The sequence below is a fragment of the Falco rusticolus genome, chromosome 11 (genome assembly GCF_015220075.1).
Source record: "Falco rusticolus isolate bFalRus1 chromosome 11, bFalRus1.pri, whole genome shotgun sequence".
In the NCBI taxonomy this organism is placed as follows: domain Eukaryota; kingdom Metazoa; phylum Chordata; class Aves; order Falconiformes; family Falconidae; genus Falco; species Falco rusticolus.
This window is the reverse complement of record NC_051197.1, coordinates 31,245,940-31,354,249: the sequence shown is the minus strand read 5'-3', so window position 1 is coordinate 31,354,249 and position 108,310 is coordinate 31,245,940. Positions and strand designations below refer to the sequence as shown.

The following is a 108,310-nucleotide window of genomic DNA, read 5'->3' as shown; positions in this document are numbered from 1 at the left end:
CACTTAATATACTGTGTCCACATCATGCTTTTTCATTTCATATTGATCTAAGTCAGAAACTTCTTACAGTAAGAACAGTTGTTCACTGGACAATCTCCCCAGGGACGCGGTAGACTTCATCGCTAGAGGTTCTCAAGATGCATTTGCAGGGTGCTAGATCATCTCATCTAGGCTCCCCTTCCCATGAAAGGTTGGACCAGGTGATCTTTTGAGGTTACTTCCAACCTGGGCTGTTCCATGAAACATGTTCCATGTTTCTGTGATTTAGAATCTATTCAAATCCACTCTTCTGTTTGTGGGTTTTCAGTGCTTTCTTGCCCGTCTCTCAGAACTAGGGTAGTAGCTAAAGCACAACCAACTCTTAACTTTTTTTTAAGGCTATTTTATCAAAATAGTATTTTTAGCTTTCCAGCCAGAACACTTGTGATTTTCTTAGAGTATCTTCTGCAGCTAGATTTTAAGACCTTCTGCTAACCTTTTGAAAATAACTCGTAACATTTTTCTGTTACTTAGATGGAAAGGATTCATAATAGATTTCAACCAACAGCCTGTCTGAGCAAAGGGCTGCTTTTATCTTATGACATGTCTTCTCGGTACTACTTTCTGCAACCTAGTTTTGCCTTTCAGACAATAATGATTACAGTTTCCTCTAGCAATAGATAATTAGTATTTATCCACATGGTTTTATTGTATTTGCAGCTGTCTTTGTCAACAGCACCTTGTTATCCTGCTTACAGAAGTCGGTGCTCTTGAAATGGCTGCTTTCCCTTGGAGAAATCTTGTAAGGTAGTTCTGGATAATTACGTTTCTCTCCCAGTGGATTTCATACGCATTTCACTTAAATGCTTCTGGTTGATAATAAACTGTGTTTCTGAGGCAACCAAGAAGGGTGTGGGAAAGTATATGCAGGATGAACCCTGCCATTCCCTCTAAAGAAAAGGGCGCAGTCAAGTGCTATTATGCAGCATGTCAAAGCAACTGGTTCCTTGGCATGCCTTCCTTACGGTTAGGCAAGTGTGGGTACACAGCAGAAATGGCCAACAATGTGACCACGATTTTATCGGTTCTTCTGATAACACGTCTGCAGTTTGTCAGCCCTGTGGACCTGTTAAGGACTGTGTGTTTGACTAAGAGCCGCTGGAAGTTTGTTACGGTGGTAATGCCTGTTTGCATGGAGAGTGGAGCTCATCATGTCTATGTCTGTGGCACATCAGGGTTACATTACCCTTCCCTCCGCAGGGAGGTAATGAAGAAGGGATTGGAGAGAGAACCTCCTTCTCCCTCCCTCCCAAAATAGCGTCGGAGGCTGATAATAAGGCAGTGTGCTGACTGTGCGCGGCACTTTTGGGGTACAGGAGCTCCCAGTACTTTCACTGGCTGCCTCGTGGGTCCAGACCATGAGGGAAGCTTGGACTCTGGTGACGTAAGAAACCACCTCTCTCCCGATGTCAAGGTGCCACGGGTGAAGTGGCTGAGGCTGCGGGCACAGATCTTCATTCCTTTGTTGAGGAGAAGGTGCCTCTCCTGGTTCTGTTGAATTCACTTTCTCTATGGGATGGAAGAGCTCAGCCAAGTTGCCCTTTCAAATTTAATGCAAAACAGGTGTTTAGAGAAGGAACTTTTTGGGACAGTAAAGGGAAAAACCCCTCAAAGATCAGGATTTCGTAGGAGAAAAAGTGGGAAAATATTTATTTTGCCTCTGGCGGTATTTTTGTTTTGATTGTATTACTTTATCAAGGGAGCTGCAGTGTGGATATGTTACATCAGACTAAAATCTAGCAGGGCCAATTTCTTATCTTAGGGAAGGATGGTTTTGTTATTAAGCAGCATAGAAACAGGATCATTTATATCTGTTCCTGACTTTGCTCACATTTCTCATGGTATCTTTTTAAGCTGTTTAAGATACAAATGTTGCGATTAAAACACAGCATTTCCCTATCTTAAAAGGAAAATGATGATCTTTAATTAGCTAGCATTTGTGAAATGCTTGGGGATCTTGGGGATCAGGTATTACCAAAGTATAAAATGTTATAATTAAAAGATGTATTCAGTTCTCATTTTGTTTTTGCCCTAGCTGTAATTAGGCAGGGAGGTTTCCCATTCAGTATGCACGCTGACATCTGTTCTTGGGTATAAAGCTTCTGGGATTTGGCATATTTTCATCTGCTAAATGACGAGACAGAATAGCAATCCAGTTTAGGGCTCATGAATTTTCCATAGTTTATCTCTCCAGACTCCCAGAGCTGACTTGCATATTACATGTGACCATAGATTATGAAAGGCTTCTCAAATACATTTGATAAAAGATATGCTACACAGAGCGGATCCTGAATTCTCATCTGAGTTAATGCCTTTAAAATGCACAACAGTAAACAGTATTTCCTCATCGTTGTCTACTCCCACAGCTCCAACACATGCAGCGGGCAAACCGTAGCAGCCACCCTTCTGCGAGCAAGTGCGGAGCTCTCAAGCAGAGCTTAACAAGCAACCAGACTGATAATAGAGTCTGATTCACACTTGACTTCTAGAAGTGCTTTGATTTAGTATTATATTCTCAGCTGAGATACCTATAAACTTGTGAAATGCTCTTTTAGCGGTGCTCTGCATGAACCTGGTCTCCTCAAAGTAGTTAAACAATTGCTCTGTTACACGTTGGTACAACTGACATGTGCCCAGAGAGCAGGAATTATATTGAAGTTGCCTTCAACCAGCTTTCTTGAAGGAAGAGGCTGTGTAGCAGAGTGCTAAACTTGGTGTTACATACCATCCTCAATGTGCCAAACTTGTGCCAAACCTGATCAAGTTTAGTGTTTGTTTAAAAAGTTCTAGGATTCAACCCAAACATTTTAAACTATCCTGTGATCAACTGAGTGGCAAAGTCTTAGACGTACCTACTGCTAAGCTACATGAGCAAAACGTAGCTATGTGAGAGCAGCTTCACAGCCAGCGACAGAGATGTACAAGCTGAACGAGAAGTATTCAAGTCGAAAACGTAACTTCCAGTCATTGCCAATCTCCCGCATGTCAGCACAATCCACACTTCCTGCGACTCACCAACTCCTCACTAAACATACGAGGCACAGTAATGTATGGCATGCTGCCCGTTCCTGGTAAGCTGAATTAGCATTAGAAAAACAGCAAAACAGAAGAAAATACCTTAAAGTCACATATGGTATAAAGCGTCACTGGAATTATTATTCAGAGGCAAGGGAATTTGGATAATTATTCCGTACTATCTTACACCGCTGTGCCAAAGATCTGCAAACTGGTGCTCTTGCGTGTTTTAGGAAGTTGGTTTGAACACCAGACAGTATTTACTGAAGTGACATGCATGTTAGTGCCTGCTTGTGTAGGTTCATCGTTCATCCTGTAATCATATATTCAACAGCATCCTATATAGGCCACCAGAGTTCCCAGTAAGAGGCTGACTGGAGCGGGAAGATACAGCCCTGAAGACTGAGACACATGAATCCCATCTCAACATGCCTTGTAGAAGAAACATCCTCTTTGAAGGATGTTTCAGGTGGTTCTTCCTTCTTGAAAAATGTTGGAGAACATTTCTAATGGCCTTCAGTCCTGCGACACCTACTGCATGAGTAATCGATGGTCTTTAGAGTAGCCTCCATGGAAACTTTAGAGGGTCTCAGCGTGGCTCCAAGGGGAAGTGGATTTTGCAATGGGCGTTACGAGTGACAGATGGGCAAGCGGAGACAAATGATGGGCCAAAGAGAAGAGGTGGGGGACACGTGCCCAGCCCCGCCCTCCCCTCTTGTCCGGCAGGTAGACGTGTTCTCCATCGCCTCTGCAACTTCTGCTGGAGCCTCCTGCCACCTCCCGCTCCTCAGCGCCCAGACAGGCAAGGGGCCGCCCCGGGGGGCGGCGGGGCCGGCGGGGGGCAGCGGGGCCGGCGGAGCCCCCCCCGGGCCCGGCCTCCTCCTGGCGGCGGGGGGCGGGAGGCGGCGCCTGCGGGAGGAAGCGGCGGGAGCGCGGGGCCGGGCCGGGCGGCGGCACTCCCCGGCTGCGCTCCCCGGCAGCGCCCGCAGAGCTGCGCCCGGCTGCGCCCCGGCAGCATGGGCGGCTCGGCCTCCAGCCTGCTGGACGAGAGCAAGTGCGCCTACATTCGAGGTAGGGCTCTGCCGGGGCGGCTCGTCCGGACAGCGCTGCAGCGGGCGCCGCGCCTGCCGGGGGGCTGGCAGGGAGAGCCGGGGGCGAGGGGAGGGCAGCCCCAGCTCCGGGCGGGGTCCCCGGGGGCCCGGGCGCGGTGCAGCCGCCAGCCGGGGGCCCGGGCGCCGGGCGGTGGGGCCGGCGGGGTCGGGGCAGGCTGCTCGGTGCTCGGGGAGGGAGCGCGGCCGGCGGGGGACGGGCGGCCGGGCTGCGAACGGCAGCGCCTGGCAGGCTCCCGGCGGGTGGGTGACAGCGTGCCGAAGAGCAGGCGACGAAAGCCCCCGAGTGTGCGGAGGTGCGGGCGGGCGGCCGCGGGCCGTGTGGCAGCGAGGTCCCGGCGCTGCAGCACCGGCGGCTGAAACCTGTAAGGCACCGGGTTTTGCTAGAGTGGATTGGGGCAAGACCGTATGGGCTGATGTTTTGCAAAGCCCGTTGAAGGCAGCGGGAGAACTGCTAGGTGGGTGTGCCATTGAGCTACTCAGCCTTGTGTAAGACCAACTTTTTTATCCCATTAAAATGTTAGGAGAGAGAAAACAACAAAAAATTGCTTTAGGTTTACGCATATTGCTTTTAAATTACAAAGGAAAAGAGCGTAATTCTGTATTTTGGGGGTATTTTTGTTATTTCAGTAGTTAAAAGATGAAATACATTTGTCTCTTGCCTGTCTACCTACGCTCTATCGGTATGGTAGCAGGTAAAGTATTTACAAGGCAAATTTTAAGACTGGAGATCTACAAGCAGAATAAAAGTTTGCATGTGAAAGGGAAGCCCTGTTCCAGTATGGTGTGTTACACATCCTTGCCGCTGCAGGCTGGGAGATCAAACTCGGTGCTGGTGATTCACCCCCACAGAGTGACTCCTGGGTGGTGCTCGCAGCTGAGCTTGTTCTTTTATTCTGCTGCTTTGGGAGGGCTTTTGTGGTGTAGAGAGGGTGAAAATGTTGAACTGCTTCTCTGTTAGGACTCTTCTGAAATCACAGTGGATCTTTCAAGAGATTCCTGTAGTGGGAAAGATGTCCAAATATGAAATGGCTTTCACCCAAAAAGCAGTCAGCAAAGCTGCTGGCCTCGTATGCTGAGGTTTTTCTACAGTGTCCCCTCAGTATTGTCATTTTCTCCTGCCCGTGGAGGGTGTTTTCAGATCCCATCAGAGCCACGAGGGTGCAGTCCCTATGGATTTCTTTTTTGGTTTACACTCATCCCTGTGCTGCAGCCAAAATTGGATTTCCACATTCAGCATTTCAAGTTTTCTGCTCCCTGACTGGAGGTGGTTGTGAGCACCTGAAAAGGCTGCAAAAATTACTAAATTCTTGTTTATAACAATTTATTTATAATAATTGAAATAATTTAAATTCCAATTACTGGGAAAAAAATAGGAAATTCAGGGAGCTTGTTAGCTTCTTCACAGCTGTGCAAGAGGAAGTGGTGCAGGTGTTTGCCCTGGACATCAATGTAGAATTAGAATGGGGAGCTCATGCCAGAGGGTTGGGAAACCTCTGTCGTTTGGACACGTGTGAAACTGGACTGAGACGTCCCTGCAGCTCGAAGGGAGGGTGCCTCTGCCGTGCTGGGAGCTGTGCCGCTCTTCAGACACATCTCTCGTTTGCCTATCATGTCTTTGCAGAGGCAAGTGATAAAGCAAAATCACTGTGAAAAAAAGGAATTAAAACATTGTGCTTATCCCCTGCCGTTCTTGCTGTAAGTTAGGATCCTCCACTCTAAACTCTTGCTCTGAAAAATAATTAACGAGGCACTTTGTACAGAGGCTGCCCATAAATCAGTATTTCCAAGAAGGAAAAGGAATTGGGAAGAGCATCTTAAATCAGAGTGTGGTCTGGCCAGTTCATCAAACCTACTGCTCATGCTGAAGCTGGAGTCTGCAAGATTCAGACCTTGCTTATTTGTCTTCTATGTCTTGGTCTGATGTATTTTCAGAGCGAGTGCTGTGGTGAGCTCTCCTCGTTTGGAGAGGAAGCAGGCTGAATCACTGATTCTGTGAATTGAATAAGCAGCATGGTTTTTAGCTGGCTTCGTAAAGGTTAGGTGGGTTTTACTAGGAGGCTGGGAGTTTTAAGGGGTTTTTTTCTCCAAAGATGATGCAGAGGAGTCCTCAGTAAAAAGGGAAGGGAAATAGCTGCTTTTTGTCAGTAGAGCTGTCAAGCTGTAGTGCTTGAATGGGGTGGCACGGGTGAGGGAGGTTGTGAGGCAGCAAGCTCAAGGGTGCTGCCTCTCATATCTTGATCAGAGACTGCAGGCAGTGGCATTCTCCAAACTTTGCACATTTTGGGATGCTCACTCATATTGGCCCAAATATCATTCAACTCAAGGCAGGAAATCCTGCATATTACTTCAAGCGAGAGTTTGGTCTAGAGCATCTCTAGCGCTCCCTCCCAGCTGGCATTTCGGTAAACAAATTTATCCTCGTAATCTATATGTCCTGGTTTCAGCACGAGGCTTTTACATCTCCCTTGGCGTAGCTTGGTGGACGGCTCACGCTCCCCTTTCTTTGCCTTTGGGGGGGAAGCTTGCTTCTGGCATCTGGGGAGTTACTCCTGCCACGCCAACCTCCCCCTGCCGCAGAGAGGATTGCTTGGGTGGCGTGGCAGCTCTGCAGCCTGCCGGGCAGCTCCACGTTGGCCAGGATTGCGTGGGGCAGAGTTAAACATTGCTTGGATGTGGGGCAGGATTGCTGCATGGTTGTTCTCATGGTGGTAGAATTTAATTTCTTGCTGCCATAATGATAATTTAATTTGTCTGAAGCCATGTCCCTGTGTTGTAAAGCCTTGTCGTTTATTTGGACAACATTTAAGCTAAACCATAATATAACAAATGGAAATGGGGGACCGAGGGCTAAAGGGACAGCAGGTGGAGTTTTCAGCAATAAACTGGTAGGGTTTCTTCATCAACATACATACAAATCTACAGGTTTTCTAATTTCCAAAAGTCTATTTGCTCACATTATTTGAGGGATGAGAGGAGAACAAAACAGGGTCAAAAATTCTGTGCTATGTAAAATTATGTAAAAAAAATATGTAAAAACATACATGTAGGTGTCTATATAAACCAGTGAGAACATGGCCCTGGGCACAGCGCCACCAGGTAGAGCCTGGGAGACACTTTGCTCTGTGCGCTTCCCTGTGGGTGGCTAAGTGTAAGCCTCATGAGACCAGCTGGAGAAATGAATCCTGGAGAAACGCATGAAGGCATCCTGTGTGGAGTCTCGGTTACTGAATTGTGATTTCCACCTAAACCGACCTCAACTGGTATGCCTTTAAGGAAGAAGTGGTAGCGTTGAACCAGCCAGACTGCAAATCATTGAGAGCCCTGTATACTTCTACGTGGGGTGGTATCTGGAGCCGTACCTGAAAGTCAACCAGTATAATTACTGACCTGGTAATGTGCATTTCCTGTAGCAAATAATTCCTAAGGAGAGAAGATATGATGCCAATGGGTAATTTTTTAAGTGGTCTTCACAGTATGATACACGTGAGACTGTGTTTGAAATCGCAAGGATCATCCTTGGGAAGTTTGAATTGGGGACAGGTACTTCACAAGCTGCCTAAAGACTTATTTGGGGATGGCAGTGTTCTGCAAAATAATTTTTATGCTCAGAAAATCTTTGCATTAAGAAACTATATATATGTAGCACGAAGTTACATTTTGCAAGCCGTCCCAAAATCTTTTTGTCTTTTTCAAGTAGAGATGAATGAAAATCGGTCATTATTGTGAGATGAAATTGTGAGTAAAATGTCAAGACCCAATATTCCTTACTCCTACCTGAAGGAAATTCATGTCATAGTAAGATAATGATGAAATGAGTCAGCAGGGACTCCTCTGAGTGCTGGGGGTGGCTTGTGTCCACTGTGAGAAGGTGGGTGGAGGATATTTAGGGGAGAGTAGGAGGTTGTGTAGTGCCAGCAAGGAGGAGTGGGGCAGAAAGCCAGACCACATGCGCTGTGGCATTACTAGTCTTGAAACCTTAGCAGTTTCAAAGGTGTCTTATGTGTAGCACGAGCCTGTTTTTCTAGCCATACCTATGGAAAAATATTTTTTTCCATTTATTTAAGATCCTTAAGATATTTAAAATACATACACACAACGTTATAAGCAGTACAATGATTTAGAGGCCCCTGAAATTAGAAGAAAATTTTATAGTAATTCCTCTAGGTTTTGGACTGAACCCTTAAAAAAGAAGGAGACTTGTGGTGGAGGTAATCCTTCTTTGTAGGTTTATGGTGGGATCACATGGGAATTATTCAGGATGCCAGTGAAATAGATGGAGTTTAAAAAATAGCAGTAATAATTAGGAGACTGGGAGTTGGTCATGTGAAAAGAGTTTATTAAAAAAATTCATGCTTTCAGTTTGATGAGGCATGGGCTAAACTTGTGATGGGAGGTTTTCATTGCATGATTTGTCTAATGATATTTAATGAGTGTTACACCCAACAGGGAGCGGTGCGGGGCGGTAGTGAGGAGTCATGGACTCGGGGTGCAATCACAAAATTGGGGGAAAAGATGAAAGTGCCTGTTAAAACAACTTGGTACTGTGCCCTGAGAGTTTGTGCTGGGGGTTTAAAGATTGCTGATAGAAAATTTCTGCTTTGTGTCTCTTAATACTCAGTAAGAAACAATCAAGGAAGCAGATCTCGCAGTGGGGAGAAGGTGAAAATGGCCCCGAGAGTCTTAATGATTTTCCATTTCTGCGGTCTCAGCAGCAGCAGTTGTAGGGGACCAAGCCCTGCCCTGTCACGTGTAGTCTGTTAGGACCAGATTTTTTTTAGATTTGCAGAGGTGGAGAGATTTCAAGCACCCGACGCCAGTAATTTCAACAGGTACATCTTCCAAAGAGTTTAGTATACAAAAAATTGAATTTCTCTGGAGGTTGTTTTTTTATTAAAGATGCTCAGTGTGCTTGGCCGTATCGAATCCACCCATTTCTATAAATGTAAAGCGCTGTGCACAGGACGAGGCTCTGTAGTAATTTGCTTTTGATTTGTTTGTTTAAATGCAGTTTTTCTTCTGTTCCTTCTGTTCCTTCCCTTCTTTTCCATCTCTTTCCTCACACAGATGGGACAGCCTGGCCAAGGGACACAGCAACAGTGCTGTGACCCTGTGGTGCCCAGGGGTGCACCCTGTGGGTTTCCTCATTGTTCAGGACTTTCCTCTGAGCAGACCTTCCAGACGTTCTTCTTCTCAGCCAACAGTGAAAGCTATTACTTAATGTCTGTAAGAAGTTTCTTTCTAGTCATTTGTTTGGCCTGTGAATGTCAGTATGGTACTAATTAAGATGGGGTTTTTTTTGCACAAGGATGAAACACTTTAAATGTGTCCATACAAGATGCAGCGCACTTGAAAAAAGCAGGTAGACTCCTCCTGTTCTGTCAAATTTTAGAGGAACGTGGTTTACCCTTTGCTTAAAAGGCAAGAAAATCAGTCGCTAGCTTTACAAGAAGCCGTTCGAACAAATACCATCGGCTGGACGGAGAGAAGTCCCATCCTTGGAGGGAGATAACCCAAGTGCCTGACACAGCTCTGGAGTGAAATTCTCTGCACAGAGCCATGAGCAGGGATGCTGGAGGATGGAAGAATAACTTGGAATTAATTCTGGAAAAGTTGGCCTTTTCTGGACAGGCCCTCAGAGTGCATGTTGGATTTTCTGCTTTAAACTGTCGCGTAGTCCTTCTGGTTTTAATTTGGTGTACAACTGCAAGTATAACAGAGTTTTGTAAAAAATCTGGCCGCACTTACTGCCTTTTCTCTCAGCCTGGTACGAGCTAAGTCTTGCTGTGTTTTGGAAACCCCTCAAGTTTTCTGCAGGTGAGCGTGGCTGTAGCATCAAAAAGAGCAGGAGTGTGGTGTGTCTACATTATCAGCATCTACTTCATGGCTCTTAGAGGGTGCTTTTCATTTTCACATTCTGAAGTTTGTGGTAAAAGCTGATACGATTTTTTTGTGTTTCCCAAAATCCAAGGAAGAGGCAGAATAGTATTTTCTTTTACAAACATGTATTGAATCCAGAATTCATGATTGTGGGTTAGCACTGAGCAAGTACTACCTGGTCCAATCCAAATAGGCATAAATACCCATGGAATGAAAAAATGATGTAAAGTGCATAAGAAATTAACATTTCAGTATGGATATGAGATTCTATTCTTTATTATATGCACCTTGCTAAGTTTTCAAGTTCTTGAAGACCTTAAGAAGTAAGATTTTGAAGAAAAATCCTTTTGGCTTTACTTGCTTTCTTGGAAGTTTTAGTCCTCAGAGAGGTTGTTGCTGTTGGGATAAAAATCCGCCACTGGCTCCATAGTTTTAATAAATGGTGCCTGTCTGTGTTGGAAAGGAGAGGCAACTTCTCTTTGGTCCTTTATATTCTTTAATTCATGGGGCCAGGCACTTTATCTTAGCTTTCGACTGAACAAGCAGAAGACGTCCAGGGATGTGATTGATGGGAAAGGTATTTGCCACCCAACTTGAACAGAATATACTGTACTTGGTAACTTCCAGATGTTAGCTTTGGGAGATTAGGGCAGGAGATACCTTCTCTGTTCAGTTTCCATTGCTCATACAGTCCCATTTATTAATTTTCAAAAGTACCATGAGCAATTTTGGAAGTTCACAGTCATATTGTCTTGCAACAGGCATGGTCAAGAATTTCCCTAATCAAAGCAGGAGGCAAGATACTGTTCTTTGGTTTGTCAGTTAAAGGGTTGTCTGTGATCACTTGACATTTTCAGAAACCCAGCAATCTTGGTTATCCATTTTGTGGCACAGCTTCTGCCAAAGCATCTGGGAAGCCAGGTTAGGCTCCTTGCCTCTTCAGCAGCATCATCTCAAGCTCCCTTACACCAAAGCAAACTGTGCTGCTTGCACAAGAACTAACCTTAAAGATGATGTGCTAATGCTTGCTACAGAGCATAGGTTTGAAAACTGAAAGGTGGTTTCTTTCTGGGAAAGAAGGTCAGTTTTTTATGGTACTGTGAGTGAAGGGAAACCACAGAGTGGTAGGGGAAGGCATGTAGCATTTTTGATGCTTTTCTGCCGTCTATGTAGAAAAAACTATGTACAATGTTTAATTAAGCACTTCCCAACAGAAAGAGTGTGAAATATGCTCACCTTTGCCCAAGAAACCTGTAATTGAGAGGCACACTGTAAGAGTGCAGTCTGCTGTGCTTTTGTACTTGATATTTTCCAAAATCTTGAAGATTGGAGGTTAATTAGTGCAGCTTGGCCACAAATTGTAAGACAGTCTTTGCATCTGATAGAAATTGTATTGATATTAAAGGGGGAGAAAGCAAGCTCTGAGATGATTAAAGCGGCTTTGTTGTTGATGCCTTTGGGCAGTAGCAGCTGAAAAGCCAGTGTCTAGGTCGGGAAGGATGATATTCATAAGCAATGTGGTCATGGCTGCTTTAAAGTACACAGCACTTCTTTCTACAGCTTTTCTGTTTGCATATAATGAACCTGCTGTTCTCTTCGCGCTAGAAGAACTATAATAGTGGCTGCAAGTTTTTGAACATGCATGCAAGCATTTTAGTTGCTTTGCAGTTAAAGGACAGTGATGAAACGAAGCCAACTTACAGAAAAGCGAGATTAAAGCTTGTGGAAATGGCCCAAACTTGTGTGAGGAAAGGGTTCACCTGTTTGGGTTTTCTAAAAACTTTATCCTGTATTTCTTTATTAGTCGTATATATAAAAAGAGTTTGGTGGTGATTTTATACTAATGCTTAACTTGATACGCATAACCTAAGATTTTGGTGACTTAGTTTCCCTAGGTATTTAATCGTTTATTTTTGAAATCATAAAACTTTAATCTTCAGGCTTCTGTGATATTAGTTGATACCTCAGACAGGAACAGTTGCTCTTACACTTTGGGTAGTACTAAAGCTTTAAGCCTACATGTTAGGCCATTGTAGTGCTACCAAAGTTGTTATTTAGTTATTGCATCTTTTTTAAAAAAACTAGGTAGTTGTTTTAGCTAGCAGTATCAGGAAGTAGAGAACAAAAGCAAGGCTGACTCTTGGGTCCTTCTAGTTAGATGATTAAAATGTTGAAAGCAACATAGTTTTCAAAAATATGTAGATTGTTTTTGTATGGTTAAAATTCTTCTGGGAAATAAGTGGAAGCAAGAATACGGTAGTTAATTTATTTTCTAAATAAATTTTTGAATCCCAAAATAACATCCAAAACATATTTTTAGTAGCTATTTGTGATGATCTTGATTTTAAGCCTGTTGCTCTGCCTTGCCCTGAGCAGCGCAGTTCCTAAGGAGCGTGCAGATGCTCCGGAGGCTTTTGTTGTGGCGGACGTGCGGTGATTTCACGCAGATTGCATTCTGTGCAGAGCCAGACCCACCACGTGTGTCTCGGGCGTGTGTCTGCTGAGCCTGTGGCGGCCGATGTGACAAGGAGGAGGTGCCATGTCAGCCCTCAGAGCGTGACTGTGACCGTGGTGCTTGGTCGGTGTTTGCTGCTGGCCCTTGCAGGTGCTGTGTGGTCACGCTCCGGGATCTCGGAGGGGGCTGTGCCAATTGTTCAGGTCGGGGCAGCACACGCTCCTTTGGGACTGCCTCAAACCGTGCCCAGCACCGTGCTGCTCGGCGGGCTGGGGGAGCTCCAGCCATGGGGGCAGCAGTGAATGAGCTCCACAGTGGAAAACAGCGCCAGAGCTTCCTGGCTTGCTGCCTCCTTTACGTGTCTTCCCAGTGAGCCACGTCTGTCCTTCAGAATAAATTCTGCTTTTGAGATTTATGCAAAGTGAGCACGTCAGCTGATCTTCAGGTTGTTTCTTCAAGATGTCATTGCTTAAGCCGCGAACGTGGTGCATCTTCCCCGCTACAGTCTCTGGCCAGGTGGCATGCCGAAGAAAGCCACCCACGTCAGTGCCTGGCCTGTTTTCGGTCTCTCCGCTGACAACACCAGCAGTGGTGGTGCCTTTTCAGATGATGGTGGACTTGCAAGGAGATCGTTGGTGATGGTGTAAGACAGTTCATCGCTCCCCCAAAATGCTGCTGTTTTTTCCAGGTTCACTGTGCGGTGTTAGAAGCATGTTTTGACTGCGGCTCTCATGCACTGCAACAGGTAACTCACAGAAACACCCGAACTGTGTGTTCGTTGTTGTGTGTGGGACACGTTAGTCCTCATAAATCGTGTCGTGATACAAGCAGTGTAAGGCAATCCTTGTTCCTGGTTGTTTACTCTTCAAGCAGGCAAACCACACAAAGCTACAGCAAAGGCCCAGAGGATCAAAGGCAGGGACCAGGGAGTGCCAGGCTGAGGAGAAGCAGCCTGTGCCAGTCCCCGGAGCAGGGTCAGGCCTCTGCATCAGTTCCAGCTGCACCGTGCTGATGTGTCAAAGCCAGGCAGGGTTAACAGCTACGGGACGTGCTAGGGACCAGCTGGATGTTTAAGCACTCGTGATCACTAAATACTTTCACAGCTGACCTTAGGAAAAAATGTCTGCAGCTTCTTTATGTTATAAAAACATCTGGGACTTCCCATGAAGGTTTATGTTCCCCAGGTCAAGGTAGCTGCAGGTTTTTTGGAGCTCAAAACCAGCTCTGTCCATGCATACAGTTTCTAAAGATCCCGTGCTCGCTGCCTGTGATGCCTGATTCTCTGAAGTAATACCTTCCTGGATTTACTGCTGGTTTTTAGTTCTGTGTGCTTGGGATCCCAGCTAAAACAAAAATTGCCCTCGTGTGCCATATCTGGAAGCTTACTGCCCATCAGCTTTTCCCTACTCTTTTTCAGAGCAATGTGGGCATTGTTGCTTCAAATTTACAAAAGATGCCACCGCCATCCCACCGCTCAGCGTTCCAGCTCACTCATCGCTGTCCTTTTAGCTAGCATTCTTCTTTAGCCCCCCCTCATCTGTTATCTTAGGAGGCAATTTTTAAAGCTTTACGTATTTTCCTTCCTCTGCGTGAAACCACAGTTGCTATTTGTGCTGAGATTCTCTGCAGAGTTTTATTGCGATGATGATAACTGAAGATCCGATTCTTGAAGCAGCATTGGGGATGTTAAATATCTTAGGTGTTGTCTAAAGACCAGCTTGCGTCTGTTGAAGGTGATAACGGAGAATCCTTGCAGATTTTCACTTGATATTCCACATATTATAGTGGTCACGCTACAGGAAAAGCAAGCTTTCATCATCCCCAGGCAAAGATTTAATGGCAGGGTCAGTGCAAAGGAAAAAAAACAAGGCTTTTTTGCTCTTACAGATATTCTGTAAAGAGTATTGTTGTCTGTAATTTAGTCTGCCAGACACTTTCCACTGTTTTCAGTTGCAAATGAGGCTTTGCCAGTCTTCAGCTGTTCAGGCTGAAGTTTCCATGCTAAGTGGCCTCAAATTGCATTTTTGAGAAAACTGCAGCTAAAGTGGATGAGGTTTTGGGGTTTTTTTTCTTTTTTTCTGAGAATTAAGCTAAAGAAAGCGTGGTTTTCCTCTCTTTGGATGTTCTGTTGAGCATCTCAAGCATATCCTGCAAGAGCAGGGAAGGGGCTGAGGGCCGTAGAGCTGGAATAAGGCAAGCCAGAGGCGAGTGGGAAGGGTTTCTATCCACTGCCCAGTGTTCCCCTGCTGAACTAAACCCTGTCGCTTCCACGTTTGCTCTTTGTGCAGGCTAGCAAATAGCTGTGACACCTACAGCTACCAGCAGCAGTTCAACCCTGTAGATAAAGGTGATGCCACAAAGCAAACACGACTTTCTATCGCATAAGCTTACTGTGTTAGTGAAAAGGTCCATGGATCAAAGCCCTGAACTTGCCCCTGTTGTTTGAGGGAGACCAGGGTACAAAGGCAGCTTTTTGATATATTTTTCTATTGGCTTCATTCAGTAGGAAGCCCCAGATTTGTTGTTTGCTTTGGTCTTTTTTTTTTTTTTTTTCCCCTTCTGAGATTTCCTGTACACCTGCCAAGCTACAGAGTCCCGTGCAGGCATCAATCAGCTGATCATCCCGCTGAGATACAGTGATAGGTGATGGTATTTTATTTCATACATGAGGAATTATGGCTATTAATTTGGGGCTTGACAAACCTAGTGCTTAATTTTTCAGGCAACTGGCCATTTTAATGCTCTCCCCGGATTTCCAGCCAGGCTCCAGCAGTGCTCAGTTGTGACTGCGGGCACTCCCCACTTTTGCAAATCAGAAAAAGAAGGTGGCAGGAGCCAGCTGAGAGCTTCTTCCATGAGTGATATACATTCTGTCCAGCTTTACATCTTGTAGAAGATATAGAGACAGGATCTGCTTCTTTGGGGTGGTATTTGCCTGCCTTAAATATAAATCAGCTCCCTGCTATTTCCAGCTCACCATGCCACAAACTTTCAGAGCTCTGCCGTGAATGGGGAGTTGATTAGAAGGTAGTATTTTTAGGTGTGATTGTAAAGAAAAGTAGCTGTAACCGCTGCTGCTTGTGCTTCATCATCTTTGCTCTGAGCCAGGGAAGCAGCAGCAAAACAACTGACACAAGGAGTGTTTGAGGATAGTGACAGTTCGTGAGTGTGGCTGGAGGGAGGTGTCCAGATGTCAGGGTTGCATTTGATGTGTCTGGAAGGAGGACTCAAAAAATTATCCAGATTGTCAGCTGATCTAAGTTTTTGGTGGGTTTTATGCTGCTTTTGGAGGAGAAAAGATCATAGAGGCATAGAATGGTTTGGGTTGGAAGGGACCTTTAGTCCAACCCCCCTGCCGTGGACAGGAACATCTCCCACCAGACCAGGTTGCTCCAAGCCCCGTCCAATCTGGCCTTGAGCACTTCCAGGGATGGGGCATCCACTGCTTCTCTGGTGCCAGTGTCCCACCACCCTTTAAAAGTGTTTCAAATGCACATAGAAAAGGAGACTGTCTGAATTAGAGGTACAGAGAAGACACAAGTTTTTGATTTTCATATGCTTTTAAAATGTAATCATGGTTGTTTAGTTAGTTATTAGTGTTTTTACCAAGCTTGGTAATTTGCAGTGGGTTTTCTTTCCAGCTATGGCCAGGAAACAGTTTCCTTTACCCGTCTTGTGGCCCACATTTGAAGAAGGCAAAACGATCATGTGATGACCCTGTGCTAGGAGCACAGGTCTGTTATGGTGCTGTACTTCTAACGAAGAAGGGCGGGCATCAGCTGAGGCTATGCCATTTCCTACAAAGTGATGTTGAAAAAATTATTCCGAACTGAAACATTGCCCAAAACCCAAAAGGAAAGTAGAAAACATCTGCAAATATCTTAAGGGCGAGTGTCAAGAGGATGGGGCCAGGCTCTTTTCAGTGGTGCCCAGCAACAGGGCAAGGGCCAATGGGCACAAACAAACACAGGCAGTTCCGTCTGAGTAGGAGGAAGAACTTTGCCTTGATGGTGGCAGAGCCCTGGCACAGGCAGCCCAGAGAGGCTGTGGAGTCTCCTGCTCTGGAGACATTCAAACCCCACCGGGATGTGACCCTGTGCAACCTGCTCCAGGTGACCCTGCTTTAGCAGGGGTTGGACTGGATGGTCTCCAGAGGTGCCTTCCAACCCCGCCTGTTCTGTGACTCCGTGAAGTGTCAGCCAGCACGGTGAAGGCACATCCACCTCCTGGGCAGGCTGGAGTTAGCAGATCAGCTGTGTGCGGAGGAAAGGGCGATGCCCTAAAATGAAGCTGTAAACTTTTTATACAAACCAAACCAGTCTCTGGCATTTCATGGATCAGACCTCAGAGGTATTGCTCAGTATTATAATGTACTAAAATGAAGGCTGGTGGGTGCACAGCTCCCTGGTGTAGCTTCCTATAACTTGCACGGGAGGCTTGATAGACTGGAGCCAATGGTTGTTCCAGCATCTTTTGCTTTAAAAAAAGATAAACAATCAGAAATCCTGTGAAGCAAACCTGCATGTGCTGCACAGGAGGATTTAATCCAGGGAAATCAACCCAATTAATCCAGGTGTGTACTCTGTGATGGAGGGACATACATCCGTTTGAATATGAAGCATAATAAATCTTCTGTTTACCTCAAGAATCTGATATTTTCTCTCCAAAGCAGGATGGCAAGCTGTGTTAGCCTCCTTGCCCATTTATTCAGTTTGTGGTACAAATCAAACGTTAACAAGTTGGAAAGAGGTCTCGAGCAGACCAGTGAAAGGCCACAGGACAGGCATTGCTCCCAGTTTCCGTGAGCTTTATCGGAGTCCAACCGATATGTCAAAGGTGTTTGTAACCCATGCCAAAGTCTTACTTCAGCCATCACAATGTATTTAATTGAAGAAACTGATCTCAAGGAAGTTAAAAAAACTTTGTGAACTACAGAAGCAAATCGTGTGCTGGGTAGAAAATGATACCGATAGCTGCTTCTGTCAGCCTGCTGGTCCAAACCAGACTGAAGGAATGGGGAAGGATGTTGGTGTCCATATGGACTGATGTGGGATTTGAGTACCTCTCTCTCTGGATGCCCAAATCAAAGCATCTTGCAAACTTGAATCCTAATTTAACCTTACTTCTACATCTGTGGTACTTCACTGGTCTGCTGCATTGGCCACACTGCATTTTTAGGGCTAGTATTAGGATTCAGCTCCCATTTCTCTCATTCCTTTAGAGATAAATATTTTAGTTATGTGGCAGATGCTTTCTTTGAGGAATGGCAGCAGCGTGCATGCTTGGCTTCGTGGTACGTAATTTCTGTGCCACTGGAGGGACCATGGGTGTTTTGTTAGCCCAGCAGTGCCAGTCCAATTGTCCCATTATGGGGTTTCCACAGGAGCTGTAGAAGAAAGGTCCCCATGTTGTTGTGTGTATTTCAGCATTCTCTACCACAGCTCCAATTCCTTCCTCCTCTTCTTGAGTTTCAACTGCTTTTTAGCTGAGAGCAGGAGGGCCCAGCAGCAAGCTGCTTTCAAACCATGTCCAACCCAAGCAGTGAGGAGTAAGAGCAGAATTGAGGCCGTATTTGCTGTGAGACCCATCTGAGATCTGCAACGCTAAAGAAGCTTCTGTAGAAGACTTTGGAGGTTGGGCATTAAGGGCCTGATGTGTTTGTGATAATCTCTTGGGAGCTGTGGCCAAGTAGCGGTGACAAATCATAAACTGAAGCAGCCCAGCGAGAAGCCACGCTGGCATTTTTTGGAGGAAGAAGCTGGGTTTGAAGGGAACGAAGAAGGAAGGCCCCCATGTGAACTTAACACCAACTTCCCTTACGCATGGAAAAAAACATGAAGCTGCTTGGCACATCTCGTACCAGAATGGGGGGTGTCTGAAGTTGATACCACACTGAGATACAAGGGAGTTACCAATGTAAACAAACATACAAAACCAACGTGTTGGTAAGAGTATAAAATACTAGGTGGTAATTTTGAGCAACAGCTTGTGGTTTGTTAGCTATTAATCTTGCTACATGGTTTTTCCTTAGCGTGCCTTAAATATTTAGGCAGCAGGAAGTGTGGTCAACTGAGAAGTTGCTGTGCTCTTTCTGTAACGCTTGGCATAGGCAGGTGTTACTTTCATGAATATAAACTGAAATCAGACTTGCCTTGGAGGGTGCTCTCACAGCCGAGTTGTGCAGGGCGTTGGGGCTGAACGGTGTAGGTGAACACTGGCTGGGGTTTTATTGCTACTGTCTGCAAAAGAGTAATTTTTGAAATAAAATCCAGCCTCCCTGATAGCTGAGGTGCCTGGAGTTCTTCTGTAGGAAGGGACACGTGATTTTCTGAGAGGCTGAACCAAAAATAAATTTAAAGCTGAATCTGAGGATGCTATACAAGATGTCAGGTTGAGTTTCTGTGACTGTTATGTATAGTAGCGTAGGCTGAATTGGTGCCAGAGATGTGAGCGTGCACAGCCTTGGGAGGATGTGAAAGCCATATTTCAGATGGGGCCCATCTCTCTATTCATAGTTTTAACTTCTTTTGGATGATGGAGACATCTGTAAAAAGTAGTAAGTCCCCTTTCCTTCCAGAATAAGACTATGAGTTTTCCAGCTGTTGGCTAAGACAGGTTTTCTTGTTGAAATAGCTTTTGTCTGATGTAAGTCTAAAACAATATGGTTATGGTAACTGAAAATATTTCTTTGTCAATTCTGTCCCTTGTTAGTTTTAGTTGTAAATCTAAGTATTTCCATTCATTGTTGCTTCTTGGTAGCAGCTGTTTGATTTTTAAAACCTTATGGAGTCTTCCAGTGAAGTGCACACTGCTGATAATATGCAGTATTACTTATATTCTGTATTTTCTTTACCATACTGTGTGGTTAATTTTCTTTCATCTTCATAGTGGATTCTCGTGATCATAGAGCACGCTCTTGCTTTCCTTCAGAAATCCTGTCATCTTGAATAATGCAAAAACAAGCCCATAACATTGATTCATGTGGTTCTTGGTTGCAACCACAATAATATGGATTGTGCCATATATTTGTCAGCTGACGCCATTCTGTATTCATAAAACAGGCCTTAGGATCTTTTTTTAGATCTGTAGAGTTTAAAGATTAGCTTATTAGGCACCTCTCTGATGTGTAATTATTCTGGACTGAATAATATGTTAACCAGAAGATACGCAATTTATATACAGCAGACAAGTAAAGAAGAGCGTATGCTTAAAAAATCAGTTTGCTGGAGCAGTTTGGCAAAAAACTTAGTTCTAATGCATTTAAAAGACTTTTTATTTAAATAACTTTAAAAAAAATAATACATGTGCTGGCTAGTGAAGCGGTTTTACTTTTGTATCTTACATGTTTCTTGACTATAATTCTGTTTTCTCTCAATTTCAAAATACACTATTTTACAAATTAGAGGAACCCTAGGAATTAAGAGTTTAAAAAGCATGTTAGGGTATCTGCTGAATCATGGGACTGCATTATCTCCTCCAGCTTTCTTCACATTGCTCCGTACTAGTCATTCTTGAATGAGATAACATCTTATGCTTTCTTTTTTTGTCACAGAAGGTTCTCCTGAAGCACACTAAGCAGGTATTTTTAATACATCCACACAAAATTTGTAATTTTTAGAACTTCAGTTGGCATTTAGACTTTCAGCTTGGCTTCAGAGGTGCTGAGCACCCACCTGGCACTGGTGGTTGGAATCCAGAAGTTCTGGAAATGTGAGAAGTTGCCTCACACTGCTGGCAGCAAAAGTAATTTTCAGAAATGCCTTTGAATCTTCAACCATGTATACTATCTTCTTAGTGACAGAGGTACTTCTAAAAGTGAAATAATTATGACACAGGGACCTCGTTACTGATTCAAAAGAGGTTGTAAGAAGATTATCATCTCCTAGACTATGAGTTTTGTGGCATTTAGCTGGGGCATGTGTCCCTCGTAAGGACATGCCTGCAAGCAAAATTGGAACCCAGTATGTTAGATCTGAGACCTGTGTTTTGTTATCCTGACCCCTGAACTTCTGAGACGCACGAAGAGGAAGTCATGACTCCATGTAAACTCAGAGTTTTGGAGCCAGAAGGTTCAACTTGACTGGCTCATTTTCGAAGGTTTGGTGCATCTTTGCTAGTCCAGCTTAGCATAAAGCAGAGACTGCAAGATGCACTTTTTCAGCACTCTGTCCTAGTGGCCATGGGTTTTACATTGGAAGCTATAAAGAATCCATGAATCATATTGTTGGTTTTTGTGAATACAGTTTTCCAAAATTCCTGGCCTGTTCTTATTCAGTCATCCTTCACTGATGTGCTCTTTAGTTAACCAAAAGCCTGCCTGTTTGTATGAAGCAGCTGGTTTTATGCAAAACCAATGGTGAACCTCTTGGTGAAATAACTGCTTAGTGATGCTTGAAAGGGTAAACAGTGAAGAATTAGTGTCCCAGGGTACAAAGAAGTTCTGCTACTGCATGAGTAGCGTGTGGCCTGAGTAGCATCTCATCGGAAGAGATGATGGCACTGTATAGTAGAGGTCTTTAGGAGTAATGGCGAGGGATAGAAAAGTCTCTAAAAGGTTATTGTGGATTCAAGAGCTCTTGGGGGTGTTTTGAAGCCACACTGGATGCTGTTAGGTGGAAAAATATTTCATAGAAATTGAGTCCTCATCCTGCACTTCATCAGCTGTGTGAATCCCATCAGCCGAAACAAAGACAGAGATTGGATTTATGTGGCTTTCTGACAAAGAATGCAAACATGGCTTTAAATTTAGTTGTAGTCAGTAAAAGCAGGCAGCCTTTGGAGGAATTCAGATTTGGATGAGATTCAAAATGTGCGTTGCTCCATTAGAGGCAGTTTGTGGATATTGGACGCTTACATGGGCTCAAGGCAAGCTTTGGTAGAGCAGCCCTGAAGAGGCTGGAGCAAAAACTAGAGCATCTCAGAGACTCTCCTTTATCTTCTGCCATCACATAACTGAGGAGTTTGGGGAAAGACACACAAAAAAGTACATTGTATAATTTTGAAATGTCAAAGCAACACCACATAATCATAGCTGTTTATTATTATCCCAAATCTCCTCTTTCTTATGAAGACCTGCACTAACATAAACATTTTGTGCCCCTTTTTGCCACAGAGAGTTGCCTTTAGCATCCTTTTCCCCAGTTGTGAGTCTGTAAATAAAACTGCTGCCTGGCTGCCTCCCTGGTGAAATAAACCATGATAGTGTGCTTCAAATACAGTTGAGTAGATAGGAGCTAAATATGTTTACAGTAGCATTACTAATGATTACTTCTGCATTCAGAAAATGAAAATGTAATCTGATGTACATAAATTTGCCAGTTAAAACTCCTTATCACACAAAAGCTATTCTCTTCTATTCTTATCCGCTCTTGCACGTTGCATTCTTATGGCTGTTTTTTTCATAGTCCTCTAAATAAAACATTTTACAAAACACAGAAAGATGAAGAATTTATGTTTTGATGTGGGCAAACACAGCAGAGGATCACATTCTTCTCCAAAAAGAGAGGAAGTATCGGCATCCACGTCGATAGGAGCTCAGATTGGGCTGAAGGTGAAAACTTTAGAGATCCAGGATGGACAAACTGGGACTTACCAAACTGGAGCTCCATAACTGATCAAAGGCTAGAGCGATGAAAGCCAACTGTTCGGTGCACTCCCTGAGGCATTGCCACCGTAGATATAAAACCCAGCCTTGAACATGTACTGGTTACATGTTGCCACAAGTCATGGTATATGGGCAAGTACTTTTGGTGTGTCTGTGCGTGGAGGTCCTGCTGAAGACCTCAGGAGGTGCAGCGCTACCGAGAACCAGCAGGAGAGCTCTCACTGAACCAGTTCCAAATAAATTCTTGGGAACAAATTTCCTCTTCTTAGTAATAACCTGTCTGGCTGTTTTTCTGAGCCCAGAAGCTCACGTGGTCCTACTGTACAAACACAGCGCTGGAAGAAGGTGGTTTTGATTTGGTTTTTTCCTTTCAAGTTGTGTCATGTCACAAGCCCTTCTGAATGTGAAAGATAAATGGAGAGGAAATGAAGCAACTTATCTTTTTTTTTTTTTTTTTTTTTTTTTTTTTTTCAAAAAGGAAGGAGCATTGAAACTTTGAGGCGGAAGAGCTGAGCGGCTGAGGAGACTCAAACACACATTTAGTGAGAGAGACAATAGCTGACTGTTGCTTCTTCCTGGGAAGGCTTCTTAGAAATGGAAAAAAACAAACACCAGCGCTAGCCCTATTGTCTTCTCAGTGATGCTTTCATGAGCGCTTGAGGAACTGAAACTCATCCAGGCAGAAGAAGAAGAAAGTACAACACTTGGCGGACTGTCAAGTGGCTGGATTGTAACCCCTCTGAGCTTGATTCCACCGCATATAAGCAGGCTTTAGTGAGACCAGCTCTGTGGAGGAAGTAAGGTGACTTTGAGGCTCCTCCTGTGGACTTGTGTGCCACCCCCTTCCCGTCACAGCAAGCGACGCTGTGGCTACGCCTGCCTGGGAGTCACAGTCAGACACTCAGTGGGGCTCTGGTGTTTCTCTGAATTATGGCTAAAAGTAGAAGCCTGAAAAAGAAAATAAATACTTTTCAACAGTTTTCTGGAACAAAGAGTAATTAGACCTTAAACCCAGCATTTGTGCAGGAGTGACTGTAAGATGAAGGTCTTGCTTTGTATGTGTCCTCCTTTATATTTCCATCAAATTCTTTCTGAACACAGTTCTTTTTCCTTCTTTTTTCCTTCAATTCCCATAACCTGTGACCTTGTGACCTGGGAGTATTTCTTCTACCTCTGATCATCTGGATTGATGGCCCTGGCTGGCTGTAGGAAGAGCAGACCTGGTGAAAGTGAGGGTACCCGGTCATCTTTGATACTGCTGCAGTTGCAGAAAGTTAAGGGTTACTTTGATTTTTACTTGACTTCTTTTCAGGATAAAATTTCTGGAATTAATTCTGAATTTGCTAGCAGAAGGTATACTTTTATTAGTCAGGTCCCAACTATGATACACAAGAATCAAAGGCATAAACTCTGCCAAGTCCAAGGAATGATTAAGTTTAATGTGTCCTTTTAGCTTCGCAAAAAATCTCCAAAAATATTTGGATCACTTTGTTTCCTTCTTTCAGTGTTTCAAAAGTACTGGGATCTTGATTATGGCCATGCTCAGATTTGGATGGGACAAGAGAGGGAAAAGGAGGCCACTGGCGGGTCTCCTGTTTTGAGAAGCTCCAGGCAGCCAGAGGGCCATCTCCCTTCTTCTGTTTGCTTGTTCCCCTTTGTTTTCTATTCACGCCCTTTGCCTCATTTTCTCTGCTGCTGCCCATGGGTTGTCCCTGGGCTAAATTTAACAGGGGCTTTTGGAGTGGTCACATTGGTTTTGTGAGGGAAGGGAGGACCTCCTTCAGTCATTTGCAAATTCTGCTTCTGGTGCACCCATTTCACAGCTGGAAGAGAGCAAAAGGCTTTGTCCTAACCCAAACTGGGAATTCTGGGCAGCAGCAGCCTCTATAGTAGAGTCTGAGTAAAGCAGGAGTGAGAAAACCAGACATACTAATTCAGGCCAAGATTGTTTTAAGGGCGAGAGCAGACTTACTTGAGGTCTCTACAGCTGAGCATCAGTGCATCTTCCTGCCTTCGCTTTACACCAGACATTTCCGTAGCTTTGAAAAAACCCTGGGTCTGCACGTCTAGCACTGTGGTACCAGCTCTTGGTGTTTCTCAGCTAACTTGAATTATAAAGTTTATCTGTTGCATCATACGAGTTGTAGTTTCCCTTCCCCATCTCTAATATTCACAGAAAAAGAGACGGTTTTACATAGGGCTTGGTGAGCAGATTCATGTAATAATTATATACTTGCTTTTTAAACTCTTAACCTCAATTGATGCTTTTTTGCAGCCATCAGAAGAAACCTCTTTCCCCACAGGATGAGGCACCAACGCTTCCTCCTGACTCTTCTGCAGAATTAAACATTCAGTGAACAGTGTAGTTTTGCTGGCTGGGAGATACTATCATCCACAGAGAAGTAGAGTTGTAAAAGGGGAGACTCAGTTCCATGAATGTAGCCCCTTAAATGCTTGGAACTAGTTCTTACAAAGTATGAATGCAATCATTTTTAATTCTATTTATTTATAAAAATATAGCAATATTAGGATATTATCTTATTTTTCTGAATGGGAGAACAGACTGTCAGCAAAGAAGATTTGTCTAGTTTGCCTTAGCTAAGGCACAGAAAGGTTAAATAACCATATGTTATGAAAAATCATTTAGAAATGCCAGAACTAAGGAACATTTGTCTACTGATTCATTTTCCCACCTTAAAACCACTAGTCCGCACTGGTTGCTCTCCTGCAGCTGCTGGGTGTACATATGGATGGATAATATTATGGAAATAGTTTTTCAGTATTTTTAATGCGTATGCAAAACAGGTTACTCGGAGTCATAGTGAATAATTCTGGCTTTACCAAGGCAAGCATGCAGACTATTTGCTGGGATCGTGGCATTGCACCCTATGGCGTAATGTTGTGAAACAACATTTTGTCTTGTAGGTTGTGTCAACCCTGAACAATTCCTACTGTAGCATCTTCGTAGCCAACACAGTCCGTGTGTCGGAAAATGTTCCCACTGTATCCCCACGTTTTGTAACATCAAAATATATAATATATTGAAGAAATTTTGAAGTAATGCTTCACTCTTCTAGGTTATATGAAGTGAGTCCTCCCATACTCTCCCCGATAACGTTTTGCTGTGACAAGTTACGTTTCTTTGCATTCATCTTATAGTATTATAGCACAAAATTCGTAAGAACCTGAAGTAAATGATTAAAAATACACTACAATGGAAATATTCTTCTATTTTTGTTGTCCAAGCTTAATGCAAAGTGGGAGGTGGGGTAAAAAAATTCCTTGGGATGTGAACTGCACTTTACCTATTGCTCTTGCTGTAATATAAAGTTTTATTAGAAGCTGAAGTATATATATATATATATATTGTTTTTAAAAAGGGGGAAGAGTAATAAAATTGATTCTTGGTTTTCACAGTTATCTCTTTGTCCATCTGAAGACCTGTGTTTTCAGCTACATCTAATAAGGATAAATATTTGTCTCCTTTGCTATGTGAAATATGCATCTGTTATTTTTTTCCCCTGTGCATAACAAACTTTGCAGCCCAAGTATCACTGTGATTTTTACTTAAAAGAGCTTCCTGGGATGCTGTAGCAGTTACTAAGAAAGCAGCGTGTCAAAAGACCACATGGGGAAGAGGTTACCTGAGAGATTGTGACAGGAAAAGGCTTTTGGAAGCTCATAAGCTGGAGATGGGAAGGAGACCATCTCCGAGACTGCTGCTCCATTGTACCCCTCCTGGGGAGAAGATGGGCACATTCCTTGCAGTCTCTTTCCAAACATCTTTTACAGCTGCTGCCCTGCAGAGAACCAAGGCAAGGCAGTGTTGGCACAAGCTAAGAAAAATAGATGAAATTGGAAAATGGTCCAAACTGACATACTGGTGACATGTGTATGGCCTGGGGCTTCAGAATCTGAACGGTGTTTGGGTTAAAATCTGTGTATTTACCTAGTTGGTCATTTTGGTGTTCAAAATGGCAAGGAGGAGCCCAGAGGCTGAAATCAGTTCTTGTGATAAAATTAAGAGATGTGACCGTGGTCTTGGAAATCTATTGAAATGAATGCCCATACTTTGAGACCTCTCATTTAATTTAGTTCAGAGGTGAATATTGTTTTTAACCTTTTTTTGCACATAGGCTAGCTGAAATATTGTCCTTTGCAAATCACGACATTTACTCATTTTTGGTGTGTATGGGAACCAAAAAAGAATCAAACACCTTATGATTCAATGAGAGAGATTGCAAGGAAAGGGGACCCGAAGACCTTTATTCCCATTTTGTTACCCAGATGTAGCCCTTTTCCATTTTGTGAGGTTTGTGTGTTTGTTGAAGAGAAACGGAATAAAATATTACCATGGGATAATGGCCTTCTGCTACAGTGCTTAACAAGTGATGCCTTTATGGGAAACCTGGTACTCTGAGAAGTCCAGCTGGGTTTACTTACACTAGACCGGTGGTGAAAAGAATTATAATGTAAAGGGAATAAAGGGAACATCAGCCTAAATGAGGGCTTGCATGGGAAGATGTGTGTGAGTGTGTCTGTACTCATAACTATGTCCAATGTCATACATGCCTTTGAGTAATTTTGTAATAGAGATGTCTGGTATGGCATGATTTTGGCAAAATAATTAAGAAAAAGGAAATGAGTAAAATTATCTCCTGGATCTGTATGAGCACACCCCAGGCATTACACAGAACTAATCTTATGCAGGTGTGTCTGTCTGTATAAATGCATACATATATTCAGAAAAACCTTCAACTAGTATCATGAGGACTTATTTCTGTTATCTGCATCTCTGGTGTGAGAATCGTTTTTATTAATTTATGTTGTGGATGGTTGGGCAGAGAGGTACATGGCTGCAACGCCTGTCACCCGAAATGGAGGGAAGAGGGAATACATCATCCTGATTTAAAGGGTGATGTGGCATTGGCTTACATTTTTTGAAAGCTGTTTAAATGTTCCCAAGAAACATTTGTGTATGACCTACCATGACTTGTAACGTGATGCTGAGATCTGGATTGGAGAAAGCTGCTCAGGACGTGCTTGGTGTCTATTTCCCCAATAGTGGCTCAGCTTGTGGCTCAAGGGGTTGAAAAAAACCCACAAAACTTGAAAACGACTGACCTTCACCAAATTAACTTAATACAGAGCGTAGTTTAGCTTCACGTGGCCCCCGGGAACTAGACTGGGTTCATTTATTTTATTAAATCACTAATTCTTCTGGTGCTGTGAAATAAGCTTATAAATAAAGGATTGTCAGACCTTATTCTTGATGAATTTGACCGTGAGTAGTTGTTTCTAGACAGAGCTTTGCTGCTTCTAACCCCGTTACCAATAAAGGATAAATTTCAGCAGCCTTAAGGATAAGCTTATCTGACACAGTGTTAATCAAACCCTTGGCTCAGGTTGGGCTTGTTTCTGCTTGATTACCCACAAGCTTTGGCCTTTATGTAAGTCATGATTGTTAGTATTTTTGTAACCTGACAGAAGTGCAAAGGCAACTCATGAAATCTTGTTTCTCCTCGGAGTATCGATTCGGCAATGGGGTTGGTGGTTGGTGGTCCCTGCTGTTCGATAGAGCAGCGCCCAATCTCACTAGTTGCAAGTCAGGCATTTAGAGGTTACAATTCAAATCCTTCCCGTTGTTTTCCCTATCCCCTGCTCCTGGCCTTCGCGTTTAGGAGGGCAGCACTGCAGCACTGCCAACGGCTTCCTGATGTTTACTGCCTCTCCCCTCTGCAATGCTGGGGGACCTGCTCGTGCGGGACCTGTCTCCAGCTAGAGAAGTTGTCCGTCCATTTCCCCCAGCGGGAGAGATGATCCATGTATGGGAGGAGGTGTGAAGAAGCTGGAGGCAGCAGTGTCCCAGGGCTGGCCCGTGTCCGTGAAGTGCACATGCTGAAGGATGAGATGTACCCAGTGGAGGCTGCTTCTGTGGTTCAAGCAGGTGCGAGACACGTACCATCCCAACCCACTGCCTTGCAGTGGCGGATTGATGCTAAAATATGTTCCCCTGGGCATTTCCACCTTACCAGCAGTGGGTCTCAAATAAAATACCCTGGCAGCATGTAGTGCAGTTGGAGGGAATTGTGTACTTGCAAAGGACAGAGCTTAGGAATAACGTGATTACAACTGAGATATCCTCCGGAGAGTTTCAGGATAGAGCAGACGCTTGTGAGGGCGTGGAAGGTGTGCTGTTAGTATATTGATGGTTAATCATAGATCAAAGGTGTGATAGTCCTGTCTCTGCGTTTCCTGAGAAGAATTTTCTTGATCCTGGTCTGGGAGGGAAGAGGAAAGGGGAAAGGAAATCTGGCTGCAGGAATGAATCTCTGAGTTTGACCCAAGAGACAGTCTGTGTTTAAGTAGGATTAGTGCTCTGTATTTTGCTTTGCATTTTTTAATAATGAGATAGTATTCAGAATGAATTTCAAATAGCAGGATCCATAGTTAAATCGCAAGCTACTCTTAAGAAAACAAGCCTTTTTTTAGAGCGTATGAGGTCTGTCTCACTCAGGTCTGCCTACTCCCTCTGAAATACTTGATGCTCATGAAGTTGCCTGAGAAGAACGTTATAGGTATATAGATCTAGTGAAATCTATGGGATAATTGTGCAGCTCAGTATAAAATGTAGCCTTGTTTAGTGGAGCACTTGAGGAAGAGCTAAGTACTCAAGTAAAAAATTGTAGAAGGGGAGATCTGCAAGGCTAGAATGGAGCCTGTTATTTTTGGCTCCTTCTTTGCTGTGGATCAAGCTTACATGAACTTACAAATGTGTTTGTTTAGCTTGCCCTGAGAAAGAAGCTTCGCTTCTGGTGGAGAACAAATTTCACACCCACGGTCTCAGCTGGTGAACTTGCTAAGAAATCTGATTTTTTTCACAAGGCAGCATCGACTTTCTCACTCATCCTATAGAGAAGATGGGCTAAGCACCCAAGGAGTGCTTATATGCTGAGACTCAGGAAGAAGGTGATGGGTATTATTCTCTCCTATGCATTGCATTTTGGGTGACAAACTGGAATTTTATCAGTGCAGTTTAGTGTCTGCGTTGCAGAAGGATAATTCAGGAGTGTGTGCATACCAGTGTGGTTGCAGCATCGTAAGTTTTTAGTGAGAGTAGTCTCCGTTAATACAAAACAAAGCTGAGAGTAAAGAATTGGTTTCAATATTTTGTCAGGTGCAAACTGTGCTGTTCAGCGTGTGTGCCTGGGAAAGAGGGGCAGCTCCACTGCAGAGCTTCTTGGTTTGGCAAAGTGAGTGCAAACAAACTTGCAGAGGCGATGCAGCCAAATTAGAACGTGCAATTTATGTCTGTCATCCCTTTTTGCCATAACAGATATTAAGTCATGACTCACAAATAATCAAAATACTGTTTCTATAAATAAAGATCAAACTGAGCTATGCTTTCTACAACAAAAAGAGTATTTTATATTGCCTCCCGGTACATGTAGGATAAAGCCTGGGAGCTCTTGGATTTAAGCAGTTTCTGGGTGGTACTGTAAGTCCTGCACAAGAAAGGAGACTGTAGGAGAGAGGGAATCTGGTGATTCCCACTGCACTACTGTGTGTCCCAGGGCACCAGAAGGTGGTGAGCGCTGTTAGAGAGGATACGCCAAAAAGAATTGCTTTTACAAGTTTTCTGGTTACCAGATGCATTTAATAAATGATAATGATGTTTGAAATGAATGGGTGAATTCAGGAAGAGCAGGTTTTATACACAATATTGCAGCAGAAGCTGCTTCTCTCTTTTCACAGCGAGTATCTAACCCATTTTAGAGCTGCCGATGCTGACATCCACCTTTACCGATTCACAGGGCTCAAGTAGAGCATCTACAATTTTAGATGTTTATCTCAAAGGTTGTATTTATCTTGGAGTTGGGATGAAGTTGACCCATGAGCTGAATGAACACTGGTGATTTTATTAACTCATTTTGCTGCTACCCTGATGGGCTACGAGAATACAATTACGTATTTGGATAGACGGACAGATGGATGGACATACAGTCGTAATTTTAAAGCTTGGTACTGAATTTGCTGAATAAGATTAAGGCACACAGCACAGTTTATAGTTTATTGTTTATTGTTTAAAAGCAAGTCCCCAGTTGTGGGCTGCACTCCTGCCTGGTGAAGTACCATGTGGGTATGATCAACTGATCTTTTTATATTTACTTCCGACACCTTTGCTTGTGGCCTTGTGGGAGAAATACAGGGACAAAGTCATTCGTTCCTGTTCTGTCTCAGTACTTCACACTTGTTTGAAGTGCTGGGTGTACTGGCATTCAGCATGCACAATGCTTATTGTTTCTTTTAGGTTTTATTTTGTCTAGGGTTTGCTTTGATATGGCAGATCATCTACTTTTTTTACAGTTCACGTCCCTCGGGGCACAAAGTGTCTTTTTCAATGGGCTTAAATGGTTTAAGAAGATAAATCCCCCAGATCGCCAAAGAGATTTGTATCACTGCTGATGGTATTTTTCAAAAACCCTGTTCAAAAGGTGCTGAGTGCAAGCCATTGTGCTATGAAGAGGAAGGGTCATAGTCATCTTGCTACCCTTGGAAGGGTCATCTTACTCCCAGAGAACAATATATAAGTGGAGTAGCATTTTTTATGGCAAATCCTTACTTCTTTCTCTCCCTTACTTCCAAATGACTGAAGTCCGGTGAGTGCGGGCAGCGCCTCTGTTGTATGCCAGCCAAGAAGTTACTATTTTCTGACTTCTTCCTGAATTTTCCTGACCTGCATCCATACCAGTCACTTGGCAACACGTTGTTGGGAGTGGAGAAGCACGGCAGGGCAAGGTAACCAGCCTGTGCGTGGCTGTGCCACCAAGCTGAAAGCCAGCAGCTAGACCTGGTTTGGGAAAACCTGCCAAGGATTGCCCATAGTTTTTAAAGTTGTATGTCAGTTTATTTCAGTAAAAGCAGAGAAACCCAAAATAAAAAGTTGGGTATTTGAAGACATGCTATGGGTTGATGACTTGGAATTACGTGTAGGTGTCCAGCATGGGTGACACACAGTTAAGAAGGTCAAAGGCAGTGGAGAAACAAGAAGAAACAGGTTTGGGGGAGGATTCTCCCATTTCCAGTAGGGCAACTGGCAGATGTTTCTTGTTTCTCAGTGGAGTCGCATTTGGGTTTAGTCTTATAAGACGTATCATAACTTCTGCTAAACTTTTGTGATCAAATGCAAGGGTGATTCTGTGGAGCAGGAGATGCATTGTGGAGCATTAGCAAAGTTTATTCTGGAGCAGGATCTAACCCTGAGCAAAGGGGGAATGGACCTTTGCCGTGTTAATTTGACAGAAATCCTTCTACCTCCATCACTGTCACCTTTTCATGTTGGTAAATTCAGTTGCATGCAGGCTTCTACTGGGGATGATAAAACTATGTATTCTCCTAGGATAAAGGTCCTAGCTGCTGGGTTTCAGGTCACATTTATGTGGGCTGGAGCTGCGCCATTGCCAGACTGAGCAAGTGGGAAAGCTGCCCTTGCTCCGTATCAACAGCTCTGACTAAGCAAGCCACACTAAATTTGGAAAAGAATTAGGGGAACTCATTTTTCAACTGCCCTGGAGTATTTTGTCTCCAGTTGCCCCATGTTATCATTTAATGGGAAGAGTTTCTATTACTCATGACTGTTCGCATCATGTTTATTTTCAGATAGTGTATTTTTATCTTCTGTAAACCAAACGAGTTTAAAGATCCGTCAACGAACAATGGATCAAGGGTCCATCCGCTTCTCTTCCCACCCGCAGGTAGTGTTGCAATTCTTGTTGAGCCAAATGGTGCAAGGCCAGGGCTTCATGTGGTGCCACTCACAATCTCTTCAAAAAAACATTTCTTCCGATTTTAAGAGGGGGTGGTATTTTTAATGCGGACATCCTTTGCAACAAGTAGTGCAAAGACTGGAATAAACAGCCTGAAACATTTGCTCCTCGATTCATGTCTTGATTGATTGTAAATATAATCTGCACATAAAAATTACATTGATGTCATATTTCTTACTTCTATATTATGAACTACGTAGTTCCTTTCTCTTTGGTCATAGTACTTAAAGCTGATCTAAGGAATACTGACAGTAAAGAATCACACTTTGGAGCTGATTTAGCCATAATTGAAAGACTTTGCCAAAATTACAGATATTTCCTGCGATTGTTGGGGTTTTTTCCCAACACCAGATTTTTGTTCTTTGTCCCACTTCCTCTACAAATTTTTACTGCAGGATGCAGGCAGTAGTCAAGTGAGGTCCAGTGTCTCTGAGCCCTCTGTAACAGATTAAGAGGCCACTGCAAGCTGGAAAAGAAAAAGCCACAGTGGAAAATAGGGGCGAACCCTGAGCAGGAAACTCCACCGGGGCCAACAACATCCTACTGCTGGCTGGGACCAGAAGAAAAAAAAAAATGCTATAAAGAAAGTTTTGGGAAGCTTTGTCCTTATTTGGAGAATAAGTTTATGCCTCTGACCAAAGCAGGCTAGTTTCTAAAAGGCTGTCAGATGGGCAGGGATTTTCTGCTTCAGCAGCACTGGTATCCTGCTGTTGTGCACAAGCACATCCCAGAATGGGTATGTCTCAAAAAATGTGGTCTCGTAAAACTGGAGGGCTGGAGTCCAGGTTGTCACCTGGTGCTGTCCCACAAGTAGATGTGTGAAAAACTTACGTACTTGAAAACTTAACCCAGCCTCCTGACATCCCCCCAGCTTTGTGTAATGCCTCTGCGCGTGCGGCAGTCAGCTGAGCTGTCTCCTTCACGTACCTGGGCAGGGCTTGAAGGGGCGGCAGGTTTGTAACCCAGCAGTGATGTGGGGTTGGAAAGGGGCAGGAGTGGGGCAAAAGGGACTTGCAGTTTAGCTGAAGGCAGCGACGCCGTTGATGCTTAAGAAGGAGAAGGCTCCAGCTCTCCTCTCTGAGCTGGTTACACGGGAATAGGTGGAATGAAAGGTTATGTCACTATGTCCCTAAACTTGAGGGATGCATCAAATTCTGTTCATCAAACTGCAAATAAAAATGCAGAAGCAGAGGAGCTAATGTATAGCTTTTTCTTTTGTGGCATGTAACTAAAGTGATGTAATTATCAGGAAGTTATGGAGTAATTAAATACTGTGGCTGTCTGAATTGATGAAATTACTTCTGTCAGCCTGGTAATGTCCCACATTAGGAGCAGATCAGAGCTGGACCTGAAATAGACACTTTACAAAGTCTTTTGCCATTGCCCATCTCTGTGAACTCCTCAGCAAACTAGCTATTTTTCCATGGCAGTCTCAGCCACACGTATTTGGGGTTTTTAAATGGAAATAAGGTAGCCAGATGCAGTAAATCTTGGACGACAGGATCTTGTACACCAGAGCATCCATGAACTTTCTCCCATAAAATTCCATGCACTTATTCTGGTAATGATCCATGGCTTTTCTCTTTATTCGACTATATTTAAAATTATTTAAGATTTAAAAAGGCATGAACGTTCTGGGAACTGCACTGACAGTTGAACACCATTTTTTGGTCAGAAACGGCAATCAAATCAGTAGTAATCCAGCAAGTATTGCATGGTTGCTTTATAAGGACTATGCTTACATGCTTGAAAGAGCAAATCCGTCGAGTCCTCTCTCTGATTTCATCATAGTTGCTGCAGACTCACAGCCCTTTGTATGAAATACAGAAACATCATCAAGACTCCTCATGAATCCCTGTCGGTGATTTGTGCTGGCAGGTGCCTGGGAGGAGTTTATCAATCTGGGAACATCATTGTAGGTGGTTCAGCTTCTCCAGGACTCTGGAGGTCTCGGTGCTTCTTGCTGGTTCCTCTGTTTGGCCCTTCAAGAGTGCTAGTCCTGGTCTAGGAGTCCATGCATATAAAGGCTTCAAGAAATTTCAGTTTGGGAACTACCATATTTTTTGCCAGAAAATTTGGTATTTTTTCCCCAAGCAAAACAAAATAAAATTGTGAAAACATCAAAATTGCTTGAGGTGTGAAACTACATTTCTCTATTGTATGCTGAGGAAAACCCCTTTGTCATGGGGCTCCTTAATACAAAGAAGAAAGGGATCTATCTTTCCAGTCCCCAGGACAGTCGGGATGCTATCTAGATCATAGTCCAGGTTTTGGTTTTCACATTGCTGCAGACTCTTTGTCACATATACACATGGCCTTAAAGTTTAACTTCACTTCCTTGTCTGTAAAGCTTTAATTTCTTTGATCAAGTTAATGAGTTAATTACTCCTAAATTGCTTTAAGATTCTCAGGAATGAGGCTGTCTGTGTGTTTATTGCTGTTATTGCTACTGATGAGATCTTGATCATAGCAAGACAATACAAAATTAGTGTTTATTGCAGCATGACTGAGTATCTGTTTATATTCAAACAAAGAAGAGATTGCAGTGCCCAAGCCTAGAAAACATCCTTTGTAAGAGCTTTGAGTCAGCTTTAAAATCTCACTGTGTGATAAAACTGGCTAAATCGGCTAAACACTAGCTAGCATCACTTGTCTGTATGCTTATCACTTGTCTATATGTTTCGTTGAAAACCTTATCAGCTGTTAAACACCCGTGGATCTGTGGCAGAATGTCCCAGGGAGAGGCATACAGCATCTTTTCTTAGAGAAATAGATTTGGGGTATGTTTTGCTCACTCTTGGAAGGAAAACCCCATGTCCAAACTCCAGTGTTTTCCTGGACAAATCCCCTCTGCGCTTTGTTGTCACAACAGCTGAATGCATCTCCAGGGGTGTCCTGGTCTGCTGTGCAGGTTGGTACGCTCAGGCAATATTTTGGGTTGCTGGTGATAACTGCCTTGGTACTATGCTACAGTTTCTGAATCCACATATATTAAATACAATTAAATCTCAATTTCTGCTTCAGGAAAAACAGAGGCCGTCATCAAAAACTTCAGCCCGCACTACAGACGCCAGTATGCGGTGGCTTTCTGCAAGCACGTGCAGGATGAGCTGGAGCAGCACCGGGATTCCCAGTCCCGGTTCCTGAAAACCAAGGTAGGAGGGCACACATAAGCCCTTCCCCATCCTCAAGCTACCATACAGATCTGCTCTCCTGCATGAAATAATTAACACATCAACTATTTAAATAACGCATTTAGTAGTTGAAGTGTATGAAAAATATGAGCTGGAAATGTATCAGCTGCTGACTGGACTCGGTTTTCTTGTTTTTCCCAGTCTTGAATGCCCTCAAGTAAAGTTATTAGGCGGTACAGATACTCAAAGCTTCTAAAAATCAAACCCAAAGTATTTTTCAAGTTATTTAAATGTTTCTAATACACAAGCACACAATGCAGAAATATTCTTTCAGCTTCTTATACTGAGTAATTTAATACATAATAAATGTGTATCTAGGATATGTTATGTGTGTACTTTCTTATATACAACCTAAGTGTACACAACAGATTTGCAAGTACAGATGTTTGATTTGGTTCAGTTAGGTTTTGGATGGAAAAGCTGCATTTGGTTTCAAGTTTGAAGTTTGGTTTTGAAAATACATCTTTGTTTTGGTCTTGTTTGGTTGTCTCATCGTAGCATGAGAAGAACCATGACACAAGTTTCTGGTACAAAGCGTGCATCTCATCGAGATGGAGGTGGACACTTGGACAAAACTAGTTGCTTCCTGCTGATGGCAAGGTTTTGCAAGAATCTTGGGACAGAGATCATACAGTCAGGGCAGAAAATCCTGTGGGAAACTTAATTAACCCTTTCATCCATGGCTATAGGGTTTCATAAAGAAGATGCAGTAATCCCTTCTGTGAAGTGAGCTGTGGAAAGCTGTTTTTTATTAGAAAAAGAGAGACAAAAAAAGACAGAAATCTCTTTATTGGAGGAAAATGCAGAGAACCAGCCTTCAATATTAAGAAAATATGGGTCTAAATTTTTCAGGTGTATTGGAAATCATGGGTTTCCAATGATCTTGAAGTGAGTAAGCTAAAGCAATGAGGTGGAATGTAAAAGGTGGGATAATAGAACAGCTGCGTCTTTCAGAAAAATGCATATCAGTTACAAGAGCACAGATGCAAAAGTGTCACAAAGCAATTGGAAGTAATTTTCTATTTTATAATAAAAAAATTGTTGCATCAATGCAATGGGTTTAGTACATAGTGGAAAGTGGGAGATGATGAACTACAAGTCATCTTGCATTCAGCATGGCATCCAAAAGGTAAATAAGAATGTCTCTGTCTCAGAAATCTGGAAGTATTTTTGGAAGACAGAGCTCTACTGCTGCCTCCTCACCTCAGGGTACAGAATTTGATTGTGTATTTTTGAGAACTGAGGTGTGATTATGAGAATGTCAGATCTCAAAACCTGTCTTTATAGCCCCCGCTGGAAGCTGGGACAGTCTTATATGAAGCAGAGCTGCTGCATTTTGCTGAGGATCTGAAGAAGTGGAAGGACAGATATGTCGTTATCAGAAATGACTACACTGTGGATTGCTTTGAGAGTAAAGAGGTAAATGCTTCTTCCTCTTACATTCTTCTACGCTTCCAAATAAACTCATACCAAGTGAATTTTCCCGTGCTGCTGCCTTTCTTTTAGCATTTTTAGATGAAACGTTATCCTCAGTGAGGCAGCTTCAGCCTTGTGAACTGGCCTGAAGCTCCACAGGGATGGATGAGGGTACAACTGAGCGCCTTGACTTGGCCATATGTATTTGCAAGAACTAGCAAATCATTTTAACAGCGCTTTGAACTTTCCTTTGCCTATCGTAGAGTGCTTCTTATCTGTATGTCATTGTAATACATCCCCATGCTTCTGCAGTTGGATTTTAAGGAGCCGTTCTTGGGTGGCTTCAAGCTGACTGCAGTGAAGCTTTTCATTTAGCAGCTGCCACAGTCAAACTAGTCCTGGCTGACAAATCAAACAAATAGAGTTTAGAAGAAAATCCCATCCTTTTCCCTTCCCTTCTGTCCCTGAGTCTTCACCATGGCTGATAAGCACTGAGAGGATATTTTAAAATATGCTTCTTACATTCAACCATGGTTTAGATTTGACGTGTCTAGGGAATATATCCAAAATTCAGTCTGACAAAAAAACTTTTCCCTTTGGGGAATATCCCTGTGCATTAGCTTTGTCAATGAGTTGTGTATTTTATCTTTTCCCTCTCTCTTGTTTTTCCAGGCCTACCAGAAAGGAGCCAGCCTTAAATATCACATTCTTCCTGCAGGAGGCAAAGTACTGACTTCAGAAGAAGATTACAATTTGCTGTCTGATAAACATTTTCCAGATCCTGTTGGTAAGCCCCTTTTGAAGCTGAACTGCCAAATCCCACGCTCTGTTACCTACACAGACCACTTCTGGGCAGGCTTTCAGGCTAGACTTTAAAATGGGGCAACAGGAGATGCACACAGCCCTTTTTCTAAGTCAAAGCACAGCTCCAGAGTGTATGTACACAGAAGATGCTATAAGCTAATGTTCTCAGAAATGCTGGGTCCTGTTTTTTTTTCAGCATCCCGGCACAAAGCCGCTGGAAGCTCTGCAGAAGCAAGGCAGGAACCACACCACCATTGTTCCTGGGCCTAGTAAATATTCCTGGTTTATTTGTTTCCATTTTTAGATGCCAGCTGCCTGTGTTGACTCACAGTTGATAATAAGTCCCACAGAGAGGGCAGGAAGGTTGCTGCTGCTTTTGTTTCTGGGACAGGAACCATTGTGGTCCTGCCGGCCCCCCCTCCACGAAGATGGAGAAAATTCGGGCTTTAAGGGAGTAGATCTCATGTTGCAGAGTCAGATTTGGAAAATGGAATGCCACATAAGGAAAGGATAAGAGCAAGATGTAGACAAGGTGTTTTTTTTTAAGTCTTGTCTCATGCCACTTAAAATTATGACTGCTGGGACGTGCCCCCCTTACACCCCTTTCCCAAGGCATAGGGGGGTCAGAGGGTAGTGTGGGGCAGCTGTGCCTGGAGGTGACTTCTGTGTGTCACCACAGCTCTGCAGGAGTTGGGCTTGAGTAACATGGAGTAGCCCAAGGCTGCTTGCGGGCTTCTGTGCCTCTCCCTTCACAATGACTGGCTCAGTTAGTCTTTTATCGACCTTCTCCCCTTCTGTGCGATGCTGAAGACACCCAGAGATCATTTAGTCATCCATAAACAGTGTTGTACAGCATCATCCCTTGTGCACAGAGACTGGAAAGTGGAGATACTGAGTGCTGTCTTTGCTTCACCTTCCAGGCCTTGAAGTGACAGTTCGTAAGGCCGTCTTGCAGTGTTTGGAAACCCTGGAGGTGGGGAAACCACTGCTGTTCCTACATGGTTGATGGAGTTTGTTTCTATACAGAAGACCATACGCTCCTGTATGGTCTCTATGTGGAAGAGACCAGAGCTGCCCACTGACCTATTTGCCGTGAAAACCTTTTCCCTAGCAGCTACAATCCAATGAAATAGTTTCTTTGAAATTTTACAAGGAATGTGTAGTTTTTGGCCACCTTGAATACAAAACAAGAGGACATCAAGTTGCTACAGTATAACTTAGAGAGGTGGTTGGTGCCTGTTGAGAGTGCCCATCCCAGCCGTGCCCCCCTGCCCTCTGTGCCCAATTGCTTGGATCAAGACTTGATTTTGTCATGTCTCATGCTTCCCTGCTAGCGAAGGTCTGTTTTCTCTGTCATAGCAGAAGAAAAGAGCCGAAGCCCCCAGGAAACCTGCAGATTTCAAATGGAAATGTGTTTTTTGTGCAGGGTCGAGTGAGAAGGAGGTCGCCCAAGCCTTCGTTCAGCTGCCGAAGGAGTTCCCGGTTTACCTGTGGCAGCCTTTCAGCCGGCACAGCTACTATTGCTTCCCGGAGCCAGAGGCTCAGAGGCGGTTCAGCGCCATGCTGGGGGACTGTGTGAGACACTCAAACCACGGTGAGTGCAGAAGGGGCCTTGTCCAGCATGTCATTCACCCCGGGGAAGATTTAAGTAGCTGTTATAGTAAAAAAGCTGTAGAAAAATGCAAATCACCTACGAAAGATGCTTGGCTTTCAGTACTTTGAGGAATACATTAATTTCTTCTTGCTTTGCTGGGAGCGAAGTTAGGTGGGATTTGAGCTACAGTGTGGCACACTTGGGTAGAAAACATGGGATTTGCTTTGCAAGTGTTACTCCCCTCTCTCTCAGCTCATCCAGTATCATAATGGAAAATCATAAGAGATGTTTATGAAAGAAATCTGGCGTAACAAACTCTCCCCAGTGTTTGCAAGCTTGGCAAATGCATTATAGATATAGTAGACCAGGTTTGTACAACATGAAGAGAGCGTAGTTTCCCAGTACGTTTATGAGATGTTATACATATATCGCCAATGGTCAAACATTTGATGTTTTCTGGGGGTGTTTAGATGGCAGCTTAAGCCCCAGCCATGATTAAGCCTCATAGCTGGGACATGAGTGGTGTGTACGACATGGTATTGATTGTTTGCACAAGGATAAATTTTAGATCTCGCTTTCCGAGTATGTTAGACTAGAAAACTTAAAAAAAAACCCCAACTTGTGACTGGCTAGGATTATAAAAACAACCTTGCTCCCATGGAATTGGAAGATCATTTGTGAGTTGGATCCTTAGAAAAAGGAATGCTTGCCTGTTTTTCAGGTGACTTTTCTCTTTTTCCATCAAGCTGACCTGGTTCCCCTGCTGGTGTCCAAGCTGTTCCCTGCCTTTAGTGTCACTTTTGAGTCCCATCTGCTTCTGCTGCCTTTGGTGAGAGATAGGAACACTCAGGAACTTATCCAGCAATCTCAGCTAATTGGGCCTGAAGCCCGTGCTTGTAGATAAATTAATTGAGAGTGCAGTGTGTCAGCAGTCTCTTTTACTTACAGAAGTGGGTCCCAGTGTATTTTCTTTAGTGTCACACTTGCCTCCTGGTCATCGTCTTCACCCCATTATGCTCAGACAGCCATCTCACAGTCTTGCTTGGATACTTCTCAATTGCTCTCTCTTTTCCCTTGTCTCCACTGCCAAAGGCGTTCCTGGTCTCCTTTAGGACTTCACCCCTACAATAAAAACACACATTACTGCAGTGCTAGGCAGTGTCCTAAGACGTGTAGCTATTTGTGTGGTGCTCGTGATGGTTGATGGCAGGTGCCGCCTTCGCACGCCACACAGGATTCTTGGTCCCAGTGCTAGCCAGGTGGTGTACACTCCCCTGACGCTTGGTGGTCCCCCTCTCCAACTTTTTTCCAAGCCATGCTGAAAGTGGTGAGGCACTGTGTGCCCCTCTGGCTCTGACAGCCTCCTACGAACCAGAGGAAGCAGCTCCAATGCAGATCTGTGTAGGCGTGGAGAGGCTGAGGGCTAAAATACCCTGGTAGGCAAATACCCAGTCATGGGGACTATCAAGACTGTTTTGTGGCTAGATTAACATGGGTTGGAGGCATCAGTCTAGAATGAACATGCCTTCACTTGGCACTTCCCAATAGCTTGAGTTTCAGTAACTGTTCTCTCTATAGTTGCTGGAGGAAGAGGAATTCCCATAGTGTGCCTGAGGGCAAAGCCTGCCTGTGTGATTTTCAGTTCTGACTCGCCAGGTTTCAGCTGCAGCAGTCATGCAGTATGGAAGTGCTCTGGACTTTGGAAACCACCCCTTCGCTCCTCACCAAGGTTTGCTAAGGAGATGGGGATACAATCAAGTTTTCCTGGCACTGTCAGTCCCCCATGACTTGAAGCCTGTTCATTTGCTTTGGGGTTTTTCATTTCTCTCTTCTGGAGCAAGTGTAACAGGCTTGACAAAGCTTTTGGCAGCCTTTTTTTTCTTAAAGTTCAGCACATCACTCTAGGGACCAATTCTGAATTGGCAGGGGCTGGGACTAGATGACCTAATAGGTCTTTTCCATCTCCAGTGCCTGTGAGTCTGTGTTTTATTATATTTCATATGGCTCAGCTATTGCTCATTTATACATCTGTTCCAGGATTTATCCCTCTCAGTTTTTTCTGTGGTCAAGTTTTTATCTTGATGTCAGTAGATGCTTAGTGACACCGGAGTGTCTTCATCAAGGCTCACCCTTTCTGTCGTGTTATTTCTGTTCAACAGGCTGATTGGTAGATTAGATAGTCTGGATTAAGACCTACTGTTACACCAGTAAAAGTGAACAGTTTTTTACAGCTAGGGAAATGGAAGCCCATATTTTCTGGATTTCTTGGAGTCTCCTAGAAACCCAGGGCTGCAAGCAGAAAAATGATCAATGACGAGTACCCCAGTAACCTTAACTCTACCCTTGCAGTGAATTTCTTCATTTTATTGGGTTTTTTTCCCCAAGAACTTCATATTGATTTCTGTTCATTCTCACACGGCTGAAAGATGTTACATTACTAATACTTTTAAAAGCTTTACTTGCAAACAATTCTGCCTACAAAAAACAGGCAACTGAACAAACTGACAAAGTTATAGGCGCGTGCAGCAATACAATGGGTAATAAGGCTTGTGATATAAAAATTGGCTGGCCTCTTTCATTAAAAAAATTGAAAAGAGAGAAGAAATGTGAAAAATCCTTTGAGTTCAATTGTGGAGTGTAATTTAGTGGGATAAGGAGCCCCGGCCAAGGCAGCACTCGCCCCCCCTCTTCTAAAAAGTACCCAGTTAACTTTTGCCAGGGCAGATTTTGCAAGGGCAGGAGAAAGATGTTACAACTGATCAGAAATTGCCTTTCTGTCTTTTCTATAATCTACCACTTCTGGAAGGGAATGTATCGCACAGGGCTTTAGCCAAAAACTTGGAGGAGTTTTTGGTTAAAGTCTGTTTTCTCCCGGGAAGCAGAATTAAATACAGTCTCTCGCTGAACAGAAGACTGGAGCGGATCGGCATGTGGGCTTGTGGTGGGAGCGACCCTGGCATTCAGCTGGTTCCTCTCTTCAGAGTCCCTCTGGCATAAATAACCCGTCCAGCCTGTGCTTCTGGGTTTTCTGGTCAGAACTCATGGTCAGGAGAATAATTACAAGTGTTTGGATCTAGTGATCACCACTTGTAAATATGATTCAGATGTACAGACTGTGGGTTCTGGCCCTCCCCTCCCCCCCCCCCCCCCCCCCCCAAGTTTTCCTATTGTGTTTGGCCTTTATACGAATTGATCAGGGTTTGCAGTTCTAGCGGACAATGATTTCCTTCATTATCAGTGGAATATGTAGATCTTTTGCACCCGTCTTGAGTACACTTCAAGTAAAGCACATTTAAAACCTTTAAAATAAGCCTGAGCTGGTTGTGGCTTTAAAAATATTCTGGCACAACTGGATGTGTACACCAAGATTCTCTGAATGACCCTCGCTCTGAAAGCTGACGGACTTAATTAATTAATTAATTAATTAATCTGCCTGCAGAAACTGTCCCAGGTTAGTGATGCATCTGAGCAGCTCCCGCTTTGCTTTTGGGATACCTCAGGACTTGGGGAGGGGTTCATACGCCTGCTGGGTTTTAAGCTGTGAGGTCATTTGATTAAGGGCTAATTAATGAAAACACAAACGCCCAGGGAGCAGCAGAGGAACCCCGACAAACAGACGGTGCAGAGGGGACCCCACCCTGGCTGCCCCAGTGCCCACAGCAGGGGGCTCAGCTCACGGACCTGCTGTGAAACCCACCCAGGTGGGCCACCAGCAGCTCTCCCTGACGCCGTGCAGCCTGCAGGGCTGTGGTTGCATAAGCAGGAACGGGACTCACTTTGGGATGGACGGGAAAAGCATTTGGAGATTGTGTGAAGTGCATTATGGGATGTTTTCCAGGAGACTGTTGGGATATGTGAGATTTATTATGGGATGATTAGGGGAAGGACCAAAGGTTGGAAAAGGGAAGGATCAAAGTGGGTTGGAGAGGATCAAGTGTGGGATAACAGGGGGAAAAAGGGGATAAATGGGGTCAGCTGGGTGTGAGCAGGCGGCTTTAGTCAGTACACTCGTCCCACACTTCATCACCACAGTCTGTCCTGTCTTCTTACTAAACTTCACTTCGGTTTTCCAGGGTGAGAGTGCTCTCTGGTGTGTGTGTTGGGGTCCTCAGTGCCAGCAAGTCAAGAAGGGGTCACGGGGACTCCACAGATTTGAGGTGCCAGCACCTGGAGAGATGTGTGTGAGAGGTCCCAGTGCCAGCAATGGGAGGAGGGACCACAGAGTACAGGGGCCCGCGGGTGCAGGGCCACATTCTGGTGAGACCAGAGCGCTTTCCTGATGAGCTTCTACTAGCCGTGCATGTACGTAGGCTTCACTCACTAGCAGACTTCAGTCTGTACTATCTGGCAAAGTAGAGGAGAAGAGGAGTGGGAGTCAGTGACCAGAGGCACCATAGGCGTGGGACGAGTACTGTAGGGATCGTGTGTCTGAGCCAGCTACTGAAAAGATGTGGGAAGATACGGGTGAGTCTGGGAGTTCCTGCCGGGGGGAACGTAGGTCTGGACCTGCTGTCAGTGGGAGCAGGTGCAGAAGGATCTAATGAGAGCTGCAGCTATTGGGTTACCGGATTTGGCAACTCTAACATAAGCCATGCCTGCATCTGAATCACTTTTCTGGCTGAGTTTGAGTCAAATCAATTTCAAAATTGCTATTCACCATATAGTGTGTGACCCTTCTCCTCTGAAAATTAACAACTGTGTAACTTTGCTCCCAGGAAAAAAAAAGACTACTGTTAATTTGCATACTCAGTACAGAGGTGCTACTGTCTAATCTTGACCATTATCTCAAAAGCTCCATCAAAAAACTTCCTTCCAAGCTGTCGATTCTTTACCAGCAGCTTTGTAATTAAGGACTTCAGTGAGCTGCGTTAAAGAACATTGTGTGCAGCTCTGAAATGCCATGTTTAATTTCTCATTGAATTTATTACCTCGGCATAGGATATAAAGCATTATAATGGACATACTTGCTGATTTCAAAGCTTTTTGGCTTTGATCAATGAATATGATAAATGAAAGCGTGAGTTAAAGTAGTTAAATGGCATAAGTGTACATACAGAAAGATAACATTGAGGGAGTTCTCTAGATATGTAACACAGCTCAGCCAAAAGCTGTTCTTTGCAGAAGAGCATCAAGCAAACAGATACAGAGGCGTCAGTAGTAAAATAGGGTAGTGTAGAGGAATAGAGTAGTAGTGTAAAGTAATCATAAAAGTTTCACATATAGAAAAGAACGTACAGTTCTCTGGGTACAGGATTACACAACTAAATTTTCAACGTTCACTTTGCTAGTCTGTTCCTTATGCCATAGGACATTTGCTGTATTTTCCTGGGGCAATTATGTAGCCTTCACTGTTTTAGTAAAACTGAAAAATTAATGTTTCAAATGATGAATGTGGCAAAGAAAATGATAGTTGTTGTGAAAAATGCAGTTTCAAGGGTTACTGGAGAACTCTTGCTTTCTGACCTGATCCGAGTGGGGATGCATTTACAGGACACTAAATGTGGCCTTATTAGCTTTAGTAAATAATTAGAATTGTTGACCACATTAGAATTTCTATCTAGAGAGTCTACATTACATCATTCTATATGTACTATATTTGTTTCAGTTTTGATGATTCATTATTAATTCAGGAGAATAAGAGCATGTGTCAAAAAATATGTATCCTAATACCACTTTCATATTAAAGTCCTGACAGAAGGTGCAGCAAGAAGGAGAATTTTCTGCCCATAACATTTTTTTAACTTTGCCTCCCTAATCTTTGCCTCAGTTGAGTGTTTCTTAGGTTAATAGGGAGGAGCTGCTGACTGTTCCGTGGTACTTCCAGGGAGCCTGTTCTCAAGCATCTGTGGAGGTCATACCTTCATCACTATAGGATTTTACGTAATGCTTAGTTTTAAAAACTTCTGAGGTTTTTAAAGAAGCTGTGCTTAAGTTGAAGTGTAGGGTGAAAGGAAATGGCTTCGTTGTTTCCTCCAATTTCCTAAACCACTACTGCCAGTTTAGATGTGGGCTGTAGCGTGCAATTCATTGGTTTGCCTTTATCTCCATGATCCCTCCACTTTCATCCACAGCTTGGACTTACTCTGGTTCCCTCTCCATCCACATTTTCCTAGTGAAATGGTGAGAACTACACCTCAAATTTTGGTAGGAATTTGCTGCTGAAATGGCCATCTAACCTCCAACAGGGAAGCGCTGTCAGTCCCAGAATGGCAGTAATGAAGGAAATGCTCAGAATATTCACAGTGCTCTTAACAGTTCCCATTCTCCAGTTTTTAATCCTTTACATATGTATACCCTGAAAATCAGACTGAAGTTTATTCCAAGTGCTTGTTTTTTGTTATTTTAGGAGGTCTTCTCATTTTCTATGTGAGGCTACCAACTGTTGTGTTTCACTTCGTATTTGCTGTTAAAAGTGAAGAAGCCCAACCACTTGGTGCTAGGATAGGGGGAAGTCTGTGTGATAAGAAGGAAAATACAACTAGCTAATTCTGGGAGATAAGGAGTTTCGCTTCATGATTTTATTTTCTTTCATCTGGTTTGATTTCACATCCTTAACTTGATAATCACCCTCATGACACAGAAAGCTAAGGGACTTTCAAAACCACACATATCCTGACATCTCCAATTTCACCATAAATAACAAAACAAAGCAAAAAAAATTAGAGACATAAATACATTAAAGACATAAAAGAAAGAAATACATTAGGCAAGAGGGAAATACAAAATGTACTTTTTGGCTCCTGTGGGGCATTGTGTCACAACTTGGCTATGTCAGAGCAACTAGGACAGCTTCAGATTTTTTTTCTCCATCTGTCTTCCAGGGTTGCCATTAGCTGTGTCCACATTCCCTTTTTCAACTCTTAAGTTTAGCTGGCAGGTGTTTTTCTCATAATTATTTCTATCTTTCCTATGCTACATGTATATAGTACACGTAGGGCTTACCAAATCTTGGACTATAATTCAAAATAACTACTGAAGCGTTAAAGGTTGAAAAGATGACATTGAATACTTAAGCTGAAGGATATATATCTCCATATACAGAGCAAAGCAGCTCTCACAAGTCCAAATAGAACTTCAGAAAGATTTCTGAGCCTTCATCTTGTAAACAGGGTGGCTTTTCTTCTCCAGAGAGGGCAGATGAAAAGGATTTTCTTGTTGCCTTTTTCAGATGACATGCAGAAGGATCAATTAAAGTAGAACTGAGGAGGAAATTGCTTTTTTTGACACTAAAGAACAATGTCCTTCTGCACTGGGATGAAAGCAAGGTTTGTTTGGTAATTTGGGGTGGGAAAAGGTACGAATGGAGACAGATTATTCAGCCCGTCGCCTAGACCTGGGCCTTGAGTCTGGGCTCCTCTCACTGCAGCTGCTGCACTTTGATTAATTAAATCACTTTATAGTTAATAAGATAAGCTCTCCTGTGATCCACATGAGTTGTTGAGACCATGGCTGGTCTTTCACCAGACAGATACCTGAGGTGCAAATGGACTTCTCAAAACTGATGTGTAAAGTTTCACAGAAATATTAATGCTGTCGTAACATTCAAAACCATTTTGCTATAAATATCTTTGATGAGGCTTGTGGGATGCTGTGAAACTCATGAAGTATTTTAGGACACAATTTAGATTTATTTTTTTTTGTATAATATAGAATATTTTGCTTAAAATGAGACTATTTTTCCTCTTTCTGGGATGTTTTTGCTCTACAACATCAGTTCTTTCAATCATTGTGGCTATCGCTTTTCCAGTAAGCCTGCTTGCTTATAGTATAGTTAGGATTTTCAGTCTGTGGGAGTTACTTTCATTCTGAAACATCAAGATGATTAATGTGCTAAAATCCTAACTACAATTACAGTCCTCCTACTTCTCTCACCTCCACGCCTTGTGCTGATTCTCCTTTTCTTACATAATACCTAGTGTGGGGTGGTACAGAAGAGGCCCTGGCTTGTGCCTAGCACCCAAGCCTATTTCAGGAGCCATGAAGATACTCCTTTGTGCAGGTGTACGGTTGTATTCATGCTCCAGCTTCAAAGTTCAGCAGCAGAAAAAATTCTCACCTGCACCAGGAGCACAGTAGCTGGTTTGGAAGGTGCCTGGAAGTTGCCAGAGAAAAATGATACTACGATTCTTTGTGTGTGTTTATACAGTGCACTTCTGTTAAAACTATGAAAGCTGCTGGTCCCAGCAGAGGGAGGTTCCTTGTAATCTGTCTCATGCTGATTTGAACAGCTTTAATGCAGGCATTGTGTGCTGCAAAGCAAATAGTTAAACCTGTTGAATGTTGGTTTGATGATCTCGGAGGGAACTTGTGCTGCAAAGCTTTATTTGCTATAAATACAGCTTATTATGGCAGGGTTGTATCCTGTTTGGAAATGACCTCATCTAGCTTCTGTTAGTGGTTAGCAGCTTCATACCACATGATCTATGAATAATATACGTTGCTGTCAGGAAAACATCAGAGCTGTGAGCTTCGTGCTTCTCAGAACCAGGGTATTACACTTTGCTTTGTTCTTGATTTGATATGACAGGACTCCATTTTGTAAAAGTAAAGTGTGTCCTTTTATTCAGAGGATCAGTTCCAAAGGTGCTATAGCTGTGTTAACAAGCCCTCGGCAAGCTATCTTTTCCTGGGGTCCAGTTCCCAAGCTCTGCTCATTGCCCCAGATTCAAGCAGATGGATTCACTCTCGTTTTATTACTTACATTTGCTTGTTTTTTGTGGACAGAAATTTTCGGAACGTTGTTTTTCGGATTTGATGCCCATCGCGTTTCTTACCAATTTGCTGGACTATCTTACAAGCAACAGCTCCTGAAATGTGCTGGGGACTCCGGTGGTCACTTTTTGCCATGTGCTAACGTGATGGGACGGTCTTGGCCTCCGTTAGCCATTCTGTGTCCTGTCTGTAATCCTCTGTGTGGTGATATTACTCATACACTCCACAGCAGAGTTACTCATCGTTAAACAGAAACTATGTGAGCAACAGACAACAATCACTTCAGTCCCTGCCCACAGCAAATAAATCCCAGGCAGGTATTTACCAGGAATGCTAGAAAAAAACACTGTTGCAGGAAACCTGTGCTACAAAGATCACTCTTAGAAAGGGAAATTGTTCTTTGATATGCCAATTTATTTTTATTTGATAGGCATCCCCTAATTGTGGTGTTGGGAGGCTGGCAGAATGATTCGTTGACTACAGAAACATCTTTTATTCCCTGATGTTCTCCAGCTGCCTTCACTCCAAATCCTTGGGCAGCTGGCAGCTCGCAGTAGCTTTCTCTGGAGTATCAGTACAAGAGATGGAAATGTCCTCTGTATTTAGATGGTTAAGACACCACCATTTTTAAAAATGGCAGCCTTTTCTTTCAGCAGCCTCCCTCTGGTTTGGGGTTGTGTATTTTCTTTCTTAACAGCTTTTGTTTTCAAAGAACTAAGTTTTTTTAAAATTCTGTTAGATTTTCTTTTCTATTTTAAAGAACATGTATAATGGAAAGCAGAGGAAAAACAACAATCTAAATAACATTGAAAGAAACAGATGCCAAGGTGAGAGGAGAATGACTTGGAAGGATCAGAAAATGGGGGAAAATGTAATTTGGATTTCTTGGGATGAAATCTATTCCATTGAGGGTAGCAGTGTCTAGTGGAAATAGTAAGTGGTGGAAGCACCATCTTTTGAGGCTGCTAAAACCAAACACAAGACACTTAAAAATCCAAATATTCTTCAGCTTTATCTGTTACCTGTTTGTAGCATCAGAAGAAGGAAGGCCCTTCACTGATACCTGAACAGAGAATTTTCTTGTCCTAGGAAAATGCAAAATCGATGTTTTGGCACTGTCTTCACCTGAGCCAGCTTTCCACCAAATAGATGAGGAAGCAAGGAAATATGATTGTGAGATCACATAAAATTAAATGCAGTTTCTACTAATTTATCCTATTTCAAAAATCATAGTAAGTGACGCTCTTGCTGTCAGTGAAAGGCCACCAAACTCAACTCCTTGGTCATCTTCATTTCCTTCCAGTGGCTGTCCTTCAGCCTTTCCCACTTTTTAACCAAAGTCATCCTGCAGTTTTTGAAGATTTGAGGAGGTATTCATGGGCGCTGCTGTCTTGTAGGAGGGAACTAAAAAGTATACCAGGTTGTTAGCTGCTTGTGTTGGGAAGAGACATTTGACCGAAGGTGCAGTTACGGAGGAAGGTAGGCACGAGCCAGGCAAGGCTGTCTTCCTACCTGTGGGCATCTACGTGATCATCTCTTGTAAATACAGCCATTGTTGGATGCCTAGTTATTCTAATATCAGTTATAGGTACCTGCAGGAAGAATTCAGGGACTGTATAGAAAACAATATTCACTGAACGCCGAATTGTTCACCAAACACTAGGCAGCTCTCCAGCTCAGGAATGCATGTGTAGATGTGGGTGCTGCAGGAAACAGATGAAGCCGGGGTGGATTACTTCCGAGTTTTGGTAGTCAGATGATGGACGTTATGTCAGAATCAGCATTTCTTTAATTAAAACCCGTGCTCTATGAGCTCAGACCTCTGGATTCTGGTTTAACAGTTGTTCATCTACATCTTTGGGCCTCAGCCTTTTGTGAAATGTCAGCCAAAAAGCTTAGATTACTCTCAGTGGTTTAGCTTGTTTTGGTAAAGCACTTTGTCCACAGTCAATATATCCCTTTGCTTTTATTAACAATAAAAGTAATACATTTATTGTAAGAAGAAGCCATACGGGGGAAGGACGTTCGCTCGATTGCAATAGGGGCACTCAGTTTGTTTTGGAGAATGACATAATCAATTTTTACACATCATAAAACATCCTGACTACAGTTCCTTGGCTCTCCAAACAGTTTAACATGGTAATGCTGCCACTGTGTCCAAAAATCAGCAAGTCCCAGTTTGCAGAATTAGCCAAGATGCAGAAGAGAACTGTGAAACACTGGTGTCTCAGTAGAGCAAACTGCCCCATTAGTTCTGGGAGGTGGAAAATTCTCGCTGTCTGGTTATTGCATCCGACTTAAGTCCCACGAGGAGCTGGAGGAACATTTCCCTGCTCTTCCCAAACAGACTTTTCCATGTGGTTTGCACGAGCAGTACAGAAATGAGCTGTGCTGCTACTTATATGAAAACTCTGCTTGTCACCATTGCATTTGTTAAGGGGGTAAATGGTATGCCATCTGTCTTCAACACCTCTTGGCATTCCTGGTGTATGATGATGACCATTTTAGGCTCTCTCATGCTGCAGTAATGAGTTTGAGTAGCTTTATTAATGAAAATTATTGTTCAGAGGGGCAAGCAGTTTAAACTGGATATTGAAATACTTTTTAACAGTTAGCATGGCAGGTTAGGATCTGTAATGTTAAAGAGGCATCTTTCTTTGATTGTAATTAAAAAAAATCATCATCTAAGCCATTAAACATTATCTGGTTTTGAGCTTTCTGCTACAAAGCGCAGCAAGAGACCCAGCACAGAAGTCTGCAATACATACAGATACAAAATTTGAACTGGAATGTTGGAACACAGATTTCATATTATCTGGATTTGCCGAAAATCCACAATTTTAGCTAGAGGCAGTGAGGTCTGCAGCACTCATCCTCGCTGGTAATGAGGCCTATTTATAGAAGTTTTTGCATAGAGGTCTTCGGTACTTTGACTGATTGACAGGTCGATCTATGGCTGTGGAGGAGACCAAATTCACCAGTGTTGGAAGAAGGGTTCGCCGGAGTCAAGAAGACGCTCAATATGAGTTATGCATCTTGCTCAACTTTATTAGTTTCTAACACTACTTATATAGAACCGATACACATGCATATTCGTAAAGCAGAAATATAATTGGTTAGTAGTCTCTAAACGCACGCGGTTCTCACACCCCTAATTATCATGACTGAAATAAGCATTCTATCCATGTAGCTAATTGTGTTGCTGTGCTTCAGCCTTGTAGTTTGTTACTCCCTATTTTCCCATACCGGTCCCTATCTTTCTTGGCCCTGCACCTGCTTTCCCAGCAGCTGTAGCTTGTTACAGCCACGGCCTGTTGGCACAACATAATTACTTGGTCTCAGGATTCAAGAATAGCTCAGGGCTACCTTTCTTGTTAACTTCAGCACAGCAACTTCAGTACAATTCTGATTACAGGCCTATTCTAATACCAGGCCTGGCTTGTGCAGATCTTCAGAGATTCTAAGGCCACGCTTCTGCAGCCATTCTTATACGCACCAGGGCAGTTATTTTTCACTGCTGTCTTTAGACACACAGAGGAAGTATTAGCAAGTCAGAAAAAGTGTTCAGGTAGCCTTTCCCCAGGAGCTTTTAAATGATGTGCCAGTGACACGTCCATCTTCAAACAAAGGTGCAGCTGTCCTGCCGTGGGTGGGGAACTTGGGACCAAAGATTTCCTTGTGACTTACCCCTACGACCAAACATTCATCTGCCAAGTGACAGAGAAAGAGCTGCAGCTCATAGCCTGGAGCACCTCGCTGGGACACTGCAAGTCCCACAGCAGCCAAAATATCAGATACAGCTGAAATTAGGAACAGGACCCTCTAAGTTAACACTTCTGCACCAGGTGCAAATGCACTCAATTGGTGTTGAGTAGACTGGTCCTCTGTGTATCATTTTGATAAGTTAAGGTTTGAGATTTTTCTTCTTTTAAAAGAGGGATTTAAACTGTTTATATGCTCATTCCTACAGAGAGCTTTCTGCAGTACTGAACAAACTCAGCCATGCCTTTGAGAGATATGCAAATTTGGGCAGATTTATAAAGTCATGGTCTTTACAGGTGTCCTTCCATCTTTTAAAAAGGAGCTTTATAGCAGTTATTATGTTATGTTTATAAAAAGAATCTATGGGCAATATCTTATCTGTTATTAAAATTAGGCTCCGCCCTTGGATCTATAGAGTCTCTAGATGGGTTTTCTTATTTTAAAATTAAACAGAACAAACAGATGGGTTTTTTTACTCTCCACAAATAAGCTGAAGTTATATACATTAGCAGCAGAAGAAGCTGCTTGGGTAATTTTCCCAGTGCAGACCAGCCTAGATTAAGCACATAGCATCAGTCTGGGTACCTGTAAAGCCTCACTGGCCTTTTGCTGGAGGACATTCAGTAAACTTTAGGGCTTTCTATGGGATTTGGGTAAGGATGACCTACAACCGCCACTGCGCCAAGCTCCCCTAACAGGCTCCACTTTCTGCAGACAGTAGGGGCAGATGCATCACTCATGATAGGTGCCGGGCAGATGTGTTGAAGGGGAAGCCCCTGTGAGCGCATTCAGGAGAGCGAAGCACATGTCCTTTCTGCTGACAAACAAATCATTCCTGATACCACTGGCATTTACCACCTGCCCTATTTGCAGCTGCAGCGTCTGTTTCCATCTCCCACGCACCATCCTCTCTCTTGCACGCAAGCAGGATTGCCCCAACAGCTTATTCATTGTTTTCTTCACTTTGCTGTGGCATAATGGAGCTGGCTACCAAGCCAGCCACAGTCCTCTAGCCTTTTCATATGCTAGATCTGATTTACAGGAGCCCTGGCTCTTCCCTGCTGAAATCTTGGAGGATGCGCACCGCAGCTCCTTTCAGCTTGGGTACAATTCCCTTTTCTTGAGCCATATCCCATGAATGTGCCTCTGTCTTGTGTGCCTCGCCAACAGCTTCTGCACAGCCCAACATTGGATGGATGTAGTTGTTCAATGTTTTATCGCTGATGCAATCATTTCCTCCTATGGAAAATTAAAATGAAATTGCCTAAATTAAGCAATTGTGGTAGCCTTGAAGGATAAAGCTGCCTTTCTACTTTCAGCTGGTTTTGTAGTAAGACTGCCATAATTGTGTTTTTCTCCTGTGTTTACTGGCATAGGAAAAAATGTGTGATTGGGATTTTATGCTACTTACAGCTTGGTGTTTTTCCCATGAACTATTTTCAAATGAATTGCTCTTGGATTTTTAGCACCTTCTTCCTACTTCCTCATGGGGTTGGGAACAGTCAGAATAGAGAAAATACTCCCCTGAGTGTGAAGTTTAAAACTTGATGATCTTAGAGGGCAGGCTTTTGTCAGGACTGGCACATCATCATCTCAGCAGGTCCAAGATCCAGCCCTTTGGATGGTCTGTTGTCCCTTTTGGTTAGGAGGGAGCACAGCTGTGAAGAAGGAAAACATGTGAGTCATGATCAGAGGGCTGCAGGAGCTGCAGTTCTCCCTTCCGTCAGCCAAGCCTGGCCCTCTTCTTTTCAAAATATTCAAGGTTTAATTTTGGGAGGACAAAAGCTTTCAGCTGCAATGCTTCACTAGTTTTTCAGGTGGAATACTCCATTCTTTAATTAAAGCTGCCGTCAGAGGATGTCCGCTTGGCAGTGAACACCCTGACTTACAACTGACATTTTAGCATCCTGGTTTATGGTTTGCTATTAAAAATGCTATATATCATGGAGGTTGCAATGAAGGTATGGTTGGGATTTTACCTGGCTGTTTTCTTTTCTTTGATCATCATGTGGGCTTGTAGAAATCGTGTGATCTCTCTGGACCTCCAAATATTTGCCAAACAGAGATCTATATAGATCCATAGTATCTATAGTGTGGCACTGAGAGAGTGTTTACTGCACCCCAGTATGTATAACATACCTTCCTGAAGTAATGATTATGCCCAGGGGAAACTGAAAGGGCAAATTCTGACATTTGGATTCTTAGCAGATCTGAAACCTCATTGCCTGCCATGTAGATAAATTCTACACAGTGAGTGCTGTTTTCAAGCAATAGCCAGGGTGAAACGTTGATTAAGTTAATTGTAGGTTTCTGTAGCTTTTGTTTTTGTATAAAGAACATGAAGGAGACATTTCAGGCATTACTGTAGTGTGAATCCTTCATGTTTCCCATAATTTGTATAATCCCTGTATTGCCCTTGGCATGTGTGCAAGCCTCCTATAAAGCTGCTCTCTTTAGAACTTTCATGAGCAAGTCAAAAGAAGTGTCTTGCTTGACAGGCAAGGCTTGAGAAATTACTGTTGAACATAACAATTGTTTATACATACGAGTATCTTTTAAAGCAGCATAGTAATCTTTGAAAGAATTAACATTCTTCCCTCCTTTCTTCCTAATGTGTGCACAACAGGACTTCATCTGATCAAGGCTACAAGCAGATGACCTTGTAGAAAGGACAATAAACCATTGTGGCTTTGTTTTTCCTTAAGATAATAATCCTCACAATAATCCTGAAGCTTTGTTTCATAGCAAAGATATACCACTTGAATTCCTGAAGTGTTTCAGTAGTGGTTTCTCTTCCCCAGGTTTGTCAAGCAGCCTGATTGCTCTAGGGAGCTTTTCCACATTTTGAGGCAGAAAGACTGTTTCTCCTCCAAATCACGACAAACTAGTCCTGCTGTTGCACTCTTCATTAGCTGTGTTTTTGTGTGCTTTCATGTGAAGGAGAGTGTTGGCTGCCACTCCCTTGAAAGCCTTTAGCAGTTTGGAAAGAACAAATTGCCTGAGACGTAATTTCTGTTGCGTGGCTGGTTATCCAGGGTTTGTAAGAGCAAACTAGCTCAGCCATTTCTCAGTTTTTTTCATGCTGTGGCCTCATTTGTACAACAGAGTGTCCCCAGGCTACCACATTGTCCTTGGGAAGAGTTACCATCTAGCAGCAGTAGCCATGGACAATAACCAGATACTCCTGAGCTGTGGTTAAACATTCCTGAAATATTTAGGTAAAGCAGCACAATTTTGTTAGAAGTTCTTGTGCTTAACTGGTATGAGCAAGGTGCTTACTTTGTCCAGGTCCGTTTTATTGTAAGTCCATGAAAAATCATCTTGTTCATCAATTTCTTAATAAAACAACGGAAATAAAAGACTATTGGGGAGCGTTAATTTAGGGTTTAGCAATTTATCAAGGGCATACAACGTGCTGTGATCATTATCTTAAATTTGTAATTCTTAACTTAAACGAAAGTTGCAGAAGCTCCCAACTCTTGGCCCTGGTAGGTGATGTCAGATTCTTCCCGTGTACCATCTTACATTGCTCATAGGCTTAACAGCAAAGGATGAGCTTTCATGTGTTAATGAATGCCTTATCAAAGTCTACCACAGACAAGGCTTGCCACTGTAAAACTCTTACCTTATCATGTGCTCCATATTAACATTTAACTTACCAACTTTGGTGGGATGGCTTGTGATGTGTACAATGTGGTAGTTCAACATTATGCTTCTGAATTTTAAGGAAAGCCCAAGGTTCAGACATTCAGGTTTTGTAAATGGTTTACAAATATTATTGCTAGATACACGTGGAACAGGAAAATGGATCAAAAGGGGATGGTTATTTTTTAAAGGTCATTTATGGGTAAATCCTTTGTGTTCCTCTTTGTTTTCTCTAGATTTTCTCAAGCAGACCACGTACGAGGTCCAGGCGTTCTTAGAAGCCATTCAGTTCTTCCGGCAGGAGAAAGGCCACTATGGGACGTGGGAAATGATAACTGGCAACGAAAAAGAGGTAGAAGAATAACTTCCTGATTTTTTTTTTTCCTTTGGATATGGCAGCACTGAGGATAGTGACAGTTGTAAAGCCTCTTTGTAAAAAAATGCACTTTTAAGAAGAAAATCTAGTAGGTAGAAATACCCAAGATTTCAAGATAAACCCCATTTTGAATTTTTTGCTAGAAAGGGAAAGAAAGTGTGCTGTGAACTGAAATCGTTGTGTTGTGCTGGAATGTAGGGATGGCCATGTTTCCAGAAAAAGCTCGTATGTCTACTTTAACTTTATGTCACGGGGTCAACCGGTGAATAAATACTGTGTCTAAAACAAGGCACTTGCTAACGGTCTCACTACCACATTTGCTGCTGTTTATAGTTTTGGTAAATGAGTGAGACCAAAGGCAACACACACGAAACTCAGAACCCACGGTTTGTACGCAGCAGCACTGTCAGCTGCACTGGGCTGTGCTCTGGTTTTCTGTCTTTCATGACAGCTATTTGCAGGTAAGAGATACTTTTTTCTTCTGTTGCTATTACCTTTGTTACAGAACACAACAGTTTCCTGTTGCTTGTCTTGTAATGCCTCCAGATGCCATTGGAGATCAGGCTTTACGAAGAACAGGATAGCAGCTAGACATGAATTTTGAAGAATCTTTTCATTTTGCTTTTCCCTGTTCTTTGGGAATGAAGCTTTTAGTCCTGAGTGAGTAAACTGATAGACCTACTTACTGTGCCAGACTTCTGAAACAGCGCTTGGCATAGTAACACAGTCACACTTCAAACACCAAGAATTGTGTACCTCAGTTCTTCAAAAATGAGATGCTAAGCTCAGGGTCTGGGTCTGTATTTGGACACCTGAATGAGCAGCTTTGGGGCACTGATGATAGTTGAAGGAGCTCCACTGATCCCTCTGGCATCACTCCAGATGTCTTTTAGTGCAATTGAGACCTTACTCGGGCTCTGATTTATAATTTTTTTCCAAAGTGTTGAGCGCTCAGCAGCAAATATTTACTTTAGTACCAGCTGTTGGGTGTTTTCCTTGATGAAATCTGGCTTCGCTTTGGGAAAATGGAAAAAAGCCTGACAGAGAGTTCATGATCCAGGGTTTTGTTTCAAGAAACCAGATTATTCTTTTAGGAGAAGTCTACCTCTGAAATGCTGAAAAATGTGAAAACTGGAGAAGAATCTATAAACAGTGTTTTTCGCAGTGCCATCATGTCAGGGATTGAACTTTCCTGCTAACATCTGATAATTAATTTCTTAGTATAAGGAGTTCCATCCTTCCAGTGGAGGCAGTGAGGTTTCTCTCTCCTCCCCTCTTCCCGCGAGTTATGGGGCTATTATAGTGCTAGTTTCATTTTATGTTTTTTCCTATTGCTTGCCAACTACTTACTCATAACCTGTATACCTCAAGAGAGCTATAATCAGAAGGCATCGAGGCTAGTTATGCTATTATCTTCTTAGTAATAATTCATTCTGTAAGTATAGTGTGTTCTCATGCCTGCTTTGACCAAATACAGTAATTATTTTAGGCAAATATCCAAGCTAAGTGAATGGTTTGGAACAAACAAGCTACAATTTGTTGCTGTAAAAATCTCTGCAGAATGCCAGTAAATATATTCCCTGACACTCATTTATAATGACAGACTCTCTGCAGCATTAGCTCACGCAGTTCTGCCTAGGTACTGCGACATTATTAGCAAGTACTCAGTCACTCAGCTGAAGACCTCCTAATTTTTTTTTTTTTGTGGCATAAAAGTTCTTTTACTGGTTTTGGTTTTGTTCTTTTTAATTTTTAAGGTTTCATTACTAACAAAGGATAAATTCAACTGTAGATGTATTTTTCTGTAGGTTCAGTGCTGAAATACAGGTTTAAAACAGGGACATTTTGGACACTTCTTATAAGTGACAGTACAGCCACATAGTGAGAGCACTACAACACACCAATTTTATATTTGTGTAACTCCATTGATCAGTACTACATGAATGTATAAATAGCATATTAGTAAATCAAGGATAGCTGAATTAAGAGATTAAAAAACCCCAAACCGCTACAGTGCACCTTTCTATACAGAAATATAAAACAAATCCAGCATTCCTAAAAACTATTCCAGAGAGCTCAGATTCTTCAGAGTATGTTTGATTTGTTGTCACATTTATAATTTGGTCTGTGGTGCTCTAGTTTGACTTATTTGTGAGATTTTTTTTTAAGTGACCCATTAGTTTAGGACCTGAATTAGTTTTGACAGGTATTTGAGTCAGCATAGCTGAACCCAAAGCAGTGCTGTGGCATAATCTATAAGTACTTCAGTGGCATGGAACAACAATAATAGGGTGTTGCATATTATAGCTATATTAGAAGCATATTAATAAAGTAGGGTATTGTGTGTTCTATTTCTGTAGGGTGTCTTGTGCCCAGGGGGTACTCTGTTTTACACTGTGGCATGCAGTCAGAGCCTTTTCTTTCTTACCTTTACTGTCTAAATAAATCCCTGCCATTTCCCTATCATGTTATTGGTGCATGCCTAAAACCCGTTGAGGCAGCTATAATACATGAGGTTGAATGTCAGGAAGCACTGGCAGAAATGGAAAAGCACTGGCACGATGAAAATGTGAAGTTGAGCAGTGTTTTTGCACTCTGTATTGGCTCAGCCATCAGCTGGGTGCATCAGGGCAGAGATCCTTGAACAAGGACCAAGCTGGGCTGTTGCTGAAGCAAGGAAAAGAGCTGGGTTCAAATCCACATCACTTTGCAAAAACTCTGTTCAAGCCCCACTGGAGAGAAAGGAAGACTACATACATTGTCCGTGAGACTTTACTGAAACTGTTGAGCAAGCTAGTAATCCTTTACCCAGAGTAAATGAGAAATGTACATAAACTTACGATGCATTTTGTCTGCCTTTTTGTAGGGTTACTGTGTCTCTTTGTGATTTGCAGGATATCCACTGCAATTCAAAGCTTTCAAGAGGCTGTGGACAACCTCGTATGCACTGTACAGTCAGGGCAGATAAAAAGCCTTGATGAAGGGGTTATGTGCCATTCTGTATAGCACATGCATGATAGTATTGCCTCTGTCATCATAAAGTGGCAGCAGTGCATCTGTAACTGTGGGCCAGTACAAACATACCTGGGCAAGATCTATGAGCATGTCCAGAAATAAAAGATGTCCCTCCCTCCTCTGAATCATGAGGATGAGTAATGAGTGAACCAAATACGGGACTGAGTTCTTTAGTTGAAAATCAAGACACTTTAAGTAGAGAAATTCAAGAACCCAGCATATATCCCCCGCACTGATAAGATGCCTCCATAGAAAATGTGTTCAGAGTCCTGAGATCACAAAGAAATAGAAATAGAGCAGGTGCCATGATGAACTGCTTCCCTCTACTTGCATAGTTTGCCTTGTTGGCCAATGGCAAGAAGAAAGTGCAGGAGAAAGAGAGGTCTTGCAGCTTTCTCAGGCCAGAGATACAGTGTTCATAAATAAAAAAACTGGAGGTTTTTTGAGACTTAGACTTTGAGAGCTTAGACTCTCAAAATGAGGTGTACGCTTGTAATTCTGTGTATTTATTGCCAGTTTGCTGTATCTGAGTAGGATGGGCAAGGAAGAAGTTGTAGTTCAAATCTGGACGTAGGAGGTGCAAAGCCTGACAAAATGGGTAATTCTGAAGAAAACTTCTGAAATGGGTGCCAGTGCATGAAACCAGGAATCTATCTCACACCATTTCATTCTTTCTGAATTGAAGAAGCCAGATTTTGATGCTTCCTCTGTAGAAAGTTGGGTGACACAATCAACAGAACCACAGAACCAGAGAACAGTTTTGTTAAAAGGGAATCCCTGGAGATTATCTGGCCTGGTCCCCGACTCAAAGCAGAGCCAACTTCAGGGACTTTGTGTAGCTGCGTTCTGATATCCAAGGTTGGAGACTGCATGACTTGTTCCCCTGACTGCCCGCATGGTGAAAAATATTTCTGGATACATGATTACTGTTTCCCTTGTTGTTACTTGTAATGGTCACCCTCTTCCTTTCCCTGTGCATTTCCAAGAAAATCTGGCTCTGCCCAGCATCCTCCAATATGTAGTTGTAGACAGCAATAAGGTCTTCTCTGAGCCTAATCTTCTTAAGGCTGAGCAAACTCGGTTCCCTCCACCTCTCCTCACATGTCGTGTGCTCCATCTCCTGACGATCATGTTGACCTCCGCTGGAATCACTCCAGTGTTTCAAGATCTGTGTTGTACTGGGGAGCTCCAAACTGAACAGCACTCCAGATGTGGTCTGACAAGTACTGACCAGAGGGGCACATTTTGCTCCCTCAACCTGATGTTGCTCTTTGCTGTGAGGGCAGCCCTGCAGACCAATGTTGCATTTCTTGTCCACCAGGATGCCCAAGTTCCTTTCTGCAAAACTACTTTCCAGCCAGTTGTCACCAGCCTATACTGGTGCACAAGACTGTTCTATCCCAGATGCTGGACTATGCATTTGCTTTTGCTGAACTTCATGAGGTTTTTGTCCACTCATTTCTTCAGCTGTCTAGGTCCCTCTGAATAACAGCCTTGCTTGCCAGCGTATTGACCACTCCCCCAAATTGGTATCATCTGTATTCCCAGTCTGATATCTTTTCTTTTGAATTGGAACCATCTGCAAGTCTGAACTGCCAGTTAGATGCTGGGATCAGAGAGGGTGATGCATCTCTTCCACAACCACTGAATCCTGTTTTTAACTGAAAATGTTCTTGAGGGAGAAAAGTACTCGGTGTCAATTTAGAGAAATACAGCAATAATCGAACAACAATATACTTACAGAAACAATCAAAAAATGGGGTGATGATACCTTTTCCTCAGTTTTCCAACATCCATCAGGAATGCTTGATGTGTAAAAGGCCTTTTGACACTCTTCTTCCCTTGTCTTTCTGCTGTGGTGCACCTTTGTCACAGAATGTCTTGGTTATATATATAACATGTCTTTTGTTCAAGAGTCTGGAGGTGTTGGGAGGAGGCTTTAACATATACGAATTCTACAGTGTGAAAGTTTTACTGGTTTTAGACCAGTATAGTCGTCTTTTAGTGACAAAAGAAATCACTTGAAAAGTTTTTCCCAAACTCCCAACAGCTATTTATTTTATCACTTTTGCCTCAGGATTAGGCTGAAGCTAATGAATCTTTTGGATCATGTTTCACATTTTTGAAAAAAAAAAAAAAAAAAAAAAAAGATCAGATAGGGTAGAATTACTTGATTCACATGTTACCCACATTTCTGGGTTCCCTTTTTGTTCTAGATCATGTTTTTCCTGGGATCTCCTTCTTTTCTTGTTTGAATTGTGAAGTTGGTGCTCACCCAAAAAAGTGCTAGAGATTCATGTTGGTACAGTCATATCTTTCTTTTCTTGGCCAAATATATTCGTATCAGAAGCATCCTTTGTCTGACGAATTTTTAGAACAATTTCTTTTCAATGGTACCTTCTCTGGGAGCGTGTGCATGTCCCACAGCAAGGTCAGTTTGGGGAAGCATCAGTCAGCAAACCAACTTTTCAAATGTTTTTGATCCAGTTACTCAGTTGATATCGATCATTTTAGCTCTATTGATTTGCACATGGCAATTTCATAATAGCATGCAGTAAGTTTAAACAGGCTTTGTAGTTCAACATCTTTGTTCATTGATGTCGATTGCCTCAAAGTCTTTCAGTGAAAAATGCTTCAGATTAAATGCATGGAGTTTCCCTCAGGCATATCTAGTATTTTAAATCCAGCCCTCCTGGTAACCTGGAGTAGCTCAGCCACTGTACATTTGAGGTTGCCTGTGTTTGCACATCACTCTGTGATGCAAGTGCTCAGTTTTCAGATGAAGAACAGTGTGTGAAAATGCCATTTTAATCTTCTGACCATATAGATCCTGAGCAACCTTGTGATGGAGGAACTTCTGCCTAACCTTCAGACAATGATCCTGCCTAAAATGAAAGGCAAGCGGAATGATAGGAAGCGGGCCTGGTTTAGTGTAAGTACTGATATTTGCAGGGTAGTTATTTCTCATAGCAATTGTCTGTGTATGCTGATTCTGATCTATGCTTCTTAATTTGATTTGGGTTTAGATCGTAGAAGAAACTTACGGCTTAGTCCAGCAGCAGGTGGCAGAAGGATTAAGTACCTTGAAAGAAGAATGCAGAGATTTTGCAAAATCTCTTGAAGGAACCATTCGTTCAGACATGGATCAGATTCTGAACTCCAAGAACTTCTTAGCTGGAAAAATTAATGGTTAGTGGAGGAACAGCTGTGTTTTGGAGCAATTTTTTAATGTTTCATTTTTGTGTTGCTTAAATTACCAGTTGTCATTGTTTTGAAATCCTCATGTGTTTTGAAAAATCCAGTTGGAGACACTGGTTTTCAGGGAACAAATATTTTGAGCCTCAGCTGCCTTTGATGGGAACTGATACCTGTGGCCAGTGTGATACCTGTGAAAATACCAGGTCTTCTAGAGCTGACAGGTTTTGAGTATCCTGATTAGAGTTTCTCATTCTGCTTTCATTTTCACTTGGACAGCCTTATGTAATGAAGAGACAGGTCACATGAGCATAATTAAAAGTGTAGTGGTTTTGACCTGATGTCTAGGAATATTCCACAAAACCAGGTTCTGGTTATGTGAAAATTCATAGGCTACCAAAGATTATTTAAACCAAAGGGCTTCTTAGGTGGTTTTAAACTAAGTATAATTTTTCTATGACTATAAAAATGAGTGTAAAAAGCAGGTGAAACATTAGCTGATGTTGCTTACGCTAGCAAATAAAGAAATAGCTGATAATTTAGGAGCTATTTTGATAAAACTCAGGGTGTTCTGTTGATATTCTTACTTACCAGACTAGGAAGTTTTCAGTGAACTGTAGAGTACCAAGTTCAGGTGCCTCCTTATAGAGTGATCGTGGCCATGCTCTGTGCAAACCTCCCAGTATGTATAAATACTTAGAGCTGCCTTTTCCTCTGCTCCCACAGGGCCCCCAAGCCACTAGCCTTTGGTGAGGTGGGGCATGGGAAAGATGTTTCATTGTCATTCATAAAACTAAAAACTCTCCTTTCATCACCCTCATCATCTTTATGGAGGTGTGACTCCAGGGAAAAATACAGTAATTTAATTTGTTGTAAAGTGAATCAGATTACTTTTTTCACTATATCTCTTAGTAGCCTAAATGCTGCTGTTGTATTGTCTTACACTCCAGCCACTGTTTCTGAGCCTGCCCAGAAGTGCTGCACAGAAAACATCCAGCCGTTTCTCACGTCAATATTAGAGGAGCTCATGGGTCCAGTGAGTTCTGGATTCACTGAAGTCCGCTCACTTTTTGATAAAGAAGTTAATGAAATCATCCAGGACTTCCAGAAGACAAACGATATCATGAAGCTAAAGGAGGTAAGACAAAAATATATTTGGAACCTTTTATATTAGCACAAGAACCTTCTAGCTAGAACTTGGCTGACAGCACCATTTGCTTTCCCAGGTGGTAGGGGTTTAGCATTTGGTTGTGTCATTTTGAAAGTCTTCTGGTATTTGAGCAACTAGAGTGTAGATACCAGAATTTGTTTTAGGGCCACTGTTACATTCTCTATTAAAAATTCGCCTCAGGTTGCTTTCTCTCAAAACCTGTTCTTCCTCCACTGGAATGCAGAATGTGGATCAGCTTATGAACCTACCATTCAACTCTGTGAAAATGGAGCCCTGCTACCTGAAAGTGAACCTCCTCCAGGAGCTCCTTCAGGACCTCAAGAGTCGCTTCAAGGTCTATCATATTGATTTTGTGATTCAGAGGACACAGAACTTCATGCAAGAGGTACTGTAAGATCCAGTTTTTCCTCCTGGGAGAACAGGTTAGGTTTGTCCTTCTAATCTGCTTCAAAGTAATCTTGATAAAAAGTTGAGCAAGAGCGCCAGAATATCTCTCAAATCAAAGTACAGGTAACAAAACCTAAGAAAATCAGAGCTAGAAGATGTTTGACATTCATATTTGTGAGGTTGCGTGTGTGAGTCTCAGCAAGGAACAAAAATTTTGGATGTATCCTTTCTTCCCCTGCACTTTCATGTTCTGAATTCTCAGCGTCTCAGCACCCAAGAAAGTTGTGGTTGTAACCAATGCGGTGGCTAAAATTTACCACCAAAAGGTTGATTTTTCAGGAAGGGTCTTAAATACATTTTACCAAAATGGAATGTCTCCTCCTTAGTAGTGTGTTTTCTCATTAATATGAAGTAAGGCAATTAATGTTAGAAACTGGCAATTACTTGGACACAGGTGACGTCTCAGGATATAGCTGCATGTAGGTGCTTTAAGCAACTTCAATCCTCATGCGAATGGTTGAAGCGACGACATAATTTCAGATTTAAAATGAACTCTTATCTCTTTTTCCTTTAGTGTATGTTGGTATAGGCTATAATTTTGCTTTGCTTTTATTTCTTTTGGATGCCTGGCCAGAAATCTATTAGGAACTGGCCAGTAGACTTACTTCGATTGCCAGATCACAAGGCAGATTTGGCCTTGTATCTCTATGTTGAACCCTGTGATTTTAATCCATAGTTGAGAAACTAAATAATCTAGTCAGTAATCTTGTGAAATGGAGCTGGTCCAGTTCTACAGAGTGGGAGTTATGAATATGGAAAGCAAGTCTCTAGCACAGTGCTGGAACAGGGTTTTCCTAAAAGCAGCTCTTCTAAGTACAGCTGTGATCAGCAGCCAAAGAATTATTCAGAAATAAAATTCTGATTTCATGTCTGGGTCTTTCGGGGGGACCGTTCCAGAATGCTGCCAGATAAAATGTCTTTCAGTAAGTGAAGACCATGAGGCAAGACAAAGAAGCAGACAGAAAATAGATCCCATGCAAACCAAGTGGTGTTTTTTTCTGAACAGCACGAGTCAAAACTGACAATCAATAAGTTAAATTAAAGCACAAGTTGTTCTAAAAATGCTGGTATTGCTTCTCTCTCTTTAAAAGGCTGGTATTTTTCTCATAAAAATAGTATGTAGTTTCACTTTGTGTCCATGGACATTTATTTTATTAACGAGTAAGGCGAGACATGGCTATGCTCATGTAGTCTTAAAAGAAGCATTTGGTTTAACTCTTAACTGGGCAGAGGCTGGAGGAGGATTCCTTGGCTTGGGAGCTTGGCATCCTCTAGTGGCCAATTTTAGGAAATTTGGGAGCAGAATGCTCAACTGGCATTAATAAAGCAGCTGCAGTGACTTCACCAGAACTCCACCAATTTATGATTTGCTTCCAATAAAAATTGAAATAAAAAGTGAGTAGTTCATCTTTAATTAGCCTCACTTAACTCTACACTGATCCTGTCTTTTTCTTGCATCCAAGGTCTTGCTGTGCATGAGTATTTACTGTACAGCTTTCTGATGCATCCACAAATTGAGTAAACCTCCATCTTCTCCATTGCCACTTGTAAACACAGTCTGTATAGTCCAACGCTACATTATCTGCAAAGCCAGTTACAAAAATCAGCCTTCAACATTTGTCACTGCGTATTTTCATTCATGAAAATACTGCTAGCCAAGGAGGAATTGAAAGCATGTCTTATCCATAAGTATGTACATACTCATTTACAAACTACAAGAAGTCCTCTACAGTATATGGCTGTCTATGTATATTGACTGGGATGGGTCCCATGGGATACAGAGGAAGACCCAGCCATGTGGACAGCCTCTCTGGGCTTGTTTCTGTACTCCTCCAATAAGAATATATTAAAATTTGAATGGAAACACTTAGCTAAAAAAGGCAAAACCTCATTAAGTAGACATAATTACCGCTTGCAGTACTGTTTTTCTGAAATATCTTTTCAGAGTAGGGGATTTAATATTTTTAATGACTCTCTGGATAACCTGAAAATATGGCAAATGCCAGCCTAACATAATTCTGTGAGAAATAATTGTGCTCTGTGCAATTTTTGTGAATAATTGTATTATAAGGACAGCTACTGATTAATTACTTTTAAAAATAATTTATCTGTAGTATTAATGATTAAGACCATAAAAATCTGGTAGGAGTCAATGGGATTCTTATTATGGATAATCATTTTTATGTATGGCCTTTATATGTAGACAATCAATTTTACTTCTTGTCCTTGTCACTGTAAGTTTAGATGGTGACAGGAGATAATATATATATGCTACTGTGCTGTGATAGCATAATAATGATACCAAGGCTTAATTTGCTTTATTTATTGTGACATTTCTGTGCATGTTAGCCTTCAGAGAACTGAAACAGCTGAAAAATTTTGGACGTTTTAATTAATCTACTCTGAGCAAGTTTGCTGCTGGAACTGTTTGTTTAGTTACATTAGCAGACTTCCTAGTATAAACCTGCCTATAAACTCAAGAGAGATGCTGAGGCAGTTTCATTTTCTTATTCTCTTGCATTAGATAATCTTCTTTTGGGTTTCCCATTCCAAAACTGAGTGTTGCAATCTAAACTAAACAAGGCTTTCCTTCCCCTTTCACAATCATTTAAAGTACTGGAAATATTTATTGATCTTAGGCCCGTTATATTTTCTCCAATTCACCTTCTCAAAAATACAATCTAAGTTAATAGTTATATTTACAGTGCTTCTTTACATAGGTAGGATTTTTATGTTATTGGTCTTTAACAGATTTTTTTATTTATTATTTTTAGCTGATGGAAAATGCAGTTTATACTTTTGAGCAGTTGTTCTCTCTAAGTCCCCAGGCAGACTCAGTGAAAGTTGCAACAACTATTGAAAAAGTCAAGCTGAGAGTACTGAAGGTAAGTGTAATTCAGCAGCACTTGCACAGGAGGACCTTGGGTTCTGCCTTGTTGGAAATGGAGAATTTATTTTATGTGAATTTAGCTCAGTATTTGAAAGAAGAGGTTGGGTGGCACTTAGCAAAGCTCCTCATTTTGGGGGTAAAACCTAATTCTGGGGAGACCCTTGTAAAAGTATTTACATGTGCAGCCCCTTTAATTGCAATTAAACAGCTGTTATGATGCTGTCAATCTGGGTAAATATTTTTTTATTAGCTTTATAATTAGCCTACCCCTAGAATTCAGAAGAGGCAGTGCTGAAGTACCTGGAAAGAGCATTCAGGGGCTGATTCTAGGCTAGGTATTAAAAAAATGAAGATAAAGAGATTCCAGAAAACTAAATTTCAGAGTATTTTTGTAAAAACTGGAATAACCTGCATGGGAATTCAAACCCCTGATTGTGTTTGCATGAGTGCACCCATGATGTGGTATCCTTTGGGATTTATCTGTCACCAGTCACAGAGTAACAAGAACCAGTTCCTCCTATGAGTGATTAATAACCCCAAACATGTTTGGGCTTGTTTCTCCTTTTGTCTGTTTTGACAGCAATATGATTATGACAGCAGCACCATCCGGAAGAAGATATTTCAAGAAGCACTGGTACAGATTACTTTGCCCACAATGCAAAAGACACTGGCTTCAACATGCAAACCAGTAGGTTTCTGTGATTAAAAAGATACAGTAATAAAAGGCAGGGAAGGATTAACACCTTGGCAGTAAATCCTCAACTCTGTAAAGCTGTTTTCTTTTGAGAGTTGTGCAGATTGGCTGCCTGATTAGCAAAATGATGCTTCAATTTGCCAGTTCATGGATTGGGTAGATGTGGAACATAAGGAAGATTTTGGGAAACAGGGAAGCTGTATATACAGCTTTCTTTCTCTTTGCCCATCCCTGTTTCATTTCTTCCATATAGATCTGACGTCACCTCAAACCAGACTCCTCTTGACAGTTACAATTGTAGGTTATGAGCCTACCCTTACGTTCAGCAGCCAGGCTGCAGGCTGAAACTCAGTCCGTGGGAGAGGGTGCTTTGCTCTTCAGCAGCACCCCAAGGTGCAGCTGTGACCATACACCGCCTCTGCTGATGATCTTCAAAGCCTAATGCCTGCTTGGGCAGCAGGAGCAGCAAGCAGACAGGCCGTGCACTTCCTTTCCGTGATTTTAAATGGAAGTAATTGCATCAGCACTGCTGCCCTTAATTAAATAGGTAGGTTAGTTCTCAGCAAAGGTGGCTACCAGTGCTTCATGGAGATGTTATCAGTGTGGCTACATCAAGGGCCAGTTGGAATGCTGTTCACATTGGCTTAAATTAAATAGTCTGTACCCTTCCTGAAGCCCATGCATATTCTTTTGCATTTTCACTGTCCCTGCTGAAAGAGGACTGCCCTAAGCCATCCTGGCTTCTGTGCCCTTTTGTTTCGCTTGATGTTCATCACTTCCCAAAGGCTGTAGGCTCCCACCCAGGGTGCACTGCTCTTGCTGATGCTCTCCAGCTTGTTTCAGTTTCAAAAACAAGTTTAAAGCCAAGTGTTTTGCCAAGTGATGCTTGAGAGTATTTGAGTATGGATTATTAAAATTTATGATTTTCAAAAATATCTTTAAAATCACTCTTTTCTGTATGCCACTCTACTTTCTTTACTATCCCCAAATAATAGTCTCTCATAGAGTGTCAGCAGTGCCTTCAACACATGGTGTCTAAGCACAAGGGCAACCATTTTATCACCTTGAATATATGTAGAGAGGGTGGAGCTCCACATCATATCTGTGTCATACGGGACAGAGGAAGCAGTGGTGGTGCAAACTTCCCCCGAGCCCATTCTATTTAATTTCCCACGAGCCTTCTGCATTTGTACCTCTACAGAAATGAGCAGTCAGCTCTAGAAGCAAATGCATGACACAACTGACATGTCCAGTCAAGTCTTGATCTTTTACTTGAAAGCCTCCAGATATTTTTATGTAGGTGCCTCTTCTAGAAGGGGGCAGAGTTCATTTACTTTTTGTAGACCACCAAGCAGCTGCTTAGTGATAATGACTCAATTATTGTCTAGACAGCCTATTGCGTATAAATCAGTAAGGTAAAAATGTTACACACCTATTAGAAAAACAAACCCAAACCCTGTATCTTCCATGCTCAGTATGGATTTGCCTCCTTGGACAAACATTGAGGCATTTCCTCACCAGCTACTTATTTCAGAATGTTTACTATAGTGCAGATGGCAATGATCTATAGTGCTTTTAAATGTAATTGTAGTGTGAGAATACTGTTTGATAAGTGCATAATAAATTGAGAATCTACATAGCTCATTTAGTCGTAGTTCAGAGACTTTACCTCAAGAGCCAGCAAGGAGCATTGCAAGACCTGCTAGATGGCATCTCCAAGGTACTCTGTTGAAGCAGGACTCCCAAAATCTCTCATTTTTATGCATCTGTTCCTTTCTTCTCTGTCTGCACAGGAGCTGCAGAAATATGAGCAGTTCATTTTTGCTGATTACACTAGTGTGATCCAAGTAGAGAATGTGTATGAAGAGATTTTATACCAGACACTGCTTGAAGAAACCCTGAAAGGTGAGAACATTCATGAGGTGACAGTAGTAATGTTTCAGCTGTCAACTGTGAGCTCCTGCTTCAGAGCTTCCCAGCATTCTAACCTGGCTGTTTCAGATCCAGGCCCCACTCTCCCAAAGTCTGGTGGTTACAATGCTACAGTGTTTTCATTTAGCTCACTAAAGATGTGTGACGAGCCCTAAAATCTGAATTATGGGGCAACTTTACTAAATCTGGGAAACTCAAAGTGATAGGTTGGCACGAGCCTATTTCTAACAAAACGTAATTACGCCAACTTCCTTTTATCTTCATTCCCTGAGCCAAGGAGTGAGATTATGCTCTTGCTTGCAAAGACTTTGTGATATCTAATGGCAGTGCAAATGAATTTCCCCAAATGAAATTAACTGCTGGATGCAGTTTCCAGTACATCACTGATGCCAGAGCAGTACTCCATGCAGATCTCTCTGCTTTTGTGTCAGAAAACTAAACTACTCTTGGTGGCGTATATAGATAAATAAAATACTTGCATCTTTCTGGATCTGTCTGTCTATCTATACCCTAGATAACAGACAAGGATATGTATCGTACAGTAAGTTTTAACAGACCCTCTTTGGTGCTCCTGTTCAAAAACACCAGTATAATAATTAATATGAGTACACTTTTATTTATATATTCAGTGTAAATCCTTCTGCACTGAAACATTACCTTCATGCATTGTGGGTCCTGTGTTAGTTTTCTATTACAGCAATGCTTAGGTCAACATTGAAGTTCCATTATTCAAAACAGAGAAAATCCCCACCCCCCAGTAAAGAAATGTAAACTAAAAGCAAGTTGAAAATGAAAATCACTGTTATCTGTAATATCAAAATGTATAACATTAGAAACTCGCGTAAACACTTCTTTAATGTACCTCTGTCAAGGTACATTAAAGATCAAAGATTTAATTTTTGATTAACAGTTTGATCTCTCTGTTTTATTTAGTGATAAAAGAAGCTGCCATTATGAAGAAGCACAACCTCTTTGAAGATAACTTGAATTTGCCCTGTGAAAGCGTGTCCAGCTTAACAGACCTAAAGACCCCTTCAGGGTCAGCACAAACAACTCCTGCAAAAAAGCCTTCCACTGCCCGAGCTGAGATGTCAGACACTGAAGCTCAAAGTGATGAAACGCTTATTGTGACAGGGAAAATTCCTTGGGAGAAGGATGCTGATTATAGAAAGTCATCAGACAAAGAGGCAGTCACTTCTGTTAATACAGCTGGGGATCAGGCAAGCAAAAGTGAAGAAGTGATCAGTACAGACATTGGCAAAAAAGAGGAGTCCCTTTCAGCTACCCTTACAAAACAAGAAGTTGCAGAGGAAAAAAGTTCTTTGGAGAACAAAGACTCAGTGAAAGCAGAATGTGTAGTGAACACTGAGAAAGAGCTTAAGACACAAGAAGAAGCTGCGGAGGAAAAAGTAGCTTGTGGGACTGAAACTGCAGTGAAAGATTTTGGAGGCAGCCTTAAAAAAGAACTTAAGGTACATGAAGAGGCAGTGGAGGAAAAGGTAACTTCTGAGAGTCAAACAGCAATGGATGCTGCGTTTGTTGGTGGCATTGAAAAAGAAAGCAAAGCACAGGAAGAACTTTCTGAGATAAAACTGACTTCCCCACATGATAATGTAGCAGAAGCGGAGATTTTAGGGAATGCTGAAGAGAAAATCAAGGTAGAAAAAGAAATTTCAGAAAAATTATCTCAGAGAGAAAATGTGGTAGGAACAAGGTTTGAAGAGGATAGTAACAAAGAAAGCAGTGACCAAGGAGCAAGTACTGAAACAAGGGTTATTGCCCAGGATGAAAACACAGGGAAAGAAGGGTTTGGGGATAATCCTCAAAAAGAAAGCAGGTTAAAAGAAAAGAGTTGTAAATCCCCTGATGATGTGAATGAGATAAAGAGTTTGCTGATGGTAGCAGTTGAGATACCAGCAGATACTCCAGCTGAGAGCATAAAGGAGATTTGTGAAGATGAGATATTAAAGCTGCAGCAGCACAATAAAGAGGACGAGTTGAGCAAAATGGCTGCAGCAGAAATTCAAGTGAGCCAGACAATGATGAATAAAGATACAGCAGAATGCACAGAGTTCAAGGAGGACCAATCATCTTCATCTAGTTTGGGGACAGATGGTATGAATTTAGTGAATGTGTCCAAGGGGGCCTGCAATATGGCACAAGCAGAATGGCTGGTGGAAAGCTCAGATACACCTCAAGAGGTAAAGGCAGAGGTGGAGATGAAGCAAAGCATTTGGTACACAGGTGTGAGAAGCTGTGGAAGTGATAGATTGCAGTCAGAGGAACACACTGAAAACGTGTCCAAAGGCAAAAGATTAGATGGGGAAGAGGGAGGCACAGGAAATAACCATGCTGTCCCAGTGGAAGTAGGGACTGAGGGCTTTTTTCATAATCCTGCTGAAAATGCAGACACAATGCAAGTGCCTGTTTTGGATACAGAAAACCCAACAGGACTGCTAGATGTGCCGGTTTCTTTGGTGCCAGAGCAGAGCAAGGTTAGCGCCAAAGAGGTGACAGGAGATACAGAGGCTAGTGGGGGTGAAGGGCAGCCAGAAGATGAATCGTCTTCACACAGAGAAACAAAAAGCACCGAAGTAAAAGATGTTTTCACAGAGGAAAACAGAGAAGACAGTTATGCACAGCAAAACTCTGAAGAGTAAAAAGCATTTTTCAGCCCAGCCCTGCAGGATTTATTTACTCCAGTAATCCCTGTTTAATTGTGAATACTTACTTGGGTCAGGGCTAGAGGAACTGGGCTTTATGGTATTACCAGCTCTTGCAGATTTAGCATGGAACCCTTCCTGAGAGATGGGTAATACGTTTCTTTTTGGTTAAAGCCATCACTGTTTAAAACCGGGTTACTGTTGGGGAATCTCATATTTCACTGAAAATTTGCTACTTTTTATGGCTATAGAAAAAGTCTGAAAATGTGACCACTGAATGCTTCAAAAGCAACTCACCCCCAACTGTAAAGGTATTTTAACAACTTAACTGTTCTTAGTGTTTTAGCAGGGGAGTAGCTCATGATTTTTACATGCATGGATTTGACAAGTACTGCTATGATTCTTAGGTGGTTGGTACATACATTTCTAGTCAAGGATGCTTTTAGTATTTGCATGCAGTATACAGGAAATACGTACACCTTTTAGTAGTTAAACAGACCAAATAGTTAATTTAGTAGGTTGCTCAAAAGCCACACTCTATGCAAACTCGGCAAACTGATCACTTAATTATTTTGAAGTTTTGACAGATATTAAAGACAAGCAAGTGTTCTGATTTTTTTTTCTCTTATTGCTATATTTAAAATGGGGAAAATATGGGAGCAGGTTTCTCAGTCCCACTCTGCACTTCTGGGTTATTTAGCCTTCCAGAGCACTTTACGGCTATTTTATTTTGTTTTATTTTATGGAAGGGAAAGATGAGAATGTTTACAATAATTGTAACCAATAGGCAGCATCTTTCTGGTTTACTTCCCACCATAAAATATATTCACTTTCATCCGTCTAATGCAGAATATTAAGAGTTCTGCCATTCCCATTCTTACTGAGTTACCCAGTTCTGTAGGCCTTTTTAGGTGCAGAAATTATGTAATAAATTGCAATAATTGTGAAATATCATAATCATTGCTAATAATGTCTAATACAGATGTTAACTGAAGCAGAAAGCAGCCAAAGGTTATTCACATGTGCTTGGGTTTTGGAGGGCAGAATCACATCGCAAAAGCAGTTAGTAAAATAAGACCTACTGCTTTCATAGCTGGCATATTATCATCCACATCAAACCTGGATCTATGCGTGAAGTTGCTTATATGCATTATTTGCATGCACAGTTTAAAGACTGCACAGGAAAGTTTGGAAATTAAAACCAGTATTTTAATAAAATGGCCTTTAGAGTTCAAAACCTCCCTTTAGAGGTCAATTTAAAACACCTTAAAAATTTGGCCTTCAGACTGTTTCTGAATAAATATAATACAGTACAGAACAGCAAAGATTAATGACAAATACAGTTTGGACTGCAGGATTTACAGGCATAAAGACATGGGAAGAAATAACAAAGTCCCAAGACTTTGTTGGCATTTAACTTCAAGAAATTGTGCCAAATCTATTATTGAATGTTATTGAAGTATGCTATAATACTAACAGAGAATTGACACTAGAGGAGCAAGCAAATATTGCTGCATAAGTAAGGAACGTTGTTGAGCAACTGAACCAACTGCAAAGTCACTATTGTAAAATTAATGCAACTCCTATTTATTCCAGAAGCCATGCTGTGGTATAGATACAGATCACAGGTCACAGAGGTTTTCCTTGCAAAAGTACTTTGACTTATTTCCTTCTTATATTTCATGGAAAAATACTAATTTGTAAACACACAAACCACTGTCAGCCAGTATTTAAAAAAAATCCTTAGTTATTTCACTGTCAGCTGCTTTGTTTTTGCAAATCATAAGCTATTTCTGATAGGTACCAAACATTAAGTGTCTTCAAATTATAACGTGTACTTTAAAGTTAAGCAGCACCAGTCTCTTTTAGCCATGCTAAAATCGGGGAATATGGCATTTTAATACATTTTTTTATACAAAAGAGGATTACCAAGACAGTGAGTCTGTGAAAAACACTGCTGTCTCCTACAAAAGCCGTTTACAGCTGATATGAATTAGATACATATGTACAGAAAATACTTCATAATGGTTCCCATCATAGTATTTTTTTTGTTATTTCTATCATAGGCTTAGATCTGGGTAATACTTTCCTATAATATTGAAGAATTGAGTTGTTGAATACAGATACTCAACATACTTGTTTTTCACAAGGAGAATGGGAAAGAACAAGGAAGATCTAGCATATACATCTCTCTGTTCTGCAACTTAAATAGAAGTTCCTCATGGCTAGGGGACTGATTTTTTGCCTTTGTGGACGTTTTCTGTACATTCAGATGTCTGCAAATGGATAGAGTAATATTTTTTAAGTCTTTAACCAGACTTGGGTAGAGGTGACAGCAATTTAGAGGTCAGCAATCTGCAACATTATGTTGGACCACTGATTAAAAATTATAATAATCCACCCATTCAGGAAGTTTTGTCGCTTTCATGGGATTTCCAACACATACCTGGAATGAATTATTTTGCTTGTAAACTAGGAACAATAATAAATCACCTTTCAGCGCCTGGAGGGCTGAGGGTTCAAGCACCACAGTGCCTTGAGGGAAGCGGGCTGGGGGGGCATTACCACGGTTTTATTTCATGGGGTTGCTAGTTTTAAAGGACAGGATATGAAACACATTGTACCTTGCTTGTAACTTTGTAAAAACGCTTGTCATGAAAATAAAAGCTCTTCCCTTCCATCGTTGGGAGGCTGGGTTTGTGCATGTGTGATAATTTAATTTGGGGGGGTGTACTACAAAAAAAAAGGAGGGGCACTTCAAGCAGCTGCCGGAGGGCGAGCAAAGGAGACGCTTGCCTTGCACTCTCCCCAGCCGAGGAGTGTGTTTTGGGCTTAGTTTCGCTGCTGGACGCCCGGCTGGCAGCTCTCCTCAGGGAGCGCGAACTACGGCCCGCTCCCGGTGCATGCCGGGAGCTGTAGTCTGGCGCCACCGCGCCCGCGCGCCGCTCCCCCGCCTCTCCTTTTGTCCACGTCGCCCTCTCGGTCGGCGCGCCGCTGCTGTCACGTGGCCCGCGCGCCCTCCCGCCTCTCGGCGCTCCTGCGCCGTTCCTATTGGCCCGGCGGGGCGGCGCGTGCGGGGGGACCCGGAAGCGGCGTAGCGAGGCGGTTTCCTTGGCTACGCCACAGGAAAGCGGAGGGCCGGTCCCTTCCGCCTGCGCGTCGGCGGTGGGAGCCGCGGCCGCCGCGCCGCGAGGGGCGGGCAGCGGGCGAGATGGGCCGGAGCCGGGCCTAGCGGCAGCAGGCAGGCGGCCGCGGCCATGAGCGGAGCTGTGGGCTGCCAGGGGGGCGGCGGCGACCGGGGGCCCCGCTGGAGGAGGCCGTGGAAGCTCCTGGCCCTTGGCCTGCTCTCCGCCTCCTCCGTGCTGGCGGCCGCCCCGGGGGCCGGGGCCATGAGCAAGGAGGAGAAGCGCCGGTTGGGGTGAGCGCCGCCGCCGCGCCGGGCTGGGCTGGGCCGGGCCGGGCCGGGAGCTGAAGGGGGAGGAACGGCGGTGGCGCCGGGTCGCCCTCGGGGCCGCCGGAGCCCTGTGAGGCCGAGGCGGAGGCCGGCGGGGCCCGGGCCGAGCCCACCGCCCGCGGCGGCTTCGCGGTGCGCCCGCGTCCCCTCGCCGCTCATCGGGCCCTGGCCGTGCTGGGGCGGCGGGATCCGCGCTCCCCCCGGGGGTCGGGGTGGACAGGACGGGGGCGGCTGTGCCCCTCGCCCGGCGAGCTCCGGGGACGTCTTCCCTGGCTCCCCCTTTCCCCTCCGAGCCAACCGAGATGTGTGGCATCGCCCCCCCCCCCCCCCAGTGCTCTGGGGGGTGTGTGCCAGAGCCGGGCTGCTCTTTCAGGTCAGGTCGCCGCAGTTTGTGGAGCAGGCAGCCCCCTGTCGCCTCTGCTGCCTGTGGGGTCAAACCCCTCTGCCATATGCTTGGCAGCTCCAGTCTTGAAGATTGCAGCCAGTGGTTGTGTGGAATGATGAGTAGAAGTGATCAAAGGTAAATCTAAATCCATAGCCAGTTGCTCTAATTATGGCTTTGCCTCTGGAGCATGTGAGTGTTTGGGAGTCATAAAACAGGTAAAGGTTTACATGTGGTATTGCCTAGTTCCCATATATAAACTAAACTACTTTTGTCCTCAATGCATGTACATGTAAGAAGCCGATTCTCTTTTCATATAGTTTTTAGCTGAAGGATAAAGATTACAGTATAATTGGCAATGTATTGCGCTGCATGAAGTAGGAATTTTTTTTAGCAAGTATGTAATCAAGCATATCGTGAAAGGAGACTGTAGCAAGGTGGAGGTGTGTTTCTTTTACTCAGGTAAAAAGTGATAGGATGAGAGGAAACGGCCTCAAGTTTTGCCAGGGGATGTTAAATTGGGTGTTAGGAGAAAATTCTTCACCCAAAGGGTTATCAAATGCTGCAACAGGCTGCCCAGGGAAGTAATGGAGTCACTGTCCCTGGAGGTATTTGAAAGACTTGTAGATGTGGCAGTTAGGGACGTGGGTTAGTGGTGGACTTGGCAGTGCTAGGTTAACAGTTGGACATGATGATCTTAAAGGTCTTTTCCAACCTAAACAGTTCTATGATTCTGTATAGATCCTATTACTGGGACAGTTTCATCATCATCCTCTTCCCATCTACTGGTCAATTGCACAGCAATGATGCAAAAAATCTGCTGGAGAAACACTGGATGCTCTCATGGTTATTAATCATTAGATAGAAGTTGATACTTAACTCTGATTATGTTTACGGTTATTGGGGGTTTCCATCGTGGGTTCTCAGGGTACTTTGTGTTTTATGTGTTTTCTTCATGTGACTACATAAGGAGTTTGTTTCATTCATCAGTTGGTTTTAAAATTTTTGCATTCATAACTTGCACTGGCTGTATCGTCTGATGCTGCAGGCATACAGAAGTGATGTCTTGCCACGGTTTGTATTTGGGGGCACCAGGCTGGGTCGTTTCTGAATAATGGCAGGTAATCTGTGTATTTCTTTAATGACAAGATCATGTCAGAAAAATGCCCTGCAAATGTGAGTTACATGTAGAGAAATAAAAGTTTTAAGAAGCTTTCTGTATGTTGTATCACTGAACAGCATTGTATGCTTAGTTCATCTGGATATGGCACGTGTGTGTCAAACCCTGGTGTTTTGTCTGCTGCACAGATCCCAGAACTGCAGACTGGATGTAGTCTGTCAAGGACCTGAAAAAAACATCATACTCTGCTCTTTTGATGACTTAATGCATTTGATGAGTTAAAACTACTTCTTAAATTTCCAAGTCGTTGAACTAAATCAGATATTTACAATATAATTGTGGTGTTCTTGTCTGTTTTATGTTCAGTCTTATCAGCAGAGATTTTGAATTATGTTGATGGGAGCTTAGAAATTAGCATGCTCTTTTGCCTTGCGGGGCTCTTCAGTAAAACCGTTAGGCACGACTAGAAGTAGTGCTTTCTCTTGAAAAACCAGTGCTTTTTTTATATAGTGGTATTTCTCACCTTGACTGCTTTTCAAACGTGAAATAAATGTATCCATAAGGGGTTTACTTTAGTATTTGCTTGCCAAGACTTCTAATGCAAGGAGGAAGTGTACCTTGTAACTTATGGCCGTTTTCTGAATCACAGGCAGGAGTTTATGCTGTGTCAATGGTTTTAGGGTTGGTGATTACAAGCAGGATATAATTCTGTTTGCTGGTTTTTGCTGAGCATGGAATGTGTCCCATCTCAGCTTTAATGTGTTGGTGATGTCTACAGCTATTTAAGGGGAAGCACAGCAGAGATCTGCGAGAAGCACTGCGAGAGATCTCAAAATACTTAATTTTGTGTTAAGTGAAGAAGTAGTTTTTCCTTTCTGCAGTGAACGAAAGTAGCTGCATTAGGAAAAATTATTATGCCTGTATTTCATTTACTTGAGTACATTAGTAAAGGACCCATTATTGATATTCAGATATCAAAGCATAATATATCTTGCTGTTCTAGGGTGGTGTGTTAAAGGCCATTGTAAGGCTGACCCTAATGCTTTTTCCTTTTCTTTTTTAGAAACCAAGTGCTTGAAATGTTTGATCATGCATATAGTAATTATATGGTAAGTAAAATACTTGTTTAATTTTTTTAGGAGTTGTTGCTGACCTGAGAGAGAAAGCAGTGTACAGTGCATGACACTCCAGAGTAATGGCAGGGAGGCAGGGATGAAAACAAAGCTGAAATAAATAAGAACACCTGTATAGCCTTTAAAAAGAAATGAACAAATATTACTTCCAGGAAGAGCAGGGGCGGGGGTTGTGATCGCTTTCAGAATGGTACCTAGGAATTGCTAGCAGTAACCTGTTAATCTGTGCCTGAGCTTTCTCAAACCAGTTTACCTCACATCAAGCTGTGAACAGTTTTCATCTTCGGTAAAGTATTTAGTTTGAAATTTCAGACTCCTAAAAATACTGGGAAAAGGAAGCTCAAGAAGAGCTGTCTGTAGACAGCAGATTCTGGAGAATACAAATTGATCTTACTTATTTTGAAGGTAAATGTGCAGTATTTCTTCTGGGGTAATACATGTTAGATGCAGTTTGGTAGCTCTTTTATGAAGAAACACTTTGTAGAACCAAGTACAATAAAAAGGGGATCTGGTGTCATATCCATGCATTATAGCCTCTTCTGAGTCTGTGACTGTCATATGACAGTGAGCCATGCTCGCTATGGTTTCTTCTAGTTTGACTGGTGATTTTCTGCGCAGGTGTCTTCATGTTCTGGATATGTGAGCCATTCTGCACTCTTAGTCAACATACATTAGCTTAGTTTGATATGTTTAAGAATAAAGAATTAGTGGACTGACTTTCCTCAAGTAATAATTACTTTCACATATGCTACAAGTAATAAGACTTCTGAGGAGAAACTGTAAATGTGAGTAAGATAAATATAAAAGATGCGTTCTTACTGAGTTTGTGTAACAATGTTTTTGTTCATTCTTTGTGGCTGTTGCAGGACCCCTTTTCTTTGAAGTTGCACCAGTTCCTGCAGGACAAACCGCTGTCTCTTGACAGTACCTTGCCACATGTCCCAGTTTCTATATATGGTTTAACGCTTTAATATGTAATACAAGCTTAAAAGCTTGTGAGTTACAAGTTTATACAGTACATGAGACTTCTAGAACTCTCGAATGGATAGAAAGACAAGCAAGAGTATTTTCAAAGTGGGTCTAGTTTTTCTTTTTAACATTAGCTCTTGCTTTTGGCACCTGAGCAGTAACTAGTTAGTTGGGGCCTGGTTCCATAAAAAACACTTGGCTTGGGTTTACCATGGCAGTCTGAAGTAAAAACTGTTACGTATTTGGCAAAATTGGATGTCATGTTATATGCCAGTAGAAAGGATCTGTGCTCCTACTATGCATTGTGTGATAAATTAGAAACTGGTAGGTGCCTTGATACACCTGACGCAAGAAAGTTAGAGATGAAAAAGAATTACTTCAGCTATCCTGGAAACTTCGAAGCCAAAAGGATATTCATTTGCCACGTATGCTGGAGCACTAAACAAACAGAGAAATATGACTTGTTTGTGTAAGGTTGAAAAAAGATTGGGCTATCAGACTTGATTCTGACAGCAAGAGAATTAAGTGGTTTTGCAGCTGCTTATGAAACAGCCACCTGAAAAGTTTTGATTTTCTGTTTCTATTTAGAAGACTGAAAATTCATGTTTGCATGCAAGGGGGAAACTCCCTGGTCTCTTTTTTTTCGGTTGTTATCAGGAGCATTGAGTAAAAACTGCTGGTTTTTTTCAGTCCTTTAACAATATTTCTAATAATTGGCATTTTTTGCTTCTTGACTGTCAGAAAGAATATGTGAAAATGTCAGTCACTTGAGGCCAGTAGATATTTCTTGTTTTACAGCACTGGTAGCAATGTGTCTTTTTTTCGTTACTCGAGTACTGTGCTGCCCTGAGTTTACAGTCCTGAAATTAGGCAATATGATCATCTGTTCAGTCAGAATGTGTAGAAATTCCAGCGTATCTGTTGAGCTTCTTATGTGTAATATTTTCCAGAAGTATGTTTACTGTAACATTTGCGCCATATTTTATATTTAATGGGTCTTGCTACCTTCCTTTGAGGTTACTTGAAAGGGGAGAAGTTACAAGTTGGGAAATGACTTGACCCAGTAAGTAGCCTTTCCTGCTCTAGACAGAGAATAAGTGGACTGGTTTTTTTTCAAAATGTTTCTAGTTCCTTATGATTTTTGAAGTCTAGAAGTTTTTTTCCAGAATTTTTATCACCTTTTTTCTCCATAGTTTAAGCCAGAGATCTTAGTTTTGACATTGCTTTTGTTGTGCACTTCTTTAATCTCTGTTTTTCTGAATACTTGCACAGATATTCGGAAACATCTGAGCCTTATTAAAATGATCTAGATTCTGGCTTTTGTAGTTGAACTTGAGGAAAATATTCATGCAAAGACTTAAAAAACTTGGGAGGGTGGTAGACAGGGAAACAAACCATCCGTTTCAAAAGAAGTTGCTGTAAGAGCTGTTTATTTATAGAAGAATGTTCCTTCCTTTCCTCTCTATTTCATGTTTGAATATAGATTATTTTTTGTACCATATATTTGGAAAGACTTTGAATGTGTTTACTTGCAGTTCAGTGCAGTAGTTGAACTTCTTTTTTATTCTGCCATGTGTTAGTTCTTCACTAAAAGTAAAATCGGAGAGCACCATACAGCAGCCGGTTTTCTGATGAATCAAAAGAGAGAAGCTCATCCCAAATCACTTATATTGGGCTTCTAATGGAGAGGCAATTTCATCTGTGCTTGTTAAAATGAGATATATTTAAGATTAATTTTTCTTAGTGGCAGTGGCTACTCTGAAAGTTTTTCAGTAAAGTCCTATTGCACAATGATGAATTTCAAATCTGTGTCTGTTTCATTTGCTAGCCTGTTTTGTTGGGAGATCGAACCTACAAAACATACATTGGCTTGAACAGGCATTTTATTCTGTCTGCTTGACATAGGCGGTGGTGCCACTCCTGTTGTTTCTGACTGACTAATGAGAAAAAAGTTAAAATAAAGCTTGCTTTGCAGAGTGCTTTTTCTAGAAATGTGGAAAAGAATAGTTGATTTAAAAAAAGAATCTAGCAATGTCTCTCTAAAAAAAAGGTTGTATTTGTAAAAGGCTCAGTCTTGGTAAGCTTTTTTTTTGTGTGTGAATGTTATCTTTTGTTATGCCTTGTGTAGTGATTTACCAATTTACTACCTTACCTTCTAAGTGAGTTCTCTTATCTGGCACTGATTGTGACCCTAAGTCACTTAGTCATTTGGAAATGTTTCCAGAGTGACTTTAAAGTCTAACTCCCACTAATTTCTCCATGAAGTACCGGACATTGATAATGCCTGTATTAAACTCATCTTTAACATGGTAACTTCTGTCTAAGGAACATTATAGGAAGTGTCACATGCATCTTGTTGGAGAAAGCACACGATTAAGTATTCAAGTTAATCGGTGGGGGTTTTTTTGAAGCTTTTTGAAGGGTTTTTTTTGGATGTGCTGTTAGTTGTTCCAGACTTCTTTGGGAGGTTAGAAAGAGGTCCTGTTGCTCTGCTCACACTTTAATCATTTCCAGCCACCCAGCTGGAAAGCAGCTCAGCAGAAAAGGACCCGGGGGTCCTAGTGGACGCGCAGTTGATCATGAGCCAGCAATGTGCCCCTGCAGCAAAGGCAGCTAATGGTGTCCTGGGCTGCATTAGGCAAAACATTGCCAGCAGGTCGAGGGAGAGGATCCTTCTCTCTCCTCAGCACTGGGCGGGGGGCACACCTGGAGTGCTGTGCTCAGTTCTGGCCTCTTCAATACAAGAGAGATGTAGACATACTGGACAGAGTCCAGTGAGGAAGGGCCATAAAGGTGATGGAGAGACTGGAGGATCTTTCCTATGGGGAAAGGCTGAGGGAGCTGGGGCTGTTCAGCCTGGAGCAGAGAAGACTCTAAGGGAATCTTATGAATGTAGATCAATACCTGAAGGAAGGCTGTAAAGGAGATGGAGCCAGGCTTTTCTCAGTGGTGCCCAGTGGCAGGACCAGAGGCACTGAGCACAAACTGAAACATGCGAGGTTCCCTCTGAACATCAGGAAACACTTTACTGTGAAGGTGACTGAGTACTGGTACAGGTTGCCCCGAGATGTTGTGGAGTCTCCTTCCTTGGAGATAGTCAAAGGTTGTCAGGACACAGTACTGGGCAACTGGTCTGGGTGGCCAAGCTTGAGTAAAGGGATCGGACAAGATGACCTCCAGAGGTCCCTCCCACCTCAAAATTCTGTGATTGTCATGCAGTTTTTCTGAAGTACAGCGTAATTGGGCTTCCTTTTAATGGGCTCTGAAGAGCTGCTGAAATGGCTGTAGCAGTTGTAACGTTCCCTTGGTTTGTTTCCCTACAGGAGCATGCGTATCCAGCTGATGAACTCATGCCTTTAACTTGCCGTGGACGAGTACGGGGTCAGGAGCCAAGTCGAGGGGATGTGGATGATGCCTTGGGAAAGTTAGTGTTTGAAATGGTTACTGTCTCACATAAACATCTAGGAATCTAAGTACAATTTGCAGTCCATAAAACTTGTTTGTTCAGTTGACGTGTCGATAAACTTGCACTTGTAAGAAATGCTTGCTTTTAGTATTTCCTCCCATGCTGTTAACTGATGTGAAAGTGTATCTTAATCAGAAAAAGAGACTTGACCAGCGAATGAGATCCAAAGATAATTTTTTTTAATCATTCTTCAAGTATTTTCCATAGGAAAGCCTTCCAAATATGAACTGATGTTTATGGTATCAGTAAATTTGACTGCTCAATAGAGGTTGTAAGGGTTAATTATCAGCTGCACGGAGCAGTAAACTGTTACCCATTATGCTGGCCTTAACTGATATTTGAAATACTTCTTTTCTTTTTTTTAGAAAGCTCTCTGAAAACATGGTTAATCAAATGATTATCGTGTGTGTGGTAGCCTGAGGCCTTAGCCAGAATATAAAACATTATTTCAGACATGGAAATTCTTCATATTTTTTTCCTTTAAGATAGCTTATAATGCAAAGTACTGGTTCTTTGGCCATCAAAATGTAGATTTAAGTACTTTTTCTCCAATGTAAATTGAAAAAGATGAAATTAACTTACTCTAAATGTGTTTGTAATTGATTCCTTTGTTGTCTGTGTACATGCAGTTTATAGAGCAAATAATAAATAGCTGATGCTGTTTTTATTGGTATCATTGCTTAGTGTCCTGAAGCAGAATAGTGTTAATCAAAAGTGAAGTCCTTGTCTTAAATACTACTTCTAATTCACTCTATGATATTGAGCATATGATTTTGGTTATTTTTTGCTATGTGCATAAGTTTCTTAGCCTAGAGAGTCCTATATAAGCCTGCTGCCTTGGTGGTATTGAGACATCCAGGTGATGAGAAAGAAGTGTTGAGAAAATGTATTTTTAATCCTGGTCATGCATTCTTTTAAATGATCTCTTTTTACTTATTAACGTACTATTGTTTGAGTAAAAATACCTTCTAGTCCCTTAGATGCATTGAATAGTGTATTTATTATTTTTTCTGTGTACGTGCTTTTTTCTGTTCCTAAAAATTAGCTCTGTTATTATTTATTAGATTTCTTATATAATCCTTTTTTCTTGCCAGCTGGCTCAGTCATGTTCTCTACAAGCTTTTGCAATCACAAATGACAGGGTGAGACGGCTAGGTCAATTCTGTTTCCCTGGAGGGCTGGGGAGTATAGCTGCACACCAGCCTTCTCAGCTGTGCAATGCGTGATCTCCCCCCCTTTTGTGTGGAAAAAGTTATGTATTTATTATGCAGTTGCGCACAGCCACTAGTTAATCTCTTTCTCTTGTAGAACAACGCTCCCAGAATGCCTTTATATCTTTACAAATTAAAGAAAATAATAATATATGGCCACTTCATTAGAATTTGAATTCTGCTCCATGTATAGTCACGTGTTGCCTACAGGCTCTCAAACACTGGGCACTTGCTTAAATTCTGGACACTTGTTTTTCAATAGGCAGTTGTAACTGTTTCCAAACTTCAATTTTACTACCCTCGTATTCCGTAAATTCTATTCGATGCATGTTTTGTGTTTCTTAACATAAGAGCAATTTTATTCAGGTTATGCCGAAGGTCCATTCAGCTTGGCTAGCACTATAACAGGCCTAGAGAAGAATATATGAACAGAACAAGCCTTATGGCGATATTCGTGTTTCAAACAGCGTGGACCTGTTCTCTTTTTGTGGAATAAGTAGTTCTTTATTTTAAGCCTGCCACTTGCTAGTGCTGGATGGCACCAGGTGAAATGTACTGTGAGGAACAGTGAATCTTCATGTAATTATCTTCATATAATGACACTTGAGCTTTTACAGGCTGAAAAGCCCTGGTGTGTTCTCTTGTTCCTAGTACAGAAGCTGTTACATACCTTCAGCCCCTCCTTACTGCCCTTTTCCTGTTCCATTATATCCTGCATTTAAGTTGCATAACAAAACAACAGCATTTTATTTAGTCTTTCACCACTAATTTTGACAGAGTTTGATTGCAACAAATTGCAGCTTTTTCTGAAGCAGTTAATTGGAACAGTTTGTGGTAGAAGACATTTAGCTTGGAGGGATTTTTGATCTTCCTTAATGTTTTTATTATTACACTTAATAAGTCAACATTCTTTCATTTTTTGAAAAAGAAAGAAAAAAAGAGGTTGAGAAAATACTTTGAACCAGTCTGCTGGGTTTTTTAGGGTATTTGATTGGCGACTAGAAATAAAAATTGAATTTGCTTACAAGTTGGAAAGCTTTGCAGTAAGTATATCTTTATAATCATAGCTTGTTTCAGTCAGCTCCTGTTTTGGTCACTAACAAAGGGAAGAAACTTGCTAGGGTGTTTTGGTGTTAAACATATTGTGTGCAACTGATTTTTTAGCAGCTAATGGTCTGTGAGAAATTAGTTTCTTCCATGGTATTGGTTACTATTAAAAATGGTTTAATTTCTACACGTACAGGTCTATAGTAAGTCTCTTAAATTTTGTTTCATAGATTTTCACTGACCTTGATTGATACCTTGGACACTCTTGTGGTAAGTTTAATCTATTAGCAAAGTTTGATAAAATAAAAAGATTGTGTTCTGATGCTCAGACTTATTTTTAGATTTCTATTTTGTTAAATTATACATTAAAAATACTATTTTTTCTTCACCTTTGATCTCTGGCTATTTGTTTGAAGTGGCTATTGCTTGTAAGAACTTCCAAGCGCTCTAATGGTGGTGGCTGGAGTTTGCTGCAAAAAGAAAACTAGAACAGTTCCTTCACATTTCACTGGTGCTTTCTCATCTTGCTTTTCCTGGGCTCTTAACTTCACAGAAAAGTATGTGAGTTTGCTTCCCATTATAGTCTAAAGCAACATGCTGACTTATGGGTGAACACCTCTTAATAGCTACTGACTTATGTATGGTTTTAAATTGTGTGTACACATTTCATGGATGAATTTGTGTTCACTTAAATACATGTTAAACAAATGCAACCCTGGATGTGTTTGCCAGGAAATGTTGCCAAACTTCTTATGTTCCATCTCTTATTTTAAAGATTCCAATCATTAATGAACTATTTTTCATTAGATTTCAGTCCCTTTGACATAGTTTGTTATCATAAGATAGAGTTTGGAAATCAGGAGGTTTTGGCCATTTGCATCTATCTACAAGTAAATCTAAAAAGTTTTGAAAATCCTTACTGTACTGGTTTGGGGTGTGAATCATATAATGCTCTTTCCTGACAGCCATTCCCTTTTTACGATGTGCTAGGAGATGACCCTTGGCTCCTTTGAAACTGGGACCGTAAAAGCTGAAAATGTGGAGTCTGGATCTTCCAGTCTCTGCCGGACACTCAGATGGATTATTGTGGTTTATTTTTTTCTTCTCTTAGAGCAGGATTAACACTTGGGGAATTTAAAGGCATTTGCAATAATAAATTGGATGTCACAAAAATTCTTAAAAGATTGATTGAACTAAAAGAAAGCCAGTGTGAAAGAAAATCTGGAGGGAATGCCTGAGCTGTTCTTCAGGCACAAGGAGGAAACTGTTGGGAGGAGGATGACTGCTAGGATGATTCACCGAGCTTAGGACATGGGTCCTTAGTCCATGGGTAGGAGGCTTCTGTGAAACTGGAGGCATTGGAGCAGGCCAGTCTTTGCCTACTTTTTCCAGCACAGCCCACAGTCCTGTTGCTACAGTTATGGCATGAGAGTAGGGAAAGGAACAAGCAAATAAATCCCTGGGTAATACTTCGGGTACATTCTCAGGGACTTTCTTCTGCGTACAACTTCTTTTCTCTTTCACGTATCTCATGAGAAAAACAATAATATTAAAGTCTGTCTGCACTGTATCAGAGTATGCCCCTGCAGGGCCAGAGTATCAATCTAAGGCATGTTAAATGCTTTCTTTTTTAATTCATTGCACCTGTTCTGCACCTTGGTGTGACTGCATTAGCTATGTTGGAACCTAAACACCTGGTTACATTTGTATTCCAGGTGTTAAATAAAACCAAAGAGTTTGAAGAGGCTGTAAAAAAAGTAATAAAGGATGTTAATTTAGATAACGACATAGTTGTATCTGTCTTTGAAACCAACATAAGAGTCCTTGGGTGAGTAACTTTTATGTTTTCAAAACTTTTGAAAATGGATTTTTAGTAAATGTCCTTAAGCCATACCCTTCTGTGCTGTTTCACCTCATTTAAAACAGTTGTGCCTTTGTCAGCATAGCTTGACACTTGCCCTAAGAAAGGTTTTAAAATGCTGGGAAGGAATCCATGCAGTGGTACTGAATCAAGTTGACCCCCATCTATCTGCTGCAGCCATAGCTTTTTTTGATTTTAAAACACTGTGCATGCTGAGGTAGCAGTGGTTTTTCTTAATGGAAACAGCCTTACAGATTGCACCATTCAATACTTGATTTAATGGATAGAACGATGCTTAGTGTGATAGATTATTTTAAGTTGGAAGGGACCTCTGGAGGTCTCTGGTCCAACTTGCTGCTCAACACAGGATCAGAGCAGGTTATTTTTAAGCTATTATATGCAGTTTTAGAGGTGTTGGTTGTTATTCTTCACTAACTATATTAATGAATCAATGATTCCTCTACAGTTTAGAACTGAGTCCTAAACAGTAAGAATTGCTTCCAAAATACTGGCAGCTAACCTCGATTATAGCAGAATTGCATCTGCTCAGCGTTTCTGAAAATTAGGGCCATGTAAATATAGCACAGTTATATACATAGTCATCTAAATTGTAGAAATTTTTGCTTTGCTGTTCAGATGAATATACCTGTTGAGATGTGGATAATTTTTCTTGGTTTTAGAGGTCTCCTAGGTGGGCATTCGGTGGCAATCATGCTGAAAGAAAAAGGTGAATATATGCAGTGGTACAATGGTGAACTTCTGCACATGGCAAAGGAACTAGGCTACAAGCTTTTACCTGCTTTTAACACCACTAGTGGTCTCCCTTATCCAAGAGTAAGTTCTCTGGTTTCTGCAATTCAGGATTACTTCTGTAAGCAAAGGTTGTTTTTGTTTTGGTTTTATCTCTGTTTCTAAGATTACTTGTATATTTATTAAGTGTACAGAAAATCAAAACCTGTAAAGTGCTCATTTGTAATATAAGCTACCTGGTATTTTAAAATACGGTTTTAGGCTCTCTGAATTCGCACGTTTCCAGCTCTGAAAATTCTAACATACATTGTGGTGGGTAAATAGTAACAGTGTAATCACTGCCTGCTGATTTCTTGCTCCTTGCTACTATAGGCACAACCAAGTAGCTGAGGAAAGTAATTTTTGTTTTGGTACGTATCTCTCACTAAGACAGTGAAAGAGCAACTTGCAGGCACTTGCTTTTGAATTTAGCACAAAAATGATTAATCTTCATGGTCTACATCTGTATTTTTAAGAGGGCAAAGGTAGCTGTAATCTAAAAATACTCACTTAACGTAAAAGCTTTCATCATCTTCTAACAAAGCATAGTACCTATTCTTTGAATGACAGAAAACTACTTCCCGTGCATATCATCCACTGAGTTTGTGAAATGCGGCTTTGATTGGAAACTTTCCCATAAATTAAAAACTTAATCTCAGTAAATCAGCATTTTTCTAGTGAAAATGTCTAATTTGAAATGTTCAGTGTTTGACAGCCTTCTGCTGAGAGGGCCCTCTCCAGAATGTGGAAAGTTGTGCCCACAACAAAAGCAGGTCCATCTAGCAGGTATCCTCTGGAGCCTGCAGTTGTGAGATATTTACAAAGCTTGGTTTCCATGAGCACTTCTGATGTTCAGAGTTCCTGATTTGCTGGTAAATAAATTGCTAGAATTAGATATTTCAGAGTGGTATTCTTTTATTCAATTGTCCAGTGAACCAGGCAAGAGGTGTTTGGGCCAGTCCTTGTTTTGGAGGTTTGAGTATTTTGAGTACTCCTGGATAACTTTATGTGCATGTTTGAGTTGACAGTATGTGGTAAAGCAGAGCAAAACTGAAGTGGGCTGTGTCATCTTTTTCTTGCCTTTAGAAAAAGCGTAGATTGTATCATTGCTCTACAGACCTATCGTGGGAGTGTGAATTCTGTAAGCTAGTAATAAAGATTATAATCTCTACTTTTCTTTAGGTTAACTTAAAATTTGGTGTAAGACATCCAGAAGCTCGAACAGGAACAGAAACTGATACCTGTACAGCTTGTGCAGGTACCTTGATCCTTGAGTTTGCAGCTTTAAGCCGATTCACAGGAACATCTATATTTGAGGTTTGCTTTCCATGATATCTTATATTTTGGATTAGGCATTCATTAGTGTTCTATTACATTTCTGTGATTTTGGAAAAAAACAATTTTGAGTGCATGAAATGGGTACATATCTTAGCTGTTCTGCACAGAAGGTTTGTATGTGTTCAGATTTATTGTGTTTGTGGGCTTTTTTCTAAGTATTAATTTGATTATTTTTTGTAAATACAGGAAATAATTTGAAAGTAGTTAAAGAAGTACAGAAGTAAACAAGATAGATATACTGAAGATCAGCTAAAGGATAATGCTTGCATAGTTTTTGGGTAGAATGATCAGGACTAATAAGAAGAAGTGTGAGATACTTGGTCTTTAAAATGCAGCTTAACAAAAATAATAAAAATATCCACACATGTAGTCCCACTGAATATGTGCAAGACCTACCTAAGAGTATACTGTCAGCAGAAAGCTAAACGAAAATGCTTGCAGGTATGTTTTCTTTGATCTGATAAAAAAAAAAAAAGTTAGGCTGTGTTCCAGATTAGAGTTTTTTGAAATCTTTCATTATGTGCCTGGTATTTCATATCACAGAACCTGGTGGAATCATAGCTGAGCCTGTGTTGTGTGTTTTGGTACAGCCTGCCCCCTAAAATTCCATGTGTGTGGTGATTTAAAGCCTTTCTTGTTGAGTAGGTTCAAATTAATTTTGTGTATATAAAGAATGTATGTAACTTGTATACTAACAAACGGAGGTTGCTGCTTTACCTTGAGATGTCTGAAAAGACACAGTGACTTTGATTCTAAGGATTATATATTTCTTGAAATATTTTAATTAGGTAACACTATCCCATCTGTATAAACAATTTTAGAGGAGTAAACCCATGCAGAACGATGTTTGACTTCCCTAAGACCATACAGTGTATTAGCAAACAGTTGTGTTGTCAAGCACCGTTCTTTCCAATAAGCAACTGAATAATTATATAACATGTGGACTGAATATCGTAGTATTTAAGTGTGTGTAATACTGAGTTTAACAATTATTAGATGTGAAACATAACTTCCTAACATGTTAATTTCTATAGACAAAAGAGTAAGTCTCTAGTATCTGTGTTTCTGTAATTTCCTTTAATGAGACTTTCTTGTTGTTGCAGGAATATGCGCGGAAAGCACTTGATTTTATTTGGGAAAAGAGACAGCGCAGCAGCAATTTAGTGGGCGTTACTATTAATATTCATACTGGAGACTGGGTCCGCAAAGGTGTGTGGTATTTTGACTCAGAATCAGTGACCACAAGTGGTTTTGGGCAAAAAAAAAAAAACCAAACAACAAACCTTTACACGGACACACCCCACTCCAGCTAACATACTTACCTACATTATTCAAAAATATTAATGGAATAGGCAAATGGAGTTACATAACTCCAGCGCTGGACAAACCTGCTACAATGGAGCCTGGCTTTGCTCTGAAAGGGGGTTTTAGTAGTGGAACTAGTTTTATTCATTGCAAAGAAAGTGTTCTTTGATTCAGTTTAATGCTGCGAGGGGAATGCCTTGGGATAAATTTTCAGAGATTCAACTCTAAGTACATAGGAAAAATATAAATAGGACTGACGTTATTTATGGCACCCAGTAGAAATATTTCATATGAGAAAAGTGAAATAACTGGCTTCAATGCATGTCTGTTCATATTACTATATGCGCTGATATTGCAAAGCCTTTAGCATAGATGTACAGTATTGTGTCTCTGCATCCATCTGTGCCATAATTCTAGCGATAGGATGCATTTCCTTTTACTGAAAAAGCCTTTAAAATCCAAATGAAACTGAGGGAAAATAGCCATATAGCTACTTAAACTTCAAACCACCTTTTCATTTTCTGCTGTTTCTAGATAGTGGAGTTGGAGCAGGAATAGATTCGTATTATGAATATTTATTAAAAGCCTATGTCTTGCTGGGAGATGACAGTTTCCTGGAAAGATTTAACACGGTAAGTTAACACCTTGCTCAGGTTTGTGCCTTCTGTAAGACAAATTTAAGACTAATTGTATTGTCAGTTGTTAGCCTGAGAAGCCTGTGAAGAGCTCTTTAGTAGAATTTCTGTGACTTGTGACGTGTCTAGTGCCAGCTTATTTTACTATGAGTTTCTGCTAATCTCAGGTGAACTGTCACCTGAGCAGCTATTTTAACCCCATCCAATGAAAACTGAAATCTTCTGGACTATTTTCCATGTTTCCAGTACAGGAGAAGCTGTATTTCAAGGTCACCTTGGAGAGTGTAATACTGCAAATGTTTCTGTAAAACAGCATAGGGGTCTCTTGTCACAAGCCATGGTACAGTCTCTTTCTGTCCTGGAGCAACAAAAAAGATCTGAAAATCAAAGTCTGGGTCTTGCATTACACTGCAGATCCTAAGGCCTGGTATATGTTTAAGTATACTTACAAGCTGAAAACCACACTTGGACTACTAAGCAACTTTGTCAGCATCGTTATTCTTTCGTAAAAGTATTCTTTCTTTTGAAAATGGCAATATCCAATAAAACCATGTTATATCATGAAATAATTTTATACAGCATGATCTTATATCATAAGCAATATTAAAATTGGAATAATTCAGTAGCTAAAGGCCTGTTGCAACACTTTAAGTGTAATGAATATTTCATATTACTAACCTGCAGCCACCATTTTATTTTGTCTCAATTACGTCTGTTAACAGTTTCCTATCGATTTGGCTCATGTGCTCACAATTGTACCTTCTGTGCTTCAGAAAACAAGAAAGGCCGTTATCTTGGGGAGTATAGGGTTGGAGGTCAGCAAGTTGGCAAGCGAGCTAGTGGGTTTTAATGTTCGTATAAGCCATCGAGTCCAGCTGCTCTGTTGGGGTTTTATATCTTCTTTTCCCCTTCTTCTGAGATGCATTTGCTTTAGAATTTTCTTGTTCAGAGAAAGCAATTTCAGCTTTGTTTAGCATGTGCTTAAAAATTCAGTCAAAACAAATGTACCTTAACTGTGGTAGTTACTTGTTTATCACGTGGCTGCTGAATATACTTCCGTGTATGTGTATTACTTGGAATATATGATGTGTATTGCATTGGAATACCGTGGAGCTCTTCAGTATTTACTACACGTCTTTTTAGTTTGCAAAACTAGAAACTACTGTGCATTGCCAAATGTAATAATGCTTGAGAGTGTGGTACTGGTTCTTCCATTGAAAGAAAATGCCGCAGTCCGGTGATCTAGCTGTATTTTGTAAAATGTATTGATAATATAAACTCACGATTTTTCTGATGTTTGTCAGCACTATGATGCCATAATGAGATACATTAGCCAACCACCTCTTCTTCTTGATGTTCATATTCATAAACCAATGCTAAATGCTAGGACCTGGATGGATTCTTTGCTGGCTTTCTTCCCTGGATTGCAGGTAAGGTTTAAAACCCACATGCAGGTGATTTTAATAACAAGTAAATGATTAAATAGACTGGATATATAATTGACAAGTCAAGTGTAGTAATTTGATTTCTCAGAAATACTGAATGAGGATTTCTGTACTCACTCATCCTGTCCCTTCAGTGCTATAATGCAAGTTAACATGCGTTTCTGGCCATGTTGAGTATCAGGAAAAATATGTCTGTACGATATGCTTCCTTCTCTCCTAGTCATGAAAACGCTCAAATGAAGTTGCCTTTTTAATAGTCTAGTGACAAGTTTTCTAGTTTGTGTGCCGTTTGCGTCTTTAAGGCAAACTAAATGATAGTTCCACCACAGTTCTCTAAATGATAGAGATCCTTTTTCTACATAGCCAGTAGTCTTAAACCTCACTGATTGTGCTTAAAAAGCTCTTATGGAATATCTATGGATCTGTGGTTTACACTGAAAGGGGGTAATACTTACAGCATGTGTCCACTGAAAATGTAGGAATTGGTCTGTAGCTTTACATGAACAGTGAGCATGCCTAACTTTGAATATTATTCCTGTGCATGGTGAATTAGTGTTAATTTTATTATTTAATTTTAGGTGTTGAAGGGCGATATTAGACCTGCTATTGAAACTCACGAGATGCTCTATCAGGTTATAAAAAAGCATAACTTTCTTCCAGAGGTAAGGTAGTAATTTTTTGATCATGTAAACTGATTCTTACCCAGATTTGAGCAGTCTTGGATAACCATTTGAAAAAATTGTAGGTGTATTTGTTATTAAAACCAAAGGCTCGTTTCCACAGCATTCTTACATGATTTACAGTTCTGCATGTATGACAGCTGTGTTTTGGATATGAAATATTTTTCCTTCAGTTATGCTGTAATTAACAAAATAATAGGAAGCTGCAGCTATTAGTAATTGCTTAGGCTTTATATTTCAGCCTTTCAGAATTGACCTTGACTCATTTCAGTATGCAAAACTTGTATAAGCACATGTTGTATTAGCTGTTTAGTAATATAACACCATTAATGCTAAAGATCAGAATCATCTTTATTAACCCAAGGAGGGTGTTGTGGTTTAACCCCAGGTGGCAACTAAGCCCTACACAGCCACTTGCTCACTCCCTGCTGGTGGAATGGGGGAGTGAATCAGAAGAGTAAAAGAGAAAACTCATGGTTTAAGATAAAAACAATTTAAGTAAAGTAAAAGCTGCACATGCAAGCAGAGCAAAACAAGGAATTCATTCACCGCTTCCCATCAGCAGGCAGGTGTTCAGCCACCTCTGGGAAAGCAGGGCTCCATCACAGCTAATGGCTACTTGGAAAGACAAATGCCATCGCTCTGAACATCCCCCCTTCCTCCTTCTTACCCAGCTTTATGTGCTGAGCGTGATGCCATGTGGTAGGGGATATCCCGTGGGGCAGCTGGGGGCGGCTGTCCCGGCTGTGTCCCCTCCCAGCTCCTTGTGCGCCCCCAGCCTGCTTGAAAGGCCTTGGTGCTGCGTGAGCACCGCTCAGCAATAATTAAAATGTCCCTGTGTTATCAACACTGTTTCTAGGACAAATTCAAACCATAGCCCCATATCAGCTACCATGAAGAGAACTAACTCTACCCCAGCCAAAATCAGCACAGAGGGAAACTAAAGACTGAATTGTTCTGAGAGAATGTTCTGAATTCTTGCCTAGTGTCCTCGAAAGTATGTACACAAACCTATGTATAGATACCACAAGTGTGGTCTTTGAGCAAGTTAGTTCTGCACAGGGAAGCTTGTTTACCTGCTGAAGTGTGTGTCTTTATTCTGTGATGACCCAGAACATAGGAAGAAGCTTCTGACTCCAGTTTGAATTTTGACTTTCTTCTGGTGTAAGCTTATTTCTCTTAGAGAATATTTTAATTAACATCACATTCACATGTGGCTATCAAGACCAAAGAATGCTTTCTAAGCATTGGAATGATTTTATTTTATTTTTTTTTAATGCTTTTAAAATGGTATGATTTAGCTCCTTATGGTTCTTTTGTTTTTTTCCAGTGCTTTGTACTTCTGAAGGAAACTTTGAAAGATGAGTTAGTTGTATTTAACCCGATATGCCATCACCTTTAGCAAAAACTTAGTTTAAACCCTGGTATGAACTAGTAGTGAATATAAGGCATCACAGAAGTGGCTTTTGCCAGTGCATATTAAGAGTGAATACATATACTAGGAAATTTTTAGGTAACTGACTTCTAGTCTGTGGTATTTCTTATGCTAGAAACAGCTGCTTACCATCAGTCAGTCTGAAAGGACACTTTAATGCACTGGAAGTGTCAGGTAGCAGGTACGTTTGCAGAAATGGTGTTTGGCAAAGCCTGGGTGGTCTCTGTGTAGCAGCCCTGCTCCAGGCGGCTTTGCTTGGGTTGCAGCAGCAGCTGGAGGTCGGGCTGTGCTGATGGGAGCCCCTGGAGGCCCTGAGCTGCCTCCTGGGTCTGGAACACGGGTTCTCTCTGGTACCTCCTGCTGGAACTCCACTTGCTGGACACTCGGCAAGAGGCTGGGTGGTGCCTGGAGTCCTGCACTAACACAACCCTAAATCTCGCTCATGCCAAGTGGATGAGAGCGCTGGTTGAGGTTTAGGTTTTGGCCTCAAATGTACTAACTGGACAGAGGTTCTTATAACCCCCCTGAGACTGATGCTGGGCCTTCAGTCCTGCACTGTTGCGTATTTTAGCTGTTGTAATGTGGTTAACGCAGGATCCAAAATAAACCTGTGTTTGGTTTTCATTCTTGCATTTATTTTTGTCTGTTCTTTTTCCTCCTCAGGCATTCACAACGGACTTTAGAGTTCACTGGGCTCAGCATCCTTTAAGGCCTGAATTTGCTGAAAGCACTTACTTCTTGTATAAGGTAAGATCACTTATATTCCTCTGACTGTTGGTCACTTTGTGTAGTACTTGGTATTTTGTTGATGTTTTATTTCAGTATAGAATGAGCAGCGTATCTCCAGCTTATTTTATGTACTGGACCCTGTAGATAGTAGATGAAAGTACTGGTTATCAAAAATTGTCCTACGAATTTTGTTTTATATGCCTAGAATTAGAAAGAAAACTGTTAAGTGACAGAGGCCCGTATGTTGTAAAGTACTTAGATCTTTCTAAACTCTCTTAAAGAGGTCTTGGAGGCTAAGAGCAAAAGCCGTTTGTACCTTGCACAGGAGAGCAGTGCCTAAATGTCTTGCGTTCCTGTATTTCCATGTGCTTATCTGCATATTCGTAATAGGTAATCCAGTAGTATCCAATAACTAAATTAGACTTTACTGGTGTCTGAGAAGGTATGGAGTCAATAAATCAGCACTGGGAAGATGAAAGCTGCTAATTGTACAGTAAGTCAGCTGCACCTATATGTTTGGGTTCGGTTTTTGGTTTTCTTTTATAGGCTACTGGGGACCCTTACTATCTAGAAGTAGGAAAAACACTCATTGAGAACTTGAACAAGTATGCAAGAGTACCGTGTGGGTTTGCTGCAATGAAGGATGTTCGTACAGGAAGTCATGAAGACAGGTAAAAGTTCGCAACTTTTTTTTTTTTCTCTCATAAAACGATTATATAAAAAAATTAATTGCCCTGTTTACATAATTTAATTGACTTTTGAGTAGCTGTCTTGTTTGATAACCAAGCCTTAAATTGCCTGTTTGTCATAGTCGATAAACTATTTCAATATTTTTAGTTTAACTTTACATTTGTCTCAGAGCAGTAGATTAATTACTTTCAATAACAAAATATACTTCAAATCTAGAAGTTTAAGAGCTTTATTAGTTTTTTCTATATTGCTGTTTTGTACTGAACACGCTGAATCGTTTCCCTCCAAACATAGTTTCTTCCAAGTAGAAGGAAAGCTAATGGCATTAAGTTCAACAAAAATAGTCATGAAGTCTTCAGAGATGGAGCAAATATGAGTATTTGTTTCACTTATGCTTTAGAAAAAAGGGGATCTTCCTAAAGGACGAACGCTTTTTTTTTTTTTTTTTTTTTTTTCCTCCATAGAATGGATTCTTTCTTTCTGGCTGAGATGTTTAAATATCTTTACCTGCTGTTTGCTGATAAGGAAGACATGATTTTCGACATTGAAGATTATATCTTCACTACAGAAGCTCATCTATTGCCACTTTGGCTTTCCACTACAAACCAAACCATCTCTAAAAAAAATACAGTAAGTAACAGCTCAAATCTAAATCAGTTTTAGTGATGTTTTGAAGCAGTTCCTTTTTTTTTTTTTTTTTTTTTTTTTTTTGATGAGAGGAAATGGAAGAAAAATCATAGTTTGAAGTACACCAGTTCTAACACTTTGTTTCATATGAACTATTTCATCAAATTAACAGTGCCAGTCACACGGGTATGAATAATGTTTCTATGACTGGATTCTGCATTGCTGAATCTTGAGAAAAAAAGCTGTGGAATATTAGCACTATTTAAAAAGAAAATCATTCCTTACCTCTGTATAAATTTGAAAACACACACTATGATATTTTTATCTGCATCTTTGTTTTCTGTTATTTTTTCTAAAACATTTGTTGTTTGTTTTACTATATGAATGCTTGGGTAATTTTTGAAAGGTTTTTTGAGACTGCTACAAAGTTAGACAAGATACAGCTATGGCTTTTGGGATAATTAAGTTTTTGAGTCCATGCAATAGGCATCTGTGGTGTAAATGTGAGAACATTTATGGGTTTATAAATTACTTAACCTTCCAAAATAACCTATAGTAATGTAACTTTGCATGAAGCATCATAAATATGGTGGGGTTTTTTGGTTTTTTTGCTCAGTAAGGTGATATAATTTATCTTTAAGGCAGTAATACTACTGGGAAGCAGAAGAAATGCACGAGAAAGTGGAGAGAGAGATGTGTCTGGCATCAGGGGCATAAATTCACTTATGTTAGTGTGCCCCTATTTTTCCTTTTACTACGAGTTGTACAATAATGCATGGATCAGAGGAGAATGCTCGTGTATCTCAAGCCATGTGTCCTGGAGAAATCTCGTAATTGAGTAGAAAGCACCCTGTCTTAGGGGCTCTAGGATTAGACAGTGAAAAATTTTTAATTACTTGCTCTTAATGTTTAACATTGGTAATACATTTAATGGGTCATGGGACTAATTTTTCATGTTCCTTGATAGTGGGGGTCCTGCACCCTCTCTGAAATGTTCTTTCCTTGAGCATTTATCATCTTTTCTCTTTGAGTTTTGGAAACAGAGGCTGTTTTTTAAACTATGCAAGAAGTTCCCTGACGGGCCTGAAGGAGCACTTTGTATGACTTTCATTCCCAACATAAGAAGATGATACTTTTGAGAAGACAGGATTCCCACAGCTGATGCTGTGTGCAGTGCAGTGCTGGCCTAACTTAGGCAGTTCTCTTGAGAACTGTGAATGTTCATAGAAGGCCAGTAATGAGGATAGAGTGAATTGTTCAAATGCAGTTTTGTTAAGCTCTTTATGTCAAAGCTGCTAACGTGCGTAATACAAGGAAAGGTCCATTGAAAATGGTGTCCACGAAATGCGTTACATGACCAAAGGGCTGTGAAGACGAATGTGTTACTGTTATGGATTTTATCTGATGGGGGAAAAATTGATAAGGAACAAATGGAATGTGTAAATTATTTTTAATATAAACATAGTGCTATTAAGCCAAAATGTCTGTGAGATAGTTTGTAGTATCAACCCAACATCCTGTTTGTATTTAGTCTCATGAGCAGGAAAGGTCATGTTTTACTATGCTGATGCTTGCAGTAGTGCTTGTAAGACCTTCTTTCTTAAGTGATGTGACTACTATTTATCACATTAAGGCTGTATGTACTTCAAAGTGTTTATTCCAGTAGCCTAATAGCCTTTTAGGTCTTGTTTTTTAGGGAGCCTTTAAATACTACATTATTTTTTTTAAATTAGCTAATACGTTGCAAACGGGGTTTTTTGCAAGTAGATAAATACTACATGAATTTTTATAGGTGAGAACATTAACTTGCCAGTTATCCAACCAGCTATTTGCAAAACTAAGAGGCTAAATATGGCTCCAAACCACCATGGATGTTCTGCATGGTTTCACATGTTACAAAACAGCGATTTGTACAAATCTTAACTCTTGTCTTTTCTGAAAATAGAGATTGTTCGAATTATATATAGATTCATCCTTGCCCATTCAGACTTGCAAGTCTGTGTGGCTCCTGAAGAGGACAATCTTTTGTTCGTATGAAAAGATGTGACATTCCTAGTCGTACAAAGCAAGGAATATAAAAAATACAAGCCTTGCAGCTCATCCACTCAGCAGAAAGGCAATACCAAATGAAATCAATAACTACTTCCTTTCATTGTCCAGCACGTAAAAATCCAAGGGCACTAGCGACAGCATGCATACGTGAGACATTCTGTTTGCCCGTAGAGGATTAGCTGTTTCTGAAAAAAAATCCCAGAAACTGTGGATACCAGTTTGGTAGGCTAGAAATTAAAACTGGTGTTGTATTTATCTATCCCTTGAAAGCGGTTGTAGCGCACTGGTTACCCTTTATTATTACAACGTGTAGCACAGAAGAGTGATGCATTCTTTATTCCTGGCATCTGTGTGGTTGTAGGACATTTATTGTGTTCAGCTGCTGTGTGTCCTGAGCACACAGATTACTTATGGGTAGGTCTCTCCGTTGATTTTCTTTGTGTAGAAATGTAACCTGCATTTTCAATAGGTGATCTGTATCTTTCATTTTAGACTACGGAATACACAGAGCTGGATGACAGCAACTTTGACTGGACCTGTCCCAACACCCAGATTCTTTTCCCAAATGACCCTATGTTTGCTCAGAGTATTCGTGAACCTTTGAAAAATGTGGTGGATAAGAGCTGTCCTAGGGGTATTTCCAGAGCGTAAGATGAATATTTTCTGTCTTTTGTTAGACTAGAAGCGAGAGGAGTAGGGTATGTTATGCATGGGAGGAGAAACGTGAGGTGTACTGGAGCTTGCTCTGCTTGAGTTTTAGCCCTTTTAAGAACGGATAGCCTAGGTATGGGAAAAATCAGTTCTGTTTTCTGTGGCATCATCAGCAAGGCTTTGTTCATTCCAGCAAAAATTAGCAAGTGTTTCAAAGCAAAAGGAGCTTAATGAGCCACAGACTCCCGAGTGGGAAAGGTAGCCCAGGTACACAGGAAATATGTCTCTCTTGATTTGTGAAATTCATTTCTGTAGTCTCTTGAACAGTTCTGCAACTCTTTGTAGTAAGCAAATCATGCTACTGTACGTAACCTCAACTGTGTTGAAGAGCTTAGGACAGTGCCTGCTAAAGCTGAGGAGGTTTGTCCTTCTGACCACCTCTTTGATATTTACACTTCTTGAGTAAAATCAGTAGTAACTGTATGAGGAAAACTGGTTTTAGTCAGTCTTACAATAATGCAGATTATTTAGAAACAAGAGATAGTATATGGTAGTTTTATGAACATTGCCTGTGCTTGTTGCACTACAAAATTATTGATAATATTGACAACTTTTAAAAAAGGTAATTTGACAGAGATGTTGCGTCCTAGTGAAGCTTGTACTCAGCATTATTCCGAAGAATTCTAATCTTGTGGTAGTAGGAATAACTTGAGAGTTATGTTTCAAGAATAATCTGTTTTTTTAAAGCTTTGATCTCTGATATCTTTTGGCAGAGAAGAGAATTTGGGAAGTGGACCAAAACCACCACTGAGAGCCAGAGATTTCATGGCCAGTAATCCTGAACACTTGGAGATACTGAAGAAGATGGGAGTCAGTTTGATCCATCTGAAAGATGGAAGAGTACAATTAGTACAGCACGCAGTGCAAGTAAGCCAGTACTTCTGTTTAAAACTTTCAGTGAAATCCTACTGGCAATGATACTTGTCACATAAAGCTTCAGGAGGGAGAGCCAGACTCTGGGAGGAGGCACATGAGGTGGATGTACAACTGGGTTTAGCAGGCTGATGCTTGCTAGTCCTTCGCCTCAGTGACACTTTTAACTAACCTTCCATTAAATTAGATGGAGACTTTTCATGTCAAAGTGATGTAGCTAATGGTGTCTTATCTGAAAATACTAGCTTTCAGTGTGAGATACTTCTGTTTGTTTAGGAGGTCTGTATATTTGTATTTTTTTAGACTTCTGGGTGGTGGAGGTGCAAATAGATTAACTTCCTAGTTTGAAATGATGAATGAATGCCAGTGAGCATCCATGCTGTGTTTTTAAATATTTGTAGCAGTGGTCCAAGCAAACCTTCAAGTTTCTATTTTAACTTTTTTCCCAAATTTCTCAAAACATTTAAGAAGAAACTGTTTCTCATTTCTTTGCTACTCAGGCAGCAAGTTCGCTCGATGCTGAAGATGGCTTACGGTTCATGCAGGAAATGATTGAACTCTCCAGTCAGCAACAGAAAGAACAACAGCTACCTCCTCGTGCCGTTCAAATTGTTTCCCATCCGTTCTTTGGCAGGGTGGTCTTGACTGCTGGACCAGCACAATTTGGGATGGACTTATCCAAACACAAAGCAGGGGTATGTAATATGTGTATATGATCTGTTCCTAGCTTTCTGTTACTTTCCTTATTGCATAAGCCTGAATTTTTACAGTACTGGTACTATTTCAGGGTGGCCAGCTAGAGGGGGATCAATTAATGACAGTGGTTAAAATGACAGGGCGCAGCAATGACAGAATGACAGCAGTGACAGTCTTATAGATGAGTGGCTTATCAGCCTGTGGCCCATGCTCTGCTCCCGAGTCATTGGTCATAATTTAGGATTTAAAATGCATACGCAATATGGCTTTTGAAACGAACTTACATAATCTGCAGTGCATATCTTGAGAGATGTTGATTTAAGGGAAGGTTTTCCTGCCATGTCAGCCATGAATTTGCAGACGCCATTTTAGAGTTACAACAGGCTGTCCTTACGCAAGCTTTTACAAAAGGCTGTGTCTAGATGGAAGAAGAAAATAGCACAGAAGCAGTGGTCGTGGTCTCTGTTAGAAGCAGTAGGAGAACCCAGTGACTTCAGCTGGGCAAGAAACAGCCCAAAAGAGGAGTTCCAGATCAGTAGTTCACAGAAGAAAATTCCCCAGAGACAACAGTTCCCAGGTATAGAAAAAATAAGCCAAATATGAGAATTAGGTTTTCACTCGGGCATTCTTTGCTGCTTAGAACTCCGGCTTCGGGGTAAAGATGGCCTGCACTGACAGAAGACAACGCTTAAATGTGTTAGATTAACTGAAGAAATGAAAATCTTAGGAATCTTTTGCAATCTTGAGCCTAGTGCTCTAATTCTCTCTTTCTTTTTGTTTTTCCAAACAGACGAGAGGATTTGTTGCAACCATTAAGCCATATAATGGATGCTCAGAGATCACTAATCCTGAGGCAGTGAAAGAGAAAATTGCTCTGATGCAAAGAGGCCAGTGTATGTTTGCTGAAAAGGCACGAAACATTCAAAAAGCTGGGGCAATAGGAGGCATTGTCATCGGTAAATAAAATTTCAGGTTCTTCGTTTGTGTAAATGTAACCTGTATTTTACAGATTTGAAGATACTGGAAAGCTGACAAGAAGCTGTTAAACTTTCTGAGATGCCAGTATTCCAGCACAGAAATTGTGCTGTCAGAAGACGAGGAAATGTTTTGGTTTTGTCTTGTTCTGCGCAGAAAGTGTGGCGAAATAAATTGGGATGGGTGATTGTCACCGGGTTTGCAGATTAAAAGTTGTTATTTAAGGAGCATTGAGCACTGAAATAGTGATGTCTACTAACTGCTGAGGAAGACGAGATAGAAATGAAAAATGTTAAGGAAAACAAGTACACAAGTTGGCTTTTTGCTTTTTACGACCAACGTGCCATTTTATGCCTGGGATGCCCTTAACTGATCGGGCAGTGGCAAGCTGCTCAGAAAGTCTGCTGACGTTCGGAGTCGTGGCCTGTTTGCCTAACAGGAGGTTTGCTTGCTTTTCCTTTTGTGTGCCTCTGGCTAGATGACAACGAGGGAAGCAGCAGCGACACGGCTCCTCTCTTCCAAATGGCCGGTGACGGAAAGAATACAGACGATATTACGATTCCCATGCTCTTCCTCTTCAACAAGGAAGGAAACATTATACTGGACGCAATCCAGGAGTACGAGGCTGTGGAGGTGCTCCTTTCTGATAAAGCAAAAGACAGAGGTAAGATTTGAGGCTATTTATACAAATTTAGCTTCCATCTGTGCTGTGGGACAGTGTAAAATGTACAATAATGATTTCTATTGCTGCCCAAAGGTGCAGACGTGCATCTGGTAGCTCTGGTTTTCTTTTTGACATTGGTGTTATTTTTTTTTCATAAGAAAGCCATTATCTGAGATGTGTCATTATCTGCTCGCCCCCCCCCCCCCCCCCAACATTAACATTAACATCCAGAAATGCTGTTCGTAAGTTACTTGTCTGTTTGACTAATGAGAAAACTCAGCCTTTTGGGTTCCTTTTGAACGCTTTTTGTCATAATCTGCTTTGAAGTAGTGTCAGGAATAGCGTGAGTGATTTCAGTGCCCTACATTGTAAATGCCTCTCTCTTATCTAGCTCCCCAGTGACATTCTTGGTACCCAAAAGGAAAGAGACAACTGTTACAACTATTTTGCCTATCTAAGGAGAAGTGGTTATCATGAGAAATAAGGCTGCTGACCTCAGATGTTTTGCAGTTTTTCTGGTGTAATACAAGAAAATTGCAAGCTAATACATTCCCAGTTGAAATGTTTGCATATGGCAGGAAATTCTGGGTTTTTGCTTTTGTAAGCCTTCCACCTAGCGCTGCTTTGTCCGAGCAGCATACGTAAGAACAAGTATCTCTAGTAAACCAGTGACAGCGTTTATTTTCTGCACGTTTGTAAAGGTGATATGCTAAAAGCTAGTGTTGTTTCTTTGTAGCTGCTTACAAATTCCTCCTGATTAACTATGCTGTTAAGCTGCTCTAACAAAATATTAAATACAAAAGATAGCTCTGCATTTAAGAATTTATAATCCCTATCTGCTTCTTCCCCCTTCCTCGTGCTTCCGTTTGGAATCCCAGCAACAATCTTTAAAGGTAAAATGATTCCAAACTACATTATTGATAGCAGTAAGTATCCCATGTTAAAACTGGCGTATGCAGTTAAGCTCCCTGCAAGCCCTGAAATACTAGTGTCCTGTCTAGTAGCTATAAACATCGAGCTGCAGAGAAGTCTGCATGGTTAAACTGGACAGCTGCTGTAAAGCTAAATCAGTACTTGAGATATGTACGGTAGTTGCTTTGAGTTGTGATGAGGCGCTTTGTTTAATTCCCAGTTCAGTGAACTTAAAACTGCCTGACTCCCACTTCCTTAGATGTGGGATAGTGGTGGATCTGGGAGTGCTTTAAAATCTGGTGTTGAGGTCCCGTGCACGCGGTGGGTATTTGCTTAAGGCTGAAGGACGGTAACTAGCGCTGACCCAGAAGTCGCTATTCAAGTTGGAGGAGCCAAAGCTATTTTCGCTATATTGTTTGCCCTAATTTAGAATGTGTTTAAATGTCTTCCCTCCTCTCCCTCCCTCTGTAAAATGTGTTTCTTAGTAACATTAAATTTTCATATCAATGGAAAGTCTGCACTTCCTTGAGGAAGTAAGGCCAGGGGAAGTGATCTTGCTTTTGAAATACGTAATAAAATGCTGCCTTCCTAGTTTGGTTTTTTTTTCCCAAAGTTTTTTGTTTTCTTTTTCTTTTCCCTCTCAAAGACTTGGAAATGGAGAATATGGACCAGAAATTATCTGAAAACGATTCACATAAACAGAATTCAGAGGAAGCCACTTCAGCATCTCAGGATGTTGGTGTAGTCAGTGAGGAGCCTGAAGAAGGAGAGAGCTCCGATGTTACTGACCCTGATTCTTTATCTCCTGCAAACACAGACAGTGACAGCGTTTCCATTTCAAATCAGGATTCCTACGTCCCTGGAACCGATGAGGCTAGTGCTCCAGAGCCAGCATGTACACAAGGGAATAACCAGCCTCAGGAACAAAAGACCGAGACAGAGTCAAATTCCAAAGTTAACTGGGATAATAAAGTCCAACCTATGGAATCCATATTAGCAGACTGGAATGAAGATATAGAAGCATTTGAAATGATGGAAAAGGATGAGCTATGACTTGTAATAATAACTTATTTGTTAGTAAGCAGATGGCGAACTCTGTGGGTAGAAGTGAGGCCCTGATACCTGAGAACTAGAAAACATATTCAGTATTGTGATGAGCAACCAGGTTTCACCTGGGAAATACCACAGAAATCCAGCACGTGCTCTTTGTATTGTTTTATTTTTTCCTGTTTGAGAATGGGAACGTGCAATTGAAGCATCTGTCCGGCTCCACTGCATGGTGCTGTGGGGGAGCCCAGGAGGCTCCTGCAGGGAGCGAGCCCCACTTCTGCATTCCAGGCTGCGAGGTCACGCTCCTTGGTGCCTGGAAGGCAGAAGTTGAACACGGTGGGGTTAACGTACCACGTAACGGTTATCGGTGAGGGCACCCGGAGGCAGTGGGTCAGCCCCTGTTCGGGTGGGAACAGAGGTGCGGTTTCACGGCTTTCCACCCAGCTGCAGGCCTGCCTTGGTAGCAGGAGGTGAAATTGTTTCCAGTTGTCGTGTCTTTAAGACACAGCTAGAAGCAGTTTGATTTTATCCTGACATATCACACTGAGACATGGTAGTGTTGCTCATCACTCCTTCCATCTGTTACCGCGAAGAACAGCCATGATGACATGTGAGTTTTCCCTTCTGCTCCGCTTTCACTTAGAGAAGCTGTATAAACCAAAGGCAACGTGTACTTTGTAAGCAGGTTCCATCAGGGCAACTAAGACAGCCTTGGGGTCCACCAGGTAAAGGTTCGCGGCGTGTTGTGAAAGTTACGCTCGAGGTTAAGGCAGAGTGGGCAAGGCAGGCGGTGAGTTACGGGTGTTTCCTTTGGCCTCCCAGGTTGAAAAACTCAAATCTACCCCGAGATACGGAATTTAAACCGGCAATATTCTCTAAAAGGACACTAAACAGAACTAGATCCGCTGTAACAAAATCTTCCTTTTTCTACACGTTTGACTTCTAATGGCTTGACTTTGTTGCCATTCTTTTTATATGCAACTTCTATACGTGCGATACGTAAGGCAGCGAGGCCAGTACCAGTAGTGAAGCGCAACAATTTTGGCTGTTGGGTCCATAGTTCAAAGTATAGTGGTGTGAACTGTGAGGACGACTGGTTTGTTACTCTGGGCTTCAGGAGTTTGTTACAGGTAAGTGTGAGTCCTAATTTGTTATCCCAATTACGCAAAATATTATTTAAATAAAAATGGGGATGTTTAAACCCACTGAGAGACGTTTTGACTGTGTCCAAAGAAACTGCCAAAACTAATCAACTTGATTTATATAAAACTGCTTTTAGTGAATCGTGGTTCAGAGAATTGTTTTATATTAAAGAATAAATTAACACTGCCTATATGCTGCACCAGGCTAAAAACGAAGGTTTATATTCATCATTACAATGGAATAAGAAAAAGCCCCGCTCTGAATTGCACCTTTCATTTAGCTGGTGAAATTATGCGTGCTGAATATGCAACTGTTAATTAGTACAGCCATACTGTATGTATTTATGTATCCTCCTGTACAGTGTGAATGGAGAGATGCCAGGCAAATGGTGTATACATGTATACTTAACGACACTTGCTTTCAAGAGTATCAGAATGCACAGGCACCTTTTGAGAGCACGACAGTCTATCAGAATATTATCCATAAAGTGAATGATAACTTTATTTAAATCACTAGAGAAGGAGGTAATTTCGAGGAGGGAATGAAGTGGTAGCAGAATAGTGAATAAGTGTCCTTTTAAATAAATTAGCTTTTAAATGTAGTTATAACTCCTTTGCACAAATAACCGGATGGAGGTTTGGACTGAATGAGCAGGGCTTGAAGCAGCTGGGGTTTTTCGGCTGAGAATTTTTTGATTTCTCTTTTTTGTTACGTGAGTTTCTTCATGTAAAGCATTTGATCATGGGAGCCTTTAAAGTGTCCTTCGTTACTTGGAGCCCCAGCCCGCCCCCAAGAGATGCTGCGCTCCCCTGGCCGCGCCTGGGCGCGAAGCGACGGGGCCAAGTGCAGTCAGCTGCCGGATCAAAACCATCAGGTGCAGAGCAAAAGTTTTCACTCTGATAATTCCTCTGATCTGTCAGTGCTTAGTGCCACGAAAGGAGCATTTTTGTTCCCATGCTCTTCAACATGGACTATGTCTTCATATTTGTTAGCTATTTTGGTGGAAATAGAACTATTTTTATAGGTGGAGAGGCCCTCCGGTCATTATGTTAAGACTGTCAATATAGCAACTAAAGGTTTTCTTTTTGGTTTTGTTCTTTTTTTTTTTATTTTTTTTTTTACTTGCAGAAAATTTAGGTGTAGATGTAAAATTTTATTAAAAGATTAACTTTCCTTGCCATCACCAACTCATTTAACTGCTTTTTCCACATCTACTGCTAAAGCAGCAGACATTAGCTCTCTTTTTAAGGGATTTAGAATGATCCCAGAACTCAAAATGGATTTGAAGCATCATTTTGGTGGTGGCCTACCTCAGATAACTGTTGCCTCCTTCCTTTCGGTTTGGTTTGGGTTTGTTTTGTTCTGCTTTCCCTTTGAAACCATCATGAGAGCCATAGCTTTGTTTACGGAACTCAATCGGGTAAGGTTGACCTTTAGGGAAAGAGGACTAAATGGGGGGGGGGGGCAGTTTTATTCAGGTTATTTTCACTTCGTATTCCTTATGAGGAAATAGACTTTAGTTTAACCTTTCCATATCATTCTGGAAATAATTCAAGTTTCTGTCACTGTCATCTTTAAGAACAAAAAGAATGTATTCATCAAAAAAAAATATCAACAACCTTTTGGAGAAGGGAGTAAGTGTTGTGCCCAAATTTTTAGGGGACTGCACCCTCCATGCGGAATATCGCTGGTTAATCAGTAATTGCCTCTGTGCGGTGTTGTACATTTATTTGTATGGTATTGAACACTGAAGGGTTCAGTAATCGCAGCTGGAACTAGCACTTACTCCATGCCATGTAATTCAGATCAGCCAATTAATTTCTCATTTGATCTTAGAGGAATCTTCTTAATTGTTTACATTTATTATTTCTTAATGAAGTTTCAAAATGAGTCCAGCTTTGGTGGTTCTCCTGCAAGCGTACCTGAAGGCGCAGCAGTAGGCACAAGTAAGCGCGTGTTGAGAGGTTAAAACCAGGACATCTTATGCAAACGGCATCAGTCAGAACATAGAAGAAAAAACCATTCTGTGAATGAAATATTGTATGTTCAGATTTTATAAGATTTTTTTTTTTTTTTTTTTTTTTTTAGCCAGCCCAATTTACAGCCGTATATTTTCTTATGAAAGATGTCTAATAACAGGTGCTGTAACACTATTGTTGGGTTTTACTGTCTGGTGGTAAGTGTATACAATATTTCTAAGGGCAACTATGTACTGTGATGTAAAAGTCTGGGCTAAAATGTATATAATCTGTGTACATAATTGTGTACTTGATTATAATTGCTGATTGTAAAGATTTAATAAAATGTAAATATTCTGGTCCAGCTGTGCTAAACTGTTGCTGATTTCTGGATTGTCCAGCTGTGTTTGCCGTGGTTTTTCAGCCGTCACACCGATACTCCCGTGTCTGTACTAGTGACCCTGATGCAGCGATTGCGCCGCTGGCACCCTGGTGAAGCGGTCGGCACCCCGGGGGCAGCGCTGCTATCCGGGGTCTTTGAAAGGCAGGAGAAAGCGCCGCTGGGAACCTGGAAGCATTTCTCCATCTGGGAGCACACAGGGTAAGGCCGCGGCTCTGCGGGATGCGCTGAGGGCAGGCCAGCCGGCGGTGACGGGGGCTGGTGGGCGCAGGGGTGCACAGCCAGGCAGCGCAGGACCTTTGGAAATAAAAAGTGGCTTTTCCCTGCGAGGCTGGGAAACAGGGATGTTCCGCATCATCAAGCCACCTCCTTTTCAGTATAAAATTGGAAGTGTGCTGGAAAGGCTCTCAGCAGCCTCGTTGAATTGGACTATTTCAACTCTTTTTTTTTTTTTTCTTTCTTTCTTTCTTTAGTCCATTCCTGCAGTGAGAATACAGATCCTCAAAAGTTTAAGTATGACAACTTCTGATCCTGTTTTCACTAAATTGAAAAAAACCCCAGGTCTCTCTTGGGCCTGATCAGGTACTCCATCATCCTTCCTCTGTTAGCCAGCTGTTCCCTGACACCTCTACTCCTATGAGCTTTTCCTCCGTGGAATTTAGGATTAAGAAAATAAAATATGCAGGAGCTCTGAATGTAAGTCCTTGCTCAAGTGCTCAGCAGTGTTCATGATATTAAGTAGAAACCATGAACAGCCTCACCCATGAAGTGCTAGATTTCTTCAACCTATCGTTCTGGGAACATCGGGACTTCAGGGACTAGAGTGTTTTTGGAGCAAAGGCACCTTCCACCTTCCTCATCCCTTGAAAGGTCTTTAAGCTGGGATGCTCAGAAAGCATTTTGGTCTGCAGGGTATGTAACACCACCCTTGAAGGTCCTGTGTGCTTCCCTTGCCTCTGTTTATTTTGGGAGTTGTAGGTGTTCCTGAAATCAGATGTCTACTGCCTATTGACCCTGCAGGGCAACACGGCTCAGAGACGGGCAAACTGAGACATGTGCTCTTGAGTCCAGCACAAATGTGGGGTTTTGCAGAAAAAGATTAAAATAATAAAAGACTGCCC

The 108,310-nt window shown here is 41.7% G+C and overlaps 2 protein-coding genes across 3 annotated transcripts; both read left to right on the top strand.

Moving 5' to 3' along the window:
- Nucleotides 1–3,991: 3,991 nt before the first annotated feature.
- Nucleotides 3,992–74,131, top strand: NIBAN1 (niban apoptosis regulator 1). Its single transcript, XM_037404259.1, has 14 exons — nucleotides 3,992–4,125; nucleotides 34,954–35,084; nucleotides 36,411–36,542; nucleotides 37,212–37,326; nucleotides 38,770–38,937; nucleotides 55,293–55,408; nucleotides 61,275–61,379; nucleotides 61,474–61,636; nucleotides 62,593–62,780; nucleotides 63,037–63,198; nucleotides 66,035–66,145; nucleotides 66,731–66,838; nucleotides 68,638–68,749; nucleotides 69,710–74,131. Exons 1-14 carry the CDS (start codon nucleotides 4,071–4,073, stop codon nucleotides 71,434–71,436), a joined length of 3,393 nt encoding a protein of 1,130 aa, XP_037260156.1. The 5' UTR covers nucleotides 3,992–4,070; the 3' UTR covers nucleotides 71,437–74,131.
- Nucleotides 74,132–74,558: 427 nt separating this feature from the next.
- EDEM3 (ER degradation enhancing alpha-mannosidase like protein 3) lies at nucleotides 74,559–107,153 on the top strand. 2 transcript variants are annotated; one of them, XM_037404052.1, is made up of 21 exons: nucleotides 74,559–74,857; nucleotides 77,459–77,504; nucleotides 81,821–81,921; nucleotides 84,452–84,491; nucleotides 85,937–86,049; nucleotides 86,763–86,916; nucleotides 88,054–88,188; nucleotides 89,313–89,418; nucleotides 90,049–90,146; nucleotides 91,454–91,579; nucleotides 92,173–92,256; nucleotides 94,373–94,456; nucleotides 94,985–95,109; nucleotides 95,593–95,758; nucleotides 98,300–98,454; nucleotides 99,232–99,385; nucleotides 99,892–100,086; nucleotides 100,878–101,043; nucleotides 101,541–101,726; nucleotides 102,605–102,652; nucleotides 103,285–107,153. In XM_037404052.1, exons 1-21 carry the CDS (start codon nucleotides 74,697–74,699, stop codon nucleotides 103,689–103,691), a joined length of 2,850 nt encoding a protein of 949 aa, XP_037259949.1. In that variant the 5' UTR covers nucleotides 74,559–74,696; the 3' UTR covers nucleotides 103,692–107,153. The 2 variants fall into 2 exon arrangements, with proteins under 2 accessions (XP_037259949.1, XP_037259950.1); XM_037404053.1 differs by lacking the exon at nucleotides 102,605–102,652 and having other exon boundaries at nucleotides 74,560–74,857.
- Nucleotides 107,154–108,310: the final 1,157 nt, after the last annotated feature.

Bases quoted from the DNA above. Each gene is read 5' to 3' on its own strand.
- NIBAN1 (XM_037404259.1), top strand. From the start codon at position 4,071: ATGGGCGGCTCGGCCTCCAGCCTGCTGGACGAGAGCAAGTGCGCCTAC. The intron at 37,327-38,769 runs GTAAGCCCCTTT...TTTTTTGTGCAG, and splicing joins ACATTTTCCAGATCCTGTTG to GGTCGAGTGAGAAGGAGGTC. The intron at 68,750-69,709 runs GTGAGAACATTC...TGTTTTATTTAG, and splicing joins GCTTGAAGAAACCCTGAAAG to TGATAAAAGAAGCTGCCATT.
- EDEM3 (XM_037404052.1), top strand. From the start codon at position 74,697: ATGAGCGGAGCTGTGGGCTGCCAGGGGGGCGGCGGCGACCGGGGGCCC. The intron at 77,505-81,820 runs GTAAGTAAAATA...GTTTCCCTACAG, and splicing joins ATGCATATAGTAATTATATG to GAGCATGCGTATCCAGCTGA. The intron at 100,087-100,877 runs GTATGTAATATG...TTTTCCAAACAG, and splicing joins TATCCAAACACAAAGCAGGG to ACGAGAGGATTTGTTGCAAC.